Source organism: Oncorhynchus masou, chromosome 12 (assembly GCF_036934945.1).
Source record: "Oncorhynchus masou masou isolate Uvic2021 chromosome 12, UVic_Omas_1.1, whole genome shotgun sequence".
Lineage (NCBI taxonomy): Eukaryota > Metazoa > Chordata > Actinopteri > Salmoniformes > Salmonidae > Oncorhynchus > Oncorhynchus masou.
This window is the reverse complement of record NC_088223.1, coordinates 55,059,849-55,204,027: the sequence shown is the minus strand read 5'-3', so window position 1 is coordinate 55,204,027 and position 144,179 is coordinate 55,059,849. Positions and strand designations below refer to the sequence as shown.

The 144,179-nt window shown below is 44.4% G+C and overlaps 2 protein-coding genes and 1 pseudogene across 3 annotated transcripts; 1 reads left to right on the top strand and 2 right to left on the bottom strand.

Moving 5' to 3' along the window:
- The first annotated feature begins 54,418 nt into the window (after window positions 1-54,418).
- On the top strand, window positions 54,419-100,075 carry LOC135550454 (neuroligin-2-like). 2 transcript variants are annotated; one of them, XM_064981250.1, is made up of 8 exons: window positions 54,419-55,016; window positions 62,954-63,007; window positions 70,634-70,783; window positions 90,055-90,240; window positions 92,938-93,203; window positions 93,355-93,508; window positions 94,838-95,204; window positions 95,450-100,075. In XM_064981250.1, the coding sequence occupies exons 1-8, from the start codon at window positions 54,521-54,523 to the stop codon at window positions 96,375-96,377; spliced, it is 2,601 nt and encodes an 866-aa protein (XP_064837322.1). In that variant the 5' UTR covers window positions 54,419-54,520; the 3' UTR covers window positions 96,378-100,075. The 2 variants fall into 2 exon arrangements, with proteins under 2 accessions (XP_064837322.1, XP_064837323.1); XM_064981251.1 differs by lacking the exon at window positions 62,954-63,007.
- A 606-nt stretch (window positions 100,076-100,681) lies between these two features.
- On the bottom strand, window positions 100,682-112,930 carry LOC135549163 (erythropoietin-like). Its single transcript, XM_064979206.1, has 5 exons — window positions 112,728-112,930; window positions 104,821-104,951; window positions 104,536-104,622; window positions 102,063-102,227; window positions 100,682-101,376 (listed from the first exon to the last, which is right to left on the bottom strand). Exons 1-5 carry the CDS (start codon window positions 112,741-112,743, stop codon window positions 101,221-101,223), a joined length of 555 nt encoding a protein of 184 aa, XP_064835278.1. The 5' UTR covers window positions 112,744-112,930; the 3' UTR covers window positions 100,682-101,220.
- A 19,171-nt stretch (window positions 112,931-132,101) lies between these two features.
- Window positions 132,102-143,288, bottom strand: LOC135549363 (uncharacterized; annotated as a pseudogene).
- Between the last annotated feature and the right edge of the window lie 891 nt (window positions 143,289-144,179).

Genomic DNA, 144,179 nt, shown 5'->3' with positions numbered 1-144,179 from the left:
ACAAAATACTTTTAAACTCAAAGAACTTGTCTCGATTGGTGTTTTTAAATCATTGATGAAGGATTTTGAGGCTGATTCCCTGACCTCTCAATGTTTTTAATTGACAGTTTTATGATTTGTTTTATACTATTGTGAATTCTATGTTTTTTTACTGGATTACCTGTAGATTTTAATGTGGTCTGTCTGTAATTGTGTAATGACTTGGTGCTGCCTATCTTGGCCAGGATGTTATTGAAAAAGAGATTTTAAATCTCAATAAGCCCTTCCTGGTTAAATAAAGTTTAAATATATGTTTTTATTAAAAACAATACTCTGGAATTCTTATCTTCACATTGCTGAAACATCCTCATCCCTCAATAACTTCAACTGAAGACTGGGGGTCGGACTGATTAACCAAACTACTCAGTAATCTCCTCCATGTAGCCCAACTCTCACACACTAACATGCGCACTCACACATTTAAACAAAACAAATACTTTTTTTGATTAGTGATCAATTAATTTATGCCGTTTAAGTCGGAAGTTTATATACACCTTCGCCAAATACATTTCAACTCAGTTTTTCACAATTCCTGACGTTTAATCCCAGTAACAATTCCCTGTCTTATGTCAATTAGGATCACAACTTTATTTTAAGAATGTGAAATGTCAGAAAAATTGTAGAGAGAATGATGTATTTAAGCTTTTATTTATTTCATCACATTCCCAGTGGGTCAGAAGTTGACATACACTCAATTAGTATTTGGTAGCATTGCCTTTAAATTGTTTAACTTTGGTCAAACGTTTCGGGTAGCCTTCCACAAGCTTCCCACAATAAGTTGAGTGAATTTTGTCCCATTCCTCCTGACAGAGCTGGTGTAACTGAGTCGGGTTTGCAGGACTCCTTGCTCGCACACGCTATTTCAGTTCTGCCCACATATTTTCTATGGGATTGAGGTCAGGGCTTTGTGATGGCCACTCCAATACCTTGACTTTGTTGTATTTAAGCCATTTTGCCACAACTTTGGAAGTATGCTTGGGGTCATTGTCCATTTGGAAGACCCATTTGCGACCAAGCTTTAACTTCCTGACTGATGTCTTGAGATGTTGCTTCAATATATCCACATAATATTCCTCCCTCATGATGCCATCTATTTTGTGAAGTGCACCAGTCCCTCATGCAGCAAAGCACCCCCACAACATGATTATGCCACCCCTGTGCTTCACAGTTGGGATGGTGTTCTTTGGCTTGCAAGCCTCCCCCTTTTTCCTCCAAACATAACGATGGTCATTATGTCCAAACTGTTCTACTTTTGTTTCATCAGAATAGAGGACATTTCTCCAAAAAGTACGATCTTTGTTCCCATGTGCAGTTGCAAACCTGTAGTCTGGCTTTTTCATGGCAGTTTTGGAGCAGTGGCTTCTTTCTTGCTGAGCGGCCTGTCAGGTTATGTCGATATAGGACTCGTTTTACTGTGGATATAGATACTTTTGTACCTGTTTCCTCCAGCATCTTCACAAGATCCTTTGCTGTTGTTCTGGGATTGATTTGCACTTTTCACACCAAAGTACGTTCATCTCTAGGAGACAGAACGCATCTCCTTCCTGAGCGGAATGACAGACTCAAATGATGTCAATTAGCCTATCAGAAGCTTCTAAAGCCATGACATAATTTTCTGGAATTTTCCAAGCTGTTTAAAGGCACAGTCAACTTGGTGTATGTAAACGTCTGACCCACTGGAAATGTGATACAGTGAAATAATCTGTCGGTAAACAATTGTTGGAAAAAAAACTTGTGTCATTCACAAAGTAGATGTCCTAACCGACTTGCCAAAACTATAGTTTGTTAACAAGAAATTGATGGAGTGGCTGAAAAACGAGTTTTAATGATTCCATCCTAAATGTATGTAAACTTCCCACTTCAACTGTACAATCATAATTTGTAACTTTGTCACGCCCTGGTCTATATTAATTATGTTTATCTTCATTTATTGGGTCAGGCCAGGGTGTGACATGGGTTTATTTGTGGTGTGTTTTGTCTTAGGGTTGTGTGGGGTGTATAGCATAGTCATTGGCTGCCTGAGGCGGTTCTCAATCAGAGTCAGGTGATTTTCGTTGTCTCTGATTGGGAACCATATTTAGGTAGCCATATTCTTTGTGTGTTTCGTGGGTGATTGTCCTTAGTGTCCTTGTTCCTGTCGCTGTGTTAGTTTACACTAGTATAGGCTGTTTCGGTTTTCGTTACGTTCATTACGTTCTTTGTTTTGTATTGATTCGTGTTTACGTTTTTTCATTAAACATGGATCGCAATCTACACGCTGCATTTTGGTCCGACTCTCCTTCGCCTACAGAAAACCGTTACAAACTTCTGTTATCTGTTGGAACAAAGCTTTTTATTTTTGTACTTACATTGGGTTAAAAAAGTATTTAGTCAGCCACCAATTGTGCAAGTTCTCCCACTTAAAAAGATGAGAGAGGCCTGTAATTTTCATCATAGGCACACTTCAACTATGACAGACAAAATGAGAAAAAAATCCAGAAAATCACATTGTAGGATTTTTATGAATTTATTTGCAAATTTTGGTGGAAAGTAAGTATTTGGTCAATAACAAAAGTTTATCTCAATACTTTGTTATATACCCTTTGTTGGCAATGACAGAGGTCAAGCGTTTTCTGTAAGTCTTCACAAGGTTTTCACACACTGTTGCTGGTATTTTGGCCCATTCATCCATGCAGATCTCCTCTAGAGCAGTGATGTTTTGGGGCTGTTGCTGGGCAACACAGACTTTCAACTCCCTCCAAAGATTTTTTTTCTCATTTTGTCTGTCATAGTTGAAGTGTACCTATGATGAAAATTACAGGCCTCTCTTATCTTTTTAAGTGGGAGAACTTGCACAATTGGTGGCTGACTAAATACTTTTTTGCCCCACTCTATGTGTATATCATTTATTTGTGGTGTGCTTTTCATATAAGCCCTTGGGTTTCCAACCAAACCTGCACACCGTTTTGTTACGTTTTATTCATTTTCATCTCTATTGTTTATCAATTGTTTCCTTTGCTCCAAATAAATTAAACAGAAATTAAACTAAACTAAAAGCGTTGAATGATTTGAATAAAGAAGGCAATAAAATGTCTGCAGGGCCAGTAAGCAGATATCAATGACGTCAATTACTGGAGGCGGCACAACCATCCAGTATTAATCAGTGGTTGACCAAACTGTGTGAACTCATCACCGCTGTGGCCACAGAGCTGACACTCCAAGGCATTCTGATGACGACTCTGAACTAGTCATGCTCGTCAAAACGTTACCATGTGATGATCCATTTGGCTGTTTCTGCATGGCTCAAGACTGTAATAGCCCCACTTAGCTAATGCATCAGTGCTATTTGGGAGCTAACTGTGGTGGCTGGTTAATGGGCTGATGTACTGTAAATAACCAGCATTGTAGATTACAGCACCATGGACAACGATAACATGGCAGTGATACCATGGACAGATCCTGAGCTCTGACATTCAGCACCGCTGAGTTGTGGACAGCGGCCGTCTCAGGGACAATTGGTATGTCTTTGAAAGGTTATCCCTACTAGTCTATTGATCATCACCAAAAGGTTCTCAGCTCTGTCCAGGAGATGGTTTGCAGTGTCCATCCTGTTTGTCCCTCTTGAGCCACCGTAGCAACAACATAGCCAGAAACACTTCCTCACAATAGTCTGAATGAATCTAAGATAAATCCAAAAATCATTTTTGCTTAGTAATGCAATTGTACATCCAGCTAAGGTGTTTGGTGCAGTATTTCTCAAGTGGAAAAATGTCTCTAGTCTCTCGTTTAATGACAACAGACACTTCATGTTCCCATTCCATGTTCCCATTCCTAGTTCTGTCGACCAATCACAGTCAAATGGGCTTAGAGTTCGGGTACCAAACTGCTACTTGCCTTGCCTCAAGAAATAAATGCGTGTGCAGGAACAGCCCCAAAACAATCTGCTGAACACCAAAACAAACAAAACGTCACAAAGCTGTGTCATAATATACGTATGCAAGAACAGTTTTGACTGGGAAGCATGCGGTAAGCTTTAGAGCATCTGCAAAATGACTCAAATGTGAGGTGGGACAGTCTGTGAGGAACAGAGGATTACACTCAAGAAGAGGGTTCTGTTCTAAACACACCAGGTAGACAAGAGCACAGGAAACAGCACACAGTGCCAGACAGGGAACAACACACAGTGCCAGACAGGGAACAACACACAGTGCCAGACAGGAAACAGCACACAGTGCCAGACAGGGAACAACACACAGTGCCAGACAGGAAACAGCACACAGTGCCAGACAGGGAACAACACACAGTGCCAGACAGGGAACAACACACAGTGCCAGACAGGGAACAACACACAGTGCCAGACAGGGAACAACACACAGTGCCAGACAGGAACAACACACAGTGCCAGACAGGGAACAACACACAGTGCCAGACAGGGAACAACACACAGTGCCAGACAGGGAACAACACACAGTGCCAGACAGGGAACAACACACAGTGCCAGACAAGGAACAACACACAGTGCCAGACAGGGAACAACACACAGTGCCAGACAGGGAACAACACACAGTGCCAGAAAAACAAGACTCCAGGGAACAACACACAGTGCCAGACAGGGAACAACACACAGTGCCAGACAAGGACAGTGGAACATAACACACAGTGCCAGACAGGGAACAACACACAAGGGAACAACACACAGTGCCAGACAGTGCCAGGGAACACACACAGTCTCCTTTACAGGGACAAAAAACACAACAATGGGGCAAAAACACAACAACTCCAGATAAAGGGAACTCAGAGGTCTGGTCTCATGGACCACTGATGTATGTACATTGTAGCTGTACTTACAGTACACTCATCGTTACTTGTGTAACATAATCATTAGGAGCAGTGTGTTGTCAGGAGACTTGTTTGGTGACGTGTGTAAAAGGGAGGAATGATTGCTCTTGGACATGACGGAGTTAACAGCTTACGTTAGTCTCCTTTACTATGTTGTTTGACTGTGATTAAATATCACTGATAAACAATGGGGCTGTGAATACTCTATAAATAGCATCTCGGCGCTCCCGTTCTATCCAAAGCTATCTGCTTTTTGGGGAGGCACTAACCACCACTCCAAATGATGCTTTCATTTTTGTTTTTAATTAAAATATTTTAAGAGCCTTACATAAAAGCATTAGTGGTCGCAAGGCTTAGCGCAATACCCATTTATGTGAGATTATGGTAAGAGACATGATGTGGCCATGCAGAGAGAGACAGATAGACAGCACTGGTGAAAACAGAGAGTGATACTGACAAATTGAGAGCTAAATAACCTCACAGTGAGGACACTGTGTGGGGAGAAGTGGATAGAAGAGGACGGTGTGTGGGGAGAAGTGGAGAGAAGAGGACACTGTGTGGGGAGAAGTGGATAGAAGAGGACGGTGTGTGGGAAGAAGTGGATAGAAGTGGACAGTGTGTGGGGAGAAGTGGATAGAAGAGGACGGTGTGTGGGGAGAAGTGGATAGAAGAGGACGGTGTGTGGGGAGAAGTGGATAGAAGAGGACAGTGTGTGGGGAAAAGTGGAGAGAAGAGGACAGTGTGTGGGGGAAAGTGAAGAGAAGAGGACACTGTGTGGGGAGAAGTGGAGAGAAGAGGACAGTATGTGGGGAGGAGTGGAGAGAAGTGGACAGTGTGTGGGGAGAAGTGGAGAGAAGAGGACAGTGTGTGGGGAAAAGTGGAGAGAAGAGGACAGTGTGGGGGAAGTGGAGAGAAGAGGACAGTGTGTGGGGGAAAGTGAAGAGAAGAGGACACTGTGTGGGGAGAAGTGGAGAGAAGAGGTGTGTGGGGAGAAGTGGAGAGAAGAGTATGTGGGGAGAAGTGGAGAGAAGAGGACAGTATGTGGGGAGGAGTGGAGAGAAGTGGACAGTGTGTGGGGAGAAGTGGAGAGAAGAGGACATTGAGAGGACAGTGTGTGGGGAGGAGTAGAGAAGAGGACAGCATGTGGGGAGACGTGGAGAGAAGAGGGCAGTGTTTGAGGTGACGAGTAGAGAAGAGGACAGTGTGTGGGGAGAAGAGTAGAGAAGAGGACAGTGTGTGGAGAAGTGGAGAGAAGAGGACAGTGTGTGAGGAGAAGTGGAGAGAAGAGGACAGTGTGTGGGGAAAAGTGGAGAGAAGAGGACAGTGTGTGAGGGGAATTGGAGAGAAGAGGACAGTGTGTGGGGGAAAGTGAAAAGAAGAGGACAGTGGGTGGGGAGAAGTGGAGAGAAGAGGGCAGGGTGTGGGGAGAAGTGGAGAGAAGAGGACAGTGTGTGGGGAGAAGTGGAGAGAAGAGGACAGTGTGTGAGGAGAAGTGGAGAGAAGAGGACAGTGTGTGGGGAGAAGTGGAGAGAAGAGGACAGTGTGTGAGGAGAAGTGGAGAGAAGAGGACAGTGTGTGGGGGAAAGTGGAGAGAAGAGGACAGTGTGTGAGGAGAAGTGGAGAGAAGAGGACAGTGTGTGGGGGAAAGTGGAGAGAAGAGGACAGTGTGTGGGGAGAGGTGGAGAGAAGAGGACCATGTGTAGGGAGAAGTGGAGAGAAGAGGACATTGTGTGGGGAGAGGTGGAGTAGAAGAGGACAGTGTGTTTGGAGAAGTGGAGAGAGAAGACAGTGTGCGAGACTTGAAAGTAAATACAAATTGAAGTGAGCAGGAAAACAAACATGACAAATAGAAAAATAAAGGTTTGGGAAAAAAACATGATAAAGAGATGAAAGGTGAGAAGAGGGATAAAAGAGAAGAAGATAAAGAAAGTAGAAAGAGAGAAAAAGATCTGTGTGATTTTACAGCGAGGTACCAGTCCTGTGTTGAGTGAGAGAGAGAGAGAGAGCTGAGGAGTGGGCTCATTTTCACAGAAGGGCTTTAGAGCTAGCCCAGGTGTGAATCCCCGAGGAGCAGCTCGTGAGCCAATGCTCATCTTTTCCCATTCCCTCTGCTTCTTTCATTCAGTCTCTCTTCACTCTCTCACTCACCAAGCTGGCTTCAGCTCTGCATGGATAGAGAAAACAGCCCTTTAAACTCTGACTCACATATGCATAATGCATGGTGAATGTGCATAATCACCAGGTGTCTCAATTATCACCCCCATGCATTTAACTGTTTTCATTATTCTTCCTCCTCCCTTCCCCCAGCAGCTCCACACTCAACTCTCCTCCTGTATCCTCCTCCCTCTCTCCATTCCTCTGTCTCTCTCTCTTTTCTCTTCTGTCTTCATGCTAATGGTCTAGCCCCCAGTGATACCACCCACGTTGTCTGCCACTGCCCAACAAGGGCCAGTCAGCTCACACACACAGCTAGTCTCCCAGCCATACTGGAGAGGTACATTTAGATGTATTGGCCCCCGGGGGCAGAAGTTTACCCTTATCAGCTGCTCCTAGCAGGCCTCTGCTCAGGCACTCTCTGTCCCTACCAGCTGTAGAGCCTCATTAAATCATCCGCATGATTAAACCAAACTAATACATGAGAGGACACCAGTTCACTGAGCAATGGGACGCTCTTAACTGGGTACATTAGAAAGAGAGTGTCTTCAGACGTGAGTTCTACTGGATGAACTCCTGGCCCTGTGGATTAGAGGGCTGAGGTTCAGACTAATATCTCTGTCAGGGCGACTTTCCGCATAGAGACGCATTACTGTAACGCATATGGACCAAACCTGTGATGTAACCTTAAAAAAGGGAAGCATATATAAAGTGTTGAAAACTTTTTACTTTTTACTTTCTACAGTAAAAAGTTTAAATATTGCCAGATCCCCTCTCGGTCACGTCCTGATCTGTATCACCTGTCTTTGTGCTTGTCTCCACCCCCCTCCAGTGTTCACCCATCTTCCCCATTATCCCCTGTGTACTTATACCTGTGGTTTCTGTTTGTCTGTTGCCAGTTAGTCTTGTTTGTCATGCTTACCGGCATTTGTCCTGTCAGCTCCTGTTTTTTCCCAGACTCTCTTTTTCTCGCCCTCCTGGTTTTTAACCTCTGCCTGACCTGACCATGAGACTGCCTGCTGTCCTGTACCTTTGCCTCTGTTGTTGTAATAAACAGTGTTACTTCGACATGGTTGGCATCTGGGTCTTACCTTATTCTGATAGTATGAACTGGCCATGACTGACCCAGCAGACCCGGGGCCAACTGCGCGACGCCATCTCCTCCCAAGGAGCCACCATCGGGAGGCATGAGGAACTGCTTCGTGGCCTTATGGAGGGGGTCCAAACGTTGGCTGAACGCCATGACCGGGCATTGTGGTTTGCTGGAGCAATTCCGCAGGTTGTCTGGGAGGCAGCCTACCACGGTGGTAACCCCAGAGCCCCTCAGTAACTCAGCTGTTAGCAGCGCCATCTCATTGCTCTCACCTGGTCTACTGCTGGTCTACAGCCGGCCATATGCGTTAGTCTGGACAGATTCGTGGCAGAGGTGAAGAATGTTTTTCACACTCTGTTCTCCAGGGGAGAAGCTGCCCAGAGGCCAATCCAGCTTTGGCAGGGCTCCTGCAGTGTGGCACACTATGTGGTGGATTTCCGCACGTTGGCAGCGGAGAGTGCTTGGAACCAGGAAGCACTGTTCAATATGTTCCTGCATGACATCTCGGAGGAGGTCAAGGATGAGCTTGCTGCTCGGGAGTTAACTACGGATCTCGATTCCCTCATCGCTTTGATCATCTGAATCAATGTGCGACTATGGGAACGACAGAGGGAGAGGAAATTCAATCTCGCTCGCACTCCCAGGGATCCCACCTTGTCTCTGAGTCAACCCGGAAGCTCCCGGTGGTCTCGTTGCTGAGAGGACCCAAGAATTCCCGACCTGCCCCAAAGGCTGCCGAAAACGGCTGAGTCACCGCTTCCTGAGCCTTTGCCACTAGGCAGAGCTGGGCTGTCGCCAGCAGGAATACAGGATCCACACGAAGAGTTGTCTGTATTGCGGGACTCTTGGTCATTTTGTGTCCCCTTGTCCTCTAAAGAAGCCAGGCTCACGGGTAATAGCAAGGACTCTGGTGGGCCATATGGAGAACGTTTCTGTTTCCCCTGCTCGCACCCCTTTTCATGCCATTCTGCTGTGGGGAAACCAGTCGAAATCTCGCTGGGTCCTCATTGACTCTGGGGCCGACGAGAGTTTTTTGGACGCTACACTGGCGTCTGAGCTGAACATCCCCACTCAGCCCCTCTCCATTCCCATGGACGTTAGAGTGCTGGGCAGGCGCTCTATAGGCCGAGTCACCCACAACACCACTCCCATCCACCTACAGGTGTCAGGGAACCACAGCGAGGCTATCCAGTTCCTGCTCATCAAGTCCTCTCTGATTCCCGTGGTATTGGGATTCTATTGGCTCCAACAACACAATCCCCTCATTAACTGGTCTACTGGTGCCATCATGGGCTGGAGCCCGTTTTGCCACACCCATTACCTGAAGTCAGCACAATCTGACGTCTTCCTGGAGGCTCGGAAGTCCCGCTGGACCCCTCTGCCATTCTGTGGGGTACCAGGACCATCAGGAGGTGTTCAGCAAGGCCCGGGCCAAGTCAATTCCGCCGCACCGACCCTATGACTGCCGGATTGACCTTCTCCCTACCACCACGCCGCCCCGGAAACGTCTGGGCTCTCTGTCGAGACCGGAGACCAAGTCTATGGAGACCTACATTGGGGACTCTCTAGCTGCTGGATGTATCCGTCCCTCTTCCTCTCCCGCCGGCGCGGGCTTCTTCTTCGTGGAGATAAAAGACATGACCCTGCGCCCGTGCATTGACTACTGGGGACTCAGCGACATTATGGTTAAGAACTGTTACCCGCTCCAGGGGGCCACTGTGTTTTCCAAGCTGGATCTACGGAACGCATACCACCTGGTGCGTATGTGAGAAGGGGACGGGTGGAAGACCGCCTTCAACACGACCAGTGGCCATATACAAGCGTTTGTCCATGGATTTTGACCTCTGTCTGACCTGACCCTGCCTGTCATCCTGTACCTGTTGCTGTAATAAACATTGTTACTTCGACACGGTGTGCATCTGGGTCTTACCATATCCTGATACTCTCAGTGGTTACAGTCAGCGTAAGGTGGGTGGCCAAATTCATTATAACTGGTATGATTCATGTTTTGACCTTTTCAAGGGTAAAGTCTGCCAATTCCACATCCTGTTGAACATATCATTTGTAACACATTATGCAGATAATAGAGAGAATAAGAGAATTGTATCTGAGAGCCTTAATCACTTAGTCACTAATATCTGGTGGCTAATGCTTGGGTCCCCTGTGATCACTGAAGCCTCGCTGTGGAATTTTTTGTCTCCTCTCACCTCTCTTATACAGAGCAGCTAGGGGTAGATGCCTTGCTCAATGGCACATCGGTAGATTTTTCACCAAGTCAACACGGGGATTCAAACCAACAACCTTTTGGTTACTGGTCCAATGCTTTTAACCACTAGGCTACCTGCCACCCATTCAGGACAGCGCCTAGCAGCCAGCCAGTAATCCCCCTTCCCAACCCCAATTCTGTCCTCTCACCTGTGGTAGAGGACAACCCTCGGTTCACACCATTCAGCCTTCATCTAACAACTCGCTAAGCCCGTCTGTCAACAGACGCCCTGGAAATGCCTGCAATGCAGATATTAATATGATACATTCTAATCTACCTAGTGGACACATAAATAAGCCTACAGAGGCCCCTCACATCAAATCAAATCAAATCAAATGTATTTATATAGCCCTTCGTACATCAGCTGATATCTCAAAGTGCTGTACAGAAACCCAGCCTAAAACCCCAAACAGCAAGCAATGCAGGTGTAGAAACACGGTGGTTAGGAAAAACTCCCTAGAAAGGCCAAAACCTAGGAAGAAACCTAGAGAGGAACTGGGGGTGGCCAGTCCTCTGGGGTGGCCAGTCCTCTTCTGGCTGTGCCGGGTAGAGATTATAACAGAACATGGCCAAGATGTTCAAATGTTCATAAATGACCAGCATGGTCGAATAATAATAAGGTAGAACAGTTGAAACTGGAGCAGCAGCACGGCCAGGTGGACTGGGGACAGCAAGGAGTCATCATGTCAGGTAGTCCTGGGGCATGGTCCTAGGGCTCAGGTCCTCCGAGAGAGAGAAGGAGAGAATTAGAGAATGCATACTTAGATTCACACAGGACACCGAATTGGACAGGAGAAGTACTCCAGATATAACAAACTGACCCCAGCCCCCCGACACATAAACTACTGCAGCATAAATACTGGAGGCTGAGACAGGAGGGGTCAGGAGACACTGTGGCCCCATCCGAGGACACCCCCGGACAGGGCCAAACAGGAAGGATATAACCACACCCACTTTGCCAAAGCACAGCCCCCACACTACTAGAGGGATATCTTCAACCACCAACTTACCATCCTGAGACAAAGCTGAGTATAGCCCGCAAAGATCTCCGCCATGGCACAACCCAAGGGGGGTGCCAACCCAGACAGGATGACCACATCAGTGAATCAAACCACTCAGGTGACGCACCCCCTCCAGGGACGGCATGAGAGAGCCCCAGTAAGCCAGTGACTCAGCCCCTGTAATAGGGTTAGAGGCAGAGAATCCCAGTGGAAAGAGGGGAACCGGCCAGGCAGAGACAGCAAGGGTGGTTCGTTGCTCCAGAGCCTTTCAGTTCACCTTCCCACTCCTGGGCCAGACTACACTCAATCATATGACCCACTGAAGAGATGAGTCTTCAGTAAAGACTTAAAGGTTGAGACCGAGTTTGCGTCTCTGACATGGGTAGGCAGACCGTTCCATAAAAATGGAGCTCTATAGGAGAAAGCCCTGCCTCCAGCTGTTTGCTTAGAAATTCTAGGGACAATTAGGAGGCCTGCGTCTTGTGACCGTAGCGTACGTGTAGGTATGTACGGCAGGACCAAATCAGAGAGATAGGTAGGAGCAAGCCCATGTAATGCTTTGTAGGTTAGCAGTAAAACCTTGAAATCAGCCCTTGCTTTGACAGGAAGCCAGTGTAGGGAGGCTAGCACTGGAGTAATATGATCAAATTTTTTGGTTCTAGTCAGGATTCTAGCAGCCGTATTTAGCACTAACTGAAGTTTATTTAGTGCTTTATCCGGGTAGCCGGAAAGTAGAGCATTGCAGTAGTCTAACCTAGAAGTGACAAAAGCATGGATTAATTTTTCTGCATCATTTTTGGACAGAAAGTTTCTGATTTTTGCAATGCTACGTAGATGGAAAAAAGCTGTCCTTGAAATGGTCTTGATATGTTCTTCAAAAGAGAGATCAGGGTCCAGAGTAATGCCGAGGTCCTTCACAGTTTTATTTGAGACGACTGTACAACCATTAAGATTAATTGTCAGATCCAACAGAAGATCTCTTTGTTTCTTGTGACCTAGAACAAGCATCTCTGTTTTGTCCGAGTTTAAAAGTAGAAAGTTTGCAGCCATCCACTTCCTTATGTTTGAAACACATGCTTCTAGCAAGGGCAATTTTGGGGCTTCACCATGTTCCATTGAAATGTACAGCTGTGTGTCATCCGCATAGCAGTGAAAGTTAACATTATGTTTTTGAATAACATCCCCAAGAGGTAAAATATATAGTGAAAACAATAGTGGTCCTAAAACGGAACCTTGAGGAACGCCGAAATTTACAGTTGATTTGTCAGAGGACAAACCATTCACAGAGACAAACTGATATCTTTCCGACAGATAAGATCTAAACCAGGCCAGAACTTGTCCATGTAGACCAATTTGGGTTTCCAATCTCTCCAAAAGAATGTGGTGATCGATGGTATCAAAAGCAGCACTAAGGTCTAGGAGCACGAGGACAGATGCAGAGCCTCGGTCCGATGCCATTAAAATGTCATTTACCACCTTCACAAGTGCCGCCTCAGTGCTATGATGGGGTCTAAAACCAGACTGAAGCATTTCGTATACATTGTTTGTCTTCAGGAAGGCATTGAGTTCCTGCGCAACAGCCTTTTCTAAGATTTTTGAGAGGAATGGAAGATTCGATATAGGCCGATAGTTTTTTATATTTTCTGGGTCAAGGTTTGGCTTTTTCAAGAGAGGCTTTATTACTGCCACTTTTAGTGAGTTTGGTACACATCCGGTGGATAGAGAGCCGTTTGTTATGTTCAACATAGGAGGGCCAAGCACAGGAGGCAGCTCTTTCAGTAGTTTAGTTGGAATAGGGTCCAGTATGCAGCTTGAAGGTTTAGAGGCCATGATTTTTTCCATCATTGTGTCAAGAGATATAGTACTAAAACACTTGAGCGTCTCTCTTGGTCCTAGGTCCAGGCAGAGTTGTGCAGACTCAGGACAACTGAGCTTTGAAGGAATACGCAAATTTAAAGAGGAGTCTGTAATTTGCTTTCTAATAATCATAGTTTTTTCCTCAAAGAAGTTCATGAATTTATCACTGCTAAAGTGAATGTCATCCTCTCTTGGGGAATGTTGCTTTTTAGTTAGCTTTGCGACAGTATCAAAAAGGAATTTCGGATTGTTCTTATTTTCCTCAATTAAGTTAGAAAAATAGGATGATCGAGCAGCAGTAAAGGCTCTTTGGTACTGCACGGTACTGTCTTTCCAAGCTAGACGGAAGACTTCCAGTTTGGTGTGGCGCCATTTCCGTTCCAATTTTCTGGAAGCTTGCTTCAGAGCTCGGGTATTTTCTGTGTACCAGGGAGCTAGTTTCTTATGAGAAATGTTTTTAGTTTTTAGGGGTGCAACTGCATCTAGGGTATTGCGCAAGGTTAAATTGAGTTCCTCAGTTAGGTGGTTAACTGATTTTTGTCCTCTGGTGTCATTGGGTAGACAGAGGGAATCTGGAAGGACATCAAGGAATCTTTGTGTTGTCTGTGAATTTATAGCACGACTTTTGATGTTCCTTGGTTGGGGTCTGAGCAGATTATTTGTTGCAATTGCAAACTTAATAAAATGGTGGTCCAATAGTCCAGGATTATGAGGAAAAACATTAAGATCCACAACATTTATTCCATGGGACAAAACTAGGTGACAGTGAGTGGGTCCAGAGACATGTTGGACAAAACCCACTGAGTCGATGATGGCTCCGAAAGCCTTTTGGAGTGGGTCTGTGGACTTTTCCATGTGAATATTAAAGTCACCAAAGATTAGAATATTATCTGCTATGACTACAAGGTCCGATAGGAATTCAGGGAACTCAGTGAGGAACGCTGTATATGGCCCAGGAGGCCTGTAAACAGTAGCTATAAAAAGTGATTGAGTAGGCTGCATAGATTTCATGACTAGAAGCTCAAAAGACAAAAAACGTCTTTTTTTTTGTAAATTGAAATTTGCTATCGTAAAGGTTAGCAACACCTCCGCCTTTGCGGGATGCACGGGGGATATGGTCACTAGTGTAGCCAGGAGGTGAGGCCTCATTTAACACAGTAAATTCATCAGGCTTAAGCCACGTTTCAGTCAGGCCAATCACATCAAGATTATGATCAGTGATTAGTTCATTGACTATAATTGCCTTTGAAGTAAGGGATCTAACATTAAGTAGCCCTATTTTGAGATGTGAGGTATCATGATCTCTTTCAATAACGACAGGAATGGAGGTGGTCTTTATCCTAGTGAGATTGCTAAGGCGAACACCGCCATGTTTAGTTTTGCCCAACCTAGGTCGAGGCACAGACACGGTCTCAATGGGGATAGCTGAGCTGACTACACTGACTGTGCTAGTGGCAGACTCCACTATGCTGGCAGGCTGGCTAATAGCCTGCTGCCTGGCCTGCACCCTATTTCATTGTGGAGCTAGAGGAGTTAGAGCCCTGTCTATGTTGGTAGATAAGATGAGAGCACCCCTCCAGCTTGGATGGAGTCCGTCACTCCTCAGCAGGTCAGGCTTGGTCCTGTTTGTGGGTGAGTCCCAGAAAGAGGGCCAATTATCTACAAATTCTAACTTTTGGGAGGGGCAGAAAACAGTTTTCAACCAGCGATTGAGTTGTGAGACTCTGCTGTAGAGCTCATCACTCCCCCTAACTAGGAGGGGGCCAGAGACAATTACTCGATGCCGACACATCTTTCTAGCTGATTTACACGCAGAAGCTATGTTGCGCTTGGTGATCTCTGACTGTTTCATCCTAACATCGTTGGTGCCGACGTGGATAACAATATCTCTATACTCTCTACACTCGCCAGTTTTAGCTTTAGCCAGCACCATCTTCAGATTAGCCTTAACGTCGGTAGCCCTGCCCCCCGGTAAACAGTGTATGATCGCTGGATGATTCGTTTTAAGTCTAATACTGCGGGTAATGGAGTCGCAAATGACTAGAGTTTTCAATTTGTCAGAGCTAATGGTGGGAAGCTTCGGCGTCTCAGACCCCGGAACTGGAGGAGTAGAGACCAGAGAAGGCTCGGCCTCTGACTCCGACTCGCTGCTTAATGGGGAAAACCGGTTGAAGGTTTCTGTCGGCTGAATGAGCGACACCAGTTGAGCGTTCCTACAGCCTTTCCTTCCAGAAACCGTGAGAAAGTTGTCTGGCTGCAGGGACCGTGCGAGGGGATTCATACTAATGTTACTATCTGTACTTACTGGTGGCACAGACGCTGTTTCATCCTTTCCTACACTGAAATTACCTTTGCCTAACGATTGCGTCTGAAGCTGGGCTTGTAGCACAGCTATCCTCGCCGTAAGGCGAGTACAGCGACTGCAATTAGAAGGCATCATGTTAATGTTACTACTTAGCAGGCATCATGTTAATGTTACTACTTAGCTTCGGCTGTTGGAGGTTCTGACGAATCGTGTCCAGATAAAGCGTCCGGAGTGAAAAAGTTGGGGGGGGGGGGGGGGAATTTATATATATGTATATAACAGTAATTAAAAAGTAAAAACCGTAAAGTTATCAGGTAGCAAAATAGGTTGGCAACAAAACGCACAGTACAGCAACTCGAAAACAAGTCTGCAAGTTGTGACCGGAAATGACGTCCTCTGTCCCTGAACAAGGCAGTTAACCCCGTGCCATGTGGATGTGGGTGTTGGGCTGCCGGGGGAGACCACTGCAGTGTGAAGAGGGTGGGGAGAGGGAGGCAGGAGGGAGAGTGTGAGTATCTCCTCTCCTCTGTCTCTCACTGTCACCTGTCTGTTAGATCTGTGAAGATGATGTGACGCGATGTCCCATCCAGCTTCTCACACACACGTTTCATGGAAAGACACAGCCAATGAGAGATGAGACACAGACACTTCAGGATAATCCGCCTGTGTGTCCTCAACTGCTCTTTACAGTACTTGAGTGTTCCTATGTGTCTGAGATATCTTGATCAGATACTCAGGCTCTGGAGTGTGTGGGTAGACAGAGAGAAATTAAATGAGTCACTCCCCACTGGGCACAGACGTCAATTCCATGTTGGTTCCACGTCATTTCATTGAAACAACGTTGATTCAACCAGCGTGTGAGCAGTGGGTCATCAAATGTCCAGAAAAATTCATTCTGGACCTCTGACTCCAGACCATTTACTCAAACACACATTGATTTCAGATGGAGCTACTCAATCATGATGGTGCACAATGGCCATGCTTTTAGGGAACAGTTGCGTTGCCATAACCTAAGGATAATAAATGCACATTTCCATGAAAGTAAAATGAAGTGGTTCTAAGACCTGTCCACTTGCAGTCCCTTCTCTGTGTATTGGAATGGGTCAGTGCTCATCCCTATTCAGTTATTTGGCCGTCAATACTCCTGCCACATGCTGCTAGCTTAAGGGATGAGTTGTGAGTAACTGTAACCTTTACATTCCCAGACTAGGCCAGCTACTGTCACATGATTCTCCTCCTACTTCACTCCTACATCTTCTGTCTAGACTCGCTCGCCTATCTGGACTGGTAGACAGTGTCTCTTCTCCTTCCGGTCCTCTGTTGGACTGGAGCCCATCTCCAGAGGCATGGCTCACAGAGCACTTAGTCACACCGCCACTCACTGGGCTGTGGGTGTGCAGGATGCATGACACTGATACTGCAAAGGACGGATTCAAAGTTTAACCAGCGATCTTGGTTTACAGATGGAGGTTTGCTTTTCGAGCTTTTGTCGGTTACTGTTCAACCAGAGGTTTGGGCTAGCGTTAATGTTTGGTTAAAGAGCTGGTGCTGGCTTCGGGTTTATGAGTAAAGTAGGTTGGAAATTAATTTGAGCTACAGGCAGAGTTAGAGTTGGCGCTATGATCAAGTAGTATACCATACCTTCCAAATATTTAACTTGAAGCTTGTTGCCGATCTATTGAGGAATGGTGTTAAAATAATAACAGTAAAATAGCAGTGTATTGATCTGCGTTTTTCAAGTTTTTTACATTTTTTAAACGCTGTCTTGAACTGTACTTTTATCTGATCATGACAGGCTAGCTGCAGAATGGGCCTCCCAACCTGACATTGAGCTGGAAGTGCAGCAACGGAGTGAGATCTGAATGTTCTTTAAATGGCAATGTGGAAGGGGACCATGTAAGAGATTGGGATGCTCGCCTGACAGAGCAGCTTAGACTGGAAGAATAGAGGAAAGAGTGCATTTGAGTGAGGGAGAGAGAGGAAGAGAAAGTGAGGGAGAGAGAGGAAGAGAAAGTGAGGGAGAGAGAGGAAGAGAAAGTGAGGGAGAGAGAGGAAAAGAAAGTGAGGGAGAGAGAGGAAGAGAAAGTGAGGGAGAGAGAGGAAGAGAAAGTGAGGGAGAGAGAGGAAAAGAAAGTGAGGGAGAGAGAGGAAGAGAAAGTGAGGGAGAGAGAGGAAGAGGAGAGAGGAATGACTGATTTCCCCCATCGACTCCTAATCCAGTTTTCAATAGTCAACTTCACCGAAGCAATTTCACTTCAAAGACTTTGAGACATAGCCAATTACGTCGCATCCAAGATTTCCCTTTGGAATTCAAAAATATATCATTAAAGAGAATTTTAATTAATATAGAGTCACGGGCAGAAAATACATCTTTTAGCTGTCTCTGTGTTCATATGAGGACACAGAATGGATCCCATTCACCGAGGCTCTTTCACAAACATTAAGTCGCTCCTCCAGAAACCATGAACAAATGAAAGTGACAGATCCATTGTAGCATAGAGTGACTTGCTGGGACCCACTCTAGTGAATGTGTGAATCTTATTCAGACTATCAATTCTAGTGAGCCAGTGAATCTGACACACCTACTCCAATGCACAAGAGAATTAGCATATCCAATCTGGTGAGGCCGAAAATCTTGCTAGCATGTTTTTTTTTTTTTGGGGGGGGGGGGTTCCTTTGAACAAAGATGGAGAGAGAGAGGATATGGGGATGAGGGACTATTGGGGTTGGGAGGGGGAAAGACACATGTGCAGACTGATAAATGTGGAGAGACGACAGGGGAGAGGGAGGATAGAGACACATAAAATACCCAGTTAATGGACACGATTTATTCCTCAGAAAATCCTACCCTCACACCCCCACCCCTCCAAACTCCAGCAGCCATATCCTTTCTGTTTCGCCCCAGAAACTATGAATTCTTTCACGCTGTTAATGGAGATTAATGGACACAGGCAACAACATTCCACAGAAAGGGAACAAGAGAGAGACAGAGAGAGAGAGAGAGAGAGAGAGAGAGAGAGAGAGAGGGAGGCAGAGAGGAATAGGGAATGGGGGTAGGTAGAAAGAAGAGCAGAGTGAAAGATAGATGCCATTAGGGAGAGAAGAAGGGAACACTGACTTCCGCTTTGAAAAACACCTTATCACAGCGTCTCTACAAAGGCCTTCCGTCGGAGCAAGGTGTTCCCCGAAGGATTGCAGCTTATTGTCCCTGCTATACTCAATGAGAGAGCTAAAGGGGTTTAGTCACACACACACACACAAATAGTCCAGCACGGCGCAGCTTGGCCCAGCATGGCGCAGAATGGCCCAGTTTGTCCCAGCATGGCTCAGCACAGCCCAGCATGGCTCAGCACAGCCCAACATGGCCCAGCATGACTCAGCTTGGCCCAGCATGACCCAGCAATACAGTCACACTATCACCATGCCCATTGTCTCTGCTCAACATGGTAACATGTTACAGCACAGTAGAGCATAGAGGAGTCAGGCAGAGCACAGTAAGGCAGGGCATGGCACAGGATAGGACAGTTGACAGTAGCACAGGTAAGGCCAGCTAATTGTGTATGAATATGTAACTAGCCAGGAGTCACGCTGCTTCAGACAGCTGCCAAGAGTTCCAATTATCTGAGACCGTGTCAAATGGCCAGACTGTTTCAGACGGTGTCCGACCGCTGCAGACTATTGACAGTAAACAGTCAGAGTGCTGCAGGCTGTTTGGGACAGTGTGTGTGCTAAAGTAGAGAGTCTGAGTTAGTGAGGCTTGCAGGCGGGCAGGCAGCTGAGGGGCTGTGGGGCCATAGTTTAGTTGGTTACATAACCAGAGCTGTGACAGACTGGGGCGTCCAACACTGAGAGAGAGGGGGCTACAGCAGAGTACATTCCAGGAAACTCAAAGGGCCTTAATCTTCTTATCCATGGCAGATTGGTGCATGTGTGTGTGTGTGTGTGTTGTGCAGTTTGTTTGTCCTAGCATCCCTCCCACTCATAGTCTATTCTTCATCCCTCAATATCCTACGTGCTTTTCATCTGTTTAACCCCAATCTTCTCCACCTCTGTCTGTCATCCGTATCCATCCCTTTATCTCCCACATTCCCACAATCTCTTCATCTCTTTGTTTCATCCTCTCTATCCCTCCTTCTCTGTCTGTCCTATCCTCTGTGATCAGAAGATGAAAGATCCCCCCCGGAGGAAAGAAATATAGGGTGTTCTCTCTCTGCCCACTGAGACGGCTGGGGATTCTCTCTGCCTCTGGCCATGGGGCAATGGAGGGGGTGGAGGGGTGAGGTGGAGAGGCAGGGAAGGTGAGGGAGGCAGGGTGAGGGAGGGGGGCTATGGACTGTATTCTGCTGATTGTGGGAAATGATACCCACCAGCTCCTCCTGCAACTCCAACAGAGACAAGCCTTGGGGAGAGAATAGGAGGAGGAAGTGGAAGGGGGGGTGGGGGTGGCAGAGAATGGAAAGTTAGAACAAGCGGTTGGACCAAATCCAACAAGGAGAAGACAGAGGAAAAGAAGACATGAACAGAGACAGACTCTTAGAGGGGGGAAAGAGGTACTTCTAAATCGAGCCATGTCCTTAAGGAGAGCTCTTCCATTCCCCCAATTACACACACACACACACACACACACACGCATACCAGAGGAGGCTGGTGGGAGGAGCTATAGGAGGACGGGCTCAGTGTAATGGCTGGAATGGAATATATGGAAAGGAGTCAAACATGTGGTTTCCATATGTGTTTGATACCGTTCCATTAATTCTATTCCAGCCATTACAATGACCCCGTCTTCCTATAGTTCCTCCCACCAGCCTCCACTGAAACATATATGTATACATACATATATATATATATATATATATATATATATATATATATATATATATATATACACACACACACACACACACACACACACACACACACACACACACACACACACACACACACACACACACACACACACACACACACACACACACACACACACACACACAGACACTTGTCCAGTGCTCTCATCTTTTTGCCTCCCCAGCACCACCTTCATCAATCCTCCTCTCCCTCTGTCCTGTACTTCCTTCATTTCCTCTCGTCCTGGTCTCCCTCTCCTCCTTGATGGTCTTTCTCACACACCGTGACTATCTCTCACAAGCAGAGTTGCCACCGGATTAAGAAAGAAGAAGAAGGTTAGTGTAGGCAGCCAGCCCCTCCTGCTGGCCACAGCCAGAACGGACCCAGCCACGGTGTCCTTCTTGAGAAACAGAGCAAGGGTCGTGTGCTATTGATTCAGTGATTCATTGTGGTGTAGGAATGAATCTATGATTACAGGACTAATCAAAGTCAACGGATTCATTTGTCTTGCTAAAGGTCGCTCCATCTTTGTGAATGAAATACGGGTGACTCTGCCGATTCCTTTGTGTTCATAGGCGTGTTCACATGTAATACATTCCAAGCTCTATTGGACTCAAACATAGGCATCTTCAGCTGAGCAACATAGAAGGAGGTATGTCATGTTCTAATTGATCGAGAGTGCTTAACTGAACGAGGCATCATACCTCAGCATGCTGAATATTGATGCTGACGGTAATGCTCTGATTTCCAACATCATTTATAAATGACTAAATATCTTCTAACGCTTGAACTGTGTTTCATCTCAGAGGAGATTCGTATTGATGTGAAGTCAATGATGCCTGACTGAAGGGTGCCATGTCTCACTGTCTGCCTCTTCAACTGAGAAGGGGGTCTGATCAGAACAAGGGGGAGAGGAGAGATGACACGGTGATGATGAATATCTGTTCGTTCCTGTTTCATCAGTACCAAACACCAACCAAGAATTTACGGTGCATTCAATTCAAACACAATTGGAGCCATTTGACATTGTTCTATTTCAATTAGAATTACCTTTCATCTTCAAAATACGACACTTCAAGTTGGATATGGAAATGAATCAGTGGGTACAACATTGTTTCTATGATTTTAAATGAAATTACGTTGAACCAATGTGGAATGGCATCAGGTTCTACTGGTGACAGGGTGACATGTTGGCCATCAGGTTCTACTGGTGACAGGGTGACATGTTGTCCATCAGGTTCTACTGGTGACATGTTGGCCATCAGGTTCTACTGGTGACAGGGCGACATGTTGTGTGGGCTTAAACACGTCAAGCCGGGTGTATCACAAAGCATGATGAAATTAATTAGCCAGCTCCAGTTCATTTAAGAAACATTGAGAAGTCGTTTTTTTGTCAAATTAACCAGTTATCTACCTTTGATAAGCAGCCAGCTTGCTAGCTAGCTGGCTCCAATGGCAATTTCAAGTCTTTCTAAATTAAGTTATTTCAGAATGAAAGTTACTTGGTTAGCTTATCATGCTGTGGCATTATGTTAGCTAGCTATCCCCAGCTAGATCATGTGTTTTCTGAACATGCTTGTTATGTTGGTTTCCACTAGTTACCACAGCCACAAAGTCATAATTGACTATGTCGTAAAAATTCATGAAAACTTTACGGTAGGTTAGGCTTAAGCATAAGGTTAGCAGTGTGGTAGATGTTAGGTTAGGTTGAGGTTTAAAATCACAATTTAAGATAAATTGTAGAAATAGGCCGGCTTGATGACTTTATAGCTGTGGTAACTAGTGACGACTGTTCACCCTGGTGCACTTGTTCGTTCTGGCTGCTCATTCTAAATAGTACAATCTAATCTGTTCAAAACAGTTACAGCAAGTGCACCAGTGGTCATCGGTTTTCGTCATGCAAAGGTGAAATAGGTGTATTTATGCTGTTGTTCAAATGCACAGATTGCTTTATATATCTTCTCAAAGAAACTACCGGTCGTTTGAAAACATGGCAGTATTCTGTCATGCTGCTTTAGTTGATAACTCCCACCATCTCTTGCCCTGGGTATTCAGCCAATCAGCATCCTCAGCTGACAGAGACACGGCTTCTTTCTCTCTCTCTGTCTCTCTCTTTCTCTCTTCATCAGCCTGAGGCCTCTCATTAAACCTGGCTCATCCGAATTGGTGAGTAACAAGTGTGTTCACTCCTTGTCATCATGGAGTGAGGTATTGCAATGTTAAGGAGCCCTTTTATCTCTAAAAGGTCTGGGTTTATTATTTTTTTTACCTTTATTTAACTAGGCAAGCCAGTTAAGAACAAATTCTTATTTACAATGATGGCCTACCCCTGCCAAACCCTAACAACACTGGTGCAATTGTGCACACCCTATGGAACTGATAAAGCCTGGAATTGAACCAGGGTCTGTAGTGACACCTCTAACACTAAGATGCAGTGCCTTAGATCACTGCGCCACTCAGGAGCCCCGAGTGCATAGAACCTCACCTTACGTAACTATCAATTACTACAGTCCTTATCTGTATCAAAGACAACCCTTCTCACAGCACAGCAGTGCCTCTGACTGGGGTTTGGGGAGAGGGGGAGGGAGAAACACAAACTTGTATTCCCTTTCTCTGCATTTCTGCCTTTGTCATTGTCCTTATGGGACCCCTGCGGTTAGTCAGAAGTTTGTGGGAGTGACAGTGTGTGACAGAATTAAGTGACTGGAAGAGAAAGGAGAGGGGGAGGAGAGAGAAGGGGAAACAGAATGAGAGCGAGAGCTTTGGACCCCTACACGGCTTCGCAGCAGAGGTTTAAATCCTTTAACACGATTTCCCTCATCCTATTACAGACATGGTTATGGGAAGTGAGACTGTTAAATACAGCGTGTGTGTGTGTGTGTGTGTGTGTGTGCGTGTGTGTGCGTGTGTGTGCGTGTGTGTGCGTGTGTGTGCGAGTGTGTGCGAGTGTGTGCGTGTGTGTGCGTGTGTGTGCGTGTGTGTGCGTGTGTTTGTGTGCGTGTGATGCTAATGGTGACATAAAACATTTCATCAACATTCACATCAAAACCACATTCACCAAATCCTCATCTGTCTTTGAATTTCCTTCATCTTCCCTTTTCACCCTCTCCTCTCAGCATCAGTAAAAGGTCAAATGAAGGTGAAGCTTCAATCTTTCCTTCTAACAGAGAGACAGGGGACTTAGATGTATCGACGAGGTATAAGATGGAGACATGTCAGTGAGATCAAAGACACTCATTGCAACTCAGATCCCCCCTGCATGGGTCACACACCCACACCTCTCTTTCTTACACTCCTTCCCTCCTTCCTTCCTTGTCTGACTCTCTCGCTCTCATTCTCTCTATCTCTCTTTCTCTCATACACACTATGTCTCTCTCACACTCTCTCTCTCTATCTCGTTCTGCTGACAATCATGTGACAGCCAATAGAAAGAAGAGTTGTATTAAAAGGGAAGGGAGGTAGAGAGAGTTAAAAGCCTTGGGAACGTTGTGGTCATTGAGGGGACACTGTCAGTAGGATAGAGACATATTGCACTTTAATTATACATGCAACAACTTGTGTAGTCTACTGTAACTAAACAGAGATTTGACAAGTTTAATCCTAAAAGGATTGTCCCACTCTTGGTTTCTGTCACTGTCAACTGTGAGCCTTGCTCCATCCCACTGACTTTCACTGCAGGACCTGCTGCTGAGGAGATGATGGGTGCAGTAGGTGAGGAAACAGCGACATCCTCTGGGCAACTGGTGTAAATACACTGTACCAGACGTTACTGTCTTCTAAAGACAAACCCATTGCATACGTAGTTACATACACTCCTATTTTTGTTATTTTTGTACTGCACGGTGAACAGAACAGAACTAAATAGAACTGCAGTGAATTTTATCCAAGCCTGAAATACTTTAGCATGCTACTTCCCTTAACCATACCTATTTTGGAACCAATTAGAAGTTGAAATGCATACATATGTTATTCCAAATGCCTCATATTAGAGTAACAACCATTATAATTTAGTTCACTCAATGTGTCCATTTCTCTATCCAACCTTTCCAAGACAGGAAATAAAGTTGAGATTCTAACAATCTTGGGAGGAAACATAATTTATTGAGCTCCTGTGTCCGTCCCTTTAAAGAATCCCCTTCACCACTGCAGTGCCACCTTGAAATGTGTCCTCTTTGAAGCCTAAGCAGGGACTCTGACAAGGCGGATAATTGGAACGGTGGAGGTTGTGACAATGGGCAGGTCCAAAAACCCACAACACATGGACAGATTACAGGAAACCCTATCAGTATTCCCAAAGGGCTTCAGAGATGCAGGCATATATAGGACAAGGCTTTGGAGAGAGAGAAGCTGTGATAGAGTGAGAGCTAAAGTGTGTGTGTGTGTGTGTGTGTGTGTGTGTGTGTGTGTGTGTGTGTGTGTGTGTGTGTGTGGACCACAATTAGCTCTCACAGCCTCACTGCAGAATTAGAAGTTTATCCACGTTTCAAATACATTTTTGATAGGGTTAGGGTTAAAACAGGAATAGGCACTCATTCCGAATAGATAAGGTAAGGGTTAAGGTTTTTGATAGTGTTAAAACAGGAAGTGTAGGCACTCATTCCGATTAGATAGGGTTAAGGTTTTTGATAGTGTTAAAACAGGAAGTGTAGGCACTCATTTCGAATAGTTAAGGTAAGGGTTAAGGTTTGGGATAGGGTAATCTTTATTTTTTATTTTTTTTAAGTATCCACTACTGGGATTGAACACGCAGCCTTCTGATCCAGAATCAGTGGATTACGCTCATCCACAACATCCAAAACCCCCATAACCCAAGTCTACTTGATGGTAATAACAGTTACTGTTGCCCCTAGTGGCCGGTTTTAAAGGCATTTCCCGAGGACATGGATAGACGTCCAATTTCAAAGTCACGATCTGCCTGGGTTTATGATACTCTATGTAGGCTATGTTGGCAGTCCATTGCTTTACAATGGGAGGACAATGTAAGAGTTTAGATCTTTAGGAGGTCCATCATTTTAGAAGCACTCGTGTGTGTAATGTGTTCAAACCCAAACTGATTGAACATGCACCTCTCATCAGAGCAAACCGACGGTGAAAAACTATAACACTCCAGGAGATGAGGTGCAGGGAAATAATCAAGCATTCAGTGGGAGTGTGAAATGACAGGGATAGAGGAACATGATTCACACAGCATTACGAGATGACACAGACACCTGCTCCTGACACACAGACACAGCAGCCATGTCTGGATCATTACCAGCGGTGTAAAGCAATTAAGTAAAAATACTTTGAGTATCTGTATTGTACTTTTGATGTTTTTGACTACTTTTACGTTTCCTTCACTACATTCCTAAAGAAAATAATGTCCATGCATTTTCCCTGACACCCAGAAGCACTTGTTACATTCTGAATTCTTAGCAGGACAGGAAAATGGTCTGATTCACACACTTATGAAGAGAACATCCCGGGTCATCCCTGCTGTCTCTGATCCGACGCACTCACGAAACACAAATGTTTCATTTGTAAATTATATCTGAGTGGTGGAGTGTGGCCCTGGCTATCCGTAAATCAATTTTGAAAAGTAAAATTGTGCTGTCTGGTTTATACTTTTACTTTTGATACTTAAGTATATTTTATCAGTGGCGCAGTGGTCTAAGGGACTGCATCATAGTGCTACCTGTGCTGCTAGAGATTCTGGGTTTGAGTTGTCTCGATTAATTGACACGACATCTATAGAGTATAGACTAAATAGGATTAAAGCTCAAATCCATTTCTGTGTGGGTACACTAACAAGTTATGTCCAACAGAGAGCACTGTTCTACTGCGCCATGTTGAATGTCCCAAACTTCTCTCCCCTCCCATATAACCATGGAGGGATGCACTCACACTGGAGTCATTTACAGAGAGAGAAAAACACCACCTCGCAAATACACTGCACATAAAGCATTAGCTCTGTATAGAGCCCAATAATATACACTGAGTGGACAAAATATGAAGAACACCTGCTCTTTCCATGACATAGACTGACCAGGTGAATCCAGGTGAAAGCTATGATCCCTTATTGATGTCACTTGTTAAATCCACTTCAAGCAGTGGAGATGAAGGGGAGGGGACAGGTTAAAGAAGGATTTTTAAGCCTTGAGACAATTGAGACATGGATTGTGTATGTGTGCCATTTAGAGAGTGAAACAAGACAAAAGATTGAAGTGCCTTTGATTGCATTATGGTAGTAGGTGCCAGGCTGGGTTTTTCACTATCAACAGTTTCCTGTGTGTATCAAGAATGGTCCACCACCCAAAGGACATCCAGCCAACTGGACACAACTGTGGGAAGCATTGGAGCCAACATGAGCCAGCATCCCTGTGGAATGCTTTCATCACCTTGAGCAATGAATTGATGCTTTTCTGAGCGAATAGGCGGTGCAACTCAATATTAGGAAGGTGTTTCTAATGTTTATTATACTCAGTGTATATTGTATCTGTCTGTGTGTTTGTGTGTGTGTAACAGCATTGTCCTGTCTTGTGGTCTTGGTTATAGAGAGAGCGGTCAGTATAATTAGGTGCTCATTAGAGTGCTTTGTGCTCCTGCCCTAAAGTCGATGGAAACAAACGGATGGGTTTTGCTACTGGCTCCAATTAGCACCTGGTCAGAAAAGACTGTAAGCAGAGCCCTGGCTACAAAACACACCCAATACAACACTTTGTATGCATCACACGAATGCTCCGAGCACATGAAACGCCATCCTGCTACCAACACACGTACATTCACAATCACCTGTACTTCCGCCTATTTAACCCAGTCCTCACACAAATGTATACCATAAGCATACAGTTGATTATGACACTGTGTATTACACAGACAGCGTTCTGAAACGCAGTGCCTCACCAAATCCCGCGACTATTTTGTCAGTTTTGTTTCTCTCCCACTCACTCCCCTCATCCTTTCCCATCTCTCTTCTCCCTCCCTCACCTTATTTGATGATGTGTACGGTGATGACTGTCTGCGAGACCATGGCCCAGACTGAGATGAATATAGATGAACAACATTATATGTCTGAAATAAAAGGTTTGAGTCAAGCACGATTGAAATATAACAAGCCAATGCTCCCGCTTTCGCAGAGACTCTGCATCCACGGTAAACCCGGCCGAGGTCAGCTCAATCTGAAAGGACTTTTATGTTTCAGTCGCGCTATAGCGCTGAACTTTCGCGATACGGATTTAATCAAGCCCAAAGTTGTTGACATACACAGGTGGGGTGGGCTAGGGGTTGATGTGTGTGTGTGTGTGTGTGTGTGTGTGTGTGTGTGTGTGTGTGTGTGTGTGTGTGTGTGTGTGTGTGTGTGTGTGTGTGTGTGTGTGTGTGTGTGTGTGTGTGTGTGGAGTGTGTGTGTGTGTGTACAGTATGTGTGTGTGACCTTTCTTAGCATTTACAACCTCGGACGTAGAAACCTGCAAGCTATCATCTACATAACCAGGCAACAAACCCATACATTTACAACTTCATATGGACAACTATGTATGAACAGTTTATTCATGATTGAAACTCATAGAACTCTAGTGCATTATTGACCCATGTCCTAACCTAAAGAATATAATCTCCTGGTACACACACATGCATAGGACACACGGCATGCACACAAACACACACACACACACGCAGAGTTGCTGAGTAAAACCCCTTGGGCTGGTTTGGGCAGCTCTTCTGCTTTGTTGTTGTGGTTAATCACACGGACTCACAGAGCGGATGATGTGCCTGCAGCCGCCAGCTCTCTTCTCTGTCAGTCCTCTGCTCTCCCCTTACCTGTGATGAGTGGTCACAGACCCCCCGGGGGCACCAGTACCCAACAACCCACCCCCTCTCTCATTTTAACATGACATCTGAGTTTCGCTTGCTACAGAATAACAGCACACTGAAACACCAGCCAATAATCATATCCCTTTCCTCAGCCCATTGAATACCAAGGCTATACAGTATATATTTTACTCAGACTGAGCAATACAGGGCCCGCACAAGGGAAAGGGGGATACCTCGTCAGTTGTACAACTGAACGCCTTCAACTGAAATGTGTCTTCCGCGTTTAACCCAACCCCTCTGAATCAGAGAGGTGTGGGGGGCTGCCTTAATCGACATCCACTCCTTCGGCGCCATAAACCTCAATTGCATACTCCTCGCGTCCTCTCTTCTCACCTCCTTCTCAAAACTTATTGGATGAGAAAGTCAGAGAAACTCCTCCTCCAATAGGTTTTGAGAAGAAGGCGAGGAGAGAGGATGTGAGGAGTATGCAATTGAGATTCTCCCAAGGTGCCACAGAAGTGAACCTCTGGCATCATAGGCTACTCAGGCATGGCCTATACCTATGAAACATTTTGTAGGACTGAATGCAACATCACAGTAGCATGGTTCATCGAAGTCATTGGATACTGAATACAGATGCTTTATTTCAAGATACCGAGACCCGGTGCAACATAACCCATCTGAGATACAGTAGATAGCCTATCTGTCGACGAGGGAGAAGGAAAATGTTCCTATCGCTTTAACATTTTATGACGTCACCCAGATGCAGATCTCCATCTGAAAATATACTTTATTCAATAGAGTTAAAACTGCTCCGAGTGTGGACAAAACCACATTTATGTAAATATTATTTCACAGATACAGAGTGGCTTCGGCAGATAATAAGACATCCTTATTGCGTCAAAAATGGGAACCGCACTCATTCTGCAGCAGCTTTGAGTGAATTCGAGTGAGCATGTGTCAGTTTTAAAAAGAGAGAAAAAGAGAGAGAGAGAGAGCGAGAGAAAAAGAAAGAGAGAGAGAGAGCGAGAGAAAAAGAAAGAGAGAGAGAGAGAGAGCGAGAGAAAAATAAAGAGAGAGGGAGAAAGAAAGAAAGAAAAAGAGAGATGAAACACACAAGCAGCTCTTCTAAGGCAGCAGCCAAGGAATATTCACGAGCGAGAGGCTGCACAATAATTAACATCGTTAGGCAACAATCCTGTAAAAGTAATTATGTTATGCCAAACGAAGCCTCAACGAAACGGAAGATACATTCATAGCTCCCCTTTGTAGCCAATATAAAACATCAACGAAGAATCGCAAGTATGCTAAGCAAAGGAGAGGTCTGAAACCCTGTTTGGAGAGTCTTTATTTTATTCATTTAAATAATTCGTTAATGTTGGCCTTCTCGCAACAGAGGGAGGCGCCGTGGAAATGTATCGCCATGGAGAGACGGAGAGAAGACGAGCATCCTTGGCGTTGAGTTAGCCGCTAATGCGTTATACGCATTTGTTTTTATTATTGTTTTATTTTCTCTGCTTTCTCTGACGGTATCAAACATGTGGTGAGCTATCTGTCGACTAGAGAGAGAGAGAAGGGTGTTGTCAGAAAGAGGAAAGACAGAAGGAGGGGGCATTAGGTGTTTTGGGGGGGGGGGGGACGGGGGAGACAGACCGACACCGAGAAGGTGAATTGATGTGCGAAAGCCTGCGACACGTCACTTTCCTGAGAAATAATCATGCAAAAGAAAGAAATGGCGTAAACCATAACCCCATAAAACAAGAGAGCGAACAAGACACATCTTCAAGGGAAACCCTCGCGTTCTCACGCTTATTGGGAATATTTTGGGTAAGCCTATTCCTACCTTTTTGAAACATAATTGTCATGATTTCCTATAGCTTTTATGTGTGTGCAAGCATCTGGGTGATGCGGTTGCTCCATAGGTTCTTCCCATGTATCGATCATGGCGCACTGTCACTGTTGGGAAATGAGATGTCAATTGGCAAATCTTCCTGTGAATTTGTAACGTTTTCCTTCAACGGTGGGCTATATCAGTGGCCTTTGCCTGTTGATAAACTGTCGCCTCCTGACGTTTTGACGGTAACATTATGGCTGGCTATTATCCGCAGAACAACCCACGATGCCAAGTTGTCTTTCCGTCTTACCCAATAATAAAATGGAACCAAGACGGTCGGTATCAGATTTGATTTGAATCAGGACATGCCTATCTATGAGTCGGACCGGCAGTGCTGCTCACCAACTGAGGAGCCATTTAGGGGCTTAATTGCGCCCATCGCTAGCCCCGTTGGCTACGTAGGGACGTATTTATTTTTTCACTTGATAAGATAATGGTTGTAGGCTTTGTGCTCTTAAGAGTGCCAGATCCCCCCCACCTTAGGTTAAATAGATTGTCGTGTGTTTGATGGCATTTGTGATTTTTTTTTAACGTCCTGCAGCGACTTTTTTGTTTTACTTTTCCTGTTGAAAAGCGATATCCCAAGTATAAATACAGTAAAGTACACACACAAAAAGGTAAAACATGTATGTGTTTTTTTTAATACACAACTGGTAACTTCAAGGAGTCGAGCATTCAAAGAGTCGGTCTGATGGGAAGTCGTGATGTCATCGGCCTCCCTCTGACTTGAGGAGCACCCCCCACACACACTTGTGCCATGTCATGACTTACCTGGACCTCCTATTGAGATGTGCCTTTTGCTAAGTACATCAGGTGTTAAATGAGGTGAAAAGGAGACTGGAGTGCCACTTTAAAGGCGATTTTTAATATTGATCACTGTCATCAACATACGCCCTAACAGTCACACATGTAAAACACACACCCGCACAAACACTCCCACACAGGTATGATCAGATGCACATCACAGGAGAGTGCATTGTGACTACGCAAGTGAATGCACACACTCTCGTCTAAGGAGAGAGGCCCATTTATATTCATTGCTGGTTGGGCAGTACTCAGTCAATGGCAGAATTCAGCTCAGACAAGAGGACCTCTGTTCAGATGGAGGTCCTGGGTACGTTTATACTCTGGCCTTCTTAATGATAGCAGATCAGTCTCTGCGCTGCCCACTGATCTGAATGATGGGCTCCTAATCAGCTAGTGCTCCTAACTACACTAATGACTCCGGGTACGACTGCGATGTGTACATGAGGAAAAAGTGTGAGCTACAAGTGAGAGCCCTGAACTACGGAACTTGCGGAGCCCTCTTGAGTTGTGCTTGTTTTTAATGTACAGCATTCTGGATCTGTCGTCCGGGGGGGGGGGCATCAACATGATTGATTTACTTAAAGTTAGAACTCACAAGGGGTTTTCCACTGACTAAAACCAACAGGTTATGTCTAAGTCTAAGGCCTGTACCCTGGCCCCATGCCTGGAGCAGCACTCGCTGTGTCATAACGCTGCCATCAAATCAAAGACTACATGCAAAGGAGGGTGTAGGGTTTAAGGGTCTGCGCTCACCTATGAGGCACACTCATTATTCACACTTTGACATGCCTGTCGGAGTAGAGAGATTCACCTAGTAGACCTATAGTGCATCTTCTCTGTGTGGAGACTGGCGGAGTCTTGTGTGGCTGTGATGAGCAGGCCAGGTCCAGGGAAGAGAAGGGGCTATAGGGATGTAGCTTAGCAGTGAGTTCATCATGGATGCATGCATGGGGGGCCTTTCCTCAGAGAGGATGAATAATGAAGGGTACGGCGATGTTCAGTTTGCACCAACCCCTGAGTATGCACTTCTTCTCTGGTGACTGGCACAACTAATGTGTGTTCTGTTTTACACGGGGCCAGCTTGTAGGCATCTACTGCAGCTGGATTAACATTTAAACCATCATCAGTGTGGGTGGAGCCTGCTTCCTTCACACTCCGATAGTAACTTTAAGACCGTTGGCTCGGTTTTGTGCTTTTATTTTCATATCCTGTTTCTTTTTTGAAGTTGTCGGCTTCTTGTCCTAAGTGAAACCATGCCATTATCATATGCAACTTCCATGGCAATATGTAGTGAAATGACAGGCAAGTAGAAATGTGTGGATGTAGACATTTTTTTCTTGGTCGAATGGATAGGGTTGTTTACGGAAAACGCTGCATTTTGCAGGTGTGTGTGGCCAGTGCAGCCATCTTTTTTCATGTCTTCACCGTATATAACAAGGTCATTTTAGTGCTGGTTCATATCCCATCCAGGTGATCCCTAGTCCTCTCTCACACACTTATCAGGCTGATATCAGTCCAACCCTGTCTTACGCTGACTTCCTTACAGTTCCCTCAGAGGACAGGAAATCTCAGAGTACACTTGCCTCTTGCGCATACAAATGATGTCGGTACGGTCCTTTTTCACATACAGCTGATCTCAGTGCACCACTTTGGTTGACCTATTCACCACCTCAATGTACTGTAGCCAGCTGTCATTTTTTTGTTCTTCATCATCTGCTACATTCACAGGCTTCACACCAAACAGACCAGTGTAGCGTGTGAATCATCGGCTGGACTCAACACTTTTCTCAAGGCAAGATCTATATTTCAGCAGCTGCCTGTGATGGTGCCAGGCTCCAAAAAGCTCTCAACATGGCCCAATGAACCGTGGTTATTTGCCCAGATGGGTGCCTAACCCCAAATCCCCAAATGTGGCCCAGTGAACCAGGCTAATGATGCCTGCCGGGACGAAGAGCAACACTGGCTGTACTGAAAGGAGTGGCTGGTCCCCCCCCTGCCCTGCCCTGCCTCCGCTGCAGCTGCTGACTAAGGAGATTTCCTTCGTTGTGTTCCATCGTGAGCTACGACTGACAGGCTATGGAGGCCTGATGGAAAGTGCTCGTGTTATTTAGAATGTGAAGACTAAAGTTTGAGCTTTTACTGTATTACAAGGAAAAGAAAATGGGGTAACTGTGGTCAAACATGCCACATTTGTTGCAAGCTTTGTGACCTTCCAACCAGTAATGTAGAGATGATTCAAAACAACATTGTAAATGATGGAGCGGAACTCTTCCTAGTCAAACCCAGTGTTGTCCAATTAGCTTCTAGATCAGCAGCCACCAACCTTTAGAGTCAAGATCACTTTCTAAGTCAAGATCCAAGCTGTGATCTTCCGCTCAAACTTAAAAAATAAACATAAAAAAAACGTAAACCTGTGCAACATTAACCTATTAAAAACGGTTCTGTAGGAATAAGGTTCGAGCATTAGGCCTAATACATGATCACAGCATATTGGCTAAGCTTGGCATGGCAATATTGTTCTTCTCAGACCATATTATATTTCAAAACTTGAGCTAAATAGATCCGTTGTATTACTTGGGGCACAGCTGAGCATAAATTGAACTAATTTGCTTTTTTGTTTTACTGGATATTTCTGATGGTCAGTCTCAGTGGAGGGAAGGAGAGCGCAGCAGAGGTTCCGCCTCTTACGTTCTCTCCCTCTCTCCGCTGAGACTGACCAGAGAGAGGGGACACCGTCTTCCACCTGTTGGTGGAACTCGAGTCGCACTGCATTATTTCTGCCTCATGCAAAAATTCAAATTGTTCCTATGACCATAGAAAGTCAAATATTCCTTGATATTAAAATGGAAACAACACGCCGGTAATAATAACAACGCAGGCCTATCAACAGGCGACATTTGGCTACTCATTCATTGCAGTTGCAGTGCTGGTTGGTTGGTTGTGGCGAGAGTGGAAGTAGGGAGAGGCACGTTTTATGGTTTGTAAAAGTGTTTCATAAAAACCAATGTTAACAGTGCTGAATAAAAACTTAAACGTGAACACTCATAAAAACAGGAGTTCTTAGCTGCATTCTTTGACAGTCTCTTTCTGGTGTTGGTTTTAACAGTTTGGAAATCTCACTTAGTATGAAACTTTGCTGTGGTGTCTTGGAAGTTCCAGGCACCGTGATTTGAGCTATCTGACACTTGAGTTAGCACTCAGGGCCAAAAGCGCGAGACGAATTTAAAACAAATAGGAGCGCAAAGGTTTATCTTTGGCTTTTCTACAGAAATGTTTGGCGATCGACTAGGAATGCCTTGAAGATAGACCGGTTGGTGGCCACTGCTCTAGATACAGTCCCCAGCCTGTCCCTTTGTCAAGACCCGGGAGCAATTATTTCCTGAGCATTCCTCTGCTACGTGTCACTATCGAGTCACAACCCAACAACATGACACAGGGCAGCTTATGTCCCATTTCTTAATTTCACATTCCAGACCTCTTACTGCATTCACCCTGTCACATTACAGGGATAATCAAGGATTATGAGAAGAGAGAATCTCTTTTTAACAGAGCTGGAATATAGCTTCTATGTGTGATAAAGTGTGTAAAATCTTGGTTCCCTCTGTGTTTCAGGGGCCAGGGATTAGTAAGTAAGCGGCTCCTGTGGGTGTTAGGCCCTGATGTCACAGGACATAGAGGTCCTTCGCTTGACGGGTGAACCTGAAGGGAAAACACAAGTAAACACAGAGGCATAATTGGGAGGAGTTTCCGTTTGTGGAGTCAGTGGACTGCCAGTGGGTTTTTGCGGAATAAATGCACTTTCAGGTGAAAGCCCCACTATCACTTTGCTGGGGAATAGGGAATTATACCACTGGGGGAAAAATCAGCAATGCAGTTTATTCCTGCTTTTCTGAAAACTGCCTTAAATTATTCAGTTGTTTGGAAACTCAGATCCCAGCTGGACTACATTGCTGCGTCAGTTCAGGGACTATGTTTCAGCAGCGGTGGAGGAGACAAGCCAAGCAAACAAACACGCGCAAAGGAGATGGTAAGCAGATAGCCAAATAGACAGAGGCAGGCCCGAGTCAGAGCAGAGCAGACAGAGGTGTTGTAGTATTGGCCCTAAAGTTAATTTGTACCTGTCCTTACAAAAAAACAGCGTGAAAAAATGTGTGACACGTGTGTGTGACGTGTGTGCAAATCCCATTTGAAATGTTCTCATGAGTAAGATGTGGTTTTCCAATGTGTCAAGTTTCACATTTACATTTTTCACCTTTTTCCCTCGTGAAAAAAATAAATTCCCCGGGTGAACTTTTTTCATCACTTCCAGCTACAGCTGGTCTCCCATCCAGGGACCTACCAATACCAACCCTGCTTAGCTTTGTTGCTGGAATGCATGGGCCAGAACTTGCAAATGGAAAAAAAGAAAGCCAAAGCAAAGGCCAATGTAATAACCAAAGACCGGGGAAATTGTAGGAAAGAGGGAGGTGTTTTATTTTTAACAAAATATTTGAAAACTATTGTTTTGCATCCATATACAGTTAATTTGCTCTCGCAATAGAACATTAATTTCCTTGCAATATTTTGTTTTGCTATCAATACTTTCCTATTTATGTTTTGCTTTCAATATCATTATTTTTGTTTGCAATAATATATATTAATGGCACAAAAGTAACTCACTCCCTAGAGGATTCCACTATATAACAACACTACGACTCTAAAGGTGTTTAAAGCTGCAATCCTTAATTGAAACATTAACAAAGGTGTCTCGCTGCCTCAGTTTTGGTAATAAGCTGAGGTATGAGGCTGGACCATCCATGATATCAAAATTATATACTGTAAATTATGCTTTTTAGGCTACAGTGTTTGTTTTACTTCGTTTACAAAAATGGTTGTTAATGTGGAGTTTAATGTGGCTATGCAGTGAGATTGCACATTAGATTTTTACTTTCACGTGAAATTGAAAGTACATGTGAAAAACATTGGCATAAGTTTTTCACATGAAACTGCTAAAATTTTTTTTTACATGTGATTGTTTTTCACATGTGAACTTGCAATTCCACATGTGAAAGTGAGAGTTTTCTTACATATGAACCTGCAAATGAGATTGTTTCACATGTGATTCATTTTCACATGTGGAGGTTTTTTTACATGTGGAATGGCAAATGTGTTTTTCACCTGTGAAAGGTTTTAACATGTGAAACCACACATTTCATGTAGAACTGCAATTCACATGTGAGATTAAAAAACATGTTCTTCTCCTCACATGTGAAAAGGTGGTGTGAACATGAACTCTACATTTAATACATGTAAAAAATATGGTTTCACGTGACATTTTTAAGCTCAACATTTGAAAACAGCTATTTCGCATGTCAAATTTACATTTTCATATGTGAAAATCGCATTTTCACTTGTGAAACTGCAAATCCCTTGTGAACTGCTAATTTCAAATGTATTTTTTTGCAAGGGTGTAGAAGTCCTCCAGACATTATTCATCACAAGGGTTGGGTTTGCCACCTGGCCACACATTTGTTTCACCCCAAGTTGAGTAACGTCCGTGTCCCCATTTATAAGTGATGTACTTCGTTTTTAACGCCAAGCGCTAGTGTACAGTGCTGTGTAATGAAACATTCTGGAATGTGCTCTGTTTTAAAGCATGCAAGGCTCCCTGAAGGTGAGCATCTGGCCTTCCAAATGATGATACATCACATAACAAGCATCTTAACTAATGCAGGATATTAACCATTTATCAAAAGGAAGCTTTGTATGTCTGCTGAGGCTGATCAAGACTTGGTTCATTCTACAGCTCTCACATGGCCCCGTCATCAAACGCTCTATTGATATTCTACAAGTTCATTCCTAACCAATTATGTATTGCGTGTCACATGATGATTGTAAAATTGTATATTGATTGTTTATTTTAGAGCAACACGGGGTGCCCTTGAGACAAATGATTATGATTGGTTGACCCCCGACCCTCCTCATAACTCATCTCTAATCACTCCCTGTCACATCCTACTCTAAAGAGTATCACATAACCATCTCCACATCATCCTATGTCACTGTCCATATTATCCTTCCTGAATACCCTGTATCACTCTACCTCCCCCATGTCATTCTACACCACCGTTGTCTGTCACCATCCATTTTACCTGGTTATTCCCTACATGCTCTGCATTAGTCTTCAAACCTCATTACTCCCATATCACTCTCAATATTCCTGTATCACTCCACATCCCTATGGCTCTCCATCATCCTCCAAACCACTCCATCTGGGTGCAACATCATGGGTTCTCGTTTTGGTATAGTACCTGCCTACTACTTAGACCGTCTCTCCTGCATTTATCCCCTGATTGCACAGCTGTGTGTGCGTGCGTGCGTGCTGCGCCGCCTGCCGCCCAGGGGTTCTTTGCACTCTCAGGCTCTTATGTAAGACTGAGGCAGGTGGTGCAGACACAGTTCACTCTGGACATGGGGAGAGAGAGAGCTGTGAATCACAGTTGGCTCTAGTGAAGCTAGCTATAGCAGCAACTGAGCCAATGAAAGTTAAAAATGGCGACATCAAAACCAAACATTTGCTGAAACCGTGACCAGACACAATACACTGGGGGTTTTATATCATAATCAGCATAAAAAACAATCTATTAGACAATAAAAAAAATAAGATTTATATTGTGGCAATTATTACCTTTTCACATATATATATATGATTAGATCAATGTTCAGACATTATGTCCCATGTTGTAGCGTATATGACATATACGCTTCTGCACTTCTGCTCTTCTCAGCATCGTGCGTCTCAGAGGACATAGATCACTGCTCTGCTCTCATACAGTGGGGCAAAAAAGTATTTAGTCAGCCACCAATTGTGCAAGTTCTCCCACTTAAAAAGATGAGGCCTGTCATTTTCATCATAGGTACACTTCAACTATGACAGACAAAATGAGAGAGAAAAATCCAGAAAATCACATTGTAGGATTTTTTTATGAATTTATTTGCAAATTATGGTGGAAAACTTTTGTTATTGACCAAAAACTTATTTATCTCAATACTTTGTTATATACCCTTTGTTGGCAATGACAGAGGTCAAACGTTTTCTGTAAGTCTTCATAAGGTTTTCACACATTGTTGCTGGTATTTTGTCCGATTCCTCCATGCAGATCTCATTTACATTACATTACATTTAAGTCATTTAGCAGACGCTCTTATCCAGAGCGACTTACAAATTGGTGAATTCACCTTCTGACATCCAGTGGAACAGCCACTTTACAATAGTGCATCTAAATCATTAAGGGGGGGTGGTGAGAAGGATTACTTATCCTATCCTAGGTATTCCTTGAAGAGGTGTCTCCGGAAGGTGGTGATTGACTCCGCTGTCCTGGCGTCGTGAGGGAGTTTGTTCCACCATTGGGGGGCCAGAGCAGCGAACAGTTTTGACTGGGCTGAGCGGGAACTGTACTTCCTCAATGGTAGGGAGGCGAGCAGGGCATCTAGAGCAGTGATGTTTTGGGGCTGTTGCTGGGCAACACGGACTTTCAACTCCCTCCAAAGATTTTCTATGGGGTTGAGATCTGGAGACTGGCTAGGCCACTCCAGGACCTTGAAATGCTTCTTACGAAGCCACTCCTTCGTTGCCCGGGCGGTGTGTTTGGGTTCATTTTCATGCTGAAAGACCCAGCCACGTTTCATCTTCAATGCCCTTGTTGATGGAAGGAGGTTTTCACTCAAAATCTCACGATACATGGCCCCATTAATTCTTTCCTTTACACGGATCAGTCGTCCTGGTCCCTTTGCAGAAAAACAGCCCCAAAGCATGATGTTTCCACCCCCATGCTTCACAGTAGGTATGTTGTTCTTTGGATGTAACTCAGCATTCTTTGTCCTCCAAACACGACGAGTTGAGTTTTTACCAAAAAGTTCTATTTTGGTTTCATCTGACCATATGACATTCTCCCAATCTACTTCTGGATCATCCAAATGCTCTCTAGTAAACTTCAGACAGGCCTGGACATATACTGGCTTAAGCAGGGGGACACGTCTGGCACTGCAGGATTTGAGTCCCTGGCGGTGTAGTGTGTTACTGATGGTAGGATTTGGTACTTTGGTCCCAGCAGGTCATTCAATAGGTCCCCCCGTGTGGTTCTGGGATTTTTGCTCACCGTTCCTTGTGATCATTTTGACCCCACGGGGTGAGATCTTGCGTGGAGCCCCAGATCGAGGGAGATTATCAGTGGTCTTGTATGTCTTCCATTTCCTAATAATTGCTCCCACAGTTGATTTCTTCAAACCAAGCTGCTTACCTATTGCAGATTCAGTCTTCACAGCCTGGTACAGGTCTACAATTTTGTTTTTTTGATGGACAGGTGAAATGAGGTGTATGGAGATTACAAGGCCAACTAGAAATGTCCTAGAACTCTTCCTCATTTTGTCCACCAGTAACGTCATTAAAAAAATCCATTGTATGCAGCAATATGACTCCTCGTAGACGTTTTGCATATTTCATTTCATCCCCCCCCCCCTAGAAGCAGCTGATATAAATATTGAGAAACAACTACCGCATAAATAAATTATTTGAAGGAGCTGCTGCTAAAACAAAGGAAAGGAAAGGAAACCAAAAAGAGATCCCTTTTTTGACATTATTGAACAACCAAATTGAAAGCATAGCGGTTAAGAGTGCTGGGCCAGTAACCGAAAGATCGCGGGTTCGAATCTCCGAGCCAACTTGGTGAAAAGTATGTTGACGTGCCCTTGTGTGAAAAATACAGTGCCTTGAACTTCGCGACCTTTTGCCACATTTCAGGCTTCAAACATAAAGATATAAAACTGTATTTTTTTGTGAAGAATCAACAACAAGTGGGACACAATCATGAAGTGGAACGATATTTCAAACTTTTTTAACAAATCAAAAACTGAAAAATTGGGTGTGCAAAATTAGTTACTGGCCCAGCACTCTTAACCGCTATGCTTTCAATTTGGTTGTTCAATAATGTCAAAAAAGGGATCTCTTTTTGGTTTCCTTTCCTTTGTTTTAGCAGCAGCTCCTTCAAATAATTTATTTAGGGTAGGGACACGTGAGGGATGCCTTCCCACTGACGAGTTTGGCAGCATGCACCTGTAGTCTTTTAGTGACAGATTGAAGAGTTTGACGCGCCAAATCCGGATATCAATTTAAACTTTAATTTCGCATTGTTCTGATTCTCGGCCAAAACCGGCATAGACAGTTATTCCAGCCTTTAAAAACAAACGTTCCCGACTATCAGCAATAAAATGAATAGAAATATTGCATGTCTTATCTATCAGTGTAGAAGTGATACAATGCCAACCTACCGCCAAATAGGTCAATGATTTCATTATTTTTCAATGCGCATAGTTGCACATTTTGTTGATCCTATGGTTCACCTCAAGGTGTTCTGTATCTGACATTGTTAAAAAGAGAGCCAGACATCACCAACTCTGACCAACTAAAAATAAGCTCAATTGAACTCTGTGTGAACTACGCTACAGACAACATAGACGGTATGGAGTAATTAAGATATCTCAAATGCCAAAAGGCATGGAACTATGCTATTGTGTTTGAGTCAAGGGATGGTCAATCTCGTATCTGCTGCAATTTATCCCCTAGGCTAGTTGCAGGCCTGAGTGACGTAGCTGGGTCCTCGGGGGAAACATATCAAGCCAGACCAACCTTCCGACCCCTGATCTATGTACAGTGCCTTGCAAAAGTATTCGGCCCCTTTGAACTTTGCGACCTTTTGCCACATTTCAGGCTTCAAACATAAAGATATAAAACTGTATTTTTTTGTGAAGAATCAACAACAAGTGGAACGACATTTATTGGATATTTCAAACTTTTTTAACAAATCAAAAACTGAAAAATTGGGCGTGCAAAATTATTCAGCCCCTTTACTTTCAGTGCAGCAAACTCTCTCCAGAAGTTCAGTGAGGATCTCTGAATGATCCAATGTTGACCTAAATGACTAATGATGATAAATGCAGTTTTATAGCTTTATGTTTGAAGCCTGAAATGTGGCAAAAGGTCGCAAAGTTCAAGGGGGCCGAATACTTTCGCAAGGCACTGTATATGCCAAGACAACTAGCCCTAACACCGCTTATCATTCTGTCCATGTTAGGGTCGGAGGAAAGGATAACTTTGCTGTGGACGTGCTAATGCTAGCGAAGTCCACTTTAAGACAGGCCGTGACTGTGGGGGATGTGATTGCTGTCCCTAAAGACAGAGTGAAGAGGATGGCAACCTCATTGAATAAACATTTAGTCATTCTTGTCCCGAGAGAGGGAGGCAGGGTGAAAGAGTGCCTCCGTGCTTACATGTGTTTTGTGCGTGATCTCTGTCAAATACATACATTGCTTCTATCTTTGCAAACTACTGTATATTAATGTTGCTAAAGCAGGTTATAACAATCCATAGCTAGTTAACTAAATTTAAGTACAATAAAATATAATAAACAAACTTGACCAAGACACAAACCTGCAAAGCTGTGAAGATAATGAAGTTAGTAAAGCTATACCTGAACCATTACAATGTCTCTCTCATGCTATAGCTCCCACTCTCCTTGCACTTTCCCTAAATTCTAAATGGGTTTTTTAAGGTGTGACAGCAGTGTTTTACAGTCTTTTTTTTACAAAGTCTGAAATATAATAGGACTCTCTAAGCCTCCATCTCCCTCTAGTTTCTAGTGAGAGAATGTGATTTACAAAGCTATTGAGATCCCCCAGCTGCCCCCCTCCTCCCTCCAATGGAAACGCTCGTAGCGTAATTACTTTACAAGATGGATGGAGCCCATCCAGGGCGCCCTGGACCCCCAGCTAAATCAAAGCCCTCTTTCCGTCGGGTCGAGAACCGCTCGCAAGAACGCCACACGCGTCAGAAATGAGTGCACCTCCCATTCCCCCAGCATCTCTCACACATCCTCCTCTCGCCTCTTCTCATCTGTACATTGCCACTCCATGCCATAGATCAGGCCCCTGTAGCACCTATGAGTGAGAGAGGGATGGCAGTAGAGAGAGAGAGAGAAGGGGGAGACTGAGATGCTGGTGTGTGCCACAGTAGAGGACACTGCACTACTCTGCCCTCTCATTCAGAGACATATGAAAAGGTTTCCAGCTTTTAAAATGAAATGCCACACTCTGAGCCTGTGTGTGTCATACACTCACATCAATGGGCCCGGCCGGCACCCGGTCCAGTCACACACATTGTTTGTCTCTGGCATGCACAGCGGCATACCCCCAAACTCGCACATTCACATGCACACCCACACACACCCTGACAGACACATGAGAGTACACAAACAGGATTTAGTCCTTGCTCTGCTCTCTCTCCCTCCATTCCTCTCTCTCTTTCTTCCTGTTTCTCTCTCTCTCCCTCCATTCCTCTCTTTCTTCCTGTTTCTCTCTCTCTTCCTCTGTCTCTCTTCCACCCTTTCTGTCTTTATTCCTCTCTCTCTCCCTCCATCTCTCTCTCCTGAGTCTGGCTGTAAACTCCCAGCTCCCCTGCCTAGCTCCCAGGTCTTGCCCCCAGGCATGGACCAATTTGCTGGAACTTGTGTGTGTGTGTGGGGGGTGTTTGGCAAGTGAAGGTATGTGAGGGCTGTATCTGTTTTAATCCATGATGAAGTGTAGCTGTTGCATTTGATATGGCTCAGAGTGATTACCACTCCTTAGACCACCCCTCATCCCTTTGTTCTACAGGTACATCACTTTCCCCCATACACAGGCCACCTCCCATGTTACACCAGCCTGCACACAACCTGCAATATTCAGTCATATTCATCATCTCTCAGCTGGTGTAACATGTCCACGACATGTTTTAAGTGATTCCATATACACTTTGAAAGATACGAGTACAGCTCAAATATATTACAAATGTTGATTATCCTTCTATCAATTGGAACATTAAACATCACCAGTAAGCAGTCATAGAAGAGCCGGCATGACATTTGAACGCAGTTGACGTGACTTGGCGCAGACACGATGGGTCAGTTAGATTGTGCTTTGCTGCGCTGTGTTATGGGGCCATTTGGGTTCATTATTCAACCTTTCAGACCATTCTTCTCAGCCAGGATCGCTCTCCTTAAATTAGCCGTGGCTAGAGGGGAAGCAGCTGTCAAACTGCTCACACTCCCCCAATATACACACACACACCTAGTTTGCTGCCTCGATAAATAGTAATTAGTGTGTGACCAGATTGTTCACCCCAGTGTACCTCAGTAACACACACACTTGCACTCACGAATGCCAGCTTAGACATAAGCTGTGTTCGAATACCCATACTAACATACTGTATACTCATGTACTATTAGTTCATTGTTGTATACTGTAAACAAATGGTATCCTTTCAGTTGAGCGTACTACCGGGATTTGAGGATGTTGCTATGCAACCTCTTGCTAGCTTGTTAGCATAACAAATGACTAGCCTGACACTTCGGCGTGTTCGTCAATTCAGAGAGTTGCCAGATTGTCCTTTCGTAAATTCAGAGCGTTTTCCTCTGGTAGCGTTCAGAATGCATACTGGGCGCTCTGGCTGGGGAGTGGGGATTGTTCCGAGCATTCTGACCACAACTGCCCGAGCAGAGATGTTTTTCCAGAGCGTTGGTGACTATCTGTGCTGCTGGCAACAATTTAATTACGCTTTTTTTTGCCGACGTTTACTGACACGGTCCATATTCAACGGGTGTTGAGCGTTCGTAAATGCATCAGTTATTCTGCGCTCTGGCACGTTCAGATGAGAGTGCTCTGAAATCGGAGTAGATGACCAGAGCGAATTTATGTTCATTGAGTCTCAGAACGCACGACTATACCACTTAGCTGAGATTGACGTGAATAATCAAGTCAATAAACGTTGGGTAGTTAAGTTAGCATATAGTTAATATACTGGCAAGTTCGATGAATTGCGTCATCGGCCCTAAAAGTATGGAAATAGTGTCCACTGTGTGTAGTCTTCGTATTTTGGCGAATGGAGTACGACATCCGGTAATTTGTGGCATACTAACTCTAGCCATACTATGACCAATAAACATACTACATATTCAATTTACGTCACAAATAGTATGGTTAGTATGACTATTCGAACACAGCTACACTGTACATGCATACAAAACATAATGTAGAAATCTATTGAATTTTATCTGGGCAATAATTCTTGTGTGCGGACATGCTTCCGTGTTTTTGTGTATGTGTGTGGAGGGTAGCCAGATGAAGGGTCACTGGCTGGTATGTGGGCTGTTAGCATTAAGGTTAAAGACCAGTGGTCACCGTGGGCGACACATTAATTGTCCAGCTGAGAGCCTTTTTTGTCTCACCTTCCCTTCTGCCCGCTGTTTTATGTCCCAAGTCTCTTTCCCTGACTCGTTAACAACCTTTACTCCTGCTTCGTTAGAGGCCCCTTAATTTACTTTTATTTGATTATTCATGAACTTGTTTATCTGATTGGTTCTCATGCTGGGACTTGTAGGAATGCATCCTGGGAGAAATAATGACAAATAAAATCTCAAAGGAACTCAATGGTCTTCTGTCTCCTTGTCACTGGCTCCACTATGATTCCCCTAGCCACAAACTTTAATAATTTTACATTTTTAGAAACTTTAAAAAAAATACTATTTTGAAGTCATGGTTGAACTTTGGGTTAATTAATATCGTAACTTTAAGTTGGGAACTTTGTTTAGTTGTAATCTAAATTCCCCTGGCTGGAGTGAGATGGGGTTTGAGGGTGGTGGTCGGGAACTCTGTAGTGTTTGACTGAGCACTTCTCAGAGTGGAGCTGCTTGGAGAGAAAGAGAGCTCACACTGAACAGAGGGAATTCTGGGATGAAGCTCCAAGCCTTCATGAAGGATGACAGCCCAGGGGTTCAGTGTGATTATGAGGTCACCCTGAAATTAACACTAGAACAAGAAATAACATGCTAAAATGATTATTTTCTCAGACAGATTAACCTTCAGTGGGATATTGCTGTCCAGAACAGATTTGCTAAGAATAGATTGAACTAAGAATCAGAAGAGATTCAGTCAGAGTGGGAGAGGAGAGGGGATATTACCCTCCACTGTATATTAACCAGGGATAGATAAACTAAGAATAATATTAGAGTTGAATTATCCAGCTTTCAGTTTTACTGTACTTGCAGTAAGTCCGCCATGTGCGTGCTTGTGTGTGTGTGTGCGTGCACCTGTGTGTTTTCTGCTCATAGAAACAGACACCTGAGTTGCTGTGGATTGAAACATAAGTTTGTTATCCCAGAGACGTTGGCATTCTGTTTGTTGGCCTTATAAACTGCTTGACATCCACAGAAGTACACTAACACAGAAGTACACTAACACAGGAGTACAGAACAGCTTGATAGTTGAAACAGTGCATGTGTTTTTTAGCACCGGCGGCAGAGACAAAGAAGCTTTATGACACGCTGTTTGTTCAAACGCCACCATTCTGCTGGGTTTTCACGGTTCACTTTGACCATTCGTCCACTTAAACACACCTCTAAAACTGTCCTGGAGGCAGAAGGTATTACTACATCAAACGGCTTCGCCTGACAAAGCCACAATGACTGTTACAGATGTAGGATCTTAATTTGAGCCAGTTTGCTACAGCAGGAAAATAATCCTGCAGCAACAGGAAATGTTTTAAAAAAATGTTTATTTAACCTTTATTTAACCAGGTAGACTAGTTGAGAACAAGTTCTCATTTACAACTGCAACCTGGCCAAGATAAAAAGCAAAGCAGTTCGACACAACACACAGAATTACGCATGGAATAAACAAACATGTGGATTATATTTCATGGATATTTTTCGTAGGTGTTGATACGTTTCACATTAGGGCAAATCATGTCTGATATTTTAAAGGTGAAGTAAGTTACAACCTTTTGAAGCCTTTTTAAACCTTGAATACACTACAAGTTTGCATTTCCTGCTGTGGATGAAAATTTTCATCAACATAAGAGTGATCAAATTAAGATTCTACATTTGTAGGCCTTTTACCTAACCCTACACACTTCTACTGATGGGGCTGCTGGTGCTTGTACTATCTGACCCTTTTTCAACACATATTGTAGGCCTATGTGGTGGGCCTGAACAATATGTCAATGGTTATATAATTTTTGGGCTAGTTTCATTGCTTCCCATTTGCCATTCCTTAGAGATATAGCTAGTGTTGTCTTTCTCATTGTGTGAGCTGATAATGGAATAATTAGAGCTTTGTGCACTAGCCCCTCCCCCTGCAGTCAATACTCCGCATCTTGTGTGAGAGTGTGTATGTGTCTGTAGCTCGTACACTCTCAGGGAGCTGGGCAGGCAGTGGGGAGGAAGTCTGTCAGACTGCAGGCCCTGTAGAATGTGACCCTAACCCACGCTAAGCTAATCAATAAGGGCCCACATGTGGGATTCCTCCCCGTGAGCTAAACGCTAATGCTAGCACTCTGTTGGGCCAGAACACACAACACCTCCCTGACTGAACTGAGAGACATCTGCATACGCACACACATTTACTGTACACACACACGTATACTGCATCGCGAAGAGAGAAATATTATCTGTGAGTGATTTATGAGTTGACCTTATCATGCTGATCTATAAATAAACCTGTCTCTCAGAGACTCGGCAGAAGTTAAGGCACGTGCTCTATTGCAATTTAGACTTGCACTTCTCTGGCACTCTGCTATTTTCCAACCCTGGCGCCTTATTATAAGAGCTTGCTTGCGCTGAGGTGGGAGTGGTGGAAATAACTGAGGTGTGTCCTTACAAACGTGCCCCAATGTTCAAGCAGCGCTAATAGCTAAATGTCTCCAAATGAATTCAGAGTTCATTTTGATATTTCTGGTGGGGGTTAGGGTGCACACAATGCCTTTTGCTCATGGAATGAGAGATGTGATTTATGATATCATGCTTCTGACCATATCCTATTTAACAAACAGATTGTTTTTCATTTAATTTGATGGGGGGGGGGGGGGGGGACTTATTAGAATGATTCACGTCCATGAGTTTGTTGAGAACGTACATGGCTCGAATGCGATGCAATTTTGTCTGCTATTTCTGTAGAAGTCCAAATATGGTCTGTGAGATGATTCCATGATGTTTATAAAGCATTACAGTTGGGAACAGTGTCATGGTGAGTGGACATTCCCCATTCTCTTCATACTGGATCTATGTCCAGCTCCTGTGAAACGTTTGGGTGGTGTAAAACCCTCCATAGTCTTCAGTTTCCTTGTCTATAGGCCTATAATACGCCCACGGGGAGCAATTATGCTGCCTGTAACTGTTTAGACAGCCTATTTAAAACATATTGTTGTATTTCATTGTATACTGTCTTTTTAGGCCTTATCAATAGCCTAGTGAATTTAACTATGCTTGGCATGCCTATGTCCAGACTGCAATTTACTGTGTGTGTGTGTGTGTTTGTACCTGCCTGCCTGCCTGCCTGCCTGTACCTAGGCTTGTTTTGTCTTGTTTATTTTTTTGAGAAAATAGTGGTGGATCCATTTTCATAAAATCAATAATATTATGCATATGGCTGGGGGGTTGCTGCTAGTAATGCCCTCCAGGTGTGTTGCCCGTATTAATGATAGCGCACAATTTCCAGTGGTAGGCCAACACTGTACTGTCATCCGCTAGCATAACTACCTTTGCTCCTCGTCTCCTACTCTCTAATTTGTGGGAGTGAAAACCGGGTGGGCATGTGGTGATTATGAAGGTTTGGTCGATGCAGCCATAGCTATGTCTCCCTATTGTTGTTTAGTGTGTCATATTCCTTTCATTTCCTTCTCTTTGTCTTTTCTTGTTTTTCGGGGGGTGTGGGGTCAAAAAAACAAATGCATATTTATGAAATCTAATTTCAGCCCACTTGCCAAGTGCGATATGCAGCAGGCCCTAATTATATCTGATAAATATGCATGACTAACGACATTTGAGGATCTCCAATAATCAGAGCAAAGAGATCTCATTAAAACACGAGGGTGACTCATATCTGGATGCAGTCATGAGGTATATACACCCTGAGAAACTATTACAGTCTAACATGACACCAACGCCAATACCACAACATCATAATGTTGAGAAACAGATCAACAATTGGATCAACACAGATCAATACACAAATCCTTAGTCATCAAGTATAGGAATTCCAATCGTCCACAATCACATCTCAAAAACCAATGGGCTGAAACTTTAAAGGTAGAAATGTATCATGCTTTATCTTAATCTCTGTCCTATTACCCTCATATACAATGTGACACAGGAAGTTGTGCTCTGGCTTTTACACCTGCCAAAGTGGGATCATAATCATCATTGTCGTACTTCATTGTTTTAATGGGCCATATTTAAAACAGGACGGGTAGTTGTTGGCTGGCAAACCGATGGCATATCGGTCAGAAGAGGTCTTTCATCTGGGTGTAAATCTCTGTGAGAGAGGTTGGCACCTGATTCCTTTCTCTGCCTCTCCACTTGGCGGTCTGAGATACCAACCTAGGAACGTCTTTTCAAATCACACGTTCTCACTCCGTTACGACCCACACAATATTTAACCTTTTAAAGGACCGGTACAGTGTCATGTATCTCACTTTTTCCATTTATCTCCAGTAATGAAATGTACAATTTCACACCATTGCTCTTATTGTTAAATATATCTATTTTCTTTTTTTTACATAGATTCAAATAATGTGTGAATCTTAAAATTACAGACATTTCGAGTAAGAGTGACACTTTTTTTCCAGCTTTAATATTGCAGAAAGATTGTGGCTTCTATCAATGTAATTGTCTGCATCATTTCCAATCCCCCATATATATTTTGGGGAAATATACAGTACCAGTCAAGTCTGGACACACCTGCTCATTCGAGAGGTTTTTTGTTTGTTTTGTTACTATTTTCTACATTTCTGAATAATAGTGAAGACATCAAAACTATGAAATAACACATATGAAATCATGTAATAACCAAAAAAAGTGTTAAACAAATCAAACTATATATTTTATATTTGAGATTCTTCAAAGTAGCCACCCTTTGCTTTGATGAAAGCTTTGCACACTCTTGGCATTCTCTCAACCAGCTTCATGAGGTAGTCAGCTGGAATGTATTTCAATTAACCGGTGTGCCATGTTAAAAGTTTATTTGTGGAATATCTTTCCTTTATTAATGTGTTTGAGCCAATCAGTTGTGTTGTGACAAGGTAGGGGTGGTATACAGAAGATAACCCTATTTGGTAAAAGACCAGGTCCATATTATGGCAAGAACAGCTCAAATAAGCAAAGAGAAACAACATACCATCAATACTTTAAGACATAAAGGTTAGACAAGCAGGAACATTTCAAGAACTTTTAAAGTTTCTTCAGGTGCAGTTGCCAAAAACTATCAAGCGCTATGATGAAACTGGCTCTCATGAAGACCGCCAGCAGGAAAGGAATACCCAGAGTTACCTTTCTAGCAGAGGATAAGTTCATTAGAGTTAACTGCACCTCAGAAATGGCAGCCCAAATAAAAGCTTCACAGAGTTTAGGTAACAGACACATCTCAACATCAACTGTTCAGAGGAGACTTCGTGAATCAGGCCTTCATAGTCTATTTGCTGCAAAGAAACCACTACTAAAGAACACCAATAAGAAGAAGAGACTTTCTTGGGCCAAGAAGCACGAGCAATGGACATTAGACCGGTGGAAATCTGTCCTTTGGGCTGATGAGTCAAAATTTGATATTTTTGGTTGCAAATGCTGTGTCTTGGTGAGATGCAGAGTAGGTGAACAGATGATCAATGCATGTGTGGTTCCCACCATGAAGCATGGACGAGGAGGTGTGATGGTGCTTTGCTGGTGACACTGTCTGTGATTTATTTAGAATTCAAGGCACACTTAACCAGCAAGGCTACCACAGCATTCTGCATCAATACGCCATCCCATCTGGTTTGCACTTAGTCCCACTATCCTTTGTTTTTCAACAGGACAATGACCCAAAACACACCTCCAGGCTATGTTAGGGCTATTTGACCAAGAAGGATATTGATGGAGTGCTGAGTGCTGCCTCCATAATCCCCCTACTTCAACCCAATTGAGATGGTTTGGGATGAGTTGGACCGCAGAGTGAAGGAAAAGCAGCCAACAAGTGCTCAGCATATGTGGGAACTCCTTCAAGGCAGTTGAAAAAGCATTCCTCATGAAGCTGGTTGAGAAAATGCCAAGAGTGTGCAAATCCGTCATCGAGGAAAATGGTGGCTATTTCGAAGAATTTCAAATATAAAATATATTTTGTTTAACACTTTTTGGTGGTTATGATTCCATATGTGTTATGTAGTAGTTTTGATGTCTTTACTATTATTCTACAATGTAGAAAATAGTAAAAAAAAAAAAAAAAAAAAAAAAACTTAGAATGAGTAGGTGTGTCCAAACTTTTGACCGGTACTGTATATATTTTAAATATATATATTTTATTTTATTATTTTCCCCTAACCCAACCATCCCTCCCCTAATTGGAGTAAAAACTAATAATTGACAACAATACTTCTACTTCCAGCTTATACATACCGTATACATTTTACAGACACAATATATTTTACATTAGTTGTCTTTATTTGTTTGTTTTGTTTTAGGTCCCAGCCTTCAGCTATCCTCAGCCCTCCCATCTATCTCTGAAGGCCATCCAATTTTTATTTTTTTATTTATTTTTTTTACCTTTATTTAACCAGGCAAGTCAGTTAAGAACAAATTCTTATTTTCAATGACGGCCTGGGAACAGTGTGTTAACTGCCTGTTCAGGGGCAGAACGACAGATTTGTACCTTGTCAGCTCGGGGGTTTGAACTTGCAACCTTCCGGTTACTAGTCCAACGCTCTAACCACTAGGCTACCCTGCTGCCCCTAATTACCATATATTCTTCAACTGTGCTGTTTCACAAAAGTTCTGAACCTTTCTGGTCTCATAGTTTCTACAGATACACATTTTTGCTAAGATTATTATCACCCAGCAGTGCTATTTGCAGAGTTAGCGCAAGGTAAATATTGCAATTCTTTAGCCTTGAACCTGTGACCAAATACAAGCTACATATGGACAAGTACCAAAACAAATGATCTAATGATTGTGTCTCTTTACAGCACAATCTGCAGAGCTGGGATGGTTGTAGCATTCGGAAACTATTCAAACCCCTTGACTTTTTTCACATTTTGTTATGTTACAGCCTTATTCTAAAATGGATTAAATATGTAAATTACTCATGAAACTACGCACAATACCTCATAATGACATTGTGAAAATCTGTTTTTTAGAAATGTTGCAAATGTATAAAAAAACACACAAACGCAATCCTTATTTCCATAAGTATTCAGACCCTTGGCTATGAGACTTGCAATTGAGCTCAGGTGTATCCTGTTTCCATTGATCCTCCTTGATGTTTTTACAACTTGATTCGAATCCACCTGTGGTAAATTCAATTGATTGGACATGCTTTGGAAAGGCACACCTGTATATACACTGCTCAAAAAAATAAAGGGAACACTAAAATAACACATCCTAGATCTGAATGAATGAAATATTCTTATTAAATACTTTTTTCTTTACATAGTTGAATGCGCTGACAACAAAATCACACAAAAATTATCAATAGAAATCAAATGTATCAAACCATGGAGGTCTGGATTTGGAGTCAAAATTAAAGTGGAAAACCACACGACAGGCTAATCCAACTTTGATGTAATGCCCTTGAAACAAGTCAAAATGAGGCTTAGTAGTGTGTGTGGCCTCCACGTGCCTGTATGACCTCCCTACAACGCCTGGGCATGCTCCTGATGAGGTGGCGGATGGTCTCCAGAGGGATCTCCTCCCAGACCTGGACTAAAGCATCCGCCAACTCCTGGACAGTCTGTGGTTGGTGGATGGAGCGAGACATGATGTCCCAGATGTGCTCAATTGAATTCAGGTCTGGGGAACGGGCAGGCCAGTCCATAGCATCAATGCCTTCCTTTTGCAGGAACTGCTGACACACTCCAGCCACATGATGTCTAGCATTGTCTTGCATTAGGTGGAACCCAGGGCCAACCGCACCAGCATATGGTCTCACAAGGGGTCTGAGGATCTCATCTCGGTACCTAATGGCAGTCAGGCTACCTCTGGCGAGCCCCCCAAAGAAATGCCACCCCACACCATGACAGACCCACCGCCAAACCGGTCATGCTGGAGGATGTTGCAGGCAGCAGAACGTTCTCCACGGCGTCTCCAGACTGGCACGTCTGTCACATGTGCTCAGTGTGAACCTGCTTTCATCTGTGAAGAGCACAGGGCGCCAGTGGCGAATTTGCCAATCTTTGTATCCTCTGGCAAATGCCAAACGTCCTGCACAGTGTTGGGCTGTAAGGTTCACCTTCCGACAGGACAATGGCCCTAAGCCCACAGACAAGACAACGCGGGAGTGGCTTCGGGACAAGTCTCTGAATGTCCTTGAGTGGCCCAGCCAGAGCCCAGAACCCAATCTAAGAGAGACCTGAAAATAGCTGTACAGCAATCCTCCACATCCAACCTGACAGAGCTTGAGTATCTGCTGAGAAGAATGGGAGAAACTCCCCAAATACAGGTGTGCCAAGCTTCATATCCAAGAAGCGCCACACCCAAGAAGACTCGGGGCTGTAATCACTGCCAAAGATGCTTCAACAAAGTTCTAAGTAAACGGTCTTTATACTTATGTAAATGTGATATTTCAGTTTTGTTTTAGTTTTGCAAAAAAACTGTTTATTACTTTGTCCTGATGGGCAATTGAGTGTAGATTGATGAAGGGGGAAACTATTTAATACATTTTAGAATAAGGCTATAATGCAACAAAATGTAGAAAAAGTCAAGGGGTCTGAATACTTTCCGAATGTACAGTATATAACATTCTATTGTGTGCAAAGATATTGTATCATTTAAATTGAAAAACGTTGTTTTATGTAACAGTTCATAAACCATGTGCCATGGAACTCTGTACATCGAAAATCTCTTACCAACTATTTTGCAAGCTGTATTTCTCAGCTGTTAATGTTTTGGTCCTTAAATGAATCTGGTCCACTTTTTTTTATTCATCACAACTTTCTTTAACCAATTTTGGTCTTTAAAGCAGGGCCGACAGACAAGTTCCTTACCTTCTCTCGCTCCCACTTGCCTCCTCCATTTTTGCGGTAATGCTGCAATCAGTTGGTTGTAATTTTGGATAGAGAAAACGTTTCCATATTTTTGATAACTGCATGATTATACCGTTTTTTAAAAACATTTCTCAACAAATATATATTTTTTAAGCAATTAGTATATTTGAGTTTGCCATCATTTTTGTTGTGATATTTGTTCTGTCTTTTCTGGTAGATTAAACCGAAATTGCAACCAGCTTTCACTATTTTAAAATTAGTGATATTTTGGAAACACTAAATCCCTGACTCAGTTGAATGTGTAGGCTACAGCATAGTCGATAACATAATTTCAGTATAGCTGTGTCACATCCATGACATTTACAGACAGCCTAGCCTGTCAGTTATTTTACCTTTATTTAACTAGGAAAGTCAGTTAAGAACAAATTCTTATTTTCAGATTTGTAACTTGTCAGCTTGGGGATATGAACTTGAAACCTTTTGGTTACTAGTCCAATACTCTAACCACTAGGCTACCCTGCCGCCCCAAATATTTATCTTTACAGGCAGCTAGCTGGCTCCTTTCCCTCAGCCTGATAGGGCTCACATCCCCGTCTTGTCATAGCGTGTTGTAGCATCATATGCCATCACTGTAGCGTGTTAGTCTGTCATCAGGTGGAGTGGCTGCAGCAGGGGAGGTGAGGGGCGGTGTGGAGGTGGGGTGGGAGGTATTCAGCAGACAGTGAGCGCTAGCCTCATAAAGCCTTTATCACGCCTAAACGGCTCCATCTCCCAAAGCCAGGGCCAGATTAGCGCCGCCCATTCGAGTGGAACCATGAGAAGGCAGGAACCAACTAAACAAAGCTGAGAGGGGGAAGCCAACATAGACGCACCGGAGGGGGGGGGGGGGGAGGTGTCACGCTTTTTTTAGGCTTCCTGATTGATGTGTCAATGGGCTTTTATTGCTGTTGTGTTCTCTGAGGAGTCAAGTCGATTACATGGAGAGCATTTTACACTTCAAAGTACCGTAGCATGGATGGATATAAAGTATCCAAGATGTGAACATGTGAATGGGAACATGTCTTAGTTCTGGCAGCTCAAGTGCACAATGTACACGATGTAATGAAAATCTTACGTGCATATGTAACTGATGTAGGACTGCCGCTTTTACATAATACTAAAAACGGCTATAGTTAATGACTCTGTGTGTGTGTCTCTCCAAACACAGACCCACTAATGAAACATGACCTCTGACCCTTGTGTGTACCTAGGTGTGGCGTGTTGGCCGAGGGAGCTGTCAGGAGAATGGACCAGAGCAGACAGTCTAGCTGAGGATGCCCCCCGTCCATCCCCATCTCTACACCTGCTCTCTCACTTCTCACACCATGCTAGGAAGACGCACTCTGCACCTCTGCTTCTGACCACCCCCCCCCACCCCCCCACCCCACCCACCCCACCCCACCCCTCCCAATACCTTATTTATCCCAGTATCTCCAATAACCTACTAAGTTTAGGTTATTTGGAGGTCCTTTCTATACCCATTTCTGCCCACGAGTGAACTCTTGGTCATAATTTGTTTTTCTGGCCAGAAGACTGAAGGACATGTCCCTCTTCTCAGAGAGTGGTCCCAGACGGCAGGGTTCTGGTGGGACGCGGCGATCCAGCCCCCGCAGGATGTCTGACCCATGTCTGGTGTGTCTCCTGAGCCTGGCCCTCTGCCTGACCCTGTCTTCCTGTCAGCGGGCCGACCTCAGCGGGAAACACCCCATGGTCACCACGGGCTATGGCAAGCTGCGCGGCGTCAGGAAGGAGCTCAACAACGAGATCCTGGGGCCCGTGGAGCAGTACTTGGGCGTGCCCTATGCCACCCCGCCCATCGGTGAGCGTCGCTTCCAACCCCCTGAGGCACCAGGTTCCTGGCAGGAGATCCGCAACGCCACCCAGTTTTCCCCTGTATGCCCGCAGAACGTACACGGGGTGCTGCCTGAGATTATGCTGCCGGTGTGGTTCACTGACAACCTGGATGCTGCAGCAGGCTACGTTCAGAACCAGAGTGAGGACTGTCTGTACCTCAATGTCTACGTGCCCACTGAGGATGGTGAGTCCAGCTCCTGTTCCATCTATCAGGCCAGAGTAAACTTCCAGTCAGGCAGGCTCAGGTTAGGACAGACTGTCTAGGGTTTCTACTGCTGGGGATGAAGAAATCTCCTCAGTTTTGGTCAGATAGTTCATTCACATCCTGTTCTAACTGGCGTGGAGTAGGTTAGGTTCATTTAAGGTTAGCAGTAAGATACCACATTTACACCTATCACTACTAACCTTGTGTTTGTTTCGTCTCCGGTTGAGAAGCAGATCCTTCTTGGCTATCTCACTCCAGAGTAAGACGGTAGTGTGAAAATGACCAGGATGCATTACATGTGTCATCCTCCTCAGCCTTTTTATGTCACAGTGCAACTGTTATTTGGTCCCAGCAAGAGGGAACGCTATTGAAGCATCTTTATAGAGTGGTATCATTTGGATCATTCTTTCAGGAGATTGTAATCAGAGACACAAGGGCTCTTAAGCTGAGCCAATAGACACCCATGAGATTACCAAAGAATAGCAGCACTTACACTCATGTCAGCCTCGATTACTGTTTAGTCTGTTGTTCAGGCAAGGTTTCCTTGATATGCATACTGTACGCTAGTCCTGTCAGAGCAAGGGATTTTTAGCTTCAGTGTATAGTAGAGCTGGAAATTGCCCAGGACCTCACAATAGGATATTCTATTTATTTTAACAGGGAGTCATGCCGAGACCAAGGTCTCTTTCACAAATGAGCCCTTTATACTCATCAATACACATCAAGCAATGTGTCAATCAATATACACTATATTTTCACGATACTTACGATATTTATTGGGATTTTCACGATTCTATATGTATTGCGATTTGACGTTCCAAACATGTTTCTCACTATATGTCTGCTGCCGAGAGATGAGAGGGAGCATGAGAAAAGGAGTGTTGGCCATCCATAAAAGTGCTCAAAACATGTTGGCTCACTATTTAAAAAGAAGATGGATAACACGCTATAGGATGAAAAATACTGGAGTCTTGGCACAGGTACAGCCGACTGGAGCCAGCTAGCAACAAAAAACAACAACCTTGGAGTCCAAACCTATTGATATAATATCCTCCAAAATGATACATAACTGTCAAACCCCCATCACTAGTGTATAGTGATGCTTCATGCTTTGTTGAAGGGTCGGCTCGGTCAAAAGGTCAGTGTTTGTTAGCTATGCTACTCCCTCACTGTGTGTCCACATTTGTTGAGGAAGTATATTTACCATGGCTTGAGGATTGAGACATGTCAATGACAAAAATGTACTAGATAACATAAACTTAAAATGAACATGAGTTCTTGGCGAGGGACAACCGAAAATCTAGACCACAGTATTGAGAGGGAAAAACATGTCCCTCTAATGAAGCAAATTGATGAATTGTATGTTTATACTAGATCATCTCTATTGTCTGACCCAACTGGGCTGTGTTTGTTTCCCCGCTGTGTGCTCGGGAAAACAATATTGTGCACATACTTGTGAGACTTCTAGGTTTAGCATTTACATATACGGGATTTGTATCTCCATTTTAGGCTGCCCAGTGGGCTTGCTTGTATCAAGGGCATTCGGTTCTGAGAATTTCAGCTGTGCTCCTGAAATCCTTTGTGTACTGAATATCATTGGAGTTGAGCATTAGCTATAATCAGATTTCAGGCAGTGTTACCAGTCCGTTTGGGGTTAATCCATTTATAGCACTCATATTTAATTATTTTCAAGACCAGCACACCAATACACACACACAAATGCGCGCAAGCGCACGCACACACACTCCAAAGTTAAATTCCTTTCCTGAAGATGATAATGTAGGTATGACATGTTAACATGCTCAGTAACCAGTAAGCACAGTGAACCTATGATCAGGTTGAGAGACTTCATATGCTACAGATGGTAGCTCATCTCCTTGGTTGTCATGGAGGTCAACCTCTATACATTAGCTTGTCATAATTGGTTGACCCAAAGCATCACTGCAATGGAGGGCCTGAGAATCCTAGCCTCATTGGTTCGTGGCAGATAGTGGGAACCAATCATCTCAGTAAGAAGCGCTTGCCTCAGCAGATCAGCCTGCTTCCATCTGCATCAAGCAGTGTTCTGACGGGGGTCTGCTGATTTCTGATTATATTCTATGTGACAGAAATATACTGCTGAAGATTGACGTAATAACTTAAAGGCACAATCTGTAAGATTTTCTGCCGTTTCATGTTTTTTAAATTTGTATTATTGATATACCGCAGCATAGCCCAAACCAGAGTTTGGGCTGCTGTTGGGTTGAAGTACAGACTCTGGATTGGCTTTAAGGAGAGGGATAAAAAAGTGTTTTACTATTTACTTTTGACAGGTTCTGCCCCCTTGTAGTCGATGAGTTGTCCAAGCATTGATTTATTTTGACTTAATGAAAGCATAATGGAACATAACAGTGTAACTTCAATATTCTCTTCAATCAGGACCAATTAAACACATTTGGAAAGGGAAGGATTTTTCTCCAAAGATTGTTCAGTATTCAGTAAAGCTAATTGGCAGGTAGTGTTTAACATAAGCCACATTCACACACACACACACACACACACACACACACACACACACACACACATATATATATATATATATATATATATATATATATATATACATATATATACACACACACACACAGTACTGACTCCACACAGAATTGCAGTATGTTGATCCCCCTGTACTGTAACACTGACCTCACAATAGAGACTATTTTTATAGACCTAAGTAAATGTCTAGGCTCTATAGTGTTACTGTAGTAACATATTGGGCTTTGCTTCACCCCATGATATGTCAAAACCCAGCTCACACAGTATACTAGATGTAATGGGCTTAGGCTGCAGTCTACATTTAGTCGACATGCATATTTCACTGTGTATGAGGCGTTGTAACAGAGAGTTCGAGTGTTTGCAATCCCATTGTGATGTCTACTCAGCAGCAATACACTGCGAAGGATGTGACATCACAATCCACCAGGCCACGTCTTGGCAGTGTTCCAAATTAATTTCCGTTTTAATCCGATCAATATGTTCCACAGCCAAACAGAAAGATGGTACGTGCTTCAGAGTATAATACACATGAAGACTGGTAGGGTGATGATGATTGGTGGGGGAGGGGAAACTGATATGAATGTATAAATAAATGAATAAATAACAATTGACACTGCAGAAGAACTACCGTGTGAATTGCCTCTGATGCAAGAACAAACCTCAAACAAATTATTCTATTTTTGCTATCGCAGCAGCCCTTGATCTGGTGAAAATTGGATCAGGATTGTTCTTCGGGGGAAATGAGACATCGTTGTGTACTGTATTGTAGCAGTCGCACCTCTGCTAGCTCCTGCCTAGTGCACAACTCCACAGCTAATTAGCCCAGAAACTGAAGGTTTATCTAATTCCATGTACACAAAAGAGGGATGCCTTTGAAAGTGAGCTTTGGGCTGGGATGGGAAACGAGGGGCACCAGAAACACTGCTGGATTCTAGCTCGACCTGGCCAACAGACATTTTTCATCCTGTTGATTAATTGCGTTTAATCAAGTGAGGCAGCACCTTGAACACTAAATAGTGTATGAATAGGGTAGTGAGTTATGTTGTAAATCTTTTCTAAATACTGTCTAAGTACTGGAGAGAAGGGGAGATTACTGTAATTGGGAAGCCTGCGATTGGCTTGTGATTGGCTGAAATCATATTCTATGTCAAGTTGCTATGGGTTATGCTGCTTGGGAGGAAAATGGATTGTGTGTGATTTGGTTATTCCCAAGGGCACAGGAGTGCCTGTCTGTGAGTGAAAGTGTGTTTTTTACATGTGGCTTGTGTTCTTGTCATATTCTGTCACATATTGTTAGGGATCACTGCTCACACAGGCCTGTCGCTGTCCTCATCTATTACTTCCTGTGTGTGAAACAATTGAGTGTTCTTGAAAATATCAATGTTCCATGTTCATACAGTATTGACATATTTTGACTTGCTTTGGGTCTATGGATTATTACAGTTTCCACACATCACAGTTCAATATCCACACGCCCAAGCACTGTTTAGTGCACCACTTTATGTATCCCCCTTATTGACTGTCCCTCTAATGGACCCTCATCTGCTACCTGAATCTGAGGCCTCAGAATGACCCAACACTCACAGACCATAGAGGAAACCACACATCGCACCCTTTTGCCCAATTTTACGAGTAGTACCGTGGAAGGAGGAAATACTCAGACAGAACCCCCTTCTGCTCTCAGCCTCTGAGCTTCTCCCTCCCTCTCTCTTTGTATCCCCCCTCCCTCCTCCTCTCTATGCGGGCTGTGGTAGAGGAGGTCACAGGCTCTGAATGCAAATCATTTCCATGTCCTTCCCCACCAGGCCGCTATGTAGCCTGCTGCGCCCTCAACGCCAATGAAATTTGAATTGCTTTTTAGAATAATGAAAACAAAGCTGACCTAATGTCAGAGACAAACACACACAGGGGCTCTTTTTAGTCCAGCTGTGCCTGGGTTCCTCACGTGGAGAATCCCCTGTACTGTATTAGCTGCCAGCCTGCTCGGCGAGAGCACTGTGTCATTGCATTCCTATTTCCCCCAGACGGTCGGATCGTCCGTATTTCAGCAGGCGGGGGCCACAGAGCTAGGTATGGATGGAGGGAGGGGTATGGGAATGGCACTGTGAACACTGTGAGCTGCTGGAGAAGCACGGTGAGGGCATGATGCTGTGTCTCACACCTCGTCAAACACACAGCACAGTACGGTCATGACACACTGGGGAAATGGAGAAGGACAGCAGACAGCAGCTTATGTTCAGGCCGCTCCACGCTCACTCAACCGTGGAGAAACAGTGTTGACTGGGAGGAGGGGGACAGGAGCTGAGCTAAATGATCATCTGTGGACCACTGGATTTCACTGAACGCCAGCCCATTACATCATGTGTCAGTCAGTCTGCTGCCCAGCTCCTAATTGGAGCACATGTAAAGGGCTGAAATAGATACTCTGTTCCTCTGTTGACCCAGCTACATTTCAACTGCACATATATTCAAATCAAGCTTGTTAAAATTCTTTAGACGTGTTTTTTTTTCATCGGTGTGGTTGATTATTATGCGTAAGATGTGTTTCTTTATTTTCTCACTCTTTTGGTTCTATGACTGATCCTGGCTGCATCTTCCTGCCAATTTCACTTTATAAATGGTGTTAGAATCAGGGGCCAAACTGCAGAATAATTCTCCAAGGTAAAATAATCGGAATGAAAAATGTATTTGTGCCCGTATTGACCTGTCTAGAAACCGAAGGGAAGGCTTTCACATCTAGTAACACTGTTCTTGCTCAGTAGTATGCAGACAAACAAGGTGTCTACCGTTCTTTACCAAACTTGTTGTGCCGCCATCCTTTTCCTGGAAGTGTAACAATGAGTTCATTGGCGTGAGATTGATGGCTGAGAGATGAGGAAAGTGTCAATGAGGTTGTCCCTTTAAAATGATCCATGTAGTGTTCTACACATGCATTGCTTGCTGTTTTAGGCTGGGTTTCTGTACAGTACTTTGAGATATCAGCTGATGTAAGAAGGGCTATATAAATACATTTGATTTTGATTTGATGTACCGTATGTAAATACTGCAGTATTGTATACGTGTTTATGACGTATGTCCGGTGGAGTATTTGTGACTGTTTCAAGGATGGATGTGTGTATTAAGGTGTTCTTGGCCATACTCAGACATCTTGTTCAATGTCAAGCCATTGAAGCAGGCGTATAGGTGCTGTAACTATTTCCTACTCAAAGTGGCTGGCTGTCCACGTGGAGCTGACAACTCCGTAGAACTGGCTCTGTCAATTAGATGTGAGGGAAGGCCCCAGCTACAGCCCCATGCAGCACCACTGCACATGCTGACATCGTCGCTGAACACAAAGACAAACCTGTTTGTTTCTCTCCCCACAGAGCCATGTCTCTGTTAGGAAACAACGCTATCATACCTGCTTGTCGCATCCCAAAATGCACTGCAGAAAATGTCCCAAAGTGCGCTCCAGCACATTACATTTTCTCCTCCAACACGACAAAAAAAAACTCCTTTGACAGCACAACAGATCCCAACAAAACACATCCAACAATCATCCCGGATTGAGCTTCCTCTCCCATCAGAGACAGAATTGGGCTTCCAGGAAGCATTACGCCCATGCAAAGTCTTTAACTGAAGTCTGCCACTCTATTTCAAAGGGAGACGGGTTCCATTTCAGCAGAGCTGCTCTCTGTATGCAGCTTAAGCTTTTTAATGGGTATTAGAGCAGGTATGAAATCACTGTGCTCTCCATTAAGCAGTTAGGTGTGGTATTAAAGTGCTGCTGGGAAAGTGCTGACTGGACAGAGGGGCTAATCTTCCTTCCCCTCCATTTACAGGCTGTCTACCTGTCGCCCCTCACCCCCACCCCCTTACTGGAACTGCCCTTACACCAGGGGGACTGGGGGCGGAAGGGAATCGGGTCAACATTGATCACTCCCCTTATAAAATAGCACTTGCATATGAGGATTGAGGAAGCACTATAGTAATGACGAGAGAGAGAGAGAGCAGAGAGAGAGCGAGAGAGCAGTGCTGGGGCTCTGGGTGTGTCCCTGTTCCAGCAGCCATTCGTCCAGCAGTGCAGAGTGTTGGCCATGCGTTTTGCCAATAGATCTGTCTTTGTGGCACAGCGTGACAGAGGCTGTTGTTAGCACCTTATAAGGGAGCCATCAGAAGACAATGGGAGAGATGTAGTTAGCACACTGTGAGACTGATAAAGCTGCTGGCTCACCAACAGAGTATACTGTGTCTGTTAGACGAGAGCGTGTATCGCCAACACACAGGGAGAGAGGACCCACTGGACACAGACGTCTATTCAACATCTATTCCACGTTGGTGCGACATAATTTCATTGAAATGATTCAACCATTGTGTGCCCAGTAAGGAGTGTGTTAGCACCATAAAGGGAGAGAGTGTTGTTAGCATAGCTAGCATGCCAGGTGGCACTATGTTATTAGCACACTGTGTGTGTGTGTGGACAGGCTAGCGTGCTAAATGCTAACAGTGATTGAGAGGGACGATAAAAGCTGTGTAGTGATTGGGCTGGCCATGTAGCGCTCCGCTGACAGATGGAGACAATAAACAAATGAACAGGATCCATATTGGCCAGGCTTACAGAGAGCGGCGTTATTGTCTTTCCCCTATGGAGCGCTTAACTGCCGTCACCATTAAAACGGAATGTGGACCTCTGTGACCTTGGCATAGGGGAGCCCTGTCAGAAGTCCTCACATGGCTGCGTAAATACTGAACCACCACTCCTTGGCCGGCTTCTTGTATGGTTACACTGGAGGAGGGAGAGACACTTATACGTGCATTAACATCGCTGGAGTGTGTGTGTGTGTGTATGTGTGTGTGTGTCCCTGGTCATCCCCTCCAGTGTAGTTGTGTATAGTGGCAGACCAGTCCCCATGGACGTGGTGTAGAGAGCCCAGATACCCTGTAGCCTGAGGGCTGCAGCACTGGGCTAAGGGGCTAAGTGGGCACATGCTTCATGATGGGTTGGCATTCCCCTGTCTGCCTTCTGACGGCAAAGAATGATGGCTTGATTCTCTTCATTGATTTTCCTCTACAAAGCACTAACGTGTAGGGAATAAATGGGAAGAGAAAAACAATGAGATGTTCTCTGGGGTCGTTACCCAGGCAGCTCTTGGCTAGGCACTGTGCAGGGGAACAGGCTAGTTGTCTCCACAGGGCAAGTTGTATCTGTAATGCTCTCTTACTTTTGGCTTTCGGGTTGTTTCGGAGACTTTTGAAAATGAGATCGAGGTTGCTTTTCCTGCTTTGTCATTTTTCTCCTCTTGTGTTCTTGTTCACTTTTTAGTTTTTTTGCTTTTTCAGCAAAGTGCAATCTTTTTGAATTTTCTCTTTTCTCTTTTCCCTCCCTTTTTTCTGAACCTTAGGTCCACTCACAAAAAAACACGATGAGTCTACAATGAACAAACCGAGGGATGAAGGTATTTTTGTTGCATGTTTTACCCTTTTTGTTGTATTTTTCAAACTTTTGGAGGGGATAGTTAAATTGAATAAACTTTATATTATTAGTTTGTGTCTAAGTGTAATCACTTATTCTTTTTCTCTGTAATTGTAACCGTCTCACAATAATATAATATATACAATTATATATATTTTTTATTCCATATACTTAAAACTAGCTACACTCGTTAATGGTGTGAAGTAGACTGATATAGAATCTCACTCTGTCTCTCACAAACACACACACACACACACACACACACACACACACACACACACCTCAGTTGTTCCACCCATCTTTGCCACAGAGCAGTTTTCTCCTTTTTCGCTATATGGTTAATCAACCAATAAACAGAATTTGATATGCATAGAACTTTTTACAAAGTCATGCTGTTTTGACTGTATTCTGTCTTGCGCCAGTGAATATTTAAACTTGTGTAATATTCTTTACCTTCCATCATTTGGATTTTGTCATTTGATTGATCCACTTTACCATTTCTTTATTAAGTTATTTGTTGGGGAATAGGGGAGGATTTTTACAGTAAAAGCATGATAGTTTGGGTGGGTGGTGGTGGCGGGGGGCTTGTAGGCTGTCATTTTGAATGGATTACAAGCAGTGGAGCTTGCTAACTGACATGCATTACACATGAAAATAACCAGATAATCAGTTGTTAAAACTAGCCAGGAAAAAGATGCATTGACTTTATGTAATCAAGAGGTTTGAAAGATCAGACTGTTACCATAGTGTTTTGTGTGTGTGTGCATCTTTGTGTGTGCATCTGATCAGGTGTTTGTGTGTCTGATTTGTATATATGTGCGTGTGATGATGTGGGCGTGCATGTGTTAGAGTGTGTATGCTGTTTGCGTGTTAAGTTGTCCCATTCTGCCGTCTCTAATTGCTATGGTTTAAAAGGAGACAGAGCTTGCTAATCCATTTGGAGAGGGAGAGAGGGAGAATATTTTCGGGGCTGTTTTGAAGCAGGCAGGACAGTGAGGGCATTGTTGGCCCTGTAGGCCTGGGATTCAGGCTGAGTGAGACTGTCCTCTCCCCATCTGGACACAGGCTCATCCCCAACTGTCACTGCAAGGTTAGAGAGGAAATTGATACACACGTTCTCACACTCAAATGCACTCTTATCATGCACTAACACATGCACTAACACATGCACTCTTATCATGCACTAACACATGCACTAACACACGCACTCTTATCATGCACTAACACACGCACTCTTATCATGCACTAACACACGCACTCTTATCATGCACTAAAACACGCACTCTTTTCTTTTTTTTTGTGTGTGTGAATTTTTACCCCTTTTTCTCCCCAATTTTCGTGGTATCCAATTGTTGTAGTAGCTACTATCTTGTCTCATCCCTACAACTCCCGTACGGGCTCGGGAGAGACGAAGGTTGAAAGTCATGCGTCCTCCGATACACAACCCAACCAGCCGCACTGCTTCTTAACACAGCGCACCTCCAACCTGGAAGCCAGCCGCACCAATGTGCTGGAGGAAACACTGTGTACCTGGCAACCTTGGTTAGCGCGCACTGTGCCCGTCCCGCCACAGGAGTCGCTGGTGCGCGATGAGACAAGGACATCCCTACCAACCAAGCCCTCCCTAACCCGGACGACGCTAGGCCAATTGTGCGTCGCCCCACGGACCTCCCGGTCTCGGCCGGTTACGACAGAGCGGGCGCTAACCCAGAGTCTCTGGTGGCACAGCTGGCGCTGCAGTACATCACCCTTAACCACTGCGCCACCCGGGAGGCCACACATGCACTCTTATCATGCACGAACACATGCACTCTTATCATGCACGAACACATGCACTCTTATAATGCACGAACACATGCACTCTTATCATGCACTAACACATGCACTCTTATCATGCGTGAAAACACACACATATGACCTCCAAGCACTCTCACATACACATGAATCCAGACACTGCTGCCATGTTCGCTCCGGTGCTGAAGCTTAGCAACACCTCCATGAGAATGAATGAATTATATATATTGTACAAAGGGATGTACAGCTACATATATATGATATACAGTTCCTTCAGAAAGTATTCACACCCCTTTACTTTTTCTACATTTTGTTGTGTCATTGCCTGAATATTAAATTGAGATTTTGTGTCACTGGTCTACACACAATACCCCATAATGTCAGTGGAATTTTGTTTGTAGAAAATGTTAGAAATTAATAAAAAGTTCCCTCAGTCGAGCAGTGAATGTCAAGCACAGATTCAACCACAAAGACCAGGGTTTTTTCAATGCCTTGCAAAGAAGGGAACCGATTGGTTGATGTGTAAAGAAAGAGAATAAAAGGACGCTGAATATCCCTTTAAGCACGGCAAAGTTATTAATTATCACTACAGAGATACAGGCGTCCTTCCTAACTCAGTTGCCGGAGAGGAAGGAAACTGTTCAGGGATTTCACCATGAGGCCAATGGTGATTTTAAGACAGTTAAGTTAAGTTTAATAGTGATGATATGAGAACTGAGGATGGATCAACAACATTGTAGTTACTCCACAATACTAACCTAAATGACAGAGTGAAAAGAAGGAAGCCTGCACAGAATCAAAATATTCCAATACGTGCATCATGTTTGCAACAATCCACTAAAGTAGTACTGCAAAAATTGTGGCAAGGAAATCAACTGAATACAAAAAGCATTGCTGGGGGCAAATCCAACACATCACAGAGTACCACTCTTCATATTTTCAAGCATGGTGGTGGCTGCATGATGTTATGGGTACGCTGTTATTGGCAAAGACTAGGGAGTCTTTTTTTTTTTGGATAAAACAAAATGGAATACAGCTAAGCACAGGCAAAATCCTAGAGGAAAACCTGGTTCAGTTTTCTTTCCTACAGACACTGGGAGACAAATTCACCTTTCAGCAGGACAATAACCTAAAACACAAGGCCAAATATACACTGGAGTTGCTTACCAAGACGACATTGAATCTTCCTAAGTGGCCTAGTTACAGTTTTGACTTAAATCGTCTTGAAAATCTATGGCACTGTAAATATTATATACATATGCATATTACATGCATACCACATACGTGGGGCAGTGTCTAAAATCTGCTCCTGTGACTGGGTATGTTACTAACATTGTTAATAGTTTAATGAAATGCTGTCTGACAAGATGTGAGTCAATCACTTAGGGAGATCTCTCTGAGGAGACAAGTACACCTGGAGACTGCAGCAGGTGGCTCAAAGACATATTTACTCACCATGAACAGACATGCTGCAACATCATGTCAGACATGTACGCACATACATGCAATCAACCTCAAACGCACATGTACAGTGCATTCGGAAGGTTTTCAGACCCCTTGACTTTTTCCACATTTTGTTACATTACAGCCTTATTTGAAAATGTATTGAATTGTTTGTTTTCTCGTCATCAATCTACATACAATACCCGATAATGACATTTACATAAGGATTCAGTACTTTGTGGAAGCACCTTTGGCAGCGATTACAGCCTAGAGTCTTCTTGGGTATGATGCTACAAGCTTGGCACACCTGTATTTAGGGAGTTTCTTCCATTCTTCTCTGCAGATCCTCTCAAGCTCTGTCAGGTTGGATGGGGAGCGTTGCTGCACAGCTATTTTCAGGTCTCTCCAGAGATGTTTGATTGGGTTCAAGTCCGGGCTCTGGCTGAGCCACAAAAGAACATTCATGACCATAGCCACAACTCCTGCGTTGTCGTGGCTGTGGGCTTAGAGTTGTTGTCCTGTTGGAAGGTGAACCTTTGCACCAGTCATCAGACCAGATAATCGTGTTTCTCATGGTCTGAGAGTCCTTTAGGTGCCGTTTGGCCAAATCCAAGCGGGCTGTCATATGCCTTTTACTGAGGAGTGGCTTCCGTCTGGCCACTCTACCATAAAGGCCTGATTTGGTGGAGTGCTGCAGAGACGGTTGTCCTTTTGGAAGGTTCTCCCATCTCCACAGAGGAACTCTGGAGCTCTGTCAGAGTGACCATCAGGTTCTTGGTCACCTCCCTGACCAAGGCCCTTCTCCCCCAATTGCTCAGTTTGACCAGGCGGCCAGCACTAGGAATAGTCTTGGTGGTTCTAAACTTTTTCCATTTAAGAATGATGGAGGCCTTTGTGTTCTTGGAGACCTTTAATGCTGCAGAAAATTGTGGGTTCTCTTCCCCAGATCTTTACATCGACACAATCCTGTCTTGGCCTATTCCTTCAACCTTATATAGACAAGTGTGTGCCTTTCCATATCATGTCCAATCAATTGAATTTACCACAGTTGGACTCCAATCAAGTTGTAGAAACATCTCAAGGATGATCAATGAAGACAGGATGCACCTGTACCTATTTCTGTTTTTTATTCTTAAGAAATGTTCTAAAAAAACAAACAGTTTTTCGCTTTGTCATTATGGGGTATTGTGTGTAGATTGATGAGGAAAATAATTTAACTCATTTTAGAATGAGGTTGTAAAGTAACAACATGTGGAAGAAGTCCAGGGACCTGAATAATTTCAGATTGCACATTCTTGATACATGCGGGAAACTGTTGAGTGTGAAAAACCCAGCTGTGTTGCAGTTCTTGACACACTGAAAACGGTGCACCTGGTACCTACTACCATACCCCTTTTAAAGGCACTTAAATCGTTTGTCTTGCCCATTCACTCTCTGAATGGCACACATACACAATCCATGTTGCTATTGTCTCAAGGAAAATCCTTCTTTAATCTGTCCCCTCCCCTTCATCTACACTGATTTGAAGTCGATTTAACAAGTGACATCAATAAGGGATCATAGCTTTCACCTGGATTCACCTGGTCAGTCTATGTCATGGAAAGAGCAGGTCCTAATGTTTTGTACAGTCAGTGTACTTTAATTTAGCTCTTATTCACGCAGAGATAATTGAATGCTTTGTGTGGGTTATACAATGAGATATATTGTCTTGCTTCCTTTGGAGGTCACACATACACACAACAGACATACAACGACAGTCTCAGAGACAAAGGTCTCAGTTCAACCCTGATCGCTGAAGTTCAGCCCTGATCGCAGAAGTTCATCCCTGATCGCAGAAGTTCATCCCTGATCGCAGAAGTTCATCCCTGATCGCAGAAGTTCATCCCTGATCGCAGAAGTTCATCCCTGATCGCAGAAGTTCAGCCCTGATCGCAGAAGTTCAGCCCTGATCGCAGAAGTTCATCCCTGATCGCTGAAGTTCATCCCTGATCGCTGAAGTTCAACCCTGATCGCTGAAGTTCAACCCTGATCGCTGAAGTTCAGCCCTGATCGCTGAAGTTCAGCCCTGATCGCAGAAGTTCAGCCCTGATCGCAGAAGTTCATCCCTGATCGCAGAAGTTCATCCCTGATCGCAGAAGTTCAGCCCTGATCGCAGAAGTTCAGCCCTGATCGCAGAAGTTCAGCCCTGATCGCAGAAGTTCAGCCCTGATCGCAGAAGTTCAGCGCTGTTGGGCCGAATGTCATTTAAAGGCAATGTGTGCGTAGACGGCGTTCACAGTAACTATGCTTTACACTTCAATCGCGCCATGAATGCTGAACTTCCGTGAAATGGGAAATGTATTTCCTGCTCCAGGTATTCCAAGTGCCCTAGCTCTGCTCTAGATGAGCGCCAGTCCAGTGCTGTGTGTGTGTGTGTGTGTGTGTGTCATTTGTCATGTGCTTGTGGAGTGTGACTGCCTGGTGACAGAGAGGAGAGCTGATCCATTAGCCAGGCATCATACCCAGGGCTCTGCTGGCCTGGTAATGCTGGGATAATTGAACTTGTTTACATCTCCTCTGGGAAATCACCAGAGGCTCACAACACACCGGAGAGAGGGGGGAAGGGAATGGAGGGTGGGAGAGTGTGTGAATTCCTCCATTGCTGAGTGTGTGCATATGCAATGTTGGTTGCATAAGTGTGAATATCGGAGAGATGGGAAAAGAGTGCGAGTGTGTGTGTGTTAGGGCTTTAATGTATTGTGTGTGAATGTTCATGTCTCTCAGGTGCACTGTATGTTCTATAAAAGGTGACTGCATGTATGTGTATTGATAAATTGTACATTGTTGCAGTGGTGTGTGAGTGATGCGTTCTGGTGCATGTGTAACCTGAGATTCAGGTTGTGATGCAGGCGGGTGTGCAAATACGTGAGTAGAATGTGTTACCACGGCAACAGGCTCCGAGTGAGTCAATGCAATGGAATGGCTGGTGCGGTTCTATTAGAGCGAGAGGAGGCAGTTTCCATAGCGACTCAGCATCGCAGCTGCCTGCCTGTGTCTCTGTGTGTGTCAGTGTGCGCGCTTTTGTGCATTTTCCTACATGCATCTCTGTGTCCGTGCAGAGACCTTGCCATGTACAACTTTGTAACGGTTTGTTTAATCTCATCCCATCCCACCATTTTCTTGTGACATTACTCTTTCTCCTTCTCTTGCTCACTCCCCCTCTCTCTCTCTGTCTGTTCAGGGGCCATGTATCTTTCTTTCTATCTCTCCTCTTCTCTTCTTTCTTTTCTTTCTCTCGCTCTCCTTCCTGTCTCTTTTCCCATCGTTCTCTAAGTAACAGTATGCATTTTCTCATCTCTCTCTCTCTCTCTCTTTTCCCATCTTTCTCCCTCTGTCTCTTTCCCATCTCCTTCCAGAAAGTCATCAGGGTAAACAGATGCTGTGGCTGTTATTTATGTTTCCACTTGGTCTGGCTCTCATATGAATTATCCACAGGGCAGACGCTAGGATAACTGGGAACCACTGGCAGCTCTGCCTTATTAAAGACACGCAGACCGTACCACAGTACCTCACAGAGAGGGGGGACCCTTAAAAAACCCAGATCGTACCATTATACTGCAGTAGGAGAGACAGTGGCAGACTGTACCATAACTCACCAGAAGGGACAGTGAGAGTTAGACTGTACCATAAAACCACAGAGAGAGGGAACGCAGGGAAACTTACTGATAGGACCACGACACTACAAGAGGGGACAGAAAAATACAGACTGCCATGACAACACTAAGACGATGTTCCAATATCTAAAATGGCTAACCATTGATAAGAAATAGTACTGGATAGGTTCCATCCTTACAGCTTTCAACACTATTGTGTCAACCTATAATGTCACCTCAGTTCAGTATGAAGAGTAGGAATGAGCAGAAGAAGTGTATGTTTCAAACTTTGGGGATATAGTTAAAGATGAGGGAGATCAAAAGGCACATACAGATGTAGGATCTTAATTTGAGCCAGTTTGCTACATCAGGTAAATAATCCTGGAGCAACAGGGAATGTGTATTATTATGTTGACTATAATTAATGGACATTTTTTTTGTAGGGATTGATACATTTTTCCTTTAGGGCCAGTGGAAATTAAACTTTAGAAGCCTTTTTAGCCTGTGCAGGAAAAACCTCAGCAACGAAAGAGTTAAGATCCTACATCTGTATGCAGATGAATGCTTTTTATGTGAATGGCTCTGTGGACATTCCTGTGGATTGCTTTTTTGTAGATAGACCAAAAGTTGTCATCTCTTTCTCAGAATCTAAAGTGTTTCTACTCTCTTTCTCTCATCCTCTCATCTTTTTGTGTTTGTGCATACTTCTGTGTATGTCCACGTCCCGCTCTTCGCCACAGATATCCGTGACCGTCGGAAGAAGCCGGTGATGTTGTTCATCCATGGCGGCTCCTACATGGAGGGGACGGGAAACATGTTCGACGCCAGCATCCTCGCAGCCTACGGCAACGTCATCGTGGTCACCATGAACTACCGTCTGGGCGTGCTCGGTGAGTCTGTCTGTCTGCATACTATGACACCACTTCCTGCTTGCACCATCAGGTCCCAGAAGTCTTATTCTATGGTTTCAGCCTTCTGGCCATAGCTGTACCATGTGACCTGAGTTTTGTGTGCTCTGCCCTGTCCCTGTGTACAGACTCTGAGCCAGTGGACAGGAGTTTAGTCAGCTGCTCTGAGGGGCTGACTGCCTGTTTGTTTCTACAGCTGTTTGTTTGTGTACTGTACACCACAGAGCATCCACAGTCTCCATTGTGGTTGCCAGGTTGGGTAATGGGATCTGGTTTATTGTATCAAGCTTGTCTCAACACATCAGAGTATTCATAAAGAGAGAAATGGGAGTATTTTAGGATACAGTCCAAGCTTTGCCACTAGTGTAAACACAGTGGAACGTGATCCACACAGGCATTGACAGACGGGGCCAGCCAGTAGAGGGAACATACTGAGAGTTTGAGGTGCACCTGGCAGCAGCTCTGTCCTGCCTGCTAGATTTGGGCCTGCCTGTTTTGAGGTGCATGTGTCATGTGCTGTTATGCTTTTCTACATCTGTCTGACAAACTGGAAACATTAGCGAGTGGAGCGTGAGAACAATCCGCTGTGTGAACTTAAGTTTCCTTAATGCACTATCTAATCCTTGCTCTGCATGCCTCTAATTCACTGATCCAAACAGTCCTCAATGGAGTCCATGTTTGCATCATTCCCAAGCCAAATAGTAGTCTTTGTCTGTGTGATTTACATACTGTATGTGTGCTGTGTGTAGTTTACCCGTGTGTAGTGTACAGTATTTATGCACCACACACACAGTGACATACAGAGGTAGAGAGAGATCCTGCTGAGCGATGCAGAGAGATGATGCAGTGCCCTCGATTCCTCTAACATTGTTGAACATTTTGGTACGTGGGCGAGTAGACTAACCTCTCTCTCTCTCTCTCTCTCTCTCTCTCTCTCTCTCTTTCCTCTTTCTCGCTCCCTCTGTTCTGCTTTTAATGGGTTACTCTACTGTACTGAAGTGTGTGTGTGTGTCCGTACATGTGGGTGGGTGTGTGTTGTATGTGTTTGCATACGTGTGTGTATGTTTGAATATGTAACAGTACAATGTGCCATCCATCCTCACCACCCACACTCTCAATGGACAAAAAACGTTTTTGGCCTGAAAAGAGAAAGACAACTGCTCCACATTTCTACAATAGGTTTAGCACATAATCACACAGTATTATCCTATGCTTATGCACGCGGCACACTCACATATGCCAACCGTATTTCAGCCTGTGCCTTTAACAGAGAGATGGGAGGGAGGAGACGACAGAGAAGGGGGATAGAGACAGATGAGAGAGGGAGAAACAGAGAGACATAGCTAAAGAGAGGGAAGGAGCAACAGAAGGGGGAGATGGGAACAATCTAAAAATAAACCATCAGAAGTGCTTTTTAAATCTGCGGCGAAGCAACAAAAAAAATTCATTCAAACAAATGTTAATGCAATGTGGCCACGGCGCGCACACACACACACACACACATATAGGCTTACACACATCTCTATATACTCACATACCGTTACATAAGGGGTTTCACTTTCTTTTTTAGCGCTTGGTGGATGTTAAGTTAATTCATGATATGCTTGTGATTTGTGAAAGGGGGGAATATGTCTATAAGAAAATCCTAAATGTCTGCCATGTACAGTCCAGGAGTGTTTAGCATGGTGAAGTTAGGAGTGTGTATACTAGTACCTACCTACAGTAGAGCTCCACCCCAACGCTGCTGCCTGCTCACCTTGCCCCTACCTTCCTCCTGGCTGCTCCAGGCCCATGCAGCCTCCTGATTTGTGCTGCAAAGCCATCTGTTCTGACTAATTAACTAATTAATGAACTCTGGGAAAGGGCCCACCGTCACTGGGCTGTGGGAGAGCGAGAGGGGCTGTCTCACATCAAGAACACTCCGCTCTCCTCCTTTCTCATTTTTTCTTCTTCCTCCTCATTCTTCTTTTTTTTCATCTCATCCCCGTTCTCTCCATCAGATCAGTCCCATCTGATTGACAATATCGGATGACTCTTAATGAGTTAATCTCATGTGTTTGTTTCTCTCCCTCTGCAACCAACAAACACCAAATCACAGAATTATGATTCCCAGCTCTCTCCTGATGCACCCAAGGAGTTATTTTAGTTATTAATACTTCAGCATACATTCTATTGGTTTGGATGTACAATATAATTACAACCCCGGCTCAGACTGAATAAATAGAGCCAGTATTGCGATCATATGGTTATTGTTGCATGGGGCTGTCAGGAGTGAGTGAATTCGCTTGCGCAAATTGGAGGAAGAATGAAATTAAAAGAGAAAGGGTTGTGATGTTACAGTATGGAATCATCATTTAGATGGTCAAACGACACACTAGAATAGAATATACCACAACCCAATACTGCATACCACAACAGGATAACATTGTAGAGAGCACAACAGCCCAATAACAGAATGCAGTGCCATAGTGGTTTCTATAAAACCCACAGATACTGATGAAGGCCACAGTGGATACAGTTGATCTCAAAGGTTACCTTACAATGAGCAATTTCACTTATGAGTCCAATTTTACGCTGTTAGACACAGGCTCGTGTTTACAACAATATTAAAAAGAGCAAACCGTCCATGAACAATTTAGTCTGAAAACACAGCACTTCTCTGTGAGCACAGCCTCATCTGTGGAGGACAAACAGCTTACAGTAATACTCCATCTGTAAAGAACAAACACAGGAAATTGGACATGTACATCTGTGGATTTACCTCCATTAAGGGATTTTATACACAACCTGACCCGTGTTTGTCCCTCTGTCTCTATAATTCTGTTTTGTCTATGTATCTCTCCTAGTCTTCTTACTACACTGCTCAAAAAAATAAAGGGAACACTACAATAACACATCCTAGATCTGAATGAATAAAATATTCTTATTAAATACTTTTTTCTTTACATAGTTGAATGTGCTGACAACAAAATCACGCAAATGATCAATGGAAATCAAAAGTATCAACCCATGGAGGTCTGGATTTGGTGTCACACTCAAAATTAAAGTGGAAAACCACACTACGGGCTGATCCAACTTTGATGTAATGCCCTTGAAACAAGTCAAAATTAGGCTCAGTAGTGTGTGGCCTCCACGTGCCTGTATGACCTCCCTACAACGCCTGGGCATGCTCCTGATGAGGTGGCGGATGGTCTCCTGAGGGATCTCCTCCCAGACCTGGACTAAAGCATCCGCCAATTCCTGGACAGTCTGTGGTGCAACGTGGCGTTGGTGGATGGAGCGAGACATGATGTCCCAGATGTGCTCAATTGAATTCAGGTCTGGGGAACGGGCAGGCCAGTCCATAGCATCAATGCCTTCCTCTTGCAGGAACTGCTGACACTCCAGCCACATGAGGTCTAGCATTGTCTTGCATTAGGAGGAACCCAGGGCCAACCGCACCAGCATATGGTCTCACAAGGGGTCTGAGGATCTCATCTCGGTACCTAATGGCAGTCAGTCTACCTCTAGCGAGCACATGAAGGGCTGTGCGGCCCCCCAAAGAAATGCCACCCCACACCATGATTGACCCACCGCCAAACCGGTCATGCTGGAGGAAGTTGCAGGCAGCAGAACGTTCTCCATGGCGTCTCCAGACTGTCACGTCTGTCACATGTACTCAGTGTGAACCTGCTTTCATCTGTGAAGAGCACAGGGCGCCAGTGGCAAATTTGCCGTTCTTGGTGTTCTCTGGCAAATGCCAAACGTCCTGCACGGTGTTGGGCTGTAAGCACAACCCCCACCTGTGTACGTCGGACCCTCATACCACCCTCATGGAGTCTGTTTCTGACCGTTTGAGCAGACACATGCACATTTGTGGCCTGCTGGAGGTCATTTTGCAGGGCTCTGGCAGTGGTCCTCCTTGCATAAAGGCGGAGGTAGTGGTCCTGATGCTGGGTTGTTGCCCTCCTACGGCCTCCTCCACGTCTCCTGATGTACTGGCCTGTCTCCTGGTAGCGCCTCCATGCTCTGGACACTACGCTGACAGACACAGCAAACCTTCTTGCCACATCTCGCATTGATGTGCCATCCTGGATGAGCTGCACTACCTGAGCCACTTGTGTGGGTTGTAGACTCCGTCTCATGCTACCAGAGTGAAAGCACCGCCAGCATTTTAAAGTGGACAAAACATCAGCCAGGAAGCATAGGAACTGAGAAGTGGTCTGTGGTCCCCACCTGCAGAACCACTCCTTTATTGGGGGTGTCTTGCTAAATTTATTGTCAATCAGTGTTACTTCCTAAGTGGACAGTTTGATTTCACAGAAGTGTGATTGACTTGGAGTTACATTGTGTTGTTTAAGTGTTCCCTTTATCTTTTTGAGCAGTGTATATCCCGGTCTCTCTCTTATTGGCCTTGTATATATGATGGGTTGCTTCCCTCCCTCTGATACACAGAGATGTGTTTGGACAATGTAAAGTCCCTTCCGTGACCTTCATCCCATCTGTCCATCACTCTTCATCATCCACGTTCCATTTGAATAATGCACTGAATCTATATGCTTCCTTTGTATCCATCGTCTTTCACATCTCCTTTTTCTTTCCATTCCATACCCCCCTTCCTCCTCTCCTCTCTGGGTAGAGCTCTATTCACCTACTCTTGTATTCATATAGCCGTTTGTTCGGTTACTTCCTGATAATTGTCCTGTTCGTATCTGAGACACTGGGTATGTAGTATAGGTCGACCGATTAATCGGAATGGCCGATTAATTATGGCCGATTTCAAGTTTTCATAACAATCGGAAATCGGTATTTTTGTAGGCTTCGATTGTAGGACGGCCGGGGTGTTAAGCATATCCCATTCAGGTCACCTAACAGTACGAACTCTGAAGATAGATGGGGGGCAATCAATTCACTTATGGTGTCCAGGGCACCGCTGGGGGCTGAGGGGGGTCTATAACAAGTGGCAGTGGAGAGAGACTTTTTTTTCTGGAAAGGTGGATTTTTAAAAGTAGACCCAGATATTTCAGCAGTCTATTGTACACTACGCTATAATTCAAAATGGTAGCACAGTGACACTTTCCACTTTGTTCTTTGATGTATTTACATCAATATATGATTTGGTTTTTACCTTCAACATAAATTGATGTCAAATTGATAGATTTACAGTATTCAGCCTTTATAAAACTATATACATTAACAAGGCATTACATCATTTTGAGTCAGTACTTATCAGTTTTGAGCAGTTTGATTGTAATAGTTTTCAAAGTGATAATTTGTATTGTTATCAAATGACATGAAAATCGTATAAAAAAAATGTATTAAATATTACAATTGGAAAAGCAGAAACTTAGATTGAATGTGTATCCAAATTGAAAATTGTGTCGCCGTAAAACCCCCTAAAAGAAATACATGCCTTTTGCGGCCAGTGGCAGTTGTGCCCTTTGGCAAAATATAATAATTTGTATTCTATTCTCCCTGAGTGCTAGTTGCTCCGAAGCACCTCTCACTCACATGGCTCTCCATCATGTGATTGGGTCTTTCTCACAGGCTACAAGTGAAGACAGACACATCGGGGACGTAACTGCGCACGTCCTTATCCAATTTCGAGGTGCATATTGAAGATATTTGAAGAACTGTTCACATGTACTTTTCGTCAGCCAAGAACATAAGTAGGCCTAACGAACAGCAAAAGCATTAGCCTATGTCAATCTACTATCCCCATAGTAGAAAAGTTGATCTATTATGTGCAATAAATAAATATTCCAAACATACTAGTCTGGGGGAGTATATTAGTCTGGGACAGTTGTGGGATGCGATAGATCCCAAATTAATACAACCACTAGCATCAAAAAACTTTTTTACGCAATGAGGCTGACGTAGCAGATCAGAACATTTAGCCTAAAATGTTGATAAATTATTAGGCTATTTCTTCACATTAGAAACGCATGTAACGGCCGTTGGCGGTGGAAGAAGAAGAGGACCAAAGTGCAGCACGGTAAGTGTCCATGTTAAATGTGTTCAATAACTGAACACTGAAACACAAAGTAAACAAAAGAACAACCGAAACAGTCCTGTCTGGTAGAGACACAGAGACAGAAAACCACTACCCACAAATCAAGTGGGAAAAACAGGCTACCTAAGTATGGTTCTCAATCAGAGACAACGATTGCCAGCTGCCTCTGATTGAGAACCATATCAGGCCAAACACATAGAAAACCAAAACAACACATAGAATGCCCACCCCAACACAAGCCCTGACCAACCTAAACAAGCAACATAACAAAGGAACTAAGGTCAGGACGTGACAGCGCAGCAATGCCTACACAGCAGAAGGCTGTAAGCGCGAATGACCAAATAGCTGGAATACACAATTATCAAAAGTGTCCGATTTAAAAAAAAAAATCTATTTTTTTTTTTTTTACTTTCAGCCACTGCGTTCCAGTTTGTGCTTATCAGTACCCATGAGTGTAAAAGGTTACCATCTTAGAAAGTGGTAGAATGTTACAATGTAGTATTAGTGTGGTAGTACAGTACTAACATCTTTAACTAAAATATATATTATAATATCCTTTTAAAAGTAATAAACTACAGTGCCTTGCAAAAGTATTCATCTCCCTTGGCATTTTTCCTATTTTGTTGCATTACAACCTGTAATTTAAATAGATTTTTATTTGAATTTCATGTAATGAACATACACATAATAGTCCGAAGTGAAATGAAAAGAATATATATATTTTCAAATACATTGAAAAGTGGTGCATGCATATGTATTCACCCCCTTTGCTATGAAGCCCCTAAATAAGATCTGGCGCAACCAATTACCTTCAGATGTCACATAATTAGTTCAATAAAGTCCACCTTTGTGCAATCTAAGTGTCACATGAGCTCAGTATATATACACCTGTTCTGAAAGACCCAGAGTCTGCGAGACCACTAAAAAAGGGGCACCACCAAGCAAGCAGCACCATGAAGACCAATGAGCTCTCCAAACAGGTTCAGGACAAAGTTGTGGAGAAGTACAAATCAGAGTTGGGTTATAAAAAAAATATCTGAAACTTTGAACATCCCACGGAGCACCATTAAATCCATTATTAAAAAATGGAAAGAATATGGCACCACAACAAACCTGCCAAGAGCGGACCACCGACCAAAACTCATGGACCAGGCAAGGAGGGCATTAATCAGAGAGGCAGCAAAGAGACCAAAGAAAACCCTGAAGGAGCTGCAAAGCTCCACAGCAGAGATTGGAGTATCTGTCTATAGGACCACTTTACACCGTACACTCCACAGAGCTAGGCTTTATGGAAGAGTGGCCAGAAAAAGCCATTGCTTAAAGAAAATAATAAGCAAACACGTTTGGTGTTCGCCAAAAGGCATGTGGGAGACTCCCCAGACATATGGAAGAATGTACTCTGGTCAGATGAGACTAAAATTGAGCTTTTTGGCAATCAAGGAAAATGCTATGTCTGGCGCAAACCCAACACCTCACATCACCCAGAGAACACCATCCCGAACAGTGAAGCATGGTGGTGGCAGCATCATGCTGTGGGGATGTTTTTCATCGGGACTGGGAAACTGGTCAAAATTGAAGGAATGATGGATGGTGCTAAATACAGGGAAATTCTTGAGGGAAACCTGTTTGTCTTCCAGAGATTTGAGACTGGGACGGAGGTTCACCTTCCAGCAGGACAATGACCCTAAGCATTCTGCTAAAGCAAAACTTGAGTGGTTTAAGGGGAAACATTTAAATGTCTTGGAGTGGTCTATTCAAAGCCCACATCTCAATCCAATTGAGAATCTGTGGTATGACTTAAAGATTACTATACGTCAGTGGAAACCATACAACTTGAAGAAGCTGGAGAGGTTTTGCCTGGAAGAATGGGCAAACATTCCAGTGGCTAGATGTGCCAAGCTTATAGAGACATACCCCAAGAGACTTGCAGCTGTAATTGCTGCAAAATGTGTCTCTACAAAGTACTGACTTTGTGGGGTTGAGTATTTATTCCTGCTTAATTCCAGGTTGTACGGCAACAAATAAGGAAAAATGCCAAGGGGGGTGAATAATTTCACAAGCCACTGTACTTGTTTACGAGCCTTCTGGATATGTGTAGTATATAAAACATTAGTTTCTTCCTGTTTCACCATAGGTTCCTTATTCTCAACAGTTTAGCATGAAAACAATATTTCACTACTCTGTAAAAAAAAATTGAAGTATAAACATGTGAAATGGGGCTGTCAATGTCATGTCGTATCCATCAAAATCCAAGGATGGGTAAAAGTGATTCCCAAGATTTGGTACAGAAAACCTTTAGTACCAAGACACTGGGGGGAATGATAAATAAAATAATTTGGCCATGAACATTTAGTAGATTAGGACCTGATTCCATTGGAAATTCATACCACACATTTATTGTCACGTATACTCACTCTCCGGCCTCTAGGTCGTCAGGCTGCTGATTATCCCGCACACCTGTCACCATCGTCTCGCGCGCCTCATGAAACTCACCTGGTCTCCATCACCTCCTTGATTATCTTCCCAAAATCTGTCACTCTCCTTGGTTCTTTCCTCAGGTGTTATTGACTCTGTTTTCGTGTCGGTGCGTTGTTTGTGTTTCGTGTTCATTGTTCCTTGTATTTATTACAACACTCACTCCCTGAACTTGCTTCACATGAATGACAAAATAAAGTATAAATGAAAGCATGCTGAAAACAAATCTTTAAAAAGAAAATGCAACTGGAACAGATGCTACAAAAAAAATCCATATCGAGACAACCTGAGACTAGCTGATTTATGGAAAAACACAAATATAAACACTTGTGTGTTTTTGTCTGAATGATTGTTCAGTTGTGTGATAAAGCACATGAAAAACATCAACTAGATAGTTGTATTATGTTTGTGTGAACATTGAACTGTGTGATAGAGACATATGGAAAATCCATCCAATACATCAGATAATGATATGCTCACAATTTTTGTCTTATTAACTACCATGTAACCCAATAGCAAAAATATAACATAGACATTTCAAAACTGTTCTTTTTGAAGTGCTGAATAGAAAGAATAGTAGATGGTAAATATAATATTCCATGCAGTATTTGACTTTGTTTTTATTATTTCTATCCTCAGCAGCTTGTGAGCATGTTAATAAATATTCCAGTCTTACAACCTCATTATCCTTGTAAAGAAACGTATTGTGAAGCATTTGGCTCCTTTAAAAACGTTGCACGGTGTTGTATGCCATTTCTGTCCTCCATGCAACACCACAAGATCGCCTTTTCTTATATGACTTGTCAACTGATACAGTATTGCCTGTCTCGCTCCTTGAAATTCATCAGCTTACAATGTATCAATGGCATTCAGATAATGAGTGGAATATATTGTTAGATATAACCCAGGTTTTTCAGCAGTGCACTGTACACTATAATTCCAAATTGTAGCACGTAGTGACTTTTTCTACTTTCTCCTATGATGTAGTATTTGAAGCCACATCCAGATATGATTTGGTTTTACCTTCCAACTTAAATTGACTCAAATTTATACATTTATGAGGTAAAAATATAGAAATGTACGGTGTACAGCCGTTATCAAACTATATCCGTTAACAAGGCATTACATACTTTTGGTTTGTTACTTATCCGTTTTGAACAGTTTGATTAACTGATATTAAAGCATATCAAAAGTAAAGTGAATATTGCATTTTGAAAAGCAGACACTTAGATTGAATGTGTATCCAAATTGAACAAGTTATTTGGTGCAGTGAATGTGTTTTGAAACATGAGACATTTTGATGATCTGATTTAAAATCTTTGTGCTCAGAGTTGTGAAAATATTTCATATAAAAATTGCACCAAAGTGAACTTCCAAGGCTCTGTGAAGTCCAGCCAACTGCTTGTTGATTCCCCACTGGGCCAGGTGTGAATGCTCTGGGAGGCCTAACACCGTACTCAAACTGGCCGCGCGCAAATTGATTTTGTCCCCCCACACCAAACGCGATTATGACACGCAGGTTGAAATATCAAAACAAACTCTGAACCAATTATATTAATTTGGGGACAGGTCAAAGCATTAAATATTTATGGCAATTTAGCTAGCTAGCTTGCAGTTTCTAGCTAATTTGTCCTATTTAGCCAGCTTGCTGTTGCTAGCTAATTTGTCCTGGGATATAAACGTTGAGTTGTTATTTTACCGGAAATCATTTCAACCAAATCATTTCTAGTCATCGCTCCTCCTTCCAGGCTATTTCTTCTTTGGACTTTATATGGCGATTGGCATCTAACTTTCATAATTACCATGACGACCGACCAAACTCAGTTCATGTGTGTATAACCAATGAGGAGATGGCACGTGGGTATCTGCTTCTATAAACCAATGAGGAGATGGGAGAGGCCGGACTTGCACCACGTTCAGCGTCACAAATAGAACTGACTTCTATTTTAGCACTTGGCAACGCAGACGCTCGTTGGCGCACGCGAGCAGTGTAGGTGCAATAATTGAAAAACATGTATGTTTACATTTATTTTGCCATGCTCGCACATGTGACGCAAGCGGTGTGGTCAGCATGTAAGCCTCGCCCCAACCGGTTTGATTACAATGCTGGATTTCAGCCAAGAACCTAAAACGCACCTCATTTAAAACGGTTTCAACTGGCCCCCCAACCAAAATCCTACCCTCAACACCAGAACTGTTTCAACATGGCCAACCACCCCCCCCCCCCCCCCCCCTCCTCTCCACCCCACAAAATGTATCAAAAGGCACAATAGACCTTAGTTCCTCAAATAGTTTAATACACTGCCCCTGGTCAACGGCATAACACATCTTTGTCAAATCAAATTTTATTTGTCACATACACATGGTTAGCAGATGTTAATGCGAGTGTAGCAAAATGCTTGTGCTTCCAGTTCCGACAATGCAGTAATAACCAACAAGTAATCTAACTAACAATTCCAAAACTAATATCTTATACACAGTGTAAGGGGATAAAGAATATGTACATAAAGATATGAATGAGTGATGGTGCAGAGCAGCATAGGCAAGATACAGTAGATGGCATCGAGTACAGTATATACATATGAGATGAGTATGTAAACAAAGTGGCATAGTTAAAGTGGCTAGTGATACATGTATTACATAAGGATGCAGTAGATGATAGAGTACAGTATATACGTATACATATGAGATGAATAATGTAGGGTATGTAAACATTATATAAGGTAGCATTGTTTAAAGTGGCTAGTGATATATTTTACATCTTTTCCTATCAATTCTCATTATTGAAGTGGCTGGAGTTGAGTCAGTGTGTTGGCAGCAGCCACTCAATGTTAGTGGTTGCTGTTTAACAGTCTGATGGCCTTGAGATAGAAGCTGTTTTTCAGTCTCTCGGTCCCAGCTTTGATGCACCTGTACTGACCTCGCCTTCTGGATGATAGCGGGGTGAACAGGCAGTGGCTCGGGTGGGTGTTGTCCTTAATGATCTTTATGGCCTTCCTGTAACATCGGGTGGTGTAGGTGTCCTGGAGGGCAGGTAGTTTGCCCCCGGTGATACGTTGTGCGGACCTCACTACCCTCTGGAGAGCCTTACGGTTGTGGGCGGAGCAGTTGCCGTACCAGGCGGTGATACAGCCCGCCAGGAAGCTCTCGATTGTGCATCTGTAGAATTTTGTGAGTGTTTTTGGTGACAAGCCGAATTTCTTCAGCCTCCTGAGGTTGAGGAGGCGCTGCTGCGCCTTCTTCACGATGCTGTCTGTGTGACTGGACCAATTTAGTTTGTCTGTGATGTGTATGCCGAGGAACTTAAAACTTACTACCCTCTCCACTACTGTTCCATCGATGTGGATAGGGGGGTGTTCCCTCTGCTGTTTCCTGAAGTCCACAATCATCTCCTTAGTTTTGTTGACGTTGAGTGTGAGGTTATTGTCCTGACACCACACTCCGAGGGCCCTCACCTTCTCCCTGTAGGCCGTCTCGTCGTTGTTGGTAATCAAGCCTACCACTGTTGTGTTGTCCGCAAACTTGATGATTGAGTTGGAGGCGTGCGTTGCCGCGCAGTCGTGGGTGAACAGGGAGTACAGGAGAGGGCTCAGAATGCACCCTTGTGGGGCCCCAATGTTGAGGATCAGCGGGGTGGAGATGTTGTTGCCTACCCTCACCACCTGGGGGCGGCCCGTCAGGAAGTCCAGTACCCAGTTGCACAGGGCGGGGTCGAGACCCAGGGTACTATGGTGTTAAATGCCGAGCTGTAGTCGATGAACAGCATTCTCACATAGGTATTCCTCTTGTCCAGATGGGTTAGGGCAGTGTGCAGTGTGGTTGAGATTGCGTCGTCTGTGGACCTATTTGGGCGGTAAGCAAATTGGAGTGGGTCTAGGGTGTCAGGTAGGGTGGAGGGGATATGGTCCTTGACTAGTCTCTCAAAGCACTTCATGATGACGGAAGTGAGTGTGCGGGGCGGTAGTCGTTTAGCTCAGTTACCTTAGCTTTCTTGGGAACAGGAACAATGGTGGCCCTCTTGAAGCATGTGGGAACAGCAGACTGGTATAGGGATTGATTGAATATGTCCGTAAACACACCAGCCAGCTGGTCTGCGCATGCTCTGAGGGCGCGGCTGGGGATGCCGTCTGGGCCTGCAGCCTTGCGAGGGTTAACACGTTTAAATGTTTTACTCACCTCGGCTGCAGTGAAGGAGAGACCGCATGTTTCCGTTGCAGGCCGTGTCAGTGGCACTGTATTGTCCTCAAAGCGGGCAAAAAAGCTATTTAGTCTGCCTGTGAGCAAGACATCCTGGTCCATGACTGGGCTGGATTTCTTCTTGTAGTCCGTGATTGACTGTAGACCCTGCCACATACCTCTTGTGTCTGAGCCGTTGAATTGAGATTCTACTTTGTCTCTATACTGACGCTTAGCTTGTTTGATAGCCTTACGGAGGGAATAGCTGCACTGTTTGTATTCAGTCATGTTACCAGTCACCTTGCTCTGATAAAAGCAGTGGTTCGCGCTTTCAGTTTCACGCGAATGCTGCCATCAATCCACGGTTTCTGGCTAGGGAATGTTTTAATCGTTGCTATGGGAACGACATCTTCAACGCACGTTCTAATGAACTCGCACACCGAATCAGCGTATTCGTCAATGTTGTTGCCTGACGCAATACGAAACATGTCCCAGTCCACGTGATGGAAGCAGTCTTGGAGGGTGGAATCAGCTTGGTCGGACCAGCGTTGGACAGACCTCAGCGTGAGAGCTTCTTGTTTTAGTTTTTGTCTGTAGGCAGGGATCAGCAAAATTGAGTCGTGGTCAGCTTTTCCGAAAGGGGGGCGGGGCAGGGCCTTATATGCGTCGCGGAAGTTAGAATAACAGTGATCCAAGGTTTTGCCAGCCCTGGTGGCGCAATCGATATGCTGATACATTTTAGGGAGTCTTGTTTTCAGATTAGCCTTGTTAAAATCCCCAGCAACAATGAATGCAGCCTCAGGATGTGTGGATTCCAGTTTGCAAAGAGTCAAATAAAGTTTGTCCAGAGCCATCGATGTGTCTGCTTGGGGGGGAATATACACGGCTGTGATTATAATCGAAGAGAATTCTCTTGGTAGATAATGCAGTCTACATTTGATTGTGAGGAATTCTAAATCAGGTGAACAGAAGGATTTGAGTTCCTGTATGTTTCTGTGATCACACCACACCTGACCAAGGACTCTACTTGATTAAAAGCATCAAGTATTTTGTCTTACATATAGCCCAAAACACTACCCCCAGGATCACAACAATCCCCTCACACCTGGGTACACACACACACACACACACACACACACACACACACACGGCAGCAGAACGTACATCAAAGTAATCCATATCAAAGTAGTCAGATCAAAGGTGTTTACATACAACATGTGGCGACCACGTGCTTATCTAATTTAATGACCTGATTTGATCACCGCCTGCCACGCCCACCTCATGAATCATGAGGTGTGAAATACAGTTTTCACAGAACAAATCTTACATCAACTATTCACACACACTGACAGCTCTGTCCTTGGAACAGTGAACACTGCAGGCTTTTACTGAGCCACTGTAATGGAGAACAGCACATCACTACTCCTAATTGGCACTCATAGCTATGACTCCACTCATAGCCAACTGTTTCATTGTGTTGTGTGTGTGTGTGTGTGTGTGTGTGTGTGTGTGTGTCATTGCTCATAGTTCATGATTAGAACACACAATTCAATCCCACACATACCAGGTCTGTATGATTTATAAAGTTGCCTATTTAAGTTATGCAAGCTACAATTAATTCATGATAATGGTTTCTCACCGTCTCCCCTGAAGAAGAAACATCAATCATTCACAATATAAGACTTGATCATTTTAAACAACCATCATATTGGTATTAGTGGTAGGGTATTACCAGCAGCTGTGATGGTATTACCATGGTTCCAGTAGCAGGAAGGGGTAGTTTTTCATGAAGTGTTGTCTGGTGGATGCTTAGAGAGCTCTTCGTCTCATATTTTTCATTTCTGTTCAAATCACTCTCAATCTAGTGCTCTCTAGCCTTCATTTATGTCTCTCGCCCCTTTCTTTCTCTCTGCCAGATCGCTCCTTCTCTCGCTCTCCGAGGTTGAAGACTCTCCTCACAGTTCCTTGGCCATTACCTAAAGCGAGTATTGAATATGCATGAGTTCGGCCCCCATAAACTGCTGCTCTCAGCGCGAAAGTCGGCAGGAAGCCCAACTCAGCAGACAGGAAGAGTATGGAAAAGAAAACAGAGGGAGAGAGAGCGGCAGGAGGAGGAGGAGAGAGAGAGAGAGAGAGAGAGAGAGAGAGACTTATCTTAAATATTGGCAGATTACCATATTCCCTCTTACCCAATCAAAGGCAGTGGGGAGAAGCTCATGTGAGCATGCAAGTGTCTCTGACTCTAAGTCCATGTGTGCGTGTCTAGATCTCTGTGACTGTAGCTCTGGCCGGTTGCCAGGCAACAGAGGCAGGCAGACAGTTCAGCACATGGATGTTATGAGAGCTGACACATCTTCACACCTCTGGCCCTGGCTAGCAGCACGGGTCACAGTTTAAGGGTCGTAGGGTCACTGAGTCACAGGAGGCCAAGAGCTTTTGCTCGCACAGGGGTTAGAGGTCAGATTGCTTTTGTGTTTAGTCTTATTTTGGTCTCTTTTCTTTGACTTTGGTGCCGGGGGCAGTTAAGCAGCAGTGGATGAGTGAATAGCTGCATTTCATATGTCTTTGTTCCTCTGTCTCTCCCCAGGCCTCTCTCTCCCTCTCTCTGCCCTTTGCTCCTTACAAACGGGGCTACCGAGAATACAAAAACCCTCTCCCAGAGCCATGGAAGAATTTCACTATATTTTCCCATGTAGTTCCTTGTACTGTAGCTCCTGGAGTGGTGTTTTCCTTGATCTGCATGGTGTGGAATCATGGAGGCAAGATGGCATGCTCTGATCAAGGACAATTAATTACACAACACGCTTAGCTAGGATTCTGTTACTGACACATCATGATCCATTTAATCTGCCTGTCAAGGTCATTATTCAGGCAATAATACAGTTTTTGGCAAAACTATGTATAATATGTATAATCACCAATCGCAGAATGCCACTTCCTAGCAATCAAATCCCTTTTCATAAATTCATGTCCAACACATGTCAGTTCACACGTGTGCTCCTCTCCTGGTACAGTTGTAGCATGTCAGTACCACAGGTATTAATCACTGACGGCATTGTTTACAATCCACCCAGTAACTATCAAGTCCAAACTACCAATTAACCAGCAGACCGCGAGGCAGGCAGACAGGCAGAGAGGCAGGCCGATGAGTGTGTGTATGTCTCGTAAAGCAGTAGCTAGGCCTCAGACCCACAGATAACAGAGTGCTGCTCTGCTACCAGTGTGCCCAGGGTTTTATGTGAAAACACCAGCAACACCAATTAGCTGTCCAACAATGATGGTGAAGGAGATAATGGGTTTATATATATATATATATATGTGTGTGTGTGTGTGTGTGTGTGTGTGTGTGTGTGTGTGTGTGTGTGCGTGTGTGTGTGTGTAATTTTCATCATAGGTACACTTCAACTATGACAAAATGAGAAAAAAAATCTAGAAATTCCATTGTAGGATTTTTAATGAATTTATTTGCAAATTATGGTGGAAAATGAGTATTTGGTCAATAACAAAAGTTTCTCAATACTTTGTTATATACCCTTTGTTGGCAATGACAGAGGTCAAACGTTTTCTGTAAGTCTTCACAAGGTTTTCACACACTTGCTGGTATTTTGGCCCATTCCTCCATGCAGATCTCCTCTAGAGCAGTGATGTTTTGGGGCTGTTGCTGGGCAACACAAGCTTTCAACACCCTCCCAAGATTTTCTATGGGGTTGAGATCTGGAGACTGGCTAGGCCACTCCAGGACCTTGAAATGCTTCTTACGAAGCCACTCCTCGTTGCCCGGGCGGTGTGTTTGGGATCATTGTCATGCTGAAAGACCCAGCCACGTTTCATTTTCAATGCCCTGGCTGATGGAAGGAGGTTTTCACTCAAAATCTCATGATACACGGCCCCGTTCATTCTTTCCTTTACACGGATCAGTTGTCCTGGTCCCTTTGCAGAAAAACAGCCCCAAAGCATGATGTTTCCACCCCCATGCTTCACAGTAGGTATGGTCTTCTTTGGGTGCAACTCAGCATTCTTTGTCCTCCAAACACGACGAGTTGAGTTTTTACCAAAAAGTTATATTTTGGTTTCATCTGACCACATGACATTCTCCCAATCTTCTTCTGGATCATCCAAATGCTCTCTAGCAAACTTCAGACGGGCCTGGACATGTACTGGCTTAAGCAGGGGGACGTCTGGCTCTACAGGATTTGAGTCCCTGGCGGCGTAGTGTGTTACTGATGGTAGGCTTTGTTACTTTGGACCCAGCTCTTTGCAGGTCATTCACAAGGTCCCCCCGTGTGGTTCTGGGATTTTTGCTCACCGTTCTTGTGATCATTTTGACCCCACGGGGTGAGATCTTGCGTGGAGCCGCAGATCGAGGGAGATTATCAGTGGTCTTGTATGTCTTCCATTTCCTAATAATTGCTCCCACAGTTGATTTCTTCAAACCAAGCTGCTTACCTATCGCAGATTCAGTCTTCCCAGCCTGGTGCAGGTCTACAATTTTGTTTCTGGTGTCCTTTGACAGCTCTTTGGTCTTGGCCATAGTGGAGTTTGGAGTGTGACTGTTTGAGGTTGTGGACAGGTGTCTTTTATACTGATAACAAGTTCAAACAGGTGCCATTAATACAGGTAACGAGTGGACAGAGATGCCTCTTAAAGAAGTTACAGGTCTGTGACAGCCAGAAATCTTGCTTGTTTGTAGGTGACCAAATACTTGTTTTCCACCATAAGTTGCAAATAAATTCATTAAAAATCCTACAATGTGATTTTCTGGATTTTTTTTCTAATTTTGTCTGTCATAGTTGAAGTGTACCTATGATGATAATTACAGGCCTCTCTCATCTTTTTAAGTGGGAGAACTTGCACAATTGGTGGCTGACTCAATACTTTTTTGCCCCACTGTATGTATTCACCCCCTTTGCTATGAAGCCCCTAAATAAATAAGATTTGGTGCAACCAATTACCTTCAGAAGTCACATATTTAGTTTGATTGCACACAGGTGGACTTTATTTAAGTGTCACATGATCTGTCACATGATCTTAGTATATTTACACCTGTTCTGAAAGGCCTCAGAGTCTGGAACACCACTAAGCAAGTTGCACCACCAAGCAAGTGGCACCATGAAGACCAAAGAGCTCTCCAAACAGGTCAGGGACAAAGTTGTGCCAAAGTACAGATCGGGGTTGGGTTATAAAAAATATCTGAAACTTTGAACATCCCACGGAGCACCATTTAAATCCATTATTAAACAATGGAAAGAATATGGCACCACAACAAACCTGCTAAGAGAGGGTGACCAACCAAAACTCAGACCAGGCATGGAGGGCATTAATCAGAGAGGCAACAAAGAGACCAAAGATAACCCTGAAGGAGCTGCAAATCTTTACAGCGGAGATTGGAGTATCTGTCCATAGGACCACTTTAAGCCGTACACTCCACAGAGCTGGGCTTATGGAAGTGTGGCCAGAAAAAGCCATTGCTTAAAGAAAGTAATAATCAAACATGTTTGGTGTTCGCCAAAGGTCATGTGGGAGACTCCCCAAACATATGGAAGAATGTACTCTGGTCAGATGAGACTAACATTTTAGTTTTTTTGGCCATCAAGGAAAACGCTATGTCTGGCGCAAACCCAGCACCTCACCTCCCTGAGAACACCATCCCACAGTGAAGCATGGTGGTGGCAACATCATGCTGTGGGGATGTTTTTCCATCGGCAGGGACTGGGAAACTGGTCAGAATTGAAGGAATGATGGATGGTGCTAAATACAGGGAAATTCTTGAGGGAAACCTGTTTCAGTCTTCCAGAGATTTGAGACTGGGACGGGGGTTCACCTTCCAGCAGGACAATGACCCTAAGCATTCTGCTCAAGCAACACTTGAGTGGTTTAAGGGGAAACATTTAAATGTCTTGGAATGGCCTATTCATTGCCCAGACCTCAATCCAATTAAGAATCTGTGGTATGACTTAAAGATTGCTGTTCACTAGCGGAACCCATCCAACTTGAAGTGGTGTTGCCTTGAAGAATGGGCAAAAATCCTATGATACAAACCCCCCAAAATCTATTTTAATTCCAAGTTGTGCGGCAACATAATTGGAAAAATGCCAAAGGGTGTGAATACTTTTGCAAGCCACTTGCACTCATTTCTTCCTCTATATTGGAAGCATATGAAACGTGTCTCCTGTGCCTCTCCTAACGAGCTCTCTTTACTGCGTTCATTTAACGGCATGGGTATTAAAAATGAGTGTCATTGCTTTTATCAGATAATACAGTGCTTGACTAATTTAGCAAAGTTTCTGAAAAGCACTTGAGGATGCTAACGAGCTGTGGCCTCGTAAATACCCAGGCCACTGTCACCGAATGCTGCAGCCATCTTTGTTTGTGGAGAACAGAAAAAGACCAGGATGAAATATTAAATTATTTGGTATTCTCTCCTTGAATCTCTTCCTACTCCTCTTCAACTAACCCCCCTCTGCCTTCTTATTTCTTCCTCGCTCTCATTCTGCTCTCTTTCTTCTCTCATTAATATTCCCTCTGTCATCGAATCACCCTTGTCACCCTCACATGCCTCATCCCTCCATCCCTCCCTCCATCCCTCTCTCTCTCTCTCTCTGTCCTGCAGGGTTTCTGAGTACCGGGGACCAGTCAGCCAAGGGGAACTATGGTCTGTTGGACCAGATCCAGGCTCTACGTTGGCTCAATGAGAACATTGGCCATTTTGGAGGAGACCCAGAGAGGATCACCATCTTTGGCTCCGGCGCCGGAGCCTCCTGTGTCAATCTGCTCATCCTCTCCCACCACTCTGAGGGTAAGGACCAGTCATCATCGTTTTAGTCATTAGCAACAACAGCAGCATAGCCAACATCATCAAAAATATTCATCAGTCATCCTCTATAATGACAGCGATCTCATCATCACCATTGTTGCTTTTAAAGCGCCTTGAGATGTATTTAGTTGTGTGTGACGTGTACTGAAATTCATTGTTTAGCTGCCAAGTACGGCCTACATGTAAACATGTCATAAACTGCTACTGAAACGAATCTAGGACAACAATCCCCACCGTCACTGTCAAACCTGTCATCGTTATCACAAACTGTCATTCTCATCCTCACTACCATAGCAACATCCAATATGATTTTAAGTGTACTTCAGGTGTGTGTCACCAAGGAAACCCAGAAAGGTGATCTTAAAGACAAACGTCCCTCTTGCCTCAGTTTCATAGTGTCTAACTGAGCACCAAGGAAGTATGGTACTGAACCCTCGGATGATGTGTGAATTTGAATGAGGAATAAAATTGGATATAACTTTCGGCCCGTGTGGATACGACTATCAGAAACATATGATAGGTTTCGTAGAATCAGATCAATATGCACCAGACAGCCGTATGAATTTGACTTTGGTATAGGAATAGGAGTCTCAGTTTGTGTAGCTATCAGAGGGAGAGACTGGCGTGTGAGTCAAGACTTTGGGACTGTGTTAATATGGATGTGTGCCTGTGTATGTGAGACAGGTGTTTGACAGAACTCTAATGAGGACTGAAAATATGGATGTCTGTCTGAGCAGGAGAGAGCAGAGCTGAGCTGAGCTCAGGACTTGAGCCGCAGCTGAGACGAGTCTTAATTGATTTCATAGGGAGAGGAGCAGGGGAGGGGGCACTTGCAGAGGATGGGGGATGGAATGGAGGGGAGGGGGTCTTAATTATTAATGTCAGAATCTGCAGATGAAAACAGGGGGACAACAAGGCACTTTACATAACGGTGCAGCAGTGCTCTCTCTCTCTCACGCACTCACTCACTCACGCACTCACTCACTCACTCACTCACTCACTCACTCACTCACTCACTCACACACACACACACACACACACACACACACACACACACACACACACACACACACACACACACACACACACACACACAGAGCCACCAGTCAGTGTTAACGCCAACACGGCTGTGTGCCGGGCCTGTCGCCATTTTCTTGTCGCTGCCTCCGTATGTGATGTGAGGAAACCAGCGGATTTGCCAAGCCTAATGTTTACAATGATTTAGTGGGGCTTTGGAGTGAGGTAGTGTACCCGGAACAGTGCTCCCTCCATATGTAATACTTCACGGTGCCACGGTGGTGGCTCCTCCATCCACGCACAATACCCCATAATAACAAAGCGAAAACAAATATTTGTGTTGTTGTAAATGTATTAAAAAAAATAAAAACAGAAATACCTTATTTACATAAGTATTCAGTCCCTTTACTATGAGACTCAAAATTGAGCTCAGGTGCATCCTGTATCCATCGATCATCCTTGAGATGTTTTCTAAAACTTGATTGGACATGATTTGGAAAGGCACACACCTGTCTATATAAGGTCCCACTGTTGACCGTGCATGTCAGAGCAAAAACCAAGCTATGGCCGTGGAGCTCTGAGACAGCATTGAAGATCCCTAAGAACACGGTGGCCTCCGTCATTCTTAGATTGAAGAAGTTTGGAACCACCAAGACTCTTCCTAGAGCTGGCCGCCAGGCAAAACTGAGCAATCTGGAGAGAAGGGCCTTGGTCAGGGAGGTGACAGAGCTCCAGAGTTCCTCTGTGGAGATGGGACAACCTTTCAGAAGGACAAACATCTCTGTAGCACTCCACCAATCAGGCCTTTATGGAAGAGTGGACAGCACTCTTGGAGTTTTCCAAAAGGCACCTAAAGGACTCTGACCATGAAAACCAAGATTGCACTCTTTACCCTGAATGCTAAGCGTCACATCTGGAGGAAACCAGGCACTGCTCATCATCTGGCCAATACCATCCCTACAGTGAAGCATGGAGGTGGCAACATCATGCTGTGGGGATGTTTTTCAGCGGCAGGGTCTGGGAGACGAGTCAGGATCAAGGGAAAGAGGAACGGAGCAAAGTACAGAGATGAAAACCTACTCGAGCGCTCAGGACCTCTGGGGTGAAGGTTCCCCTTCCAACAGGACAACAACCCTAAGCACACAGCCAAGACAACGCAAGAGTACCCTGAGTCCCTGAATGTCCTTGAGTGGCCCAGCCAGAGCCCGGATTTGAACCCGATCGAACATCTCTGAAAAAAATCCAACCTGACAGAGCTTGAGAGGATCTGCAGAGAAGAATGGGAGAAACTCCCCAAATACAGGTTTGCCAAGCTTGTAGTGTCATACATAAGGAGACTTGAGGCTGTAATCGCTGCCAATGGTGCTTCAACAAAAGTACTGATCAAAGGGTCTGAATACTTATGTAAATGTGATATTTCATTATTATTATTTTTATAAAGATTTACAAAGATTTTGAAACATGTTTTTGCTTTGTCATTATGGGTTATGGTGTGTAGATTGAGGGGGGGGACTATTTAATCAATTTTGGAACAAGGCTGTAACGTAATGTGGAAAAAGTGAAGGGATCTGAAAACTTTCCGAATGCACTTTATATTTATACACTCAGGGATCTACACATTCTACACTACACTAAGTCCTCTGACCCTCTTGTGGCCCCCAGGGCTGTTCCAGAGGGCCATAGCCCAGAGCGGCTCAGCCATCTCCAGCTGGTCGGTCAACTACCGGCCCCTTATGTACACCAAGATCCTGGCTAAGAAGGTAGGCTGCAGCTACGGGGACACAGGCGACCTGGTGGAGTGTCTGAGGAGGAAGAGCTTCAGGGAGCTGGTGGACCAGGACATCCAGCCGGCCAGGTATCACATCGCCTTCGGCCCCGTGGTGGATGGAGACGTGGTTCCCGACGACCCCGAGATTCTCATGCAACAGGTCAGACTCAGCCCCTGGCTCCAGTCACCATTATAAAAATACAAATATCTGGATTCCTCAGTCTCTTATATTAATGCGATTACTGTTGCTGTAGCAGTGTCTTTTTCTTCCTCCATTGTTCTGTGATGCTATGTGTGTGTGTTGCCACCAGGGGGAGTTCCTGAACTATGACATCCTGCTGGGGGTGAACCAGGGAGAAGGGCTTAAGTTTGTGGACGACAGTGAGGGGGATGATGGGATCTCTGCAGCTTCCTTCGACTACACCATCTCCAACTTTGTGGACAACCTGTATGGATACCCTGAGGGTGAGAGTTTGTTATAAATGTCCTCATACACACACATGTTAGCAGTGGTGGAAACAATACTCAATAGTCATACTTGAGTAAAAGTAAAGATACCTTCATAGAAAATGATTCAAGTAAAAGTGAACGTCACCCAGTAAAATACTACTTGAGTAAAAGTCTAAAAGTATTTGGTTTTAAATGTATTTAAGTATCAAAAGTAAATGCATTTGCTCAAATATACTTGTGTCAAAAATAAAAGTATAAACCATTTCAAAATCCTTATATTAAGCAAACCAGACGGCACAATTTTCTGACGGACAGCCAGGGGCACACTCAAACGCTCAGACATAGTTTTCAAATGAAGCATTTGTGTTTAGTGAGTCCGCCAGATTGGAGGCAGATGATCAGGAATGTTCTCTTGATAAGTGTGTGAATTCTACCATTTTCCAGTCAAATTGTAAGGAGTACTTTTGGGTGTCAGGGATAATTTATGGAGTAAAAAATACATTATTTTCTTTAGGAATGTAGTGAAGTAGAAGTACAATTTGGCAAAAATAGAAAAAGTAAAGTACAGATACCCCCAAAAACTACTTAAGTAGTACTTTGAAGTATTTTTACTCGGGTACTTTACACCACTGCGTGTTAGACACCCCCACAGGAGCAGAAGTAATGCGCCAGTTACCCATGTGTGTTAAGAGTAGATATATATTTTATTTTACTATTGTTTAGTATTTCATTGCTGGCTATTCAAGGTCTCTCTGTCCCATCTCCTCCCTGTCTCTTGTTGCTCTCTTTCTATCCCCCTCTCTCTTTCTCTCACCTCTGTTTTCCCCCTATCTCTCTCTCTCCCCCCTATCTATCTCTCTCCTCCCTCCCTCTCTCTCTCTCCTCCCTCTGTATGTGTCTCTCTCTGTCTCTCTCTCCCCCCTTTCTCTCTCCTCTCTGTGTCTCTCTCTCTCTGTCTCTCTCTCCCCCCTCTCTCTCTCCTCTCTCTCTGTCTCTCCTCCTTTCTCTCTGTCTGTCCCCCCCCCTCTCTCTCCTCTGTCTCCCCCCCGCTCTCCTCTCTGTCTTTCCCCTCTCTCTCTGTCTTTCCTCCTCTCCCCCTCTCTCTCTGTCTCACCCCCTCCCCCCTCTCTCTCTCCTCTCTCTGTCTCCCCCTCTCTCCTCTCTCTGTCTCTCCCCTCTCTCTCTGTCTTTCCTCCTCTCTCTCTCTCCCCCTCTCTCTCTCTCCCCTCTCTTGCTCGGTTTCTCCCCCTTTCATTCTATGTCTCTTTCTCCCCCCTCATTCTGTGTCTCTCTAATCTCTTTTGCTTGCTCTCTCCATTGCTCTCGGTCTGTCTCTTTCTCCAGGTAAGGACATCCTGAGGGAGACCATAAAGTTCATGTACACAGACTGGGCCGACAGGGACAATGGAGACATGAGGAGGAAGACCCTGCTGGCACTGTTCACAGATCACCAGTGGGTGGCGCCAGCGGTGGCCACAGCCAAGCTGCACGCTGAGTTCCAGTCTCCTGTCTACTTCTACACCTTCCACCACCACTGCCAGACGGAGGCCCGGCCAGAGTGGGCGGACGCGGCCCACGGGGATGAGCTGCCCTACGTGTTTGGGGTCCCCATGGTGGGAGCCACCGACCTGTTCCCCTGTAACTTCTCCAAGAATGACGTCATGCTCAGCGCTGTGGTCATGACGTACTGGACCAACTTTGCCAAGACCGGGTCAGTACTGGAGTTAGACAAGACCTAGACACGGCATTGAAATATCAGATTAGAAACTTTATCAGATGCATACAGTACATGCTCAATACTTGTGATAATCTTTTCCTCTCTCTCCCTCTCACACTCTCTCTCTCTCTCACTCCCTCTCTCTCACTCCCTCTCTCTCACTCCCTCTCTCTCACTCTCTCTCTCACTCTCTCTCTCACTCTCTCTCACTCTCTCTCTCTCTCACTCCATCCCATAAGGGATCCCAACCTGCCTGTACCCCAGGACACTAAATTCATCCACACCAAGCCCAACCGCTTTGAGGAGGTAATCTGGACCAAGTTCAGCTCCAAGGACAAGCAGTACCTCCACATTGGCCTGAAGCCCCGCGTCAGGGACAACTACCGGGCCAACAAGGTGGCCTTCTGGCTGGAGCTGGTGCCTCACCTGCACTCCATGCATGAGGACATCTACCCCATCACCACCCGCCTGCCGCCTGGAGGAGGAGGTCCCCGCGTCCACCGACCTGGCCCCCCTGGGGCACGCTCCACCCGCCACCCCATCATCTCCACCAACCCCCCCGAACCCGAGCCAGACCCCTCCGAGCCGCCCCGCCGCAACCCGTTCCCCGACGAGATAAGGGACTACTCCACGGAGCTGAGTGTGACAGTGGCGGTGGGCGCCTCGCTGCTCTTCCTCAACGTGCTGGCCTTCGCAGCCCTCTACTACAAACGGGACAAACGCCACGAGCTGCTGCAGAGACGCCACCGCCGCTTGTCCCCGCAGCGCGGCATGGGCACCACCCTGGGAGGGGTGGGCGCCCCGTCCCACAACGACCTGGCGCTGAGCCAGGAGGAGGAGCTCATGTCCCTGCAGATGAAGCAGCAGAGGGTGGAGATGGAGCACGGCATTGGCACGCCCCTCCCTTCCCGGGGTCTCCACGGCGACCTGGAGCCTCTACGGGCGCAGGTGGGCCCACCAGACTACACGCTGGCCCTGCGGCGGGCACCGGAGGACGTGCCGCTGATGACGGCCAACACCATTACCATGATCCCAAGCACCATCAGCGGCATGCAGCCCCTCCACCCTTTCAACACCTACCCCCCCGCCCCGCCCCCCCCCACCACCCCTACCCCTGGCCACAGCAACAACGCCCTGCCACACCAACACTCCACCACCCGCGTATAGGACCAGGCACAACCTGTGGTTCAGCAGAGATACAAACAAACACCACAGATGGATCCCCTCCTGTTCTTTCTCTCACTGGGATTATCCTCCGCTTTTTCCTGGGACTCTTTTTCTGTTGCTTTTTTCTTTTTTTCTCTCTCTCTGTTGTTCTGTTCTCTGTCAATCTCCCCGTGAGGCTGTGCTGTCGCCCCCTACCGTTGGGACACATGGCTCAGTCTGACTCAGGCTGTGGACTGCTGGGACAAATCATTACACCCATCATTACAACTAACACAACTCTATCACACATCCTCCAACCTGTTCATATGTCTGTACAATCTGTGTGTTTCACTCTCTTCCTCTCTCTCACTCTGTCTATCTTCCTCTCTCTCTCAACCCATATTACTTCTTCTCTGACTCCCACTCACTTTCTCTTCCTGTCTGTTCCTGTGGTTCTTGATCGCAACGTTCACACAATCCTCCCCAGTCTCATTTTCGTCCTCCTTTCTCTCTCAAATAAACCTCTTCATGACTCCTTTTTTCCTCTTTGGAGTCTTTTATACAAACTCATAAATGTAAATTATGTATTATTGATAAATTGTAAGGATATGAATGAAAAAGGTGGTTATTCTGATATCTCGTTTTTACCAGCATTCTTGGTGCCAAGAACTGTGATAACGCTCCTCTCTCAATGAGGGTCCAACGGACCACCAGGAGAGGCCCATCCTGACTTGATCTTACACAAGGAATTACCATCAAAAAAGTGCCAAATGTTTCATCTTTCTTTTTGATCTATCGCACTTTGTTTTTCGTTTTTTTCTTGCATTCAGTGTTGCACTGTGGCTGTGCTTTACTCAAGGGGGAAAAGACTGAATATATCCTTGTAAAAATATATAAAGAGAATATTAAGATTCATAACTGGTTTGCTGTCTGGGATCTTTTGCATGATTTTTTTTTTTCTCTCTCTAAACGGAGCACGGACATCGGAGTGGAAAGTGTGTTTGTTTTTACGTTTGGCCTTGTTTTCTTACTGTTGTTTTCTTTTCTTCTTGAAAAGTCATTTCTTTTTGTTTTTCTATATCTGCTGATCTTTGTGCACTTCATGACGGAAACTATGTTCTATTCTGTAGATACTTCAAAAGAGGTATCAGGGGATGAATATTGACTATGATTAGATCAAGAAGAACAAATATGTCCTTTCTTTTTTCTTCCATTTCTTATCACCGAGGCTGTGCCACGAGCACCTGCTGCCCTGAGAGACTGTTTGAAGCCCTGTCTCACCCACCCCCCACCCTCTCTTTTTAGTTCACTCTTTCTCTCCTTACTTCAGCTGTGAAGTGTTGCACGGTCATCGCGTTACCGTCTCAACTGAAGATTGTCTTTGATCATTCCTCTGTAAAAAAATATATATATTGTTGGACTTTACCACTCCGTCAGCTTGCAGTGTTTATCCATGATAGGCCAATACCCGTTTTTCAATCGTGAAAATGTCATATTTCACGTGAATTGCCTCAATGGTAAAAATGGATATAATTCTAAATATTTTCCTGGAAATGAGGGTCGTCTTTGAACAATTATCTTAGTTTTAAGCACTCTTATCCTCTCCTCAGTGGACTTTTAGCTGCGTGCTACAGGGTTTCTGGATACTGGATATGTCAGTCTTTTCATCTCTTCTGTTGTTCTGAGATTCTCTCTGTTGTTGAGGGGCAGGGGGTATGAAGGGGGCTCAGACTGACATACTGTAGGTCAAAGGTGGAAAAAACCTTGTACGGCACGTTTCAGATCTTTCAACTGCACAACTGAACACAGGGACACGTCAAACTCTGGACATTCGTGAGAAACAAAAACTGTTACCGAAGTAGAGACGGCGTGAGGAAAACATTGACGTTGAAAACGACAATGGCAATGGAGAGACTAATCATCAGCAGCATCACCTGACGTGTCGCCGAGAGACAGAGGACACATTCTGGAACTGGAGTAGAAAAACATTTGATAAACATTAACTCACATGTAACACAAACAACACACCTAGTGGGATGTTTTTCCTGTTTTGTTTCCTGTCTTGTTTTGGGATGATGATGATGATCACACTCCGAGGTTATAGACTGGGGTCCATCACAGGGGACTGGACAGAGAACCGGGACTCAGAAAAAGAACAAAACACACATAGAAAACAAACTGTAAAAAAAATGTTAAAGTGTAAGAGAACAAACTGGTATTTGTAAATATTATGTTTATGGTTTGGTTTATAAGTGAAGGGCCAAATCTTTCCTTTGTGACAACAGGTGCAAGTTCAGACGTCTAATTTGAGCTCTTGTTGTTTGATTTTATTTCATATCTTAGATTTTCAAGGTCAAAGTGCAACAAGTTATGGGCACATATAGACAGTTATTAACATACATGAATGATCTGTGAATGAAAACTACATCTAAAATCCTAGCATGGTTGAGTTCAACATAAATAGCAGTGGGGACAGGGATATGGCTCAGGTTTCTCTAGGGTAGGAGGGACATACTGGACGTGGGTGGGGTTCTGGGGGTCGGTCGGCATTACTTGCACATTTTGTCAACTGCCACATCAATCACGAAGACAGCTTTTGTCTGGAATGACAATTCATTTAAGAGGAGTTATTTTGCATCTGTTAAGTGGCCAATGGTAAGAGCTGCAGAGAGAGCAGATTCAGAGAGAAAATATGGATACAGAGAGAAAGGAAAAAGGGAGAGACTGAAGGAAAGAAAGGCAGTGACAATGGTAGATATGCAGTGATAATGGTAGATATGCAGTGATAATGGTAGAGGACGGCAGTGATAATGGTAGAGGAAAGCAGTGATAATGGTAGATATGCAGTGATAATGGTAGAGGAAGGCAGTGATAATGGTAGAGGAAGGCAGGGATAGTGGTAGAGGAAGGCGGTGATAATGGTAGATGTAGAGGAAGGCAGGGATAATGGTTGATATGCAGTGATAATGATGGAGGTAGAGGAAAGTAGTGATAATGGTAGAGATAGGCATGGTTTGAAACTGTGCCCCACCCAAACCTACAAAACAAGGGAACTTTAATCTTGATAGTGGTGCTGTTGGTAATTGTTAGTGACACTCACTGTCCTGGGAAGTGACATTAGTATTGCCGAATAGCTTAGAGCAGGTACAGTTGGTGTCAACACCTTCAGTCAGTACTCTTCAGTATTGTTTCAGACTCTGATGGTTGTGGCTGCTTTGCTATCCTTTACTATAATGTCTGCCATGCACACTGTTTAAGTCATTTTCTGGAATATCAGCTCACCTGTTTGCTGTCCATTTGAGATGCCCATGTTTCCAAAAAAAAGAAGAAAGAAAAGGCAGTATTTTTCTATTTTAAAAATTATGACTGAAATTTGGAAACCGGGGATATGACAGCCAACAGACTGGAAGCACACTCTCACCTGTTTCCACGGTGACACTAAGTCTGGCGTTGGCTCAATGTTACAAACAAAACAACATTGCAAAGATGCAAATCTCTACTTTTCCAAGGTTCGCGCTGGGTTGCCGAAAAAGACTTGCACCTGTTTGTGTCAGTTTTCATTTAGTCTGGAATCCGTAACCTATTGGAGGATTGAGACACTGTAAGGAAGCATAACGAACGGGTTTAAAGAATGACGTTAACATTTCATATAGAGGCTATGACACACTGTATGTTGTGTGTCTGAACTGGAGAACATTAAAAAGATATCCTTAAACAAATGATCATATTTGCCTCCCTATATTTTAACACAATATCCAATGATTTATCATCGCTAATCTGTGAGTGGTTGCTAATCTGATTAATGATTACCCATGTTGACATTATTGATCTTCTTTGATTGGTGTTCTTTTGTTTAGTTTTTTTTGTGAAAATGACTAGGCCTATATACACATAATGAGATGATTTCATGATGATATTTTTAGAGCCAGAGCCGGTTCTGTTCTTTGTATAACCAGGGCATAAGTAGGGCAACGATGCCAAGGTCTATCCAGCAGAGGGCAGCAGAGTCCAGAACGGTCTCCACTAGGAACTGATCTCATTCTCAGAGCTCTGCTTGTTAGGCCAGAGAGCTGTGTGCTGCCTGGTGGTGAAATTACAATGTCTCCTCTGACCCCAAAGACAGGGTAAGTCGGAGGGAGGGCCACACGGACAGTCCGGGTGCAGAGAGCACACAGTGAGAAGTGACTAATACATTGTCTGAATTATAACAGTACTGACAAGCATATTACATGAACACACAAACCACTTGACTACAGTATGTTAAACCTGAGCATCAATCATAAAATATGGTTCAAAGACTTCCAAGTACACACTTGTATATGAAAATAGAGATTTATAACACAAAAGTTATACAAAAAACACATTTTAAGACAATGTATAAATAAAATGAAAAATCGAAATCATTGGATTTAGGACTTTATATATCATTTTCTCATATGGTCTGTACCCACTGGGCACAAACTGGTTGAATCAATGTTGTTTCCACGTCATTTCAATGAAATTAAGTTGAACCAACATGGAATAGACATTGAATTGACGTCTGTGCCCAGCGGGTACTGTCTGTAGCTTATTCCCGCTGCATGCATCAGAGCTCATTGTGGTACTGACAGGTAGTACTAGGAACTGATGAGGTCAATGAGTTGTAGAAGTGACATTTTTTTTCTCTCTCACACGGTCATGGTTTCTCATCAGCTCCACCCACATCAACTGACTTTCCCACCAGTTTCTATCCAGTCAACAATGACCTTGTCTACACATTCCATACTTGGAAGTCCATTCAGAGATTTCAGCAGAAGTCCAATGACCTCATCCTCTCTCTAAACAACGGTCCAATCACAGCCTCTGTCTTCCGGGAAAGCTCCAATCACGTGCTGTTCTGTTGACAGGCAGGTGCGTTGGTGAGCAGCAGGCGAACCTTCCCTCGTAGGAAGTTGGTGTGGACATGGAGCAGCTCGGATAGGGACGACACCTTCCTGGTCGCTGAGTCACCTACTGCTGGCACTGGAGAGAGGGACAGGTCCTGTTCATTGGATGAGAGGAAGAACAAGGGCTAACATACAAACCCTAAAAAGAAAGCACCACTCATCTGTTCTGTGGAAGGGGTTCTATTCCAGGTTTTCTTCCCGCCCCGCTACTCCATACCAAAAACGTTACGCAGCCAAATAGAAGAAACATTCTGTTCCCTTTCCATAACTCCCACTGCTATGTCTGGCCTGCTCAATGCCGTTGCAGTCACTGAACTGCCCTACCCTGAAAAGTTCCTGGCTTCTGACCGAGAAGCAAACAAACACAGCAGGCAGGTGGTGGCACACTGAGGGGAGAGGAACTTCTGACTGACTGTACCCATGGTCCATGATCTTTCCAAGGACTCCAATCTACAACTAGGCTCTCTGCTGTGGAGGAACAGTATGTGCACACTGAGACACATCCAATTAAAAAGGGACAGGAGTTTTTCCCTGGTCAATTGATCAGACCAGGAACATCTCCTGGTCTTACGTAAACAAACTGTTTACATTTTAGTAAACACTCTTACAGCAGCGAGTGCATACTTTCCCCGTACCAGTCCCCCGTGGGGATCGAAACCACAACCCTGGCGTTACAAGCACCATGCGCTACCAAGTGAGCCACACGGAATCCCTGCTCACACCACAGTCCCATCCACTGGTCATGCTGTAGACGAGACACTCACAGTCCTCAGTGAGTCACCTTGATGTGGAGGCTGCGCAGCACCTGGCCCAGGCTGTGGATGTTGCTCTTGTTGTTGTCGATGAGGCTCTTTACGGCAGCACGGCTCACTGACTCCCTCACAGCACCCAGGGCCTGGCCGAACAGAAACAGCCCCGACTGGACCTCCAGAGCCTGCTCCTCAGTCTGGGAAAACACACACAAATTACACATTACATAAACACATACGTTAAAACAAAACTCCCTGAATATGTCATTATACATTGCCATATATAGCAAAAGAACCATGCACATTAGGGCCAATGTATTCCAGTATACTGGGGGTACACTGTACGTAAATGAATGTATTGGCAGAGAGAGCTCAATGGACTCAATGGAAGTTCATACAGGACTTTTCCTTTATTCAGATTACAACACCTCACTTCTGGTCATTTGAAAATGAAATCATCTCTAAAATATTGCTTTTTTAAAAACAAGCCATAGAAACTGGTCGCAATTTAACTTTAATCCACCAGAATAAAACCTACACATATTACAACAAATACTATGGTTAAACTCAAATATACAAATACTATGGTTAAACTCAAATAGACAAATACTATGGTTAAACTCAAATATACAAATACTATGGTTAAACTCAAATATACAAATACTATGGTTAAACTCAAATATGCAAATTGATTTAAAAAAATGTTGAGCGACGAAATGTTTAAAAACGGTTTAATCTTTGATAATGATATCATAAAAATCAATGCTGGAGTTATGTCACACATGCAGCTAAGAGAAATATATGGAAATGTCTGCTCGACCTAAAATTACATCCAACTAATTGTAGCATTAACGCAAAAAATGGAAGAGGCAAGTGGAAGGAGGGAAAAATAAGGAACTTGTCTGTCGGCTCTGTATTAAAGACCAAAAATGGTTAAAGAAAATTATACCAGTTTCATTTAAGGACCAAAGAAGTCTACAATGTAGAAAATAGTAAAAATAACGAAAACTTTTGAATGGTACTGTATATATATTGACAATAATATATGGGGGATTGGAAATGATGCAGACAATTACATTGATAGAAGCCACAATCTATGTTAAAGCTGATCTACCCCCTAAATATAGCTCATGCAGGACACACAGATGCGGTCATCAACACAGATCTGTCTGAACCAGAGCTCTTTCCATGACAGACTGACCAGGCTCTTTCCATGACAGACTGACCAGGCTCTTTCCATGACAGACTGACCAGGCTCTTTCCATGACAGACTGACCAGGCTCTTTCCATATGAGACTGACCAGGCTCTTTCCATATGAGACTGACCAGGCTCTTTCCATATGAGACTGACCAGGCTCTTTCCATGACAGACTGACCAGGCTCTTTCCATGACAGACTGACCAGGCTCTTTCCATGACAGACTGACCAGGCTCTTTCCATGACAGACTGACCAGGCTCTTTCCGTGACAGACTGACCAGGCTCTTTCCATATGAGACTGACCAGGCTCTTTCCATATGAGACTGACCAGGCTCTTTCCATATGAGACTGACCAGGCTCTTTCCATGACAGACTGACCAGGCTCTTTCCATATGAGACTGACCAGGCTCTTTCCATGACAGACTGACCAGGCTCTTTCCATATGAGACTGACCAGGCTCTTTCCATGACAGACTGACCAGGCTCTTTCCATGACAGACTGACCAGGCTCTTTCCATATGAGACTGACCAGGCTCTTTCCATGACAGACTGACCAGGCTCTTTCCATATGAGACTGACCAGGCTCTTTCCATGACAGACTGACCAGGCTCTTTCCATGACAGACTGACCAGGCTCTTTCCATGACAGACTGACCAGGCTCTTTCCATGACAGACTGACCAGGCTCTTTCCGTGACAGACTGACCAGGTGAAAGCTACGATCCCTTATTAATTTCAGATGAAGGGAGGAGACAGGTTAAAGAAGGATTTTAAGTCTTGAGACAACTGAGACATGGATTGTGTATGTGTGCCATTCAGAGGGTGAATGGGCAAGACAAAAGATTGAACCATAGACAACGTGTATGGCGTTGTGTGTGCGAGCGGTTTGCTGATGTCAACGTGAACCATGTCCCATAGTGACGGTGGGGCTACGGTATGGGCAGATTGAAGATTTGAGTGAGTCAAGAACTGGGTTTTTCCACACTCAACAGTTTACCGTGTGTCTCAAGAATGGCCCACCACCCAAAAGAGATCCAGTCAACTTGACACAACTGTGGGAAGCATTGGAGTCAACATGGGCCAGCATCCCTGTGAAACACTTTCGACACCTCATAGAGTCCATGCCCTGACAAATTGAGTCTGTTCTGCAAAAGGAGTTGCAGCTCTTACTAGGAAGGTGTTCTTAATGTTTTGTACACTCAGTGTAGAGAAACCAGAGGAAATGGGCCAAACACTTCTCTCTATACTATATGGCCCTGGCTTGTGCTGGTCATGTACAGTAGGTATTTAACTGATAGACAGGTACTCACATCCTTTGTCTCCAATACCACAAAGTCAACGTTGGTCAGTGGAACCACGAAGGTGCCTGTCACGCCACACCCTGCCTTGCAACCTCGCTGCGTGAGGGAAAGAAGGCAAGACAGATTGACAGTTAGAGCAAGATCAGACACACAAATAAAGATGAAGTGTCTCTGTACATAATACACTGTAATAATATCCTCATACATTTCACTTCTAATGTGACATTTTCCAGACATGTAAAAGTTGCCCAGGTCCATCTAGTGGTGGTTAGGCCCGGTCAGTCAGTGTCTCACCAGAGCGGTCTCTGTGTCGCGGGCCTCCATGATGAAGCGGTCCAGAACGCGGGGGTCACAGATGGGCCTGACAGGAGAAGGGAGGCCTCGCCCTGCCCACTGGAGTACCGTCAGCAGTACCGCCACCAGCCCTGGGGGAACAACACACATCCTCAGGCAGACGCTGGAAATGGTGGCTGAGAGCAGATACAGACGGGCAGCAATTGCAGCTTTATATAACAGACAGTCATATAACAGACCGTGATGTCCACCATAGAACAGAGGATATCAGCTAGCAAAATCCCTTAAGCAGATTTACTGGAAATACTGTAGAGTAACTGACTGCCGACTGTTCGGCTGTCCAAACAGTTTTGCATTTCGTTTAGGCGGTTTCTATTTTGCTTTCTAATGCAATAACTCATTGGAAGGGTAGATTGCCCTGATAGTCCTCCCGAACTTGGGAGTGACAAGAGACATTGCATACTTTACGCATCATAGAGGTCGGTGCAGGTCTAGCTCCATTCCTCACAGTTGGACAACATAAGCCCTAGTTCAGACACTGCACATCTCCACATCAAACACAAAAATAATCCACTTTCACTTTGGAAGATCTGGGATAGATCTGAAACCTCGTTGGCCTATTTTCTTTTTTTGGGGGGGGGGGGGGGGTATTGATATTGCAGATAGATTGTACCTTCCATCTTCCGGAGACACCTGAAACCCCACCTCTTCAAGGAATACCTAGGATAGGATAAAGTAATCCTTCTCACCCCCCCCCCCTTAAATGATTTAGATGCACTATTGTAAAGTGGCTGTTCCACTGATGTCATAAGGTGAATTCACCAATTTGTAAGTCGCTCTGGATAAGAGCGTCTGCTAAATGACTTAGATGTAATGTAAATGTAATGTTATTGTCTGCATCATTTCCAATCCCCCATATATACACTGCTCAAAAAAATAAAGGGAACACTTAAACAACACAATGTAACTACAAGTCAATCACACTTCTGTGAAATCAAACTGTCCACTTAGGAAGCAACACTAATTGACAATAAATTTCACATGCTGTTGTGCAAATGGAATAGACAACAGGTGGAAATTATAGGCAATTAGCAAGACACCCCCAATAATGGAGTGGTTCTGCAGGTGGTGACCACAGACCACTTCTCAGTTCCTATGCTTCCTGGCTGATGTTTTGGTCACTTTTGAATGCTGGCGGTGCTTTCACTCTAGTGGTAGCATGAGACGGATTCTACAACCCACACAAGTGGCTCAGGTAGTGTAGCTCATCCAGGATGGCACATCAATGCGAGCTGTGGCAAGAAGGTTTGCTGTGTCTGTCAGCGTAGTGTCCAGAGCATGGAGGCGCTACCAGGAGACAGGCCAGTACATCAGGAGACGTGGAGGAGGCCGTTGGAGGGCAACAACCCAGCAGCAGGACCGATACCTCCACCTTTGTGCAAGGAGGAGCAGGAGGAGCACTGCCAGAGCCCTGCAAAATGACCTCCAGCAGGCCACAAATATGCATGTGTCTGCTCAAACGGTCAGAAACAGACTCCATGAGGGTGGTATGAGGGCCTGACGTCCACAGGTGGGGGTTGTGCTTACAGCCCAACACCGTGCAGGACGTTTGGCATTTGCCAGAGAACACCAAGATTGGCAAATGCGCCCTGTGCTCTTCACAGATGAAAACAGGTTCACACTGAGCACATGTGACAGATGTGACAATCTGGAGACGCCGTGGAGAACGTTCTGCTGCCTGCAACATCCTCCAGCATGACCGGTTTGGTGGTGGGTCAGGCATGGTGTGGGGTGGCATTTCTTTGGGGGGGCCGCACAGCCCTCCATGTGCTCGCCAGATGTAGCCTGACTGCCATTAGGTACCGAGATGAGATCCTCAGACCCCTTGTGAGACCATATGCTGGTGCGGTTGGCCCTGCGTTCCTCCTAATGCAAGACAATGCTAGACCTCATGTGGCTGAAGTGTGTCAGCAGTTCCTGCAAGAGGAAGGCATTGATGCTATAGACTGGCCCGCCCGTTCCCCAGACCTGAATCAAATTGAGCACATCTGGGACATCATGTCTCGCTCCATCCACCAACGCCACGTTGCACCACAGACTGTCCAGGAGTTGGCGGATGCTTTAGTCCAGGTCTGGGAGGAGATCCCTTAGGAGACCATCCGCCACCTCATCAGGAGCATGCCCAGGCGTTGTAGGGAGGTCATACAGGCACGTGGAGGCCACACACACTACTGAACCTCATTTTGACTTGTTTTAAGGACATTACATCAAAGTTGGATCAGCCTGTAGTGTGGTTTTCCACTTTAATTTTGAGTGTGACTCCAAATTCAGACCTCCATGGGTTGATACATTTGATTTCCATTGATAATTTTTGTGTGATTTTGTTGTCAGCACATTCAACTATGTAAAGAAAAAAGTATTTAATAAGAATATTAATTCAGATCTAGGATGTGTTATTTTAGTGTTCCCTTTATTTCTTTGAGCAGTGTATTTGTTGTAAACAGTTGAAGTCAGAAGTTTACATACACCTTAGCCAAGTAGATTTAAACTCAGTTTTCATTTTATCCTAGTAAAAATTCCCTGTCTTAGGTCAGTTAGGATCACCACTTTATTTTAAGAATGTGAAATGTCAGAATAATAGTAGAGAATAATTTATTTCAGCTTTTATTTCTTTCATTACATTCCCAGTGGATCAGACGTTTACATACACTCAATTAGTATTTGGTAGCATTGCCTTTAAATTGTTTAATTTGGGTAAATGTTTCAGGTAGCCTTCCACAAGCTTCGCACAATAATTTGGGTGAATTTTGGCCCATTCCTCCTGGCAGAGCTGGTGTAACTGAGTCAGGTTTGTAGGCCTCCTTGCTGGCACACGCTCTTTCAGTTCTGCCCAAACATGTTCTATAGGATTGAGGTCAGGGCTTTGTGGTGGCCACTCGATACCAATACCTTGACTTTGTTGTCCTTAAGCCATTTTGCCACGACTTTGGAAGTATACTTGAGGTCATTGTCCATTTGGAAGACCCATTTGCAACCATGTCTTGAGATGTTTCTTCAATATATCCACATAATTTACCTACCTCATGATGCCATCTATTTTGTGAAGTGCACCAGTCCCTCCTGCAGCAAAGCACCCCCACAACATGATGCTGCCACCCCAGTGCTTCACAGTTGGGATGGTGTTAATTAGCTTGCAAGCCTCCCCCTTTTTCCTCCAAACATAACGATGATCATTATGGCCAAACAGTTCTATTTTTGTTTAATCAGACCAGAGGACATTTCTCCAAAAAGTTAGATCTTTGTCCCCATGTGCAGCTGCAAACCGTAGTCTGGCTTTTTTTATGGTTTTGGAGCAGTGGCTTCTTCCTTGCTGAGCGGCATTTCAGGTTATGTCGATGTAGGACTCATTTTACTGTGGATATAGATACTTTTGTACCCGTTTCCTTCAGCATCTTCACAAGGTCCTTTGCTGTTGTTCTGGGATTGATTTGCACTTTTCGCACCAAAGTATGTTCATCTCTAGGAGACGGAACGCATCTCCTTCCTGAGCGGTATGATGGCTGCGTGGTCCCATGGTGTTTATACTTGCATACTATTGTTTGTATAGATGAACGTGGTACCTTCAGGCATTTTGAAATTGCTCCCAAGGATGAACCAGACTTGTGGAAGGTTACAATTTGTTTTCTGAGGTCTTGGCTGATTTCTTTTGATTTTCCCATGATGTCAAGCAAAGAAGCACTGAGTTTGAAGGTAGGCCTTGAAATACATCCACAGGTACACCTCCGATTGACTCAAATTATGTCAATTAGCCTATCAGAAGCTTCTAAGGCCAAGACATAATTTCTGGAATTTTCCAAGCTGTTTAAAGGCACAGTCAACTTAGTGTATGTAAACTTCTGACCCACTGGAATTGTGATACAGTGAATTATAAGTGAAATAATTTGTTTGTAAACAAATGTTGGAAACATTACTTGTGTCATGCACAAAGTAGATGTCGACTTGCCAAAACCATAGTTTGTTAACAAGAAATGTGTGGAGTGGTTGAAAAACAAGTTTTAATGACTCCAATGATTATTACTATGTTCTATATTGTAGAATAATAGTGAAGACATCAAAACTATGAAATAACACATATGGAATCATGTAGTAACCAAAAAAGTGTTATCAACAAATTAAAATAGATAAAGTAGCCACCCTTTGCCTTGATGACAGCTTTGCACACTCTTGGCATTCTCTCAAACAGCTTCATAAGGTAGTCACCTGGAATGCATTTCAATCAACAATGTGTGCCTTGTTCAATGTTAATTTGTGGAATTTCTTTCCTTCTTGATGCATTTGAGCTAATCAGTTGTATTGTGACAAGGCAGGAGTGGGATACAGAAGATAGGCCTATTTGGTAAAAGACCAAGTCCATATTATGGCAAGAACAGCTCAAATAAGAGGAGACTGAATAATTTTGCATGCCCAATTTTTCAGTTTTTGATTTGTTAAAAAAGTTTGAAATATCCAATAAATGTTGTTCCACTTCATGATTGTGTCCCACTTGTTGTTGATTCTTCACAAAAAAATACAGTTTTATATCTTTATGTTTGAAGCCTGAAATGTGGCAAAAGGTCGCAAAGTTCAAGGGGGCCGAATACTTTCGCAAGGCACTGTAGGTGAATGGATGATCTCCACATGTGTGGTTCCCACCGTGAAGCATGGAGGAGGAGGTGTGATGGTGTGGGGGTGCATTGCTGGTGACACTGTCTGTGACTTATTTAGAATTCAAGGCACACTTAACCAGCAAGGCTACCACAGCATTCTACAGCGATACGCCATCCCATCTGGTTTGTGATTAGTGGGACTATCATTTGTTTTTCAACAGGACAATGACCCAACACACCTCCAGGCTGTGTAAGGGCTAATTGACCAAGAAGGAGTGATGGAGTACTGCACTAGATGACCTCCACAATCACTCGACCTCAACCCAATTGAGATGATTTGGGATGAGTTGGACCGCAGAGTAAAGGAAAAGCAGCCAACAAGTGCTCAGCATATGTGGGAACTCCTTCAAGACTGTTGGAAAATAATTCCAGGTGAAGCTGGTTGAGAGAATGCCAAGAGTGTGCAAAGCTGCCATCAAGGCAAAGGTTGGCTACTTTGAAGAATATAAAATGTATTTTGATTTCTTTAACACTTTTGTGGTTACTACATTATTCCATGTGTGTTATTTCATAGTTTTGATGTCTTCACTATTATTTTACAATGTAGAATATAGTACAAATAAGGAAAACCCCTTGAATGAGTAGGTGTGTCCAAACTATTGACTAGTACTGTATAAAGCATTAATAAGGCTTATCAAAATAATATGCACACAACACAGAATGTTAAAGGAAATATGAACATTTTATTTCAATTTAATAGATGTAGCTTTTTTTTGCTGAGGATGTTGAGGACATCGCTGAATAATCATTTCTACTAAAGTTAATACTATTTACATTTTTCAGTTGGACTTTTCTTGAATATACACTGAGAAAAAATAGAAACAGCAACATGCAAAGTGTTGGACCCATGTTTCATAAGCTGAAATAAAAGATCCCATAAAGGTTATATATGCCAAAAAGCATATTTCTCTCAAATGTTGTGCACAAATTTGTTTACATCACTCTTAGTGAGCATTTCTCCTTTGCCAAGGTAATCCATCCACCTCACAGGTGTGGCATATTAAGAAGCTGATTAAACAGCATGATCATTACACAGGTATTCCTTGTGCTGGAGACAATAAAAGGCCACTCTAAAATGTGAAGTTTTGTCAAACAACACAATGCCACAGATGTCTCAAGTTTTGAGGGAGCGTGCAATTGGCATGCTGATTGCAGGAATGTCCACCAGAGCTGTGGTCAGAGAATTGAATGTTCATTTCCCTACCATAAGCCGCCTCCAACATCGTTGTAGGGAATTTGGTAGTACGTCCAACCGGCCTCACAACGTATATGGCATTGAGTGGGCGAGCGGTTTCCTGATGTCAACGTTGTGAACAGAGTGCCCCAATGGTGGCGGTGGGGTTATGGTATGGGCAGGCATAAGCTACAGACAACGAAAACATTTAATTTTGTTGATGGCCCATTGTCGTGCCATTCATCCGCCGCCGTCACCTCATGTTTCAGCATGATAATGCATGGCCCCATGTCGCAAGAATCTGTAAACCATTCCTGGAAGCTGAAAATGTCCCAGTTCCTCCATTGCCTGCATACTCACTAGACATGTCACCCGTTGAGCATGTTTGGGATGCTCTGGGACTACGTGTATGACAGCATGTTCCAGTTGCCGTCAATATCCAGCAACTTCGCACAGCCATTGAGTGGGAGTGGGACAACATTCCACAGGCCACAATGAACAGCCTGATCAACACAATGCAAAAGTAATGTGTCACAGTGCATGAGGCAAATGGTGGTGATACCAGATACAGACTGGTTTTCTGATCCAGACCCCTACCTTGTTTTTATGGTATCTTTGACCAACAGATACAAATCTGTATTCCCAGTTATGTAAAATTCATAGATTAGGGCCTAATGAATTTATTTCAATTGACTGATTTCCTTATATGAACTATAACTCAGTAAAATCTTTGAAATGATTACATGTTGCGATAATATTTTTGTTCAATATATTTAACAAAGATTGATATTCAAAGTGTAACCGGTATGAAATGGCTAGCTAGATAGCGTTTCGATAGATGACCTCATATGTATAATTTTACATTGATGCTAACAGATAACTCACTTGGGCTCTGCCCAGCTGCTGGGGTGGCTGCGGAGAAAGAGGTCAAAGGGGGATAAGTGTAACCGGTGTGAAATGGCTAGCTAGCTACTAGCTTTAACACCCTGTGTTAGTATGTTTTACTCACTTAAATAGTTAATGCTATGAGTCTGAAATGGGGAATTTAATTGGAATGCTTTTAACATGAATCTTTGTTAAATCTATTCAAGAAAAAGTAAACATATAAAACGTCAATAGTAGGATTCTTCAGCGAAGTCCTCCGCAATTGTTTAATGTGCTTCATCTAGAAAATGGCCATATTTTCTAAGTCCGAAAATGCTGTGTTGTGTCCGTGTTCTTTTTGGTAAGTGAGGTATGTTTATATGAATGGAAGAATATAAATGGCATTACATTAACTGCATAGAATTCTAACATTGACCTTTAACGTTGGTGTTATAGATCAGAGTGGCAAACGGCACAGTTAATTACCATGGCGTGCTTAGCTATAAATGCTTTGTGAATGGGAAAATAGATTACATTACTTTGACTTCATAGAATTCACACATAGACCTTTCACGTGTGCGTTATAGACCAGCATGACCAACTTGATTGTGATGTGGAGGGCTATAAATTAGTTACAAAATAGTTTTTACCCTCAACTACACGATTTGATCCGTAAAATGTGCCCTTGGGATTCCACCCTGAGGGGTTCTTTACGCACCATTGACCTTCAGTGAGAAGAATAAGTTATTAAGTCGCGGGCCTATTCTGGCCAGTGGGGGAAATGGAGCTGGTATCAGCTATATCAGCACAGTTTTCAAAACGTGGTTTCGCCTTTTGGCATATTCACTAACTGGTATGGCATAAGCACACGTTTGAGAACAGCCATAATGATGATTCGACGTTGTCGTTGTAATAGTACATCTATTATTAAGATACCTAAATATGAGACCATACGGATACCATCGAAGGCACCATAGGCACGCCCCTCTGAAAATCTAGGGTACTTTGGAAACTTTCAAGAATGCGTTTGGAACTTTGCGCACTAAAGTTCATGGATAGATATATTCTCCTGAATATGTTTGCCTCAGTTTTAAGCTATATCACCAACACAATATGGTTATCAAATTAAGAATTGTTTCAATCGTGTGCTATAGATATCTTACCTGAAATGGAAGACATTCGCAAAATGGTCCAACATTTTTAGAATGCATTGCTAAACAAAGTAAATGTGTAATATACACAGTAAAAAATAAAAAAATAAACACATCCGTGACCAAATTATCTATTTTGTAGGCCTACACTCCAGCAGCCTATATGAAATTCTCTCGAAATTCGTCTATGTTTTCTCCACCTGTATCCTTGTCCATTGTTCCGAGCGCAAAGAAATGCCGCGTGCACACCGGAGCAAGTACCCCTCGCTGCAGCACATGTAACGAGGAGGGTTCGGCCCGTACCGGCCTCGCCCACCAACAGTTTTCATTGGTTGAGGCCCGTTCCCATTCCAACACGCTCAACACAAAGTAGCCTGGGTGGTGATAAATCAGCACGTCCTTTAACAGATAATCTAATTTAGCTGACTGTGCAATTATATGATTATAGGTTTACAGAGTTACGTTTTACAATAACAAATCATTGTTTTCTAACCTCATTTTGAGTTAATATTTTATCCTGCCTTTAAATACTTTTTTTATGAATGCTTTTGGTGTTACATCTATTCACTTTTTCACATGTTGAAAATGTTTGTTTATTTCGTTGCTATGGTCACCGCAGTAGTGGCGCATGAGTAAAGTCACTGAGGAAGCCAAGCCAGGGAAAAAACATTACAACAGATGTGTTGTGATACTTGCGTTGTTTGCTCTATATAACCGGCTAGTTCATATGACTTGCCACCGTGATATATAGGCATAAGGCCAAGACAATAAGAAAACACAGAATAGATTCAACCACACCTTTGTTTCATCACAAAAACGGAGAGCAACATGGCTGGTGGAGTTCACAAAGCGTATTGCATGTAACGAACAGTTACATGACCTACAGCATGGTCAATCAAGTCAATGTTGCCGAGATTGTCAGACTACTAAACAACTATTGATTTAGAACACCAGAAAATTAACACAATTCGCAAAGAAAACAGTACCACAGCAGCATTTCAACTTCAACATTTCAACATCATCAAACCACCTATGCTTAGTCTAATACACTGATGACTTTAAACATTCATGTTGCAGTCCATGATACTGATGTGTGTGTTTGTGTGTGCATAAGGAGAAAAAACATGTTGACTCATACTACTTGTAGAGAAACTGCAATGCCATCCTCCTTTTTCATGTTGCCGAAACAGTCTATGACTTTGTTACGCAGTGCACACTTTTAGTTTTTGTTGTCCTAGACTACCTGGCTAAAATACTTGATCGCTAGCCTAACTTCCTTTCATGGGAAACGATTAGCCAGCTACTTAACATTTGCCTACTAAGTCTAGCTACATATTGAACTTCCATCCTCTCAGGCCAGAGGCACAATGTATGAATTTATGGTTGGATCAGAATTAACATCATAATCATTGGCCAGTACGGATAATTAAGCAAAACCACAAGTCCAAATCCCTATCTCAGTCCATGGCTAATTCAGGAAAGGGACAATTTTAGCTAGCTAGCTAGTCACCTGAGGACAACAACACAACAAGATGAAACAATTCACATGTTTTTCTGTCAATGACATTTGGCTTGATGTGGTGTGATTGGTGTGAAGCCAAATCCAAACTGGCGTCCCTTCACACTTTTCTTTTGGTGTGCCAGGACCGTTCATAGTTTAGCTCACTCAGTTTAGCTCAAAGCTGTTTGGATATTATTGTATTTTTAAAAAATATCAAGGGAGGCCAAATGCTCGCTGGCTCCCCTTGCATTCAATGCAAAGGGCAGCAACAATATCATACTATTTTTGACCAGACAGCATCAGATAGATGGGCTACACATACAGAGCCAGAGAGGCGCTGTTTCGCTTGCCCCTCCTCCATTGAGATACATTCAGCCTCTTGCAAATGGAAGGAAAATTATGAAACCTCAGAGAGACAAAAGATAAATTATTTAGTATTGGTCATTTTTTTCTTGGTACATTTTTTGTGGAAGCCTGGCTTCCCTTGGCATTCATGAATACATGCCACTGGGTCACCGGCATCTGTTGTTCTCCATCCATAAGGGTGCATTTGCGGCCAGCAATTCGGGGCGTTCCTGCATGTTGCCATTCCTACATTCCATCGGAACCCAACTTTATACTTCTATTGGTCCATTTTTAAGCTAGGACTCTGGTACACAGGAGGGAGTCAGGACAATCCAGTCAGAGTGTGAATTACACTGTGACATTCTGGGGTCTCTTAAAAAAAAGAAGTTATGGGCCTAATAACAAAGACATAATTTAACGGTAAAACGTATGACCTTTTTGGCATGAACATGATTTGTCAAACAAATCACTTCAAAAAGTAGGTTACCTGTTATGCATGTTTGTCTACTCCAACATAATTCCAGCATCCAAACTGCATGTATACTCACACCATTTGACGAATGGAAATCAACATCTGTTTACAAAACACCAAAAAGTGAGTCTAATGACATTCGGTGATTGCCATGGATTAGGTCTACATTAATTGATGCATCATGCTGACAAATTGACCTTATTTGTAGCCTGAAAAGTCGGGACACCCGAAATGGGTCTGAAACTGTCCCTGGAAAAACGTGATGGTCACCCTAACACACAGTTAATTTACTTGTATAGGCTATTGTGTATTACCATGAACGTCAAATAGGCCTACCAGTAGCCAGTGTTGTAATGGTAAAACATTTTTTTTAAATAGTTGGGTAAACTCTGATTGCCGGTCGTGGTGAGAGAAAAAAAAATACGTTCCCTATACTTTTAATGTATTTTTCTGGAAGAAAAGGAGGGTAAACTGCGTTTACTTGCATTTACCCTCCACTAGGCATAAAACACTGCCGGTAGTTTTCATGGGCACACAAAATAATGTAGGCCTGTGGCATTGCCAAATCAAATGCTTCTAACCAAAAGAGTCAACTATAGGCCTACTGTCATTAACGTATACTTGTTGGATGGATTGGATGCGTATTGGTGTCTAGCTATAGGCTAGTTGTCTACTGATATTGTCGACCATCATCAACAAATATTGATAGAAAATAATAAAGCTAAATAAATGGGCTACTCTTCTGACCACAGACAGCAAGGAGACCTCCAATACCCGCGCACACCTGAAAAACAAAGCAATGAGTTCTCTAAATAGCTGACTGACCTGACAAAAGCAACGATGATGAATCAACTGATACAGCTAATACATTGGAATGAAGGCTATTTTTTTAATCAAGGATGCATGGCAAACAAATGGTGGAAATGAGGAAGTACAAAGGAAAATCTATATGTTTAAACGTCGGACGGGGCCACAGTGTCTCCCGATCCCTCCTGTCTCAGCCTCCAGTATTTATGCTGCAATAGTTTATGTGTCGGGGGGCTAGGGTCAGTCTGTTATATCTGAAGTATTTCTCCTGTCTTATCTGGTGTCCTGTGTGAATTTAAGTATGCTCTCTCTAATTCTCTCTTTCTTTCTTTCTTTCTTTCAGAGAACCTGAGCCCTAGGACCATGCCTCATGACTACCTGGCCTGATGACTCCTTTCTGTCCCCAGTCCACCTGGTCGTGCTGCTGCTCCAGTTCCAACTGTTCTGCCTGCGGCTATGGAACCCTGACCTGTTCACCGGACGTGCTTCCTGTCCCAGACCTGCTGTTTTCCACTCTCTAGAGACAGCAGGAGCGGTAAAGATACTCTGAATGATCGGCTATGAAAAGCCAACTGACATTTACTCCTGAGGTGCTGAACTGTTGCACCTTCTACAACCCCTGTGTTTATTATTATTTGACCCTGCTGGTCATCTATGAACATTTGAACATCTTGGCCATGTTCTGTTATCGTCTCCATCCGGCACAGCCAGAAGAGGACTGGCCACCCCTCATAGCCTGGTTCCTCTCTAGGTTGAGTTTTTCCTAGCCACCATGCTTCTGCACCTGCATTGCTTGCTGTTTGGGGTTTTAGGCTGGGTTTCTGTACAGCACTTTGTGACATCAGCTGATGTAAGAAGGGCTTTATAAATACATTTGAGTGATTTAAAGAAACTCAGCTGAGGCTGAAATTCAGCACTACTGGGTAAACAACGCCACTAGAATTTTAAAATACCATTTTATTTATTTTTGTTTTTATTTAACCTTTATTTAACTAGGCAAGTCAGTTAAGAACAAATTCTTATTTACAATGACGGCCTACCAAAAGGCAAAAGGCCTCCTGCAGGGACAGGGGCCTGGGATTAAAAATAAAACATAAATACAATATAAATATAGGACAAAACAAACATCATAACAAGAGAGACAACGCAACACTACATAAAGAGAGACCTAAGACAACAACATAGCAAGGCAGCAACACATGACAACACAGCATGGTAGCAACACAACATAACAACAACATGGTAGCAACACAACATGTTAGTAGCACAAAACATGGTACAAACATTATTGGGCACAGACAACAGCACAAAGGGCAAGAAGGTGGAGACAACAATACATCACAGAAAAAAACCACAAGAGTGTCCATGATTGAGTCTTTGAATGAAGAGATTGAGAAAAATCTGTCCAGTTTGAGTGTTTGTTGCAGCTCGTTCCAGTCGCGAACTGAAAAGAGGAGCAAACCAGGGATGTGTGTGCTTTGGGGACCTTCAACAGAATGAGACTGGCAGAACGGGTGTTGTATGTGGAGGATGAGGGCTGCAGTAGATATTTCACGGGGGAGTGAGGACGGTTACATAGAGATGACCAGTTTACAGAGGAGTATAGAGTGCAGTGATGTGTCCTATAAGGAGCAAATCTGATGGCCGAATGGTAAAGAACATCTAGCCGCTCGAGAGCACCCTTACCTGCCGATCTTTAAATTATGTCTCCATAATCTGGCATGGGTAGGATGGTCAACTGTATCAGGGTTAGGTTGGCAGCTGGGGTGAAAGAGGAGTCACTGCCGAAGCCACCCTTCACTCCGGCGCTGCCGGAGTTGACTCACCTGTCCGGCGCTGCCAGAGTTTCCCATCGATTCGGGGCCCGCTGCAAGGGTCCCCAGTCCGAGGTCAGCGGCGAGGGTCGCCGCTCCAAAGGTGCCACGTAAGGGGGGCAAGACTATGGCGGAGTGGGGTCCACGTCCCGCGCCAAAGCCGCCACCGCGGACAGATGCCCACCCATTGTTCTGATCTTGACTACTCTTCCTCAGACGACGAGGAAAACCGTTACAGTTACGTTCATAGATTTCCATCTGCACCGTTCCCCAAAAAGGTTTTGTACTGAACATGCCCAGGCAAGGAGAACTATGGGGGAATACTTTCATTACAGGTTAAAACCTCTCTGGGATATGTGGGCCGATAGCGTCCCACCTCGCCAACAGCCAGTGAAATTGCAGGGTGCCAAATTCAAACAACAGAAATCTCATAATTAAAATTCCTCAAACATACAAGTATTATACACTATTTTAAAGATAAACGTCTTGTTAATCCAGCCACAGTGTCTGATTTCAAAAAGGCTTTACGGCGAAAGCACACTTTGCAATTATGTTATGTCAGCGCCTAGCCACAGAAAACCATACAACCATTTTCCAAAGAAGGAGAGGTATCACAAAAGACAGAAATAGCGTTAAAATTAATCCCTGACCTTTGATGATCTTCACCGGATGGTACTCCCAGGACTCCATGGTAGACAATAAATGTGTGTTTTGCTCTTATTTGCTCCCCTTTCATAGTAGAAGCCTGAAACAACATTCTGAAGACTGTTGACATCTATTGGAAGCCTTAGGAAGTGCATGCCGACCCCATTTACACTGTATATTGGATAGGCAATGACTTTAAAAAACTACAAACCTCAGATTTCCCACTTCCTGTTTGGATTTTTCTCAGGTTTTTGCCTGCCATATGAGTTCTGTTATACTCACAGACATCATTCAAACAGTTTTAGAAACTTCAGAGTGTTTTCTATCCAAATCTACTAATTATACGCATATTCTAGCGTCTGGGCCTGAGTAGCAGGCAGTTTACTCTGGGCACCTTATTCAGCCAAGCTACTCAATACTGCCCCCGTTCCCAAAGAAGTTTTAACTGGGTCGTGTTTTGGCAAACTACTATGCAGTTATGAATTTATCTCACCACTGAATTCTGAGCCTGCAATAAGAGGCTGTCATTCTTCAGCGGTCTTTTCTAAATGAGATGGCATTGATGTATTTCAGTAACCAATACCAGGCTACTGCGTTTCGGGCCCCAGGGCACCGACTTTGGGGGGGGTTTGGAGTGGGGGATCAGCTAACTTACTGCATTTCAACATATTGTGCCACGGTGCAGAGAGAAAACTGTACTGTTTAGTAATGCTATTCTACACATTTTTGTCATGAGGCAGAGATCTTTATTTGCTGTTCTTTAAGCTCATCGTCTGCTTTTGTTCACAATTTGCCATGAGGCTGAGCTAAATATTTAGCCGTGTTAAAACAAATTTCTTGCAATTCTACACATTTTCCTATCTGGGGGCCCCTGAGGTTACCAGCCCTGTGGTTTGAATGAACATTGATTCAAAGACCTAATTTATTATTGAGCTGAAGATATTTTCTCAGTTGTTTTATGTGTGTGGAAAGTAATTTAGCACAGACAGGCCTACACAAGGAGTTTATACATATGCAGGTATACAGGGGATGTGTATCCTATAGTCTATGCTGTTTGGGATGACTTGTAGTTTTTTAAATTTAACTAGGCAAGGCAGTTAAAGAACAAATTCTTATTTACAATGATGGCCTAGGAACAGTGGGTTAACTGCCTTGTTCAGGGGCAGAACGACACATTTTTACCTTGTCAGCTCTGGGATTTCACCCAGCAACCTTTCAATTACTGACCCAACACTCTAACCACTAGACTACCTGCAGTTCTAGGAATACAGATCTATAAATATCGCTGCGGGGATTTGTTTAGACCAAAAAAGACTACGTGTGCCAAAAAGGACAGAGGAACCACAGAGGAACCACTCAGCTGTGCTTTAGCAATGAAAAGAAGAGACAGATGCATCTTAAAGCCTTTTATGACTGGTCAATTCTGCAAATGGGGTGCATTTAACCCTTTCCGGTCCTCTGACCTACATTCCTAATGGTCCTGGTTTTCTGTCACAGCCAGCGGCTCAAGGCGTAATGTTTCAACAGTGATGTAATGCTTGTCTAAGAACCCGAATTTTAATGTTAAGTTTACTCTCATGTAATCATAGACAGTAAGAAAAAAAAATGTGACAATGCCATCGATGACGTCATCTCATTGTTTCCGATGAGAATGCTCAGTTGCGCAAGAATGTCAGGAAGTGTCACCATCTTGCTACGTGGAGGAATTGTTGGAAACATTAGATGCACAATGTGAGCTACTCTAGGCAGTGAAGTTGCAGGGTAGCTCAGTATTGTTCCCTCTCATTGTCTTTCTCAAGTTTACGGCTGACGAGGTACTGCAGGCTGAGGGATTTTAAAGTAATCGGTTCAAGGACATACATCTGGTGAAAGACATCTGGTGAAATTGGAGCAATTACTGGTACATGATTGTGTTTGCTGATTTTTTTATACAGTGCATTCGGAACGTATTTAGACCCCTTGATTTTTTTCCCACATTTTGTTAAGTTACAGCTTTATTCTAAAATGGATTGAATTGGGGTTTTTTCTTCATCAGTCTACACACAATACTCCATAATGTCAAAGCAAAAACAGGTTTTTAGAAATGTTTGCAAATGCATAACAAAATTAAATTTTACATTTGCATAAGTATTCAGACCCTTTGTTGACACACCTTTGACAGCAATTACAGCCTGGAGTCTTCTTGGGTATGATGCTACAAGCTCGGCACACCTGTATTTGGGGAGTTTCTCCCCTTCTTCTCTGCAGATCCTCTTAAGCCCTGTCAGGGTGGATGAGGAGCTTCATGGCAAAGCTCTTTTCAGGCCTCTCCAGATATGTTTGATCGGGTTCGAGTCTGGTCTCTGGCTTGGCTACTTAAGGACATTCAGAGACTTGTCCTGAAGCCACTCCTGCGTTGTCTTGGCTGTGTGCTTAGGGTCGTTGACCTGTTGGAAGGTGAACCTTTGCCTCAGTCTGAGGTCTGAGCTCTCTGGAGCAGGTTTTCATCAAGGATCTCTCTGTACTTTGCTCCGTTCATCATTCCCTCGATCCTGACTAGTCTCCCAGTCCCTGCCGCTGAAAAACATCCCCACAGCATGATGTTGCCACCACCATGCTTATCCGTAGGGATAGTGCCAGGTTTCCTCCAGACTTGATGCTTGTCATTCAGGCCAACGAGTTCGATCTTGGTTTCATCAGACCAGGGAATCTTGTTTCTCATGGTCTGACAACTCTTTAGATACCTTTAAGCAAACCCCAAGAGGGCTTCCATGTGCCTTTTACTGAGGAGTGGCTCAGATGGGAGAACCTGTCCTTCTGGAAGGTTCTCCAATCTCCAGAGAGGAACTCTGGATCTCTCAGAGTGACCATTGGGTTCTTGGTCACCTCCCTGAACAAGGCCCTTCTCCCCCAATTGCTCAGTTTGGCCGGGCAACCAGCTCTAGGAAGAGTCTTGGTGGTTCCAAACTTATTCCATTTAAGAAAGATGGAGGCCACTGTGTTCTTGGGAACCTTCAATGCTGCAGACATTTTTTTGGTGCCCTTGCCCAGATCAACACAATCCTGTCTCTGAGCTCTACGGACAATTCCTTCGAACTCATGGCTTGGTTTTTGCTCTGACATGCACTATCAAATGTGGAACTTTCTATAGACAGGTGTGTGCCTTTACAAGTCATGTCCAATCAATTGAATTTACCACAGGTGGACTCCACTCAAGTTGTAGAAACACCTCAAAGATGATCAGTGGAAACAGGATGCACCTGATCTCAATTTCGAGACTTATAGCAAGGGGTCTGAATATTTATGTAAATAAGATATTTCTGTCGTTATGAGCTATTGTGTGTAGATTTGATGAGGATTTTTTATTTATTTAATCCATTTTAGAATATGGCTGTAACGTAACAAAATGTGGAAAAAGTCAAGGGGTCTGAATACTTTCCGAGTGCACTGTATACCATGAATATTGACCAAGGAGATCGCCATTTCCCAATTCTGTATAATGGGTATCCTTTTTTCTGGAAACAATACCTGCAGTACCGCGGTCGGTCAACTTGTGAGGGGCAGTCATTCTCCCCTGAATGTTACACCAAGCACAGCACGATTCTCCCTCCCGGCTCTTTGTCAATCAACACAAATGAAATTACATTGTTGCATCAGTCTTATGCGTTTCTTCACAATCACATAACCATTAAAGGTCGCTTCAAAGCAGATTAAAGAAACATGAAGAAACATTTGACCACAGACGTTTGTCAGAAGCGCCCTCTAGTGTATGTATGAATAAATGCATCCACATCACAATACTTCAACCTTGCTTTTATGTCTGTCATCATTTAGCTAGAGACAAAATATTTCCTAGTATGGCTACATGTCATCAGGCACACTTTCATTGTAGAATATCTGGTAGTTCTTGTCCACGTCCATCCGTTCCTTCAGAAACTTCTCTAGGATCTTGATAGGCACCTCTACCACAGCATTGTTGACCCTATCATTCAGGCCGTAGGCCCCAAACACGGGGAGGCGGTAGCGCTCTAGGTAGGGGGCATTGTGGTAATAGTCTGGACAGCAGTAGGCCGTACACAGGTACTCTGGTATGCCCACACAGTCCTGGTTGTCACCGTCTGATCATGTTCCCGGCCGAGGTAACTCCTGGTGTTGACCTAGGCATTGCCACGGCAGTAGTTGTTGAGGTGTTGTCTGATGCGGTCCTCATGCTGGGCCCAGGGGCCGGTGTTGAACTCTCGGATCTAAGGCACTACGTTGGTCAGGGTATAGGTGGCTTCCTTTTCCAGGGGCTCAGACTGGTGCTGGTCTGGGTTCAGTTGGCCTCTCTTGTTCTGGGTCACATCTGCAAAGTCATCCAGCACCGTCTGACTGTCCATGAGACGCATGTGCATCTAGGCCGACTGGGGGAAGGGCTCCATATTACTACTGGCTTTACTGGAGGCCAGCTAGAAGGAGGAAGAGTGGCAGAGAGAGAACTAGAGAGAAAGAGAGGCAGAGAGAGAGTGTGAGTGAGAGGCAGAGAGACATGGAGAGAGATAGAGAGAGAGAAAGAGGCAGAGAGAGAGAGAGAGGGGTCATCAATTTGATTATCGGCGAGACAGGTGCCTATTGATACAGATTATTTTGTACAGGGTGTGCAGATTTAACATTTCAGGAATGATGAAAACTCAGTATTTCAATAATCTTTTTTTTCCAAAGCCAAATATTTTATTTATCAGACTGTATACTGTGTGACATTGTCTGTTTCTTTAACAAAGGGGCTTCCTGATTTAATTCCCATCTGTTCGGAATCACTAGCCGAGAAACCCCATGCACCTGCTTACTAGAGCTTCTTACAATCTGTACCCGAACGAACACCTGCTCTTGCCGTCGTTAGCAGAACTGCGGGAAAGCAGTGCCCGACTGTCTACCGATCTACTGTCTTATCTTTTAAATTATAACCTACTGCTGTAATTAGGTGAAATTCAAGAGCTCTATATTTACTGCGGGGATTCATGCTATTACTAAAGGAAGATAGTGAGTTATGGAATGTGTGGGCGAAACAAAGGCTCACACATTCTCTGATCAAGACAGTGAGCTTTAGTTTATATAAGTCCATTTCTAAGGGACCAGAATAGTGTTCTTCATATGAGACCACAATTTAAGTTGTAGAACTGTGAATTGTCATAGTCTGTGTGTGTGTGTGATCATCTTCCCTCTGTCCCCAGACCTTAACTCACCTTAGGGCTGATCCTTGCACTTCTCCCCGTCAGACCATTTGAAGGTGTAGGCAGATTAGAGGGGCATCTGTTTGTGGGGGTCATAGAGGGTGACAAATCAGGGCTTGTCCTCCAGGCGCTGGCATATCTTCTTCAGGTTGCTGCCCCCCCAGGTAGCCCCGTGGTGGGATGAGCATGTAGAGAGTCTTTACAGTGCTCCACATGGTTAAAGTCCTCCACCACACCAGGCCCAGAGCACCCAGAGGAAAATGCACACAGCAGCACTCCAAGGCTGACACCATATAGACCCCATGCTAAGTCTATATAAATAGCCCCATATTTAATACTGCCCTGGTACCTTCACACTCATCTGTCACTTTTTCTGTCAGCACCATTCAGCAGTATGTCAGCATTACGGCACTTCCTTCACTAAACGTATTCACAACTCCCATCTATGCAAATCAGTGTTATATATGATTGGCCAGGAATCACCTGTAACCTTGATACTCACAGTTCTTGTCATTCCCACATCACGAATCACATGTTCAAATGCTCATGTTTAATTGCACTGAGAACAGTAGGCAGCCTAATAAATAGTCTTTCCTCATCATCAGATATGAGTGGCTGTAGTTTACCAGAAGTTTTATGCAATAATTGTCGTACCGCACACACTCACACACCATTCATTCAAATTTGACCATGCACATGTCAAACACTTTTGTTTAATTGACCAGAGCTCAACGTGTTCTGAGTTATGGGGACATTTTGAAGGATGATTTTATGTCAGTCAAAGTCATCTTTGACTGACATAAAGTGAGGGAAATTAATTCTGAGAGGGAAATTAATTATGAGGCATAAATTAGGGCTTGGAGTTTCTCCTGGTTCGGTCACATGGTCAGGACAAACACCAGTTCTAAAAGTGTGCAGGAACTTCTCTGAGGAAACTGTGGTTTTTGATTAGTTCATAGAGAAAAGGGAAACCATACGACCTGTTCAAACAGCAATTTCTATATTTCTACATAAAGTACCTGTACTATAATGCTAATCCTACTCAGTGAATTTCAGAATTTAAAAAAATAATTAAACATGAAAAAAGTTCTCCTTTTTAGATAAAACTGAATATAGTCACGTCACCAAATACCTGAGTAAAACACACTGTTTTGCAATGAAGGTCTACAGTAGTCTCAACAACACACTCTAGGCTAGCACCATGGTGTAGTCGGAGGACAGCTATTGACTTCGATACAAAACCTAGGAAGCTTGTATGCCTTAACCCCTTCCATAGACCTACATGGTAATTATGGCCACTTCCGGAGGACATCCTCCAACCAATCAAAGGATTAGGATCAGAGAATGATCCTAGTGTGGTGTATTGGTCTTGTTCCACACAACATTTGGGAGTTTCTTCAATCCAAAATTATTAACTGGAAATAATCAATCAACATAATAGTGATGACATAGACTGTGAATACATTTTTTATAAGCCCTACAGTTGCATAGGCCTACATGATGCAAACATGCATAAAGCAAGCTCAGCCCTGTGAGTTCTATTGTCTATCAGTTGTTGTCTCTGTGTCTTGGTAGTCTCGTCTAAATATAATTCATATATGAACAAGTATAAGGTAGCTGCAGTTCGACAGGGTTTTGTCCTCCCCAGGACCAGGAGATTTTTTCCAATATTTTTTTAGAACCATGTGACCTGATTAGGCAAACTGGTCCCATCATAGCCCGTATAAAACTTTAGGGTGCAGAGTTTTCCTGGTTAGGTTACCAAATAAGGAAAAACACCAGGGAGAAAACATTTCTACACCTTGCTGAGACCTGGTGCAACCAGTCTGCTTGCAATTGTCAGTTATCGTCAGGTACGGATGATGTGGATGATGGCGTGGATGATCAGGGCTTCATTCAGGAACGTTTCTTGGGCTACTTTGATGTGTCAAGCAGGCGAGATGAGCAGTCTGTGTTTGACTTTGGGAATTCTGAGATGTCTGAGATTAACTTCATGGAGAAACGTGTTGCCCAAGTGATGGAGCTGCTGTAGTGGAATGTATCTGCTATTTGTATTTACCGCTACGTCCCCTCCTGTTCCCTGTTTGAGGTGATGACAGCTCCACTCCACTACCATTGTCAACTCTCTCCTGACATGAAATGAAGCCACGTCTCATGTGCCCTCTCATCCACAGGCACATTGAATGTTTCCTCTCCAAGCACTGTGAGTAGACCTGTCAATTGTAGCTCATTACTGTATGTAGAGTTAATCATATACACAAACACAATCACATTATTACACATCAATGACTTTACTACTTGCTTGGACTAACTCATTCTTAGTTCTTTTTTTCTAACTGTGTAGTGTGTTGTGTTATTGTTTTTTGTCTTCCCAGTCAAATCCTGTCCTGCCCTCAGTGGAAGAGTTAAGCTCTTCTCCAACACCATCCATCCATGATGAGCCTGTCCTGCACTGAAGCCTATGAACACCTCAACCCCTGCCGTGCACTGAAGTCAAGCCTCTGAACACCTCAACTCATACCTCATACCCTCATTCAATCACTGCTGTAATCCCTTCCCAACACCTGGCCCATCTGAACAATCGGGAGAGAAGGGCCTTAGTCAGGAAGGTGACCAAGAACCTGATGGTCACTCTGACAGAGCTCCAGAGTTCCTCTGTGGAGATGGGAGATCATTCCAGAAGGACAAACATCTCTGCAGCACTCCACCAATCAGGCCTTTATCTGGCCACTCCTCGGTAAAAGGCACACGGCAGCCCGCTTGGAGTTTGCCAAAAGGCACCTAAAGGACTCTAAAATCGTGAGAAACAAAATTATCTGGTCTGATGAAACCAAGATCGAACTCTTTGGTCTGAATTCCAAGCATCATGTCTGGAGAAAATCTGGCACTATCCCTACGGTGAAGCAAGGTGGTTGCCGTATCATGCTGTGGTTTTTTAGCGATAGGGAATGGGAGGCTAGTCAGGATCGAGGGAAAGATGAACGGAGCAATGTGCAGAGAGATCCTTGATGAAAACCTGCTCCAGAGCACTACCTTCCAACAGGACAACGACCCTAAGAACAGCCAAGACAATGCAGGAGTGGCTTCAGGACAAGTCTCTGAATGTCCTTGAGTGGCCCAGCCAGAGCCTGGACTTGAACCCAATCAAACATATCTGGAGAGACCTGAAAATAGCTGTGCAGTGACAATCCCCATCCAACCTACGTTCTGAATGTGCCCCACCAACTCATTGCACAGTTCCTGTCTTCATGTCATTCTGTATTTTTCCATCATGAGAAAGGCCCATGGCCCTGAAACTGTTAACAATGTTTCAAGTCAGCTATGTTGCATAACACATACATCCACACAAGCCAACAGCAGATAATATTCAATCACATACTGTATATGGTAACGGGTTATAGTGCATAACACAGAATCCTCATAATCCCCCATTTTATACCCCCAAGGGGTGTCACCACACCATCCAATATACTTGGTTGCTGATGGACCCAGGAACTTTAAACCTTTATTTTGTGAATATATGAAGTGATGCACGTCCCTTTGTTGATTAACATATATATAAACTGTTTTTGATTCCCCCTTTTGACACCCACAAGGATGTCACTCATTATCCTTTATTTCAGCAATCCCAACATAGTAATATGTTAATAGCATTTCATGAAAATAATAAAAAGTTTTTTATGATTTTTTTTTTTTACAGAAATACAGAAAAGAAAAATCAACAAAGGAAAGTAGAAACAAAATCAACAAATGATATATGCTTTTGTCTCCCCCTTTTGACACCCACAATGGTGTCACTTACCAAAAATAGGACAAAACTTTATTGTTTATTGTCATGTTAGATATAGGATAAAACTTTGGTCATGGAAAACAGAGTAAAGAAAAGCAAAGCATTATTATAAACCATCTGGTCCTCTCAGCTACTCCTATCCTGTACCAGGTGGGCTCCTTGCCACCCAGGGACTCTAAACCTTCACATAAGAGAGGACAAGTTATATTGTACACGTTATGTATTTAAGAAGTTATCATTCCACGACCTCACCCACAGCAAACCAGGGGTCATCCTCAGTCAGCCCCATCTTTCTCCGGAAGATAGATTCTGTATCTGCATCTCCTTCAGGAGCATCAAGCAAGAGCATCATACCTGAAGCCTGTACCACATCTGTAACAGACTTCTTCAAACAAGGTATGATGCAAGCAGCACAACACATCAATAACAAAAATACAAGAATTAGGGTCTGAAATCCAGTAACCACCAGTGATACATACTCATCCAGCCACACCCCCATCCAAGACATCCAGCTAGACTCCTCCACCCCAGCCATGCTCTTCATTTCTGCCGAAAACTCCAATTGCTCAGCCATACCAGTAAGAGTTATGTGGGTGTAATTAACAAAACGTTGTTGATTATAGTATATATCATTTATCCATGAGGTCTGTTTGGCATCCACAATAGCGGGGCCAAGAATTGGTAGTAGATGCCATAAACCATAATTCCTGTTTAGGGCCTGGAATTCCCGAGGAACACCTACTGGCACACCGAGTAGGTTGAAATGTATATTATCTGTTTCCTCAGACCATGGTGTATCACGCTTATATCTGGAGTATGGGTGAACATCATTAGGTGCTTTTCTAGTAGATCCCAGGAGCTGATTAGCTGTAACTTCGATAATGGTTAGTGGTATTATCAGACTGGCTAAAGCACACGTACCCTGCCAGTTACCTTTCACTGGCCCGGTGGCATTAATGGTTATGTTATTACTACAATCTGCTGCAGGCAACCGCCCAAAGTCAAAACCCCTACCTGTACCAGTGATGCAACTGTAGTTACCTCTGTACGCCTTAACACCCCATGGAGCCTTTTGAGGAGGGACTTCCAGGAACACTAGAGACAGAGTCTTACAAAGTGTGGAGTTGGGTTTAACATGGTAAAAACTTTCCAGCATACACCTCCAGCCTTCCCCCTTTCCCAAGGCAAATGGATGAGTAGCCAATACAGGCCGAGTATGGCCACAAATAACACAGTCCTTCCTTTGTAATGTCTTGGCAGTTGTTACGGATACAGGTATCCTGTGTGTGTGTGTGTGTGTGTGTATCCTGTGTTTGCTCTCCTTCTCCCCTCACAGGTGAAAATCATCACTCCCCAATCAGTCACCAATCAATCATCAATCAGAAGACACACCTCCTCCTGTTTCCTACCCAATCACAGTTCCTTTCCCTTGGTTTAAAAACCTTGTCAGTTGTTTGCTCTAGAGCTCAATCTCTCTCTGTAAATGCCATGTCTGTAGGTCTCTGTGGTTCACTCTCTTGTTGTGTATTAACCTCTCTTTTGTTTGAGCACCTCCATAGCACTTTGTCATCACCTGTGAGTATTGTTATGGTGTTTGTGTTTGATTGCTGGTGGGAAAAGGGGAAACCAAGACAAGTCGCCCATGGGCCTACACTACCCGTAGGTAGACATTGTTAAATACACTAGTTAGAACTGGGCGGACCACCCACTGTATTTTTGGCTGGTTAGTTAGCTGTTGTTAAAGTAGGCTAGTCTAGCTTAGTTTGTTTTGTATACTTATTGTTTATTTCCTTGGGTCCAGCTCAGCCCCCCCCCCATTACCGTGTGTTTTCAAATAAACCTTGAGTTTGACGGTAGATTTCAGTTGTCCTGGTTATTTCGTTCACACTTTTGCTTTGTCACTTATTTGCTTGAGTTATGTTACGGGTCTCATTACCCCCCCCCCCAGATTGTCGGGCCAAAAGGGATTCGTAACAGCAGTATATCGCATGTATGCCAACCACATATTTTCCCTAACATCATATCCAATTTCAGTACCCAATTGGTCGCTATCTGTGATATCCTTAACATGAATTACCTGGATAGGGTTTGGTAATTTGGTTGGTGGAGGCAGGGTTGGGCTTGGAGGAGTGAGTCTGGGTCTGGCTCTGGTTCATCTGGGACCGCTGTGGCCTCTGCAGCACCTTTACAGAGAACACACCCATCGTGTCAGCCCCATTCCTTTCCAGACCGAGGGTATAGGTTCCTGCATCAGAAAGCTTAATGGTTCGTAGTATTTCATCGCCTTTACAGAGTTCAACAGTGCTCCCAGGTTTTCCCCATATCATGGAAAACCTATCCACCTTTGTGGGATCCCCTATGCTATAAGGATACCCTCTTCTCCAATCCCAAGACTGTCCCAAGTTGGTTATCATGTAATCCCCATACGGACACCCTCCCCATTACACAGGTACACTGGCACCCTCCTATACACAGGTGTTAAAACCAAACTCATTTTCACACCACATTCATCAGAGAAAATATGATGACACTATAATGTAAATTTCACTGCCTTTTTGTATTAAATTACCTTAATATCAGTATTACAAATGACCCTAGATTCTCCATCCAAATGGCTTTCCAATGAGGCTGATCAGACCACAAAGGAAGGTTACAATGGAGGTCATAAGTCATACCATCCCTCCAAAGAAGTGTTTCTTACTACACTGCTCAAAAAAATAAAGGGAACACTAAAATAACACATCCTAGATATGAATGAAATATTCTAATTAAATAATTTTTTCTTTACATAGTTGAATGTGCTGACGACAAAATCACACAAATGATCAATGGAAATCAAATTTATCAACCCATGGAGGTCTGGATTTGGAGTCACACTCAATTAAAGTGGAAAACAACACTACAGGCTGATCCAACTTTGATGTAATGTCCTTAAAACAAGTCAAAATGAGGCTCGGTAGTGTGTGTGGCCTCCACGTGCCTGTATGACCTCCCTACAATGCCTGGGCCTGCTCCTGATGAGGTGGTGGGTGGTCTCCTGAGGGATCTCCTCCCAGACCTGGACTAAAGCATCGGCCAACTCCTGGACAGTCTGTGGTGCAACGTGGCGCTAATGGATGGAGCGAGACATGATGTCCCAGATGTGCTCAATTGGATTCAGGTCTTGGGAACGGGTGGGCCAGTCCATAGCATCAATGCCTTCCTCTTGCAGGAACTGCTGACACACTCCAGCCACATTATGTCTAGCATTGTCTTGCATTAGGAGGAACCCAGGGCCAACCGCACCAGTATATCGTCTCACAAGGGGTCTGAGGATCTCATATCGGTACCTAATGGCAGTCAGGCTACCTCTGGTGAGCACATGGAGGGCTGTGCGCCCGCCCCCCTCCCCCCAAAGAAATGCCACCGCACACCATGACTGACCCACTGCCAAACCGGTCATGCTGGAGGATGTTGCAGGCAGTAGAACGTTCTCCATGGCGTCTCCAGACTGTCACGTCTGTCACATGCGCTCAGTGTGAACCTGCTTTCATCTGTGAAGAGCACAGGGCGCCAGTGGCGAATTTGCCAATCTTGGTGTTCTCTGGCAAATGCCAAACGTCCTGCACGGTGTTGGGCTGTAAGCACAACCCCCACCTGTGGATGTCAGGCCCTCATACCACCCTCATGGAGTCTGTTTCTGTAATGGTTTTCTTGTGGGGAAAGAGAGGCGGACCAAAATGCAGTGTGGTTACTTTTGTGCATCTTTAATAAAGATGAAAATACTACAATCTACAAAACAAGAAACGTGCAAAAACCAAAACAGTCCTATCTGGTGCCACAAAGACAGGAATAGTCACCCACAAAACCCAACACAAAACAGGCTACCTAAATATGGTTCCCAATCAGAGACAATGACTAACACCTGCCTCTGATTGAGAACCATATCAGGCCTAATATAGAAATGGACAAACCAGACACACAACATAGAATGCCCACCCAGCTCACGTCCTGACCAACACTAAAACAAGGAAAACACACACGAACGATGGTCAGAACGTGACAGTACTCCCCCCCCGAAGGTGCGGACTCCGAACGCACAACCTAAACCTAAACCTATAGGGGAGGGTCTGGGTGGGCATCTGTCTGCGGTGGCGGCTCTGGCGCTGGACGTGGACCCCACTCCATAATTGTCTTAGTCCCCCTCCTTAGCGTCCCTTGAGTGGCGACCCTCGCGGCTAACCTTGGCCTAGGAACCTTAACAACGGGCCACACTGGACTGAGGGGCAGCTCCGGACTGAGGGGCAGCTCGGGACTGAGGAAGCTCAGGACTGAGAAGAAGCTCAGGACTGAGAAGAAGCTCAGGACTGAGAAGAAGCTCAGGACTGAGAGGAAGGTCAGGACTGAGAGGAAGCTCAGGACTGAGAGGAAGCTCAGGACTGAGAGGAAGGTCAGGACTGAGAGGAAGCTCAGGACTGAGAGGAAGCTCAGGCAGGTTGATGAATCGAGCAGATCCTGGCTGGCGGTTCCGGCAGATCCTGGCTGGCGGTTCCGACAGATCCTGGCTGACTGGCGGTTCCGGCAGATCCTGGCTGACTGGCGGTTCCGGCAGATCCTGGCTGACTGGCGGATCTGGAAGATCCTGGCTGACTGGTGGATCCTGGCTGACTGGCAGTTCTGGCGGATCCTGGCTGAATGGCAGATCCTGGCTGAATGGCGGATCCTGGCTGACTGGCAGATCTGGAAGGTCCTGGCTGACTGGCGGATCCTGGCAGACTGGCAGTTCTGGCGGATCCTGGCAGACTGGCGGATCCTGGCTGACTGGCAGTTCTGGCAGATCTTGGCTAAATGGCGGATCTGGCGGCGCTGGGCAGACTGGCGGCACTGGCGGCACTGGGCAGACTGGCGGCGCTGGGCAGACTGGCGGCGCTGGGCAGACTGGCGGCACTGAGCATACTGGCGGCGTTGAGCAGACTGGCGGCACTGAGCAGACTGGCGGCACTGGGCAGACTGGCGGCACCGGCGGCGCTGGGCAGACTGGCGGTGCTGGGCAGACTGGCGGCACTGGCGGCGCTGGGCAGACTGGCGGCACTGGCGGCGCTGGGCAGACTGATGGCGCTGGGCAGACTGGCGGCACTGGCGGCTCTGGGCAGACTGGCGGCACTAGGCAGACTGGCGGCACTGGGCAGACTGGCGGCACTGGGCAGACTGGTGGCACTGGGTAGACTGGCGGCGCTGGGCAGACTTGCGGCACTGATGGCGCTGGGTAGACTGGCGGCGCTGGCGGCGCTGGGCAGACTGCCGGCACTAGGCAGACTGGTGGCACTGGGCAGACGGGTAGCTCACGCGGCGCTGGACAGGAAGGCTCTGGCACCTCTGGACAGAGAAGCTCTGGCGCCTCTGGACTGAGGGGCTCTGGCGCCTCTGGACTGAGGGGCGGAAACTCTGGTAGCGCCGGACTGGCGGGAGCACCTGTGTTGATGGGACGGGCTGGGGACACACACCTGAGGGCGAATGCCTTGCATACTACGCCAAATCAACTCCTCTCTCTCTTCACACTCCCCCAATTCTATTAACACCTCCTTGAGTGTCTCCTCATCTCCCATCCGTTCACTCTCCTCCATTCTGTCCAATAACTCCTCGACCCTCTCAGACTCAGCCCTCAGCTTCGCCGATAGCTCCGATAACATCCATGGCTCCTTACTGTTAACAGGAGGAGTTGGCTCAGGTCTGGCTCCTGACTCTGCCACACTATCCCTGTCCCCCCCCAAGAAATTTTTGGGGGTGCCTCTCGGGCTTCCAGCCGCTCTGCCGTGCTAGCTCCTCATAATGCCGCCTCTCTGCCTTCGCTGCCTCCAGCTCGGCTTTGGGGCGGCAATATTCCCCTGGCTCTGCCCAGGGTCCTTTCCCGTCAAGGATCTCCTCCCAAGTCCATTCTTCCAAATAGTTCAGCCTCTCCCACTGCTGCTGCTGCTGCTGTTGCTCCAGCTGCTGCTGCTTCTCCTGCTGCTGCCTCTGTTGCTTCTCCTGCTGCTGCTTCTGCTGCTGCTGCTGTTTCTCCTGCTGCACCTGTCGCTTCTCCTGCTGTTGCTGTTGCCTCTGTTTACCACGCCGCTTGGTCCTTGGTTGGTGGGTGATTCTGTAATGGTTTTCTTGTGGGGAAAGAGAGGCGGACCAAAATGCAGTGTGGTTAGTTTTGTGCATCTTTAATAAAGATGAAAATACTACAATCTACAAAACAAGAAACGTGCAAAAACCAAAACAGTCTTATCTGGTGCCACAAACACAAAGACAGGAACAGTCACCCACAAAACCCAACACAAAACAGGCTACCTAAATATGGTTCCCAATCAGAGACAATGACTAACACCTGCCTCTGATTGAGAACCATATCAGGCCTAACATAGAAATGGACAAACCAGACACACAACATAGAATGCCCACCCAGCTCACGTCCTGACCAACACTAAAACAAGGAAAACACACACGAACGATGGTCAGAACGTGACAGTTTCTGACCGTTTGAACAGACACATGCACATTTGTGGCCTGCTGGAGGTCATTTTGCATGGCTCTGGCAGTACTCCTCCTGCTCCTCCTTGCACGAAGGCGGAGGTAGCGGTCCTGCTGCTGGGTTGTTGCCCTCCTACGGCCTCCTCCACGTCTCCTGATGTACTGGCCTGACTCCTGGTAGTGCCTCCATGCTCTGGACACTACACTGACAGACACAGCAAACATTCCTTTATCAAAAGATTTCACCTAATTTAAACTCAGAAAATAAAAACTTTAATATTCCATATGTGAGTGTACCCTTTAAGATATCATGTATCTGGGAAAATGGAATTGTACTCCCTCCAATCATTAGTTTTAAATTTACTCGATGTTTCATGTAACTCATTCAATCTTTCTCCAAATAAACTCAACCTGCAATCCATTGTGGTTGGTAGTATTGTTGACCTTGTGAACCCCCTCTCTGACCCTGCCAGCTCTCTGAGTTCCTGTGTGTCCCCTACCTCTTCTCCTGTCTACTCCCGATGACTGCCCACAACTCCGTGACCATGGCCTCCACATCTATAACAGGTGAGGATAGCCCCTCTGTCTGGATCTTGATTGTAGCTTGGCCATCCTGTAGAAGGTGGCATTCCTTTGGGGTGTCATCAATCCCGCCATAGTCTGCACCACAGCAGTAACAGTGTCACTGGTGTTGGCTCTAGAAGGTTGTGGTGCAGGTTGAGGAGTGCTGGTTAGAGGCATCTGTTTTGCTGGCTTATCCTCTGCCAGTTGCTTCTTCAAGACTTTCTTCTGTAGTTGCTTTATTTCATCCTCTTCCTTCCCTTTTCATCCTCTCCATCTCGCCACATGGTGTTGAGCAATCTCAGTGAATTCCATCACTTTCTTCGCAGTGATCCCCACCACTTTTTCACACTGTGCTCACCTGGTCCGGCAGCCCTTTCATGCACTGTTCCAGAAATATATGTTTCATCTCATTCTTATCTGGCTCAGCATTCCAGGCCTGTCTCCACAGGATCCTGGCTTTTCTCATATAAACCGGCACAGTTTCATCCTCTTCTAGAGTCAATGATTTCATCAACTGAGGCCTGGGTTGAATGGGGTATTTCCTCCTGATGGCAGTCCACATCCCATTGCGGTATTGATCAAATGGAGTCTTTATGGCAAACATCCCACCACAGATGAATCTTTGGTCAAGCTCACACTGTGGGGGCCCAACCCGGGGTGTGTCTTCACCATCTTCATATTCCTCTGTTCCTTGGCTGTGCGTACCCAGCCTGATGAAATGTACACCTGGCCCTGATGTCGGTGTGCATTGATTCAGCTTAGTCTGTTCCTTACGCCTTATTTCAATCCGTTCCATGTCTTTCAGGGTCCGTTCCAGTATTTTCACTGCTCCCTCCTCCTTTCTGAGTTTGTCTTGGAGTTCATTCCATACTCTCCTCCGCTCCTCTTCTTCCTCTTGGGTATTTGTCAGGCTTGTCTCAGTCCATCTGATTCCATTATCAGAGGATCCACTTTCACTCCTGCTGTCTATGCTCATATTTCCTCCTTCCATCTGTACTTTACTTAGTTCAGCCACTCCTCTGCTCAGCTCTCTGGCAGCTTCCACCAGAGCCTGTATTTCTTCTTTTCTTCCCTCTGACGCTAGACACCATTCTTGTCCACTGCTGCCATCATCTGGTCTTTTGTGGTAGTTTACTGTGGCTGAGAGATCCAGTACAGGTGCCATTATTCGTGGACTATCATAGGGTGGTGGTGCTTTAGGGAGTTCCGGGTATAGTCTACCTCCCTGTGGTTTTGGTGGGTTTTCATCCGTGCACATTTTCTTGAGTTTTTCCAGCATAGCCAGTCCTATGCGTTCCTTCAATTTAGCCTTCTCCATTTCTTCCTTGATTTTACCCCTACTCGGCTCCCCTCCCTGTTTCCACTCGGAACAGGTTTTGTATGTTTTACGCTTCAGCGCTTCCAGCATTCTACCAGGCTCCCCGTCGACTGGAAGCCCGTTGGACGCGGCAATACTGCCCTCTTCTATCCATCTTTTGTATAATTTTTCTCCTTTCTTTCTCCAATCTTTTCCCTCTTTTCCTCCATTGGTCTCTAATGCTGATTTCAATGTTTTCACCACCTTCTCTGCCTCCTGATTAGCCATTGTCTAATGTATTTCAATTACTTGATTTTATTTGAATACAATAGAAATGATCAGGTTCAATTGTGTGCTGCCTTAGAATGTGTCCCAATCTAGCCACTGTCTAGTAAACACCGTGCACTTCTCCTTTACCTTTTCAAAACATAACCTAGGTCTCACACCTGTTATTTACCCGAAGGTCATACAAACGTGGTATTAGTACGTCGACTTAATACCTAATGTACCACAATCATACGGTTCGACTCTCTCAAACCTTCAAGCATACATCAGTTCGACTCTCTCAAACCTTCAAACATACATCAGTTCGAATCACTCAACGATGCAAACATACGTCAGTTCGAATCACAAAAAACCTGCAAACATACAAGGTTGAATCACTCAAACCTTACAAACATACGTCAGTTTGAATCACTCAAACCTTACAAACATATGTCAGTTTGAATCACTCAAACATACAAACATACACGGTTGAATCACTCAAACCTTACAAACATACATCAGTTTGAATCACTCAAATCTTACAAACATACACCGTTGAATCACTCAAACCTTACAATCATACGTCAGTTTGAATCACTCAAACCTGCAATCATACATCAGTTCGAATCATTCAAACCTGCAAACATACAAGGTTGAATCATTCAAACCTGCATACATACGTCAGTTTGAATCACTCAAACCTGCAAACACCTTTTCTATTTCTAATAACATTTTAGTACATATGTCTATGTGTATACTCGTGTAAATTAATTAAAAAAGCGAAATAAATCTACCTTATTTCTCAACACACTCAATCCTGCAATGTGGGTCCCCTAGGAATATTCAGTCCCTGACTGCAATATTAAATGTACTATCATACTTTAGGTAAATTATTCCATATGAACTGTGTCCCCGACACCTCTTTAACCCCTTAGGTCATTCACACATGTTATTAGTACCCTGACTCAACACCCAATGTACCACAGTCGCTCGGTGAACTTATCTTGTTTCCAATATAACCCAGGTCCCTGACCTGTATTTATCTGTTATATTGCCGTTCCCCCACACTCACACTAGTAGGTACAACGACCCACCCACATGCAAACCAACAGATCCCTGACCTATCTAGTACATTGCATTCGTTATCATATGGTAATTTACCCCCAATTATCCCTGACTATTTCCATGTATTCGCATTCATAACATGTAGTCCCTGACTATCCACTCATTCAGTACTTATACTTTATAGTCCCCGACTATTTTTCATATATTCACATTCGTCTCATGTAGTCCCTGACTATCCACTCATACAAGTACATTTCATTTACACATTGCAAAATAGGGATGATCAATTAAAATTGCATTCACCACAGTTTTGTCTACATTGTTATAATATTTTTATACTAGGTATAGGGAATTATAATTTGGTCATTTACGTCAAACAGGCATTCTCACAAAATAAATTTGGATAATGCCAATATGCAGAACTTTAGTTTTTTCACAATAGGTGTCTGCTTACCTTTTTGGAAGACCGGTCTTTTTGTGAGAGACACCGTCCAACGACAGTAACGGCCAATTGGCTGGCACGCCAATGTCCAGCGAAGTCCTTCACCAGATCACGTTCGGGGTCACCAATTGTTAGGGTTGCATCAATTCGAATCTGGTATCAGGATAAATATGACAATGAGTCACCGATTGTATGCTATGTATTTTTTATTAGCTAAGCAATAAGTGGTAAATGCAATTTTCGGATATACGGGCTCTCTGTCCCACCTCGCAGGGCAAACAGAGAACTGACTTGTTCCTGACAAAGATATTATAAATATACTCTAACAGAGGTAGTTCCTGCTTCCAAGCTGGCCTGTCAGAGTAGAGAGTGGACGTGGTTTAGACTCACCCAGCCTATCGTTGATTGTTGGCACAGAGGCTGGTCCCAGCCCCCTAAGAGCTTCAGCGGTCAGTCGTTGTAGCTGTGTAGAATATACAGTTATCAGGCACCTGGCTCCTGTTATCTAACAAAATACTGTTTGTTCTCGCAACACTACGTTCTGAATGTGGCCCCCCAACTCATTGCACAGTTCATGTCTTCATGTCATTCTGTATTTTTCATCATGAGAAAGGGCCATGGCCCTGAAACTGTTAACAATGTTTCAAGTCAGCTATGTTGCATAACACATACATCCACACAAGCCAACAGCAGATAATATTCAATCACATATATGGTAACGGGTTATAGTGCATAACACAGAATCCTCATAGCTGCATGGCCTTCCTCAGGGAGTAACAATGTATTTGAGAGACAACAAGTGCTCATTGTGCAAATGTATTTATGTTTTCCCCCAAAAATTTGGAGACTTAACATAGTTTTCATGTTGTCAACAGTCTAAGCCAGCTTCATCTGCTTTGCCCCATAGTTGAGCACGCCTTGGTTTTGTTTCTAAACAACCACCCCGTCTATGGATGTATCAATAATTGTAATTACACCGTTTTCATAATTGTGACCCTAAGTTATTATGCTTCATACTGTAACATTGTGTGTGACTGGTTGAAACAGTAAAACATGGCACCTGGAAGTCAAATAACAACAAATGTATTTTAGTCAAAGAAGATGTCCTTTACAGCTCAGAACTACCTTTGATGGTATCCCTTTTACAGCCCCTTTTGCCAAATGTGAGCTGATAACACCTCTCCATGAATGGCTGACACACTGAACCATTGTGTCTGAATGTCACTGAGCTGTTTTATAAGGGGGCAGATCAATAAAGAATGCTACAAATACAGAGAATGGGGGAACAATTACGCTACAAGGGAAGTCATTTGCAAAGCAGATCTTCGATAATGAAAGTACTACAAGTACTATATAATTGTTCTGTTAAAAATACATGCTTAATCATTATAATAAGCACATAATAGTAGATCTATGGAGATGGTTGTAAACCCTTGTGCACACAGAGTAGGCTTGTGTGAGCGTTGTTGAGGAGCTCTTATATGGTGCGGTGGAGATACAGAGGAAGAGGAGAGGGGGAGATGCAGTAGATTCTGGTCCACGTCCATCCGGGTCTTCAGGAAGTTCTCCAGGTTGTTCCGGCGGATCATGTTACCGGTGGTGGTCACCCCGGTGACGATGAAGGTGGTGAGGCGAACGCGTTGTTGACACGAACGCGGATGCGCTCCTCGTTTCCAACGTCACAGCCCGATATTGAACTCCCTGATCTCTGGGACCACGTTGGTCAGGGTGTAGGTGGCAGCACGGTCATATGGGTCAGACTGGTGCTGATCTGGGTTCAGGTGTCCTCGTTCATACAGGACTACGTCAGAGTAGTCGCCCAGCACTGCCTGGCTGTCCTCAAACTTCATGTGCAGGTAGGCGGTAAGGGAGGGTAGCATATTCCCATTCCCATCAACCTCTGCCAGCTGGAGAGTGCGGGGAGGAGTATCAGTGCATTGCTCACAGATTATAGACACTACATTTACATTTTAGTCATTTAGCAAACGCTCTTCTCCAGAGCGACTTACAGGAGCAATTAGAGCGAAGTGCCTTGTTCAAGGGCACAGATAGATGTTTCACCTAGTGGGCTCAGGGATTTGAATCAGCAATCCTTCGGTTACTGGCCCAACGCTCTTAACCACTGGGCTACCTTCCACCATACTACACAGTTATAAACATACACAACACTGGAATTGTGTTTATGGTATGTTGGATGAAGTATCCAATTAAACGGAACAAATGTAAGCAATGTGTCAAAATAACTATATGGATAATACTGATGAGGCTGAACCAAAGTGTCACACCCTTTTCTGTTTCACCTGTCTTTGTGCTTGTCTCCACCCCCCCTCCAGGTGTGGGCTCTTGGCTGGGCTACGACAGTGTGGGAGCAACAATCCACTATTTGTCTCAGTCTGGAGGAATTCGGGGCAGAGATACATAAAGTGTTAGATTCTCTGTAAGCTGCTCCAACTACGTCAGGATTCCCGTAGTGTGGCAGACTATGCAGTGGATTTTCGCACGTTGGCGGCTGAGAGTCCCTGGAACCCGGAAGCCCTGTTCGACACATTCGTTCACGGCTTATTGGAGGTGATTAAAGACGAGCTCGCAGCCCGGGAACTGCCCCTGGACCTCGACTCCCTCATAGCCTTAACCATCCGGATCGATGGGCAGCTACGAGAACGTAGGAGGGAGTCTGTTCCCTGTTGCCCACGCTCATCCTCGATTTCCACCTCACCTCCGAGGAATAATGGAAATCCCCGAAGTCCACATTTTTCGAGTGGATCAGATGTCACCCGAGTTCTCTCGGAAGTCACTGAGGGCTGTCATGTTATCTCCTCCGGAACCCTTGCAAATGGGCAGGGCTAGATTGTCTCCTGCTGAGTGCTTATGCAGACTCAACACCCAGACCTGTCTGTATTGTGGAGCTATGGGACATGTCTTATCTACCTGCCCATTTAAAGCCCAGGCTTATCAAGTAGGTACGAATACACTGGTGAGCCGTATGGGAGTTTCCCATCTTCCATTTCTCCTACCCCAATCCATGCTATTCTGTTGTGGGGTGACCAGCCAAAATCTCTTCGGGTGTTCATTTACTCTGGGGCTGATGAGAGATTTATGAACGCTACCCTGGTGTCGGAGCTGGGAATCCCCACACAACCCCTCTCTATTCCTATGGACGTCAGAGCGCTGGATGGGCGCTCTATTGGCAGAGTCACCCACACAATGTTTCCCATTAACCTGAGAGTGTCGGTTAATCACAGTGAGTCTATGCAGTTCCTGCCCATTAAATCCCCTCATGCACCCGTGGTTTTGGGATTTTCCTGGATCCAGAGGCATAATCCTCTGATCGACTGGGCTACTGGTTCCATCCTGGGTTTGAGCCCATTTTGCCATGCGCATTGCCTGGACCTCTCCGCCGTTCCTGCCGAATACCAGGACTTCCGGGAGGTTTTCAGCAAAGCCTGTGCCACCGCACTTCCTCCTCATCGGCCCTAGACTGCACCATCGACCTTCTCCTAGGCACTACACCACCCCGAGGGCGGCTTTATTACCTGTCGGGTAGGAGACCAAGGCGATGGAGAGGTATATTGAGGACTCCTTAGCTGTAGGGGGTATCCGTCCTTCTGACTCTGCCACCTATATATATCGACTGCCGGGGCCTGAATGACAAACTGTTACCTGCTTCCAATCACTGCCTCGACTATTGAGCCTTTCCAGGGGTTCTACCATCTTCTCCAAGTTGGACCTCCGGAAGGCCTACCATCTGGTATGGATACGGGAAGGGGACAAGTGGAAGACCGCCTTTAACACGGCTAACGGACACTATAAATACCTAGTCATGCCATTCGGACTGACCAATGTTTCTGCTGTGTTCCAGGCCCTGGTTAACAACGTTCTCCGTGACATGTTGAACCGGTTCGTGTTCATCTACTTTAATTATATTTTCGTTTTTTCCTGCTTGTTTCAAGAACATGTCAGACAAGTCCTCCAGCATCTTCTGGAGAACCAGCTGTTCGTCAAAGTGGAGAAATGCGAATTCCATCGCTCCACCATCTCCTTCATTGGATACATCATAGCTGCAGGCAACATACAGATGGATCCTGGAAAGGTGAGAGCGGTGGTGGATTGGCCGCAACCCACACTCCTGAGAGCAGCTGCAACGCTTCCTGGGGTTCGTCCATTTCTACCGCCGGTTAATCTGGGGCTACAGAACCCTGGATCCCCCCCCCCCCCTTTCAGCACTCACCTCTCCAAAGGTCCCGTTTAAGTGGTCTCCAGTTGCAGACCAGGTGTTCTTGGACCTCAAGATAAATTCACTACCGCCCCTATCCTAATCCACCCGGATCCGTCCTGTCGGTTTGTGGTGGAGGCACGGCTAACTGGATGTTTGTACTGGACTCTGCCATTTCCCGAGTTCTGGAATGGGCTCATTCAGACCCAGCCTTTTGTACAACAACATTTTTGGTAGCCCACTTTGGTTCCTGACGTATCTGTGTTCGTCGCAGCCTGCACCGTGTGTAACCAGAATAAGACTCCTCAGCAAGCTCCAGCTTACCTCCTGCAACTACTTCTTGTCCCTCAACGTCCCTGGTCATGTATATCCCTGGATTTCATCACGGTTCTCCCCCTGTCTGATGGCAGCACTGTTATCCTTACCATGGTGGACTGGTTTTCCAAAGCCACCCATTCCATTCCTCTTCCCAAGCTAACCTCAGCCAAAGAGACGGCCCAGCTCATGGTGCAGCACGTCTTCCGGATCCATGGACTTCCAGTGGATATGGTCTCCGACCGGGATCCTCTGTTCTCGTTCCGGTTCTGGAAGGCTTTCTGCACACTAATTGGGTCGTCGGCCAGCCTATCCTCCGGGTCTAATGGCCAGTCGGAGCGAGCCAATCAGAACCTGGAGATGACTCTGCCAACCCCACCACCTGGAGCCAGCAACTCATGTGGGTAGAGTACGCCCGCAATACCCTCCCCTGCTCAGCCGCTGGTCACATGCCTTTTGTGTGTTCCCTGGGATATCAGCCCCCGCTCTTCCCGGAGCAAGAGGTCAGCATACCCTCGGCCCAGATGTTCGTTCGCCGCTGTTGCATATCTGGAAGAGAGCCCGGTCGGCTCTTCTCAAGACCATCTCCAGGTATTGACTACAGACGGACTGCCACCGGACCTCTGCTCCCCGTTATCGTCTCGGGCAGAGGGTATGGCTGTCCACTTACGACCTGCCCCTACGGGTGGAGTCCCGCAAACTTTCCCCCCGTTTTATCGGCCCTTTCCTCATCTCCAAGATTCTTAGCCCTTCTGTTGTTTGTCTTCTGTTGCCCGTACCCACTTTACAACTGTTTAAGATTAAACCTATGTCCCACAGACCTTGTTTCCAATCTGTCTGCATCTGCGTCTTATCCTGAGTTCTGATACAAAGGGAAAGAAGCTACAGTGTTCAGGGAAGGCTTCTATCAAACATTTAACCGGTGTAACAGCTCAACTCCGGTCTCTGCAGAATAGGGACTTGAAGTTACAAACATTTTCCGATAGGAAAAACATAAGGTTATAACATCACATTTGAGGAGTAGACTTACAAAAACAGCAATAAACAGTTTGACCGACCTGTGTTTCATACATCCAGGAGTAGTCCACACGCCGCTCTCCCTCTGTCTTCTTGAAGGAGTAGGCTGAGTAGACAGGGATGCGTTTCTGGGGGTCGTACAAGGTCACAAAGCGTGGCTTGTCGGCATAGCGCTGACAGATCTTCTTCAGTTTGTCATTAATGATTCCCCGTGGTGGGGTTCCCATATATAAGGAGTTCTTGCATCGCTCTACATGGTTGAAGTCCTCGACCACAGAGGCTTGAGGTGCACTATGGAACAGGGCGAACGCCAACACCAAACAGCCTGGCAATAATTGCATGGCTCTTACCAGCATGACTGCAGGAGAGTGAAATGAAAGACAAGATAAGGTGTGAAGTTAGAATTTAAATGCCAAAGCCCAGATATGCAAAGTGAGTAAATAATGTGATACAGGGATCCAACCATTTTGTGTGGAGTAAATGACAAGAACACGTGTTGGCTTGTTCTTTATTATCCAATCAGCATAGTCTTATGTGAACTTATGTGAATTTACTGTAACTGGTGGGGGAATAATAGAATATAGCAATTGTACCCTAACATACCTGGACTCCATTCCACACTTTACCATCTATCTAGAAGTGGCCTGCGCACAAACCCCAAAGCAGCCAGGGACACAGTAACAAATATCAGCCTGAGAGACTATCCCATTTCTACCATTAATCTAGCAATTTAGGGGGAACTTTAGGGCGAACAGCACGAGCAGGAACTTGACCAAGCATAAATGCCATAAAGACCCTGTCATCTTGGCAGAAGAGGTAGTACACTCACTAGGGAGGCTATAGACCCCTCAAAGTTAACTCCAGTTCCACAGTGTTTTTGCATTGTGCCCTTCTAATCAGGGACTGATTTAATGGGTGCAATTAATTAACAGGTAGAACAGAAAACCAGCAGGCTCCAGACCTCGTAGGCTAAGAGTTGAATATCCCTGTTATAGGCTATAGGCCAGGGATCTCCAACCCTGTTCCTGGTGAGCTACCGCCCTATAGGTTTTCACTCCAACCCTAATCCAACACAACTGATTCTAATAATTAGCTGGTTGATAAACTGAACCAGGTTAGTGACAACTGGGGTTAAAGCGAAAACCTACAGGAAGGTAGCTCTCCAAGAACAGGGTTGGAGACCCCCTGCTATAGGCTAAAGGATTACATCAAATTCTTAGGCGGTATATCAC

What these genes read in the sequence shown, in the direction of transcription:
- LOC135549163 (XM_064979206.1), bottom strand. An exon ending in TGGTATTGGAGACAAAGGAT is followed by an intron (nt 102,228 to 104,535) that starts GTGAGTACCTGT and finishes GTGTTTTCCCAG; the next exon opens with ACTGAGGAGCAGGCTCTGGA. An exon ending in TGCGCAGCCTCCACATCAAG is followed by an intron (nt 101,377 to 102,062) that starts GTGACTCACTGA and finishes TCCAATGAACAG; the next exon opens with GACCTGTCCCTCTCTCCAGT.
- LOC135550454 (XM_064981250.1), top strand. Translation starts at nt 54,521, where the DNA reads ATGTCCCTCTTCTCAGAGAGTGGTCCCAGACGGCAGGGTTCTGGTGGG. An exon ending in CCTCTCCCACCACTCTGAGG is followed by an intron (nt 90,241 to 92,937) that starts GTAAGGACCAGT and finishes TGTGGCCCCCAG; the next exon opens with GGCTGTTCCAGAGGGCCATA. An exon ending in CCGAGATTCTCATGCAACAG is followed by an intron (nt 93,204 to 93,354) that starts GTCAGACTCAGC and finishes TGTTGCCACCAG; the next exon opens with GGGGAGTTCCTGAACTATGA.